Raw genomic sequence first — 144,179 nt, forward strand, 5'->3', positions numbered from 1 at the left:
CTACTATCCAATCGACACCTTTTTCTCTACATATTTTGGACAATCTAATTTTCAGAGTTTGATTATGGCGTTCCACGAGACCTGCTGCCTCGGGATGTCGGACACAGTGGAATTTCCATTGGTAGCCTAACAAAAGGGAAACGTGTTTCATTAGTTCGGATGAGAACGGCTGGCCGTTATCTGAGTAGACAACACGTGGTAAACCGTACCGTGGGAAGAATTCTCGAACTAACTGTTTGGCAGTAGTCGGGGCAGTGTAATCTGAAACCGGGTAGGCTTCTGTCCAACGGGAAAGAGCACAGACAACTACGAGAACATATTTGAATCCTCGACATCGTTCCATCTGGATATAATCCATCTGGAGGACTTCAAAAGCATGATCGGGAGGTTGAAATCCACCCTGCTCTACGGGGATGCTTTTACCTGGATTAAACTGACAACATATCATACAGGTACGAACTTTTTGTTTAGCTGCTGCTCGCAAGTGTTTGTTGAACCAAATGTGTTGAATGCTGTCTAGCATAGCTTTTTCTCCTAGGTGCGCTGGACTATGTATTGTGTTAATGATGACTTGAACCATGGAGTCGGGAAGAAACCATATAGATTTTTCCTTCGTCATCCATCCTTGATCCGTTTGGATCCCTCCTAATTCAGTCCATTTCTTTATTTCTTCTGGTGTAGCATGTGTCTGTATGTCAATTACATCAAGGGCGGGATCCTTAACTGTCATGCAATGTTTTGGTGTCAGAACTGTTGTCTTTGTCATGTCAGTTGTGTGAGTCTGATTCTGAGCAGTCTGTTTAGCTGTTCTGTCAGCTAGGTCATTACCCTGAGAAATGATATCGGTAACTTTTGTATGGGCTTTGCATTTCATAATCGATATTGCAGTGGGTAGATGAATCGCGTCCAATAGGGTTTGAATGAGGGGTCCGTGCTGGATGTGGGCACCGTGAGAAGTTAAATAACCTCTCTCTCGCCACAGTACGCCGAAGTCATGGACGACTCCGAATGCATAACGTGAATCTGTGTATATGTTGACTTTCTTATTTTTGGCTTGAATACAGGCTTGTGTCAGAGCGATGAGCTCTGCTGCTTGAGCTGACAAAGTGTTAATACAATTTGTTTCAATGACTTCAGTGTCTGTTGTGACTGCGTAAGCGGCCACTAACTCTCCTGTACTTGTTCTCATACATGACCCATCTACATACAATGTCAAGTCTGGATCTGACAAAGGGATATCTGTCAAGTCTTGTCTGGGTTTCGTCGTGATAGTAATGACTTCGACACAATCATGTGCCAATGGATCTGTTCCGCCCACTGGTAACAGTGTGGCAGGGTTTAACGTATTACAACGTCTGATTTCTATATGTGGCTGAAACAATGTCAGTTCGTAACCAGTGAGTCTCGCTATAGTCAAGTGTTGTGTTTGTGTGCGGTTCAAGAGAACCTCTACTGCATGTGGTACTTGTACTGTCAATTGGTGTCCTAACACTATGGCATCGCTTTGTCTGATAGCTAAAGCTGTTGCTGCCACCGATTTCAGGCACGCAGGAAGAGCCTGAGCTACTGGATCTAATGTACCAGAGAAATAAGCACATGGTTTGTGTGATCCTGCTTGTTCCTGAGTGAGTACTGACAAGGCAGTACCTTCGCGTTCTGTAACAAAGAGTGTAAACTGTTTACTGTAACATGGTGTTGCTAAAACAGGTGCTTGGCATAAAGCTTTCTTTAAGCTTTCAAAGGCGTGTATATGTTCTTGAGTCCAAGGGAGGACAGTCGATGTGGCTGCCTCCTGTGTTGTCAACTGGATGAGTGGTTTTGCTAGAAATGCATATTGAGGGATCCACTGCCTACAGTATGAAGTGAGGCCTATAAAAGCCCGCACCTCCTTTTGTGTCTTGGGTGGTGGCATGTTAGCGATTAGCTGGATGCGGTCGGGTGTAAGCTGCCTTCCCTCCTTGGACAGCGAGTGCCCAAGGTAAACAACTCGCTGGACACAGAATTGCAGCTTAGAAGGGGACACCTTGTGTCCCTTGTTAGCCAAAAATTTTAAAACCGTCAGTGACGCTGTTTCACATTCAGGTTCGCTTCGGGCGGTGATCAGCAGATCATCGACATATTGAAGCAAGGCAGTGTTAACTGGCATGTGGATACTGTCAAGTTCTCGTTTCAGTGCTTGGCTATAGATGCTGGGGCTTTCTGTAAATCCTTGAGGTGCGCGTGTGAATTTAAAACTTCGTCCATTTAAACTGAATCCGAACAGATATTGACTTTCCGGATCTATTGGGACGCTAAAGAAAGCATTCTTGAGATCAATTACAGTGAAGAACGTTGCTTCTGAGTCAATAGCTGTTAGTAATGACGAGATATCTGGGACCACAGGGTATTGTGGTACAATACATTTATTTAATTCGCGCAGATCAATAACTAATCGATATACTGGTGGTGCTTTTGGATCCGTTCTTTTAAGAATCGGAATTATCGGGGAATTACATACATTGGAGTCGGTTTCGACAACCACTCCTTGTGCAATGAGCTCGTCAATGATTTGCAGCAAAGCCACAACAGCATCGGGTGGTAACTTGTATTGTCGCATTCGTGGTAGTATTACTCCTGTTTTTAGTGTGACACGATATGGTGTAATATTCATGCAACCAACATCAGTGGGGCCTTGTGCCCATAAATGTGTAGGTAAATTCTGCAGTCGGTGATCCATATCTCTGGACACGTAGTGACCTTTGAAGTCACGTAGAAATAGTCGTACTCCTTCCGGAGAACAACATATTATAGCTCCTAGAGCTTTCAATGTTTTTATACCTAACAAGTTTTCTGGACATGATTTAGTAAGCAATAAATCTGTAGTACGTGTCAATGGACCGATCGTAAGTGGAAGAGGTTGTGTTACGTCATTAATTATGGGTTTTCCTGAGAATCCAAGGGAAATATTCTGTGAGCCTGAGAGGGGTGCCCCTGGAACTTCACTGCGTCTTATAGTTGTTCTGCTTGCCCCTGTATCAAGTAAAAACTTTCTGTCTTCCCCTGATAGTTCACTATGTACATAAGGTCCCTCTTGGTCTACAGGAACCTCAATAAGGGGTAAGCCAACTTCCCTCTCTAGGCTATTTCATGTGTATCGCTGATAATCGGGATAATCTGCTTGTGCATACTGATACATCTGTTGTGTTGTTGCTTGTGTTGCAGCAATAGGCTGCGCTTGTGGTGGTGCTACGGTCTGTTGTGGAGCTCCCTGTTGCGGAGCTAGTTGTTGCGGAGCTAACCTAGGTTGTGCATGCTGAGGGATTTGTTGTTGATTCTGATCCTGTCTAGGTGGACGTGGTCTCTCCTGGGTTCTACCTGTAGCAATATTATGTTTCAGGACTGGACAATCGTGTATATAATGACCTTGTTGTTTACAATAGTTGCATGTCCCTTTCGTAAGACCTGCGGAATCACCCTTTTGATGACCATCAGCTGGAACTGACTGAGCAACAAGCATTTTCATTTTTGTATCTTTCATACGTCTTTGTTCGTGTTCTTGTTCTTCTCTAATTCTATTGTGATGATATTGTAACATCTGTAACATCTGTGATGGGGTATTACCTTGCCAGGTACTTTCGAATTTCAATACTCTATTCTTGACTTGTAGCAGAGAATTTTCAACTAATTTTGTCACAAACAGATGTGGATATGACTCACTACTGGCTTTTATGCCACTATTTATACCAAAACATTTTTCAAATCGGGAATAGAAATCACTAGTGTCTTCATCTGGCTTTTGTTTACAGGCTGATATTGCACCCCAGTCTTCCTTTTTCGTAGTTAATAAACGTGGTAGTACCTGCACTAGTAGTCCTGCTAGTGCTGTAGTCTTTTCCCCAAGTCCTGCTCCTGCAGCTCGGGCCCTTTCTTCGTTTTCTAATGCTGTCCAATCTATCTTTTGGTCTCCCACCTCCCATTCCTTTTCTTTAAGTTTCTCATAAACACCGGCGGGTAATAGGACTTTTAATATTTTCATAATGTCGGGGTAGGTATACTCTCCCATGAGTAACATGTCTTTTATTTCACGGTGGAAACCTGCTGGATCCTTGTCATGGCTGGGTACTACTTTCTTCATTTCTAATAATTCCAGTTTAGTTATAGGCGTGTACACAAACACGCGTGTAAAGTTATTACCGTCACCTCTGATTGGGTGTACTTCGCGTAACGGGTTCTGTCTATCTATGTGATACATTTTTCTTCCCATAATGGGAACTGGAACGTGTTCTGGGCATACGAAAGTTAAATATTGGTTTCGGAATTCTAGAATCTCTTTAATCAAATCAGTACCTGACCCTCTCCATATATTCGTGAGCAGTTCTGTCAATATGTCAGGTAAGGGTCCTGGATCGGAGTGTTGGCTTTTATATAATATAAGGAGGTGTTGAATCATGTATATACTAGTTAAACGCTGTTCGTAGGGGTCAAGATTCAGAAATGTGTGTGCAAGTACATCATCATTGTATTCGCTGGGACTGTCAGCCCATTGTACTGCTGACCTAGCTAATTCTTGTTCGTCCATGGAATCGAGCATATGGTACCCCCTTCGATCTTGGAGTAATTTATCAGCGGCTTGAAATAGGTGTTCGGGGGATTTTGTATTTAACATAGGGGTTTGAAAATGTCGATTATATTCTGGACGTATCGGACGTATCGGGTCATTAAAACCTCTAGTATTATTATGGGGTCTTCCTCTACCTACATAAGCTATCGTTTCTAATTGTTCTGATTCTTGCTCCTCCTCCTCTTCTGATTCTACTCTGTCTATTTCTCGTCTTTCTTTATGTATTCGTTCTACTTCCTTGCGGATCTTTCGACACATGGCGATTATACACGCCTGTCTATCATGTTTCTCTTCTGATATGTTCTGACCCCATTTGACAAGTCTTTGCATGGTATCGTGATCTGCCCCAGGCCTGTCTTGATTCCTAATTACACAATTTATGAAAAAACGTAGTAGTTGTCTTTGTACATCCACTTTCTGGTATTCCATAGCTTCGTTAATACTTTCTGGACCTCGCCCTGTTTGGACAAAGCGATATATATTGTCTAGGTGTTCAACCATTCCTGGTATCGTCATTAAATATAATGTAGCTCGTCGTATACGTAGTGATGATATGAGCAATTTGTCCTGTCTACCTGGCACTGGGTCGTATCTACAATCCACAAGCTGTTCCTTAAACATGTCAGATGTCGCTAATTGGGGTGTACGTTGGAGTGCTAAATCTCTAAGGGTCTGTTTATTTCGCGGCGGGGTGGCAAACATGTCTGTCGTACCTCCCGTAGCACCATCTGAGGTGCTGGGCACGAAAGGATTCGTTGGACGTAGGATAGAGATTGTAGATGCGGGAAAAACTGTAGAAACGGACGGACCCGTGGGAACTTGTGTAAGAGTTTGTAGTTGCGGGGATACAGACGGATGCTCCTGGTGTTGAACACCATCGGCAAGCGGTGTGTGTGGCATGGCATTAGCATACTCGGGAGCTACGTCATCTAAATAGGAGGAAAGGAAAACGTCCTTTGCTGTTTTGGGATGTGTTTTGGGATGTGCTTTTATCGGGAGTAATGGAGGAGTTAAGTCTTTTGGTATTTCCGGGATAGCCTTAGGTAACCCTTCGGCCAGAAGAGGATACATACCATTCATAAGAGTGTTTCTTTGTCTATCTACTTGTTCTGAGTTTACTCGGGTAACTTCCTCAAGTAATAGATTCTCTCGAGTTTTATTTGAATTCTCTCTACCTTTCTCTTCCTGTCTGAGTGCTTTTTCTGTACGTCTGTATGATTCTTTACGCCATAATTCAATGGCATCTTTCTGTGACTGTCTGGCTTTCTTTTTCCATAATTCTTCTTCTACTCTCATGATGCAATCTGCATCCCAGGTCCCCGCTGCGGGCCATCTCTGATTTTCTGGCAAATCCTTGGTGTAGTCCACCCATAAATCAAGAAATAATACGGCATCTAGACCATGCTTATGATACATAAAATACCCGGGAGTGTCCCTAGGTGGGATGGGAACAGCTTCTTCGAGTACCCCTTTTCTAGTTTTGATCTGTCTTAATTTCGAAAAGAGCGGCATCTTTAGATCTGGTTACTTAATCTTAAACACACTTAATACAAATAAACACAATAATGAACAGTCATTCACACCACAATGTATAGAACGTATTAAAACATTTAACATTTAACAGTTTTAACGAACAATGATAACTAATAGAAAACTAGTTACTGACATAATACTGACACTAGATAATACTTATTTATATGCAAGACATACTATATATACTGCTAAACAGTACAGATACACTGCTGAAACAGTGCAGACCGGATTTGTGTACCCAAACCCGTCTTGACCGGCACAGACTATGTGCACGTAAAATGCCTCCCCGGTAATGGTACTCACCGGGTAGCTCGGAACGGAAGGCCTCGGAACGGAACTGAAACTGGACCGGACTGGACTCGACTTGATTGGACTCGGAACTTCGGAACCTGGTGGGCCTCTGTATACCTCGGATCTTGCTCTCTCAGCTAGGCTCTGGTCGGGATACTTCGCACTTCTCACCGCCTCGTCTGGGTGTTGATCGCAGCCTCAGTCGCCCCCGTTTGGCCGGAGGGAGATACAGGAAATCCTGCAGATACGTGTTTTTGTCCGTTCAGCTGTGGCAGGAGACCGGGCCTGCAACGCACCTCCGGCGCGTGAGATGAGAAAGTGTCCCTATTCGGGCGCCAATTTATGTGGTAAATATTTCATTACCGGTACTATTTTTTATGCGGTAAAGTCTAGTAAGAATAACTCAGTAAATATAAGAGGCAGAATCCGTGGTATTAGAGGTTTTAAAAGGCTTTATTCCTATACAAAGGAATGCAATTCGAATTGCAGGCTTCTATTCCATCACCACAAAAGTTCAGGAAGGAAGGGCATACATTATTGACAGATAATCGCTTTTATAGGAAAATGCATTACAGTGAAACAGATGCAAGAGGCGTAACAGCTGATAATACAGATAAACTGTGCATACGTAACTAATAGAGGCGGTCATATGGGCGTAATTTAATAAACGTCATTATACATGATGTCACAAGTGGGTGGATCCATAAAAGAATCCTGCAATGTCAGCAGAAATATTTGGCAGAGATGCGCGCTCAGCCGCATGACGTGTGATTGACGTGCAACTAGAGGGTGAAGGGGACTTGACATTTAGCTCTACATGTGGAGACAGAAGTCTGGGGGTCATGTCAACCTAATCCCAAATCATATCTAATATCCTATGTTTAAAGAACTGTGTTATCCAAAAGGAAAGGTCTCTAGGATAGAATCTATTCTATACTGACTGTTAGTACGTGTACAAGCGTCTAAATGTCTACATGAAATGCGAGGGGGTAGGAATATTCCATGGTAACGGGGCCTATGAATTACTTGCATGAGGACAGCGAGGCCTGGCCCTTTGCACGGTAGCTGGAGGAATGTTTACCTAAACTACTAGACAGGAATGCATCGGATGAGGAGCGGAGTAGATAATCTTGAAGGTGAAATACAGTTTTTGGCAGGCAATATGCTGGATCAGGCACCGTTAGCCGCGCAGGGAGTAGGACAAAGTTCATGGATACAGATGCAGGCTCAGACTGGAGCTTTCAGAGGCAGAAGACAGGAAAAGGCTTGATGACAGAATTCAGGGCCTACTCGCCTGAATCTGTAAAATGTGGAAAGTGAACCACATAAAGTCGGTGGCCTTTCATACTTAGGAATTAAATATCTGACCCATTCATGGCGGATCTGAAAGAGGACATGTTGACGGTGGACGCACATATATTTGCGTCTTCAAAACTGGAACTGGAGGGAACATACATGTACGTATAGCATGCACATGGAGCCGTTGGGGTCTACGATAGGGGACATAACTGATCACAAAATTCATATTTCCTCAGACTCACTGACTCTCACTGACTCACTGACTCTCACTCACTGACTCACTCTTACTGACTGACTCACTCTCACTGACTGGCTCACTCTCACTGACTGAGTCACTGCATGACTCACTGGCTGACTCACTGGCTGACTCACTCACTCTCACTGACTGACTCACTCACTCTTACTGACTGACTCACTCACTCGCACTGACTGACTCACTTACTCTCACTGACTGACTCACTCTCACTGACTGACTCACTCACTCTCACTGACTGACTCACTCACTCTCACTGACTGACTCACTCACTCTCACTGACTGAGACTCACTCTCACTGACTGAAACTCACTCTCACTGACTGACACTCACTCTCACTGACTGACTCACTCACTCTCACTGACTGACTCACTCTCACTGACTCACTCTCTCTCTCACTGACTCACTCACTCTCACCGACTGACTCACTCTCACTGACTCACTCACTCTCACTGACTCACTCACTCTCACTGACTGGCTCACTCTCACTGACTGACTCACTCCCTCTCACTGACTAACTCACTCTCACTGACTGACTCTCTCTCTCTCTCACTGACTGACTCACTCACACTCACTGACTGACTCACTCACTCTCACTGACTGACTCACTCACTCTCACTGACTCACTCACTCTCACTGACTCACTCACTCTCAATGACTCACTCACTCTCACTGACTCACTCACTCACTCTCACTGACTCACTGACTCACTCTCACTGACTCACTCACTCACTCTCACTGACTCACTCAGTCTCACTGACTCATTCCCTCTAACTGACTCACTGACTCTCACTGACTCACTGACTCTCACTCACTGACTCACTCTTACTGACTGACTCACTCTCACTGACTGGCTCACTCTCACTGAGTCACTGCATGACTCACTGGCTGACTCACTCACTCTCACTGACTGACTCACTCACTCTCACTGACTGACTCACTCACTCGCACTGACTGACTCACTTACTCTTACTAACTGACTCACTCTCACTGACTGACTGACTCACTCTCACTGACTGACTCACTCACTCTCACTGACTGACTCACTCACTCTCACTGACTGAGACTCACTCTCACTGACTGAAACTCACTCTCACTGACTGACACTCACTCTCACTGACTGACTCACTCACTCTCACTGACTGACTCACTCACTCACTCTCACTGACTCACTCACTCTCACTGACTGACTCACTCACTCTCACTGACTGACTCGCTCACTCTCACTGACTGACTCACTCTCTATGACTCACTCTCTCACTGACTGACTCACTCACACTCACTGACTGACTCACTCACTCTCACTGACTGACTCACTCACTCTCACTGACTCACTCACTCTCACTGACTCACTCACTCTCAATGACTCACTCACTCTCACTGACTCACTCACTCACTCTCACTGACTCACTGACTCACTCTCACTGACTGACTCACTCACTCTCACTGACTGACTCACTCACTCTCACTGACTGAGACTCACTCTCACTGACTGAAACTCACTCTCACTGACTGACACTCACTCTCACTGACTGACTCACTCACTCTCACTGACTGACTTACTCTCACTGACTCACTCTCTCTCTCACTGACTCACTCACTCTCACTGACTGACTCACTCTCACTGACTCACTCACTCTCACTGACTCACTCACTCTCACTGACTGGCTCACTCTCACTGACTGAGTCACTGACTGACTCACTGGCTGACTTACTGGCTGACTCACTCACTCTCACTGACTGACTCACTCACTCTCACTGACTGACTCGCTCACTCTCACTGACTGACTCACTCTCTCTGACTCACTCTCTCTCTCACTGACTCACTCACTCTCACTGACTAACTCACTCCCACTGACTGGCCCACTCTCACTGACTGAGTCACTGACTGACTCACTGGCTGACTCACTGGCTGACTCACTCACTCTCACTGACTGACTCACTCACTCTCATTGACTGACTCACTCACTCTCACTGACTGACTCACTCACTCTCACTGACTGACTCACTTACTCTCACTGACTCACTCACTCACTCTCACTGACTCACTCACTCTCACTGACTGACTCACTCACTCTCACTGACTGACTCGCTCACTCTCACTGACTGACTCACTCTCTATGACTCACTCTCTCTCTCACTGACTCACTCACTCTCACTGACTAACTCACTCTCACTGACTGGCCCACTCTCACTGACTGAGTCACTGACTGACTCACTGGCTGACTCACTGGCTGACTCACTCACTCTCACTGACTGACTCACTCACTCTCATTGACTGACTCACTCTCTCTCACTGACTGACTCACTCACACTCACTGACTCACTCTCTCTGACTTACTCTCTCTCTCACTGACTCACTCTCACTGACTAACTCACTCTCACTGACTGGCCCACTCTCACTGACTGAGTCACTGACTGACTCACTGGCTGACTCACTGGCTGACTCACTCACTCTCACTGACTGACTCACTCACTCTCATTGACTGACTCACTCACTCTCACTGACTGACTCACTCACTCTCACTGACTGACTCACTTACTCTCACTGACTGACTCACTCACTCTCACTGACTCACTCACTCTCACTGACTGACTCACTCACTCTCACTGACTGACTCGCTCACTCTCACTGACTGACTCACTCTCTCTCTCACTGACTCACTCACTCTCACTGACTGACTCACTCTCACTGACTGGCCCACTCTCACTGACTGAGTCACTGACTGACTCACTGGCTGACTCACTGGCTGACTCACTCTCACTGACTGACTCACTCACTCTCATTGACTGACTCGCTCACTCTCACTGACTGACTCACTCACTCTCACTGACTGACTCACTTACTCTCACTGAATCACTCACTCACTCTCACTGACTCACTCACTCTCACTGACTGACTCACTCACTCTCACTGACTGACTCGCTCACTCTCACTGACTGACTCACTCTCTCTGACTCACTCTCTCTCTCACTGACTCACTCACTCTCACTGACTAACTCACTCTCACTGACTGGCCCACTCTTACTGACTGAGTCACTGACTGACTCACTGGCTGACTCACTGGCTGACTCACTCACTCTCACTGACTGACTCACTCACTCTCATTGACTGACTAACTCTCTCTCACTGACTGACTCACTCACACTCACTGACTCACGCTCTCTGACTTACTCTCTCTCTCACTGACTCACTCTCACTGACTAACTCACTCTCACTGACTGGCCCACTCTCACTGACTGAGTCACTGACTGACTCACTGGCTGACTCACTGGCTGACTCACTGGCTGACTCACTCACTCTCACTGACTGACTCACTCACTCTCATTGACTGACTCACTCACTCTCACTGACTGACTCACTCACTCTCACTGACTGACTCACTTACTCTCACTGACTGACTCACTCACTCTCACTGACTCACTCACTCTCACTGACTGACTCACTCACTCTCACTGATTGACTTGCTCACTCTCACTGACTGACTCACTCTCTCTCTCACTGACTCACTCACTCTCACTGACTGACTCACTCTCACTGACTGACTCACTCTCACTGACTGACTCACTCACTCTCACTGACTGACTCACTCACTCTCACTGACTGACTCGCTCACTCTCACTGACTGACTCACTCACTCTCACTGACTGACTCACTCACTCTCACTGACTGACTCGCTCACTCTCACTGACTGACTCACTCTCTCTCTCTCACTGACTCACTGACTCACTCTCACTGACTGACTCACTCTCACTGACTGACTCACTCTCACTGACTGACTCACTCACTCTCACTGACTGACTCACTCACTCTCACTGACTGACTCGCTCACTCTCACTGACTGACTCTCTCTCTCACTGACTGACTCACTCACACTCACTGACTAACTCACTCACTCTCACTGACTCACTCACTCTCACTGACTCACTGACTGTCACTGACTCACTGACTGACTCACTTTCACTGACTGACTCACTCTCACTGACTCACTCTCACTGACTGACTGACTCACTCTCACTGACTCACTCACTCTCACTGACTGACTCACTCACTCTTACTCTCACTGACTCACTCTCACTGACTCGCTTTAATTGACTCACTCTCACTGACTCACTCACTCTCACTGACTCACTCACTCACTGACTCACTCTCACTGACTCACTCTCACTGACTGACTGACTCACTCTCACTGACTGACTGACTCACTCTCACTGACTCACTCACTCTCAATGACTCACTCACTCTCACTGACTGACTCACTCACTCTCACTGACTCACTCACTCACTCTCACTGACTCACTCACTCTCACTGACTCACTGACTGTCACTGACTCACTGACTGACTCACTCTCACTGACTGACTCACTCTCACTGACTCACTCTCACTGACTGACTCACTCACTCTCACCGACTCACTCACTCTCACTGACTGACTCACTCACTCTCACTCTCACTGACTCACTCTCACTGACTCACTTTAATTGACTCACTCTCACTGACTCACTCACTCTCACTGACTCACTCACTCACTGACTCACTCTCACTGACTCACTCTCACTGACTGACTGACTCACTCTCACTGACTGACTGACTCACTCTCACTGACTCGCTCGCTCACTCTCACTGACTGACTCTCACTGACTGACTCACTCTCACTGATACTCACCCACTCTCACACACTGACTGACTCACTCTCACTGACTGATTCCCTCTCACTGACTCACTCTCACTGACTCACTCTCACTGACTGACTCACTCTCACTGACTGACTCACTCTCACTGACTGACTCACTCACTCTCACTGACTGACTCATTCACTCTCACTGACTGACTCACTCTCACTGACTGACTCTCTCTCTCACTGACTGACTCACTCACACTCACTGACTGACTCACTCACTCTCACTGACTCACTCACTCTCACTGACTCACTGACTGTCACTGACTCACTGACTGACTCACTCTCACTGACTGACTCACTCTCACTGACTCACTCTCACTGACTGACTGACTCACTCTCACTGACTCACTCACTCTCACTGACTGACTCACTCACTCTTACTCTCACTGACTCACTCTCACTGACTCGCTTTATTTGACTCACTCTCACTGACTCACTCACTCTCACTGACTCACTCACTCACTGACTCACTCTCACTGACTCACTCTCACTGACTGACTGACTCACTCTCACTGACTGACTGACTCACTCTCACTGACTCACTCACTCTCAATGACTCACTCACTCTCACTGACTGACTCACTCACTCTCACTGACTCACTCACTCACTCTCACTGACTCACTCACTCTCACTGACTCACTCACTCTCACTGACTCACTGACTGACTCACTCTCACTGACTGACTCACTCTCACTGACTCACTCTCACTGACTGACTCACTCACTCTCACTGACTCACTCACTCTCACTGACTGACTCACTCACTCTCACTCTCACTGACTCACTCTCACTGACTCACTTTAATTGACTCACTCTCACTGACTCAATCACTCTCACTGACTCACTCACTCACTGACTCACTCTCACTGACTCACTCTCACTGACTGACTGACTCACTCTCACTGACTGACTGACTCACTCTCACTGACTCGCTCGCTCACTCTCACTGACTGACTCTCACTGACTGACTCACTCTCACTGACACTCACCCACTCTCACACACTGACTGACTCACTCTCACTGACTGACTCCCTCTCACTGACTCACTCTCACTGACTCACTCTCACTGACTGACTCACCCTCACTGACTGACTCACTCTCACTGACTGGCTCACTCTCACTGACTGAGTCACTGACTGACCCACTGGCTGACTCACTGGCTGACTCACTCACTCTCACTGACTGACTCACTCACTCTTACTGACTGACTCACTCACTCTCACTGACTGACTCACTTACTCTCACTGACTGACTCACTCACTCTCACTGACTGACTCACTCACTCTCACTGACTGACTCACTCACTCTCACTGACTGACTCACTCACTCTCACTGACTAACTCCCTCTCACTGACTCCCTCTCACTGACTCACTCTCACTGACTGACTCACTCTCACTGACTGGCTCACTCTCACTGACTGAGTCACTGACTGACTCACTGGCTGACTCACTGGCTGACTCACTCACTCTCACTGACTGACTCACTCACTCTTACTGACTGACTCACTCACTCTCACTGACTGACTCACTTACTCTCACTGACTGACTGACTCACTCTCACTGACTGACTCACTCACTCTCACTGACTGACTCACTCACTCTCACTGACTGACTCACTCATTCTCACTGACTGAGACTCACTCTCACTGACTGACACTAACTCTCACTGACTGACACTCACTCTCACTGACTGACACTCACTCTCACTGACTGACTCACGTACTCTCACTGACTGACTCAGTCTCCCTGACTGACTCACTCACTCTCACTGACTCACTCACTCTCAATGACTGACTCACTCACTCTCACTGACTGACTCGCTCACTCTCACTGACTGACTCACTCTCACTGACTCACTTTCTCTCTCACTGACTCACTCACTCTCACTGACTGACTCACTCTCACTGACTCACTTTCTCTCTCACTGACTCACTCACTCTCACTGACTGACTCACTCTCACTGACTGACTCACTCACTCTCACTCACTGACTCACTCACTCTCACTGACTGACTCACTCTCACTGACTCACTCACTCACTGACTCACTCTCACTGACTCACTCACTCTCACTGACTGACTCACTCACTCTTACTCTCACTGACTCACTCTCACTGACTCGCTTTAATTGACTCACTCTCACTGACTCACTCACTCTCACTGACTCACTCACTCACTGACTCACTCTCACTGACTCACTCTCACTGACTGACTGACTCACTCTCACTGACTGACTGACTCACTCTCACTGACTCACTCACTCTCAATGACTCACTCACTCTCACTGACTGACTCACTCACTCTCACTGACTCACTCACTCACTCTCACTGACTCACTCACTCTCACTGACTCACTCACTCTCACTGACTCACTGACTGACTCACTCTCACTGACTGACTCACTCTCACTGACTCACTCTCACTGACTGACTCACTCACTCTCACTGACTCACTCACTCTCACTGACTGACTCACTCACTCTCATTCTCACTGACTCACTCTCACTGACTCACTTTAATTGACTCACTCTCACTGACTCACTCACTCTCACTGACTCACTCACTCACTGACTCACTCTCACTGACTCACTCTCACTGACTGACTGACTCACTCTCACTGACTGACTGACTCACTCTCACTGACTCGCTCGCTCACTCTCACTGACTGACTCACTCTCACTGACACTCACCCACTCTCACACACTGACTGACTCACTCTCACTGACTGACTCCCTCTCACTGACTCACTCTCACTGACTCACTCTCACTGACTGACTCACTCTCACTGACTGACTCACTCTCACTGACTGACTCACTCACTCTCACTGACTGACTCATTCACTCTCACTGACTGACTCACTCTCACTGACTGACTCTCTCTCTCACTGACTGACTCACTCACACTCACTGACTGACTCACTCACTCTCACTGACTCACTCACTCTCACTGACTCACTGACTATCACTGACTCACTGACTGACTCACTCTCACTGACTGACTCACTCTCACTGACTCACTCTCACTGACTGACTGACTCACTCTCCCTGACTCACTCACTCTCACTGACTGACTCACTCACTCTTACTCTCACTGACTCACTCTCACTGACTCGCTTTAATTGACTCACTCTCACTGACTCACTCACTCTCACTGACTCACTCACTCACTGACTCACTCTCACTGACTCACTCTCACTGACTGACTGACTCACTCTCACTGACTGACTGACTCACTCTCACTGACTCGCTCGCTCACTCTCACTGACTGACTCTCACTGACTGACTCACTCTCACTGATACTCACCCACTCTCACACACTGACTGACTCACTCTCACTGACTGATTCCCTCTCACTGACTCACTCTCACTGACTCACTCTCACTGACTGACTCACTCTCACTGACTGACTCACTCTCACTGACTGACTCACTCACTCTCACTGACTGACTCATTCACTCTCACTGACTGACTCACTCTCACTGACTGACTCTCTCTCTCACTGACTGACTCACTCACACTCACTCACTGACTCACTCACTCTCACTGACTCACTCACTCTCACTGACTCACTGACTGTCACTGACTCACTGACTGACTCACTCTCACTGACTGACTCACTCTCACTGACTCACTCTCACTGACTGACTGACTCACTCTCACTGACTCACTCACTCTCACTGACTGACTCACTCACTCTTACTCTCACTGACTCACTCTCACTGACTCGCTTTAATTGACTCACTCTCACTGACTCACTCACTCTCACTGACTCACTCACTCACTGACTCACTCTCACTGACTCACTCTCACTGACTGACTGACTCACTCTCACTGACTGACTGACTCACTCTCACTGACTCACTCACTCTCAATGACTCACTCACTCTCACTGACTGACTCACTCACTCTCACTGACTCACTCACTCTCACTGACTCACAGACTGTCACTGACTCACTGACTGACTCACTCTCACTGACTGACTCACTCTCACTGACTCACTCTCACTGACTGACTCACTCACTCTCACTGACTCACTCACTCTCACTGACTGACTCACTCACTCTCACTCTCACTGACTCACTCTCACTGACTCACTTTAATTGAGTCACTCTCACTGACTCAATCACTCTCACTGACTCACTCACTCACTGACTCACTCTCACTGACTCACTCTCACTGACTGACTGACTCACTCTCACTGACTGACTGACTCACTCTTACTGACTCGCTCGCTCACTCTCACTGACTGACTCTCACTGACTGACTCACTCTCACTGACACTCACCCACTCTCACACACTGACTGACTCACTCTCACTGACTGACTCCCTCTCACTGACTCACTCTCACTGACTCACTCTCACTGACTGACTCACCCTCACTGACTGACTCACTCTCACTGACTGGCTCACTCTCACTGACTGAGTCACTGACTGACCCACTGGCTGACTCACTGGCTGACTCACTCACTCTCACTGACTGACTCACTCACTCTTACTGACTGACTCACTCACTCTCACTGACTGACTCACTTACTCTCACTGACTGACTCACTCACTCTCACTGACTGACTCACTCACTCTCACTGACTGACTCACTCACTCTCACTGACTGACTCACTCACTCTCACTGACTAACTCCCTCTCACTGACTCCCTCTCACTGACTCACTCTCACTGACTGACTCACTCTCACTGACTGACTCACTCTCACTGACTGGCTCACTCTCACTGACTGAGTCACTGACTGACTCACTGGCTGACTCACTGGCTGACTCACTCACTCTCACTGACTGACTCACTCACTCTTACTGACTGACTCACTCACTCTCACTGACTGACTCACTTACTCTCACTGACTGACTGACTCACTCTCACTGACTGACTCACTCACTCTCACTGACTGACTCACTCACTCTCACTGACTGACTCACTCATTCTCACTGACTGAGACTCACTCTCACTGACTGACACTAACTCTCACTGACTGACACTCACTCTCACTGACTGACACTCACTCTCACTGACTGACTCACGTACTCTCACTGACTGACTCAGTCTCCCTGACTGACTCACTCACTCTCACTGACTCACTCACTCTCAATGACTGACTCACTCACTCTCACTGACTGACTCGCTCACTCTCACTGACTGACTCACTCTCACTGACTCACTTTCTCTCTCACTGACTCACTCACTCTCACTGACTGACTCACTCTCACTGACTCACTTTCTCTCTCACTGACTCACTCACTCTCACTGACTGACTCACTCTCACTGACTGACTCACTCACTCTCACTCACTGACTCACTCACTCTCACTGACTGACTCACTGACTCACTCTCACTGACTCACTCACTCTCACTGACTGACTCACTCACTCTTACTCTCACTGACTCACTCTCACTGACTCGCTTTAATTGACTCACTCTCACTGACTCACTCACTCTCACTGACTCACTCACTCACTGACTCACTCTCACTGACTCACTCTCACTGACTGACTGACTCACTCTCACTGACTGACTGACTCACTCTCACTGACTCACTCACTCTCAATGACTCACTCACTCTCACTGACTGACTCACTCACTCTCACTGACTCACTCACTCACTCTCACTGACTCACTCACTCTCACTGACTCACTGACTGTCACTGACTCACTGACTGACTCACTCTCACTGACTGACTCACTCTCACTGACTCACTCTCACTGACTGACTCACTCACTCTCACTGACTCACTCACTCTCACTGACTGACTCACTCACTCTCATTCTCACTGACTCACTCTCACTGACTCACTTTAATTGACTCACTCTCACTGACTCACTCACTCTCACTGACTCACTGACTCACTGACTCACTCTCACTGACTCACTCTCACTGACTGACTGACTCACTCTCACTGACTTACTGACTCACTCTCACTGACTCGCTCGCTCACTCTCACTGACTGACTCACTCTCACTGACACTCACCCACTCTCACACACTGACTGACTCACTCTCACTGACTGACTCCCTCTCACTGACTCACTCTCACTGACTCACTCTCACTGACTGACTCACTCTCACTGACTGACTCACTCTCACTGACTGACTCACTCACTCTCACTGACTGACTCATTCACTCTCACTGACTGACTCACTCTCACTGACTGACTCTCTCTCTCACTGACTGACTCACTCACACTCACTGACTGACTCACTCACTCTCACTGACTCACTCACTCTCACTGACTCACTGACTATCACTGACTCACTGACTGACTCACTCTCACTGACTGACTCACTCTCACTGACTCACTCTCACTGACTGACTGACTCACTCTCCCTGACTCACTCACTCTCACTGACTGACTCACTCACTCTTACTCTCACTGACTCACTCTCACTGACTCGCTTTAATTGACTCACTCTCACTGACTCACTCACTCTCACTGACTCACTCACTCACTGACTCACTCTCACTGACTCACTCTCACTGACTGACTGACTCACTCTCACTGACTGACTGACTCACTCTCACTGACTCGCTCGCTCACTCTCACTGACTGACTCTCACTGACTGACTCACTCTCACTGATACTCACCCACTCTCACACATTGACTGACTCACTCTCACTGACTGATTCCCTCTCACTGACTCACTCTCACTGACTCACTCTCACTGACTGACTCACTCTCACTGACTGACTCACTCTCACTGACTGACTCACTCACTCTCACTGACTGACTCATTCACTCTCACTGACTGACTCACTCTCACTGACTGACTCTCTCTCTCACTGACTGACTCACTCACACTCACTGACTGACTCACTCACTCTCACTGACTCACTCACTCTCACTGACTCACTGACTGTCACTGACTCACTGACTGACTCACTCTCACTGACTGACTCACTCTCACTGACTCACTCTCACTGACTGACTGACTCACTCTCACTGACTCACTCACTCTCACTGACTGACTCACTCACTCTTACTCTCACTGACTCACTCTCACTGACTCGCTTTAATTGACTCACTCTCACTGACTCACTCACTCTCACTGACTCACTCACTCACTGACTCACTCTCACTGACTCACTCTCACTGACTGACTGACTCACTCTCACTGACTGACTGACTCACTCTCACTGACTCACTCACTCTCAATGACTCACTCACTCTCACTGACTGACTCACTCACTCTCACTGACTCACTCACTCTCACTGACTCACAGACTGTCACTGACTCACTGACTGACTCACTCTCACTGACTGACTCACTCTCACTGACTCACTCTCACTGACTGACTCACTCACTCTCACTGACTCACTCACTCTCACTGACTGACTCACTCACTCTCACTCTCACTGACTCACTCTCACTGACTCACTTTAATTGACTCACTCTCACTGACTCAATCACTCTCACTGACTCACTCACTCACTGACTCACTCTCACTGACTCACTCTCACTGACTGACTGACTCACTCTCACTGACTGACTGACTCACTCTTACTGACTCGCTCGCTCACTCTCACTGACTGACTCTCACTGACTGACTCACTCTCACTGACACTCACCCACTCTCACACACTGACTGACTCACTCTCACTGACTGACTCCCTCTCACTGACTCACTCTCACTGACTCACTCTCACTGACTGACTCACCCTCACTGACTGACTCACTCTCACTGACTGGCTCACTCTCACTGACTGAGTCACTGACTGACCCACTGGCTGACTCACTGGCTGACTCACTCACTCTCACTGACTGACTCACTCACTCTTACTGACTGACTCACTCACTCTCACTGACTGACTCACTTACTCTCACTGACTGACTCACTCACTCTCACTGACTGACTCACTCACTCTCACTGACTGACTCACTCACTCTCACTGACTGACTCACTCACTCTCACTGACTAACTCCCTCTCACTGACTCCCTCTCACTGACTCACTCTCACTGACTGACTCACTCTCACTGACTGACTCACTCTCACTGACTGGCTCACTCTCACTGACTGAGTCACTGACTGACTCACTGGCTGACTCACTGGCTGACTCACTCACTCTCACTGACTGACTCACTCACTCTTACTGACTGACTCACTCACTCTCACTGACTGACTCACTTACTCTCACTGACTGACTGACTCACTCTCACTGACTGACTCACTCACTCTCACTGACTGACTCACTCACTCTCACTGACTGACTCACTCATTCTCACTGACTGAGACTCACTCTCACTGACTGACACTAACTCTCACTGACTGACACTCACTCTCACTGACTGACACTCACTCTCACTGACTGACTCACGTACTCTCACTGACTGACTCAGTCTCCCTGACTGACTCACTCACTCTCACTGACTCACTCACTCTCAATGACTGACTCACTCACTCTCACTGACTGACTCGCTCACTCTCACTGACTGACTCACTCTCACTGACTCACTTTCTCTCTCACTGACTCACTCACTCTCACTGACTGACTCACTCTCACTGACTCACTTTCTCTCTCACTGACTCACTCACTCTCACTGACTGACTCACTCTCACTGACTGACTCACTCACTCTCACTCACTGACTCACTCACTCTCACTGACTGACTCACTGACTCACTCTCACTGACTCACTCACTCTCACTGACTGACTCACTCACTCTTACTCTCACTGACTCACTCTCACTGACGCGCTTTAATTGACTCACTCTCACTGACTCACTCACTATCACTGACTCACTCACTCACTGACTCACTCTCACTGACTCACTCTCACTGACTGACTGACTCACTCTCACTGACTGACTGACTCACTCTCACTGACTCACTCACTCTCAATGACTCACTCACTCTCACTGACTGACTCACTCACTCTCACTGACTCACTCACTCACTCTCACTGACTCACTCACTCTCACTGACTCACTGACTGTCACTGACTCACTGACTGACTCACTCTCACTGACTGACTCACTCTCACTGACTCACTCTCACTGACTGACTCACTCACTCTCACTGACTCACTCACTCTCACTGACTGACTCACTCACTCTCATTCTCACTGACTCACTCTCACTGACTCACTTTAATTGACTCACTCTCACTGACTCACTCACTCTCACTGACTCACTGACTCACTGACTCACTCTCACTGACTCACTCTCACTGACTGACTGACTCACTCTCACTGACTTACTGACTCACTCTCACTGACTCGCTCGCTCACTCTCACTGACTGACTCACTCTCACTGACACTCACCCACTCTCACACACTGACTGACTCACTCTCACTGACTGACTCCCTCTCACTGACTCACTCTCACTGACTCACTCTCACTGACTGACTCACTCTCACTGACTGACTCACTCTCACTGACTGACTCACTCACTCTCACTGACTGACTCATTCACTCTCACTGACTGACTCACTCTCACTGACTGACTCTCTCTCTCACTGACTGACTCACTCACACTCACTGACTGACTCACTCACTCTCACTGACTCACTCACTCTCACTGACTCACTGACTGTCACTGACTCACTGACTGACTCGCTCTCATTGACTGACTCACTCTCACTGACTCACTCTCACTGACTGACTGACTCACTCTCCCTGACTCACTCACTCTCACTGACTGACTCACTCACTCTTACTCTCACTGACTCACTCTCACTGACTCGCTTTAATTGACTCACTCTCACTGACTCACTCACTCTCACTGACTCACTCACTCACTGACTCACTCTCACTGACTCACTCTCACTGACTGACTGACTCACTCTCACTGACTGACTGACTCACTCTCACTGACTCACTCACTCTCAATGACTCACTCACTCTCACTGACTGACTCACTCACTCTCACTGACTCACTCACTCACTCTCACTGACTCACTCACTCTCACTGACTCACTGACTGTCACTGACTCACTGACTGACTCACTCTCACTGACTGACTCACTCTCACTGACTCACTCTCACTGACTGACTCACTCACTCTCACTGACTCACTCACTCTCACTGACTGACTCACTCACTCTCACTCTCACTGACTCACTCTCACTGACTCACTTTAATTGACTCACTCTCACTGACTCAATCACTCTCACTGACTCACTCACTCACTGACTCACTCTCACTGACTCACTCTCACTGACTGACTGACTCACTCTCACTGACTGACTGACTCACTCTCACTGACTCGCTCGCTCACTCTCACTGACTGACTCTCACTGACTGACTCACTCTCACTGACACTCACCCACTCTCACACACTGACTGACTCACTCTCACTGACTGACTCCCTCTCACTGACTCACTCTCACTGACTCACTCTCACTGACTGACTCACCCTCACTGACTGACTCACTCTCACTGACTGGCTCACTCTCACTGACTGAGTCACTGACTGACCCACTGGCTGACTCACTGGCTGACTCACTCACTCTCACTGACTGACTCACTCACTCTTACTGACTGACTCACTCACTCTCACTGACTGACTCACTTACTCTCACTGACTGACTGACTCACTCTCACTGACTGACTCACTCACTCTCACTGACTGACTCACTCACTCTCACTGACTGACTCACTCACTCTCACTGACTAACTCCCTCTCACTGACTCCCTCTCACTGACTCACTCTCACTGACTGACTCACTCTCACTGACTGACTCACTCTCACTGACTGGCTCACTCTCACTGACTGAGTCACTGACTGACTCACTGGCTGACTCACTGGCTGACTCACTCACTCTCACTGACTGACTCACTCACTCTTACTGACTGACTCACTCACTCTCACTGACTGACTCACTTACTCTCACTGACTGACTGACTCACTCTCACTGACTGACTCACTCACTCTCACTGACTGACTCACTCACTCTCACTGACTGACTCACTCATTCTCACTGACTGAGACTCACTCTCACTGACTGACACTAACTCTCACTGACTGACACTCACTCTCACTGACTGACACTCACTCTCACTGACTGACTCACGTACTCTCACTGACTGACTCAGTCTCCCTGACTGACTCACTCACTCTCACTGACTCACTCACTCTCAATGACTGACTCACTCACTCTCACTGACTGACTCGCTCACTCTCACTGACTGACTCACTCTCACTGACTCACTTTCTCTCTCACTGACTCACTCACTCTCACTGACTGACTCACTCTCACTGACTCACTTTCTCTCTCACTGACTCACTCACTCTCACTGACTGACTCAGTCTCACTGACTGACTCACTCACTCTCACTCACTGACTCACTCACTCTCACTGACTGACTCACTCTCACTGACTCACTCACTCACTGACTCACTCTCACTGACTCACTCTCACTGACTGACTGACTCACTCTCACTGACTGACTGACTCACTCTCACTGACTCACTCACTCTCAATGACTCACTCACTCTCACTGACTGACTCACTCACTCTCACTGACTCACTCACTCTCTCTCACTGACTCACTCACTCTCACTGACTCACTGACTGTCACTGACTCACTGACTGACTCACTCTCACTGACTGACTCACTCTCACTGACTCACTCTCACTGACTGACTCACTCACTCTCACTGACTCACTCACTCTCACTGACTGACTCACTCACTCTCACTCTCACTGACTCACTCTCACTGACTCACTTTAATTGACTCACTCTCACTGACTGACTCACTCTCACTGACACTCACCCACTCTCACACACTGACTGACTCACTCTCACTGACTGACTCCCTCTCACTGACTCACTCTCACTGACTCACTCTCACTGACTGACTCACTCTCACTGACTGACTCACTCTCACTGACTGGCTCACTCTCACTGACTGAGTCACTGACTGACTCACTGGCTGACTCACTGGCTGACTCACTCACTCTCACTGACTGACTCACTCACTCTTACTGACTGACTCACTCACTCTCACTGACTGACTCACTTACTCTCACTGACTGACTGACTCACTCTCACTGACTGACTCACTCACTCTCACTGACTGACTCACTCAATCTCACTGACTGACTCACTCATTCTCACTGACTGAGACTCACTCTCACTGACTGACACTAACTCTCACTGACTGACACTCACTCTCACTGACTGACACTCACTCTCACTGACTGACTCACGTACTCTCACTGACTGACTCAGTCTCCCTGACTGACTCACTCACTCTCAATGACTGACTCACTCACTCTCACTGACTGACTCGCTCACTCTCACTGACTGACTCACTCTCACTGACTCACTCTCTCTCTCACTGACTCACTCACTCTCACTGACTGACTCACTCTCACTGACTGACTCACTCTCACTGATTGACTCACTCTCACTGACTGACTCACTCACTCTCACTCACTGACTCACTCACTCTCACTGACTGACTCACTCTCACTGACTCACTCTCTCTCTCACTGACTCACTCACTCTCACTGACTGACTCACTCTCACTGACTGACTCACTCTCACTGATTGACTCACTCTCACTGACTGACTCACTCACTCTCACTCACTGACTCACTCACTCTCACTGACTGACTCACTCTCACTGACTGACTCTCTCTCTCTCACTGACTGACTCACTCACACTCACTGACTGACTCACTCACTCTCACTGACTGACTCACTCACTCTCACTGACTCACTCACTCTCAATGATTTACTCACTCTCACTGACTGACTCACTCACTCTCACTGACTCACTCACTCTCACTGACTCACTCACTCTCACTGACTCACTCACTCTAACTGACTCACTGACTCTCACTGACTCACTGACTCTCACTCACTGACTGACTCACTCTCACTGACTGACTCACTCTCACTGACTGGCTCACTCTCACTGACTGAGTCACTGCATGACTCACTGGCTGACTCACTGGCTGACTCACTCACTCTCACTGACTGACTCACTCACTCTTACTGACTGACTCACTCACTCGCACTGACTGACTCACTTACTCTCACTGACTGACTCACTCTCACTGACTGACTCACTCACTCTCACTGACTGACTCACTCACTCTCACTGACTGACTCACTCACTCTCACTGACTGAGACTCACTCTCACTGACTGAAACTCACTCTCACTGACTGACACTCACTCTCACTGACTGACTCACTCACTCTCACTGACTGACTCACTCTCACTGACTCACTCTCTCTCTCACTGACTCACTCACTCTCACTGACTGACTGACTCACTCTCACTGACTGACTGACTCACTCTCACTGACTCACTCACTCTCAATGACTCACTCACTCTCACTGACTGACTCACTCACTCTCACTGACTCACTCACTCACTCTCACTGACTCACTCACTCTCACTGACTCACTGACTGTCACTGACTCACTGACTGACTCACTCTCACTGACTGACTCACTCTCACTGACTCACTCTCACTGACTGACTCACTCACTCTCACTGACTCACTCACTCTCACTGACTGACTCACTCACTCTCACTCTCACTGACTCACTCTCACTGACTCACTTTAATTGACTCACTCTCACTGACTCACTCACTCTCACTGACTCACTCACTCACTGACTCACTCTCACTGACTCACTCTCACTGACTGACTGACTCACTCTCACTGACTGACTGACTCACTCTCACTGACTCGCTCGCTCACTCTCACTGACTGACTCTCACTGACTGACTCACTCTCACTGATACTCACCCACTCTCACACACTGACTGACTCACTCTCACTGACTGATTCCCTCTCACTGACTCACTCTCACTGACTCACTCTCACTGACTGACTCACTCTCACTGACTGACTCACTCTCACTGACTGACTCACTCACTCTCACTGACTGACTCATTCACTCTCACTGACTGACTCACTCTCACTGACTGACTCTCTCTCTCACTGACTGACTCACTCACACTCACTGACTGACTCACTCACTCTCACTGACTCACTCACTCGCACTGACTCACTGACTGTCACTGACTCACTGACTGACTCACTCTCACTGACTGACTCACTCTCACTGACTCACTCTCACTGACTGACTGACTCACTCTCACTGACTCACTCACTCTCACTGACTGACTCACTCACTCTTACTCTCACTGACTCACTCTCACTGACTCGCTTTAATTGACTCACTCTCACTGACTCACTCACTCTCACTGACTCACTCACTCACTGACTCACTCTCACTGACTCACTCTCACTGACTGACTGACTCACTCTCACTGACTGACTGACTCACTCTCACTGACTCACTCACTCTCAATGACTCACTCACTCTCACTGACTGACTCACTCACTCTCACTGACTCACTCACTCTCACTGACTCACTCACTCTCACTGACTCACTGACTGTCACTGACTCACTGACTGACTCACTCTCACTGACTGACTCACTCTCACTGACTCACTCTCACTGACTGACTCACTCACTCTCACTGACTCACTCACTCTCACTGACTGACTCACTCACTCTCACTCTCACTGACTCACTCTCACTGACTCACTTTAATTGACTCACTCTCACTGACTCACTTTAATTGACTCACTCTCACTGACTCAATAACTCTCACTGACTCACTCACTCACTGACTCACTCTCACTGACTCACTCTCACTGACTGACTCACTCTCACTGACTGACTGACTCACTCTCACTGACTCGCTCGCTCACTCTCACTGACTGACTCTCACTGACTGACTCACTCTCACTGACACTCACCCACTCTCACACACTGACTGACTCACTCTCACTGACTGACTCCCTCTCACTGACTCACTCTCACTGACTCACTCTCACTGACTGACTCACCCTCACTGACTGACTCACTCTCACTGACTGGCTCACTCTCACTGACTGAGTCACTGACTGACCCACTGGCTGACTCACTGGCTGACTCACTCACTCTCACTGACTGACTCACTCACTCTTACTGACTGACTCACTCACTCTCACTGACTGACTCACTTACTCTCACTGACTGACTGACTCACTCTCACTGACTGACTCACTCACTCTCACTGACTGACTCACTCACTCTCACTGACTAACTCCCTCTCACTGACTCCCTCTCACTGACTCACTCTCACTGACTGACTCACTCTCACTGACTGACTCACTCTCACTGACTGGCTCACTCTCACTGACTGAGTCACTGACTGACTCACTGGCTGACTCACTGGCTGACTCACTCACTCTCACTGACTGACTCACTCACTCTTACTGACTGACTCACTCACTCTCACTGACTGACTCACTTACTCTCACTGACTGACTGACTCACTCTCACTGACTGACTCACTCACTCTCACTGACTGACTCACTCACTCTCACTGACTGACTCACTCATTCTCACTGACTGAGACTCACTCTCACTGACTGACACTAACTCTCACTGACTGACACTCACTCTCACTGACTGACACTCACTCTCACTGACTGACTCACGTACTCTCACTGACTGACTCAGTCTCCCTGACTGACTCACTCACTCTCACTGACTCACTCACTCTCAATGACTGACTCACTCACTCTCACTGACTGACTCGCTCACTCTCACTGACTGACTCACTCTCACTGACTCACTTTCTCTCTCACTGACTCACTCACTCTCACTGACTGACTCACTCTCACTGACTCACTTTCTCTCTCACTGACTCACTCACTCTCACTGACTGACTCACTCTCACTGACTCACTTTCTCTCTCACTGACTCACTCACTCTCACTGACTGACTCACTCTCACTGACTCACTCACTCACTGACTCACTCTCACTGACTCACTCTCACTGACTGACTGACTCACTCTCACTGACTGACTGACTCACTCTCACTGACTCACTCACTCTCAATGACTCACTCACTCTCACTGACTGACTCACTCACTCTCACTGACTCACTCACTCTCTCTCACTGACTCACTCACTCTCACTGACTCACTGACTGTCACTGACTCACTGACTGACTCACTCTCACTGACTGACTCACTCTCACTGACTCACTCTCACTGACTGACTCACTCACTCTCACTGACTCACTCACTCTCACTGACTGACTCACTCACTCTCACTCTCACTGACTCACTCTCACTGACTCACTTTAATTGACTTACTCTCACTGACTGACTCACTCTCACTGACACTCACCCACTCTCACACACTGACTGACTCACTCTCACTGACTGACTCCCTCTCACTGACTCACTCTCACTGACTCACTCTCACTGACTGACTCACTCTCACTGACTGACTCACTCTCACTGACTGGCTCACTCTCACTGACTGAGTCACTGACTGACTCACTGGCTGACTCACTGGCTGACTCACTCACTCTCACTGACTGACTCACTCACTCTTACTGACTGACTCACTCACTCTCACTGACTGACTCACTTACTCTCACTGACTGACTGACTCACTCTCACTGACTGACTCACTCACTCTCACTGACTGACTCACTCAATCTCACTGACTGACTCACTCATTCTCACTGACTGAGACTCACTCTCACTGACTGACACTAACTCTCACTGACTGACACTCACTCTCACTGACTGACACTCACTCTCACTGACTGACTCACGTACTCTCACTGACTGACTCAGTCTCCCTGACTGACTCACTCACTCTCAATGACTGACTCACTCACTCTCACTGACTGACTCGCTCACTCTCACTGACTGACTCACTCTCACTGACTCACTCTCTCTCTCACTGACTCACTCACTCTCACTGACTGACTCACTCTCACTGACTCACTCACTCTCACTGATTGACTCACTCTCACTGACTGACTCACTCACTCTCACTCACTGACTCACTCACTCTCACTGACTGACTCACTCTCACTGACTCACTCTCTCTCTCACTGACTCACTCACTCTCACTGACTGACTCACTCTCACTGACTGACTCACTCTCACTGATTGACTCACTCTCACTGACTGACTCACTCACTCTCACTCACTGACTCACTCACTCTCACTGACTGACTCACTCTCACTGACTGACTCTCTCTCTCTCACTGACTGACTCACTCACACTCACTGACTGACTCACTCACTCTCACTGACTGACTCACTCACTCTCACTGACTCACTCACTCTCAATGATTTACTCACTCTCACTGACTGACTCACTCACTCTCACTGACTCACTCACTCTCACTGACTCACTCACTCTCACTGACTCACTCACTCTAACTGACTCACTGACTCTCACTGACTCACTGACTCTCACTCACTGACTGACTCACTCTCACTGACTGACTCACTCTCACTGACTGGCTCACTCTCACTGACTGAGTCACTGCATGACTCACTGGCTGACTCACTGGCTGACTCACTTACTCTCACTGACTGACTCACTCACTCTCACTGACTGACTCACTTACTCTCACTGACTGACTCACTCACTCTCACTGACTGAGACTCACTCTCACTGACTGACACTCACTCTCACTGACTGACACTCACTCTCACTGACTGACACTCACTCTCACTGACTGACTCATGCACTGTCACTGACTGACTCAGTCTCCCTGACTCACTCACTCACTCTCACTGACTCACTCACTCTCACTGACTGACTGACTCACTCTCACTGACTGACTCGCTCACTCTCACTGACTGACTCACTCTCACTGACTCACTCTCTCTCTCACTGACTCACTCACTCTCACTGACTGACTCACTCTCACTGACTGACTCACTCTCACTGATTGACTCACTCTCACTGACTGACTCACTCACTCTCACTGACTGACTCACTCACTCTCACTGACTGACTCACTCTCACTGACTGACTCACTCTCACTGACTCACTCACTCACTCTCACTGACTCACTCACTCTCACTGACTCACTCACTCTAACTGACTCACTGACTCTCACTGACTCAGTGACTCTCACTCACTGACTCACTCACTCTCACTGACTGACTCACTCACTCTCACTGACTGACTCACTCACTCTCATTGACTGACTCACTCACTCTCACTGACTGACTCACTCACTCTCACTGACTGACTCACTTACTCTCACTGACTGACTCACTCACTCTCACTGACTCACTCACTCTCACTGACTGACTCACTCACTCTCACTGACTGACTCGCTCACTCTCACTGACTGACTCACTCTCTCTCTCACTGACTCACTCACTCTCACTGACTGACTCACTCTCACTGACTGACTCACTCTCACTGACTGACTCACTCACTCTCACTGACTGACTCACTCACTCTCACTGACTGACTCGCTCACTCTCACTGACTGACTCACTCTCTCTCTCACTGACTCACTCACTCTCACTGACTGACTCACTCTCACTGACTGACTCACTCTCACTGACTGACTCACTCACTCTCACTGACTGACTCACTCACTCTCACTGACTGACTCGCTCACTCTCACTGACTGACTCTCTCTCTCACTGACTGACTCACTCACACTCACTGACTGACTCACTCACTCTCACTGACTCACTCACTCTCACTGACTCACTGACTGTCACTGACTCACTGACTGACTCACTCTCACTGACTGACTCACTCTCACTGACTCACTCTCACTGACTGACTGACTCACTCTCACTGACTCACTCACTCTCACTGACTGACTCACTCACTCTCACTGACTCACTCTCACTGACTCACTTTAATTGACTCACTCTCACTGACTCACTCACTCTCACTGACTCACTCACTCACTGACTCACTCTCACTGACTCACTCTCACTGACTGACTGACTCACTCTCACTGACTGACTGACTCACTCTCACTGACTCACTCACTCTCAATGACTCACTCACTCTCACTGACTGACTCACTCACTCTCACTGACTCACTCACTCACTCTCACTGACTCACTCACTCTCACTGACTCACTGACTGTCACTGACTCACTGACTGACTCACTCTCACTGACTGACTCACTCTCACTGACTCACTCTCACTGACTGACTCACTCACTCTCACTGACTCACTCACTCTCACTGACTGACTCACTCACTCTCATTCTCACTGACTCACTCTCACTGACTCACTTTAATTGACTCACTCTCACTGACTCACTCACTCTCACTGACTCACTCACTCACTGACTCACTCTCACTGACTCACTCTCACTGACTGACTGACTCACTCTCACTGACTGACTGACTCACTCTCACTGACTCGCTCGCTCACTCTCACTGACTGACTCACTCTCACTGACACTCACCCACTCTCACACACTGACTGACTCACTCTCACTGACTGACTCCCTCTCACTGACTCACTCTCACTGACTCACTCTCACTGACTGACTCACTCTCACTGACTGACTCACTCTCACTGACTGACTCACTCACTCTCACTGACTGACTCATTCACTCTCACTGACTGACTCACTCTCACTGACTGACTCTCTCTCTCACTGACTGACTCACTCACACTCACTGACTGACTCACTCACTCTCACTGACTCACTCACTCTCACTGACTCACTGACTGTCACTGACTCACTGACTGACTCACTCTCACTGACTGACTCACTCTCACTGACTCACTCTCACTGACTGACTGACTCACTCTCCCTGACTCACTCACTCTCACTGACTGACTCACTCACTCTTACTCTCACTGACTCACTCTCACTGACTTGCTTTAATTGACTCACTCTCACTGACTCACTCACTCTCACTGACTCACTCACTCACTGACTCACTCTCACTGACTCACTCTCACTGACTGACTGACTCACTCTCACTGACTGACTGACTCACTCTCACTGACTCACTCACTCTCAATGACTCACTCACTCTCACTGACTGACTCACTCACTCTCACTGACTCACTCACTCACTCTCACTGACTCACTCACTCTCACTGACTGACTCGCTCACTCTCACTGACTGACTCACTCTCTCTGACTCACTCTCTCTCTCACTGACTCACTCACTCTCACTGACTAACTCACTCCCACTGACTGGCCCACTCTCACTGACTGAGTCACTGACTGACTCACTGGCTGACTCACTGGCTGACTCACTCACTCTCACTGACTGACTCACTCACTCTCATTGACTGACTCACTCACTCTCACTGACTGACTCACTCACTCTCACTGACTGACTCACTTACTCTCACTGACTCACTCACTCACTCTCACTGACTCACTCACTCTCACTGACTGACTCACTCACTCTCACTGACTGACTCGCTCACTCTCACTGACTGACTCACTCTCTATGACTCACTCTCTCTCCCACTGACTCACTCACTCTCACTGACTAACTCACTCTCACTGACTGGCCCACTCTCACTGACTGAGTCACTGACTGACTCACTGGCTGACTCACTGGCTGACTCACTCACTCTCACTGACTGACTCACTCACTCTCATTGACTGACTCACTCTCTCTCACTGACTGACTCACTCACACTCACTGACTCACTCTCTCTGACTTACTCTCTCTCTCACTGACTCACTCTCACTGACTAACTCACTCTCACTGACTGGCCCACTCTCACTGACTGAGTCACTGACTGACTCACTGGCTGACTCACTGGCTGACTCACTCACTCTCACTGACTGACTCACTCACTCTCATTGACTGACTCACTCACTCTCACTGACTGACTCACTCACTCTCACTGACTGACTCACTTACTCTCACTGACTGACTCACTCACTCTCACTGACTCACTCACTCTCACTGACTGACTCACTCACTCTCACTGACTGACTCGCTCACTCTCACTGACTGACTCACTCTCTCTCTCACTGACTCACTCACTCTCACTGACTGACTCACTCTCACTGACTGACTCACTCTCACTGACTGACTCACTCACTCTCACTGACTGACTCACTCACTCTCACTGACTGACTCGCTCACTCTCACTGACTGACTCACTCTCTCTCACTGACTCACTCACTCTCACTGACTGACTCACTCTCACTGACTGACTCACTCTCACTGACTGACTCACTCACTCTCACTGACTGACTCACTCACTCTCACTGACTGACTCGCTCACTCTCACTGACTGACTCTCTCTCTCACTGACTGACTCACTCACACTCACTGACTGACTCACTCACTCTCACTGACTCACTCACTCTCACTGACTCACTGACTGTCACTGACTCACTGACTGACTCACTCTCACTGACTGACTCACTCTCACTGACTCACTCTCACTGACTGACTGACTCACTCTCACTGACTCACTCACTCTCACTGACTGACTCACTCACTCTCACTGACTCACTCTCACTGACTCACTTTAATTGACTCACTCTCACTGACTCACTCACTCTCACTGACTCACTCACTCACTGACTCACTCTCACTGACTCACTCTCACTGACTGACTGACTCACTCTCACTGACTGACTGACTCACTCTCACTGACTCACTCACTCTCAATGACTCACTCACTCTCACTGACTGACTCACTCACTCTCACTGACTCACTCACTCACTCTCACTGACTCACTCACTCTCACTGACTCACTGACTGTCACTGACTCACTGACTGACTCACTCTCACTGACTGACTCACTCTCACTGACTCACTCTCACTGACTGACTCACTCACTCTCACTGACTCACTCACTCTCACTGACTGACTCACTCACTCTCATTCTAACTGACTCACTCTCACTGACTCACTTTAATTGACTCACTCTCACTGACTCACTCACTCTCACTGACTCACTCACTCACTGACTCACTCTCACTGACTCACTCTCACTGACTGACTGACTCACTCTCACTGACTGACTGACTCACTCTCACTGACTCGCTCGCTCACTCTCACTGACTGACTCACTCTCACTGACACTCACCCACTCTCACACACTGACTGACTCACTCTCACTGACTGACTCCCTCTCACTGACTCACTCTCACTGACTCACTCTCACTGACTGACTCACTCTCACTGACTGACTCACTCTCACTGACTGACTCACTCACTCTCACTGACTGACTCATTCACTCTCACTGACTGACTCACTCTCACTGACTGACTCTCTCTCTCACTGACTGACTCACTCACACTCACTGACTGACTCACTCACTCTCACTGACTCACTCACTCTCACTGACTCACTGACTGTCACTGACTCACTGACTGACTCACTCTCACTGACTGACTCACTCTCACTGACTCACTCTCACTGACTGACTGACTCACTCTCCCTGACTCACTCACTCTCACTGACTGACTCACTCACTCTTACTCTCACTGACTCACTCTCACTGACTCGCTTTAATTGACTCACTCTCACTGACTCACTCACTCTCACTGACTCACTCACTCACTGACTCACTCTCACTGACTCACTCTCACTGACTGACTGACTCACTCTCACTGACTGACTGACTCACTCTCACTGACTCACTCACTCTCAATGACTCACTCACTCTCACTGACTGACTCACTCACTCTCACTGACTCACTCACTCACTCTCACTGACTCACTCACTCTCACTGACTCACTGACTGTCACTGACTCACTGACTGACTCACTCTCACTGACTGACTCACTCTCACTGACTCACTCTCACTGACTGACTCACTCACTCTCACTGACTCACTCACTCTCACTGACTGACTCACTCACTCTCACTCTCACTGACTCACTCTCACTGACTCACTTTAATTGACTCACTCTCACTGACTCACTTTAATTGACTCACTCTCACTGACTCAATAACTCTCACTGACTCACTCACTCACTGACTCACTCTCACTGACTCACTCTCACTGACTGACTCACTCTCACTGACTGACTGACTCACTCTCACTGACTCGCTCGCTCACTCTCACTGACTGACTCTCACTGACTGACTCACTCTCACTGACACTCACCCACTCTCACACACTGACTGACTCACTCTCACTGACTGACTCCCTCTCACTGACTCACTCTCACTGACTCACTCTCACTGACTGACTCACCCTCACTGACTGACTCACTCTCACTGACTGGCTCACTCTCACTGACTGAGTCACTGACTGACCCACTGGCTGACTCACTGGCTGACTCACTCACTCTCACTGACTGACTCACTCACTCTTACTGACTGACTCACTCACTCTCACTGACTGACTCACTTACTCTCACTGACTGACTGACTCACTCTCACTGACTGACTCACTCACTCTCACTGACTGACTCACTCACTCTCACTGACTGACTCACTCACTCTCACTGACTAACTCCCTCTCACTGACTCCCTCTCACTGACTCACTCTCACTGACTGACTCACTCTCACTGACTGACTCACTCTCACTGACTGGCTCACTCTCACTGACTGAGTCACTGACTGACTCACTGGCTGACTCACTGGCTGACTCACTCACTCTCACTGACTGACTCACTCACTCTTACTGACTGACTCACTCACTCTCACTGACTGACTCACTTACTCTCACTGACTGACTGACTCACTCTCACTGACTGACTCACTCACTCTCACTGACTGACTCACTCACTCTCACTGACTGACTCACTCATTCTCACTGACTGAGACTCACTCTCACTGACTGACACTAACTCTCACTGACTGACACTCACTCTCACTGACTGACACTCACTCTCACTGACTGACTCACGTACTCTCACTGACTGACTCAGTCTCCCTGACTGACTCACTCACTCTCACTGACTCACTCACTCTCAATGACTGACTCACTCACTCTCACTGACTGACTCGCTCACTCTCACTGACTGACTCACTCTCACTGACTCACTTTCTCTCTCACTGACTCACTCACTCTCACTGACTGACTCACTCTCACTGACTCACTTTCTCTCTCACTGACTCACTCACTCTCACTGACTGACTCACTCTCACTGACTGACTCACTCACTCTCACTCACTGACTCACTCACTCTCACTGACTGACTCACTCTCACTGACTCACTCACTCACTGACTCACTCTCACTGACTCACTCTCACTGACTGACTGACTCACTCTCACTGACTGACTGACTCACTCTCACTGACTCACTCACTCTCAATGACTCACTCACTCTCACTGACTGACTCACTCACTCTCACTGACTCACTCACTCTCTCTGACTGACTCACTCACTCTCACTCTCACTGACTCACTCTCACTGACTCACTTTAATTGACTCACTCTCATTGACTGACTCACTCTCACTGACACTCACTCACTCTCACACACTGACTGACTCACTCTCACTGACTGACTCCCTCTCACTGACTCACTCTCACTGACTCACTCTCACTGACTGACTCACTCTCACTGACTGACTCACTCTCACTGACTGGCTCACTCTCACTGACTGAGTCACTGACTGACTCACTGGCTGACTCACTGGCTGACTCACTCACTCTCACTGACTGACTCACTCACTCTTACTGACTGACTCACTCACTCTCACTGACTGACTCACTTACTCTCACTGACTGACTGACTCACTCTCACTGACTGACTCACTCACTCTCACTGACTGACTCACTCAATCTCACTGACTGACTCACTCATTCTCACTGACTGAGACTCACTCTCACTGACTGACACTAACTCTCACTGACTGACACTCACTCTCACTGACTGACACTCACTCTCACTGACTGACTCACGTACTCTCACTGACTGACTCAGTCTCCCTGACTGACTCACTCACTCTCAATGACTGACTCACTCACTCTCACTGACTGACTCGCTCACTCTCACTGACTGACTCACTCTCACTGACTCACTCTCTCTCTCACTGACTCACTCACTCACTCTCACTGACTGACTCACTCTCACTGACTGACTCACTCTCACTGATTGACTCACTCTCACTGACTGACTCACTCACTCTCACTCACTGACTCACTCACTCTCACTGACTGACTCACTCTCACTGACTCACTCTCTCTCTCACTGACTCACTCACTCTCACTGACTGACTCACTCTCACTGACTGACTCACTCTCACTGATTGACTCACTCTCACTGACTGACTCACTCACTCTCACTCACTGACTCACTCACTCTCACTGACTGACTCACTCTCACTGACTGACTCTCTCTCTCTCACTGACTGACTCACTCACACTCACTGACTGACTCACTCACTCTCACTGACTGACTCACTCACTCTCACTGACTCACTCACTCTCAATGATTTACTCACTCTCACTGACTGACTCACTCACTCTCACTGACTCACTCACTCTCACTGACTCACTCACTCTCACTGACTCACTCACTCTAACTGACTCACTGACTCTCACTGACTCACTGACTCTCACTCACTGACTGACTCACTCTCACTGACTGACTCACTCTCACTGACTGGCTCACTCTCACTGACTGAGTCACTGCATGACTCACTGGCTGACTCACTGGCTGACTCACTCACTCTCACTGACTGACTCACTCACTCTCACTGACTCACTCACTTACTCTCACTGACTGACTCACTCACTCTCACTGACTGAGACTCACTCTCACTGACTGACACTCACTCTCACTGACTGACACTCACTCTCACTGACTGACACTCACTCTCACTGACTGACTCATGCACTGTCACTGACTGACTCAGTCTCCCTGACTCACTCACTCACTCTCACTGACTCACTCACTCTCACTGACTGACTGACTCACTCTCACTGACTGACTCGCTCACTCTCACTGACTGACTCACTCTCACTGACTCACTCTCTCTCTCACTGACTCACTCACTCTCACTGACTGACTCACTCTCACTGACTGACTCACTCTCACTGATTGACTCACTCTCACTGACTGACTCACTCACTCTCACTGACTGACTCACTCACTCTCACTGACTGACTCACTCTCACTGACTGACTCACTCTCACTGACTCACTCACTTACTCTCACTGACTGACTCACTCACTCTCACTGACTGAGACTCACTCTCACTGACTGACACTCACTCTCACTGACTGACTCATGCACTGTCACTGACTGACTCAGTCTCCCTGACTCACTCACTCACTCTCACTGACTCACTCACTCTCACTGACTGACTGACTCACTCTCACTGACTGACTCGCTCACTCTCACTGACTGACTCACTCTCACTGACTCACTCTCTCTCTCACTGACTCACTCACTCTCACTGACTGACTCACTCTCACTGACTGACTCACTCTCACTGATTGACTCACTCTCACTGACTGACTCACTCACTCTCACTGACTGACTCACTCACTCTCACTGACTGACTCACTCTCACTGACTGACTCACTCTCACTGACTCACTCTCTCTCTCACTGACTCACTCACTCTCACTGACTGACTCACTCTCACTGACTGACTCACTCTCACTGATTGACTCACTCTCACTGACTGACTCACTCACTCTCACTGACTGACTCACTCACTCTCACTGACTGACTCACTCTCACTGACTGACTCACTCTCACTGACTCACTCACTCACTCTCACTGACTCACTCACTCTCACTGACTCACTCACTCTAACTGACTCACTCACTCTCACTGACTCACTCACTCTCACTGACTGGCTCACTCTCACTGACTGAGTCACTGACTGACTCACTGGCTGACTCACTGGCTGACTCACTCACTCTCACTGACTGACTCACTCACTCTCACTGACTGACTCGCTCACTCTCACTGACTGACTCACTCTCTCTGACTCACTCTCTCTCTCACTGACTCACTCACTCTCACTGACTAACTCACTCTCACTGACTGGCCCACTCTCACTGACTGAGTCACTGACTGACTCACTGGCTGACTCACTGGCTGACTCACTCACTCTCACTGACTGACTCACTCACTCTCATTGACTGACTCACTCTCTCTCACTGACTGACTCACTCACACTCACTGACTCACTCTCTCTGACTTACTCTCTCTCTCACTGACTCACTCTCACTGACTAACTCACTCTCACTGACTGGCCCACTCTCACTGACTGAGTCACTGACTGACTCACTGGCTGACTCACTGGCTGACTCACTCACTCTCACTGACTGACTCACTCACTCTCATTGACTGACTCACTCACTCTCACTGACTGACTCACTCACTCTCACTGACTGACTCACTTACTCTCACTGACTGACTCACTCACTCTCACTGACTCACTCACTCTCACTGACTGACTCACTCACTCTCACTGACTGACTCGCTCACTCTCACTGACTGACTCACTCTCTCTCTCACTGACTCACTCTCTCTCTCACTGACTCACTCACTCTCACTGACTGACTCACTCTCACTGACTGACTCACTCTCACTGATTGACTCACTCTCACTGACTGACTCACTCACTCTCACTGACTGACTCACTCACTCTCACTGACTGACTCACTCTCACTGACTGACTCACTCTCACTGACTCACTCACTCACTCTCACTGACTCACTCACTCTCACTGACTCACTCACTCTAACTGACTCACTGACTCTCACTGACTCAGTGACTCTCACTCACTGACTGACTCACTCTCACTGACTGACTCACTCTCACTGACTGGCTCACTCTCACTGACTGAGTCACTGCATGACTCACTGGCTGGCTCACTGGCTGACTCACTCACTCTCACTGACTGACTCACTCACTCTCACTGACTGACTCACTCACTCTCACTGACTCACTCACTTACTCTCACTGACTGACTCACTCTCACTGACTGACTCACTCACTCTCACTGACTGCCACTCACTCTCACTGACTGACTCACACACTCTCACTGACTGACTCAGTCTCTCTGACTGACTCACTCACTCTCACTGACTCACTCACTCTCACTGACTGACTGACTCACTCTCACTGACTGACTCGCTCACTCTCACTGACTGACTCACTCTCACTGACTCACTCTCTCTCTCACTGACTCACTCACTCTCACTGTCTCACTCACTCTCACTGACTGACTCACTCTCACTGACTGACTCACTCACTCTCACTGACTGACTCACTCTCACTGACTAACTCACTCACTCTCACTGACTCACTCACTCTCACTGACTGACTCACTCTCACTGACTGACTCACTCACTCTCACTCACTGACTCACTCACTCTCACTGACTGACTCACTGACTCACTCTCACTGACTCACTCACTCTCACTGACTGACTCACTCACTCTTACTCTCACTGACTCACTCTCACTGACTCGCTTTAATTGACTCACTCTCACTGACTCACTCACTCTCACTGACTCACTCACTCACTGACTCACTCTCACTGACTCACTCTCACTGACTGACTGACTCACTCTCACTGACTGACTGACTCACTCTCACTGACTCACTCACTCTCAATGACTCACTCACTCTCACTGACTGACTCACTCACTCTCACTGACTCACTCACTCACTCTCACTGACTCACTCACTCTCACTGACTCACTGACTGTCACTGACTCACTGACTGACTCACTCTCACTGACTGACTCACTCTCACTGACTCACTCTCACTGACTGACTCACTCACTCTCACTGACTCACTCACTCTCACTGACTGACTCACTCACTCTCATTCTCACTGACTCACTCTCACTGACTCACTTTAATTGACTCACTCTCACTGACTCACTCACTCTCACTGACTCACTGACTCACTGACTCACTCTCACTGACTCACTCTCACTGACTGACTGACTCACTCTCACTGACTTACTGACTCACTCTCACTGACTCGCTCGCTCACTCTCACTGACTGACTCACTCTCACTGACACTCACCCACTCTCACACACTGACTGACTCACTCTCACTGACTGACTCCCTCTCACTGACTCACTCTCACTGACTCACTCTCACTGACTGACTCACTCTCACTGACTGACTCACTCTCACTGACTGACTCACTCACTCTCACTGACTGACTCATTCACTCTCACTGACTGACTCACTCTCACTGACTGACTCTCTCTCTCACTGACTGACTCACTCACACTCACTGACTGACTCACTCACTCTCACTGACTCACTCACTCTCACTGACTCACTGACTATCACTGACTCACTGACTGACTCACTCTCACTGACTGACTCACTCTCACTGACTCACTCTCACTGACTGACTGACTCACTCTCCCTGACTCACTCACTCTCACTGACTGACTCACTCACTCTTACTCTCACTGACTCACTCTCACTGACTCGCTTTAATTGACTCACTCTCACTGACTCACTCACTCTCACTGACTCACTCACTCACTGACTCACTCTCACTGACTCACTCTCACTGACTGACTGACTCACTCTCACTGACTGACTGACTCACTCTCACTGACTCGCTCGCTCACTCTCACTGACTGACTCTCACTGACTGACTCACTCTCACTGATACTCACCCACTCTCACACATTGACTGACTCACTCTCACTGACTGATTCCCTCTCACTGACTCACTCTCACTGACTCACTCTCACTGACTGACTCACTCTCACTGACTGACTCACTCTCACTGACTGACTCACTCACTCTCACTGACTGACTCATTCACTCTCACTGACTGACTCACTCTCACTGACTGACTCTCTCTCTCACTGACTGACTCACTCACACTCACTGACTGACTCACTCACTCTCACTGACTCACTCACTCTCACTGACTCACTGACTGTCACTGACTCACTGACTGACTCACTCTCACTGACTGACTCACTCTCACTGACTCACTCTCACTGACTGACTGACTCACTCTCACTGACTCACTCACTCTCACTGACTGACTCACTCACTCTTACTCTCACTGACTCACTCTCACTGACTCGCTTTAATTGACTCACTCTCACTGACTCACTCACTCTCACTGACTCACTCACTCACTGACTCACTCTCACTGACTCACTCTCACTGACTGACTGACTCACTCTCACTGACTGACTGACTCACTCTCACTGACTCACTCACTCTCAATGACTCACTCACTCTCACTGACTGACTCACTCACTCTCACTGACTCACTCACTCTCACTGACTCACAGACTGTCACTGACTCACTGACTGACTCACTCTCACTGACTGACTCACTCTCACTGACTCACTCTCACTGACTGACTCACTCACTCTCACTGACTCACTCACTCTCACTGACTGACTCACTCACTCTCACTCTCACTGACTCACTCTCACTGACTCACTTTAATTGACTCACTCTCACTGACTCAATCACTCTCACTGACTCACTCACTCACTGACTCACTCTCACTGACTCACTCTCACTGACTGACTGACTCACTCTCACTGACTGACTGACTCACTCTTACTGACTCGCTCGCTCACTCTCACTGACTGACTCTCACTGACTGACTCACTCTCACTGACACTCACCCACTCTCACACACTGACTGACTCACTCTCACTGACTGACTCCCTCTCACTGACTCACTCTCACTGACTCACTCTCACTGACTGACTCACCCTCACTGACTGACTCACTCTCACTGACTGGCTCACTCTCACTGACTGAGTCACTGACTGACCCACTGGCTGACTCACTGGCTGACTCACTCACTCTCACTGACTGACTCACTCACTCTTACTGACTGACTCACTCACTCTCACTGACTGACTCACTTACTCTCACTGACTGACTCACTCACTCTCACTGACTGACTCACTCACTCTCACTGACTGACTCACTCACTCTCACTGACTGACTCACTCACTCTCACTGACTAACTCCCTCTCACTGACTCCCTCTCACTGACTCACTCTCACTGACTGACTCACTCTCACTGACTGACTCACTCTCACTGACTGGCTCACTCTCACTGACTGAGTCACTGACTGACTCACTGGCTGACTCACTGGCTGACTCACTCACTCTCACTGACTGACTCACTCACTCTTACTGACTGACTCACTCACTCTCACTGACTGACTCACTTACTCTCACTGACTGACTGACTCACTCTCACTGACTGACTCACTCACTCTCACTGACTGACTCACTCACTCTCACTGACTGACTCACTCATTCTCACTGACTGAGACTCACTCTCACTGACTGACACTAACTCTCACTGACTGACACTCACTCTCACTGACTGACACTCACTCTCACTGACTGACTCACGTACTCTCACTGACTGACTCAGTCTCCCTGACTGACTCACTCACTCTCACTGACTCACTCACTCTCAATGACTGACTCACTCACTCTCACTGACTGACTCGCTCACTCTCACTGACTGACTCACTCTCACTGACTCACTTTCTCTCTCACTGACTCACTCACTCTCACTGACTGACTCACTCTCACTGACTCACTTTCTCTCTCACTGACTCACTCACTCTCACTGACTGACTCACTCTCACTGACTGACTCACTCACTCTCACTCACTGACTCACTCACTCTCACTGACTGACTCACTGACTCACTCTCACTGACTCACTCACTCTCACTGACTGACTCACTCACTCTTACTCTCACTGACTCACTCTCACTGACGCGCTTTAATTGACTCACTCTCACTGACTCACTCACTATCACTGACTCACTCACTCACTGACTCACTCTCACTGACTCACTCTCACTGACTGACTGACTCACTCTCACTGACTGACTGACTCACTCTCACTGACTCACTCACTCTCAATGACTCACTCACTCTCACTGACTGACTCACTCACTCTCACTGACTCACTCACTCACTCTCACTGACTCACTCACTCTCACTGACTCACTGACTGTCACTGACTCACTGACTGACTCACTCTCACTGACTGACTCACTCTCACTGACTCACTCTCACTGACTGACTCACTCACTCTCACTGACTCACTCACTCTCACTGACTGACTCACTCACTCTCATTCTCACTGACTCACTCTCACTGACTCACTTTAATTGACTCACTCTCACTGACTCACTCACTCTCACTGACTCACTGACTCACTGACTCACTCTCACTGACTCACTCTCACTGACTGACTGACTCACTCTCACTGACTTACTGACTCACTCTCACTGACTCGCTCGCTCACTCTCACTGACTGACTCACTCTCACTGACACTCACCCACTCTCACACACTGACTGACTCACTCTCACTGACTGACTCCCTCTCACTGACTCACTCTCACTGACTCACTCTCACTGACTGACTCACTCTCACTGACTGACTCACTCTCACTGACTGACTCACTCACTCTCACTGACTGACTCATTCACTCTCACTGACTGACTCACTCTCACTGACTGACTCTCTCTCTCACTGACTGACTCACTCACACTCACTGACTGACTCACTCACTCTCACTGACTCACTCACTCTCACTGACTCACTGACTGTCACTGACTCACTGACTGACTCGCTCTCATTGACTGACTCACTCTCACTGACTCACTCTCACTGACTGACTGACTCACTCTCCCTGACTCACTCACTCTCACTGACTGACTCACTCACTCTTACTCTCACTGACTCACTCTCACTGACTCGCTTTAATTGACTCACTCTCACTGACTCACTCACTCTCACTGACTCACTCACTCACTGACTCACTCTCACTGACTCACTCTCACTGACTGACTGACTCACTCTCACTGACTGACTGACTCACTCTCACTGACTCACTCACTCTCAATGACTCACTCACTCTCACTGACTGACTCACTCACTCTCACTGACTCACTCACTCACTCTCACTGACTCACTCACTCTCACTGACTCACTGACTGTCACTGACTCACTGACTGACTCACTCTCACTGACTGACTCACTCTCACTGACTCACTCTCACTGACTGACTCACTCACTCTCACTGACTCACTCACTCTCACTGACTGACTCACTCACTCTCACTCTCACTGACTCACTCTCACTGACTCACTTTAATTGACTCACTCTCACTGACTCAATCACTCTCACTGACTCACTCACTCACTGACTCACTCTCACTGACTCACTCTCACTGACTGACTGACTCACTCTCACTGACTGACTGACTCACTCTCACTGACTCGCTCGCTCACTCTCACTGACTGACTCTCACTGACTGACTCACTCTCACTGACACTCACCCACTCTCACACACTGACTGACTCACTCTCACTGACTGACTCCCTCTCACTGACTCACTCTCACTGACTCACTCTCACTGACTGACTCACCCTCACTGACTGACTCACTCTCACTGACTGGCTCACTCTCACTGACTGAGTCACTGACTGACCCACTGGCTGACTCACTGGCTGACTCACTCACTCTCACTGACTGACTCACTCACTCTTACTGACTGACTCACTCACTCTCACTGACTGACTCACTTACTCTCACTGACTGACTGACTCACTCTCACTGACTGACTCACTCACTCTCACTGACTGACTCACTCACTCTCACTGACTGACTCACTCACTCTCACTGACTAACTCCCTCTCACTGACTCCCTCTCACTGACTCACTCTCACTGACTGACTCACTCTCACTGACTGACTCACTCTCACTGACTGGCTCACTCTCACTGACTGAGTCACTGACTGACTCACTGGCTGACTCACTGGCTGACTCACTCACTCTCACTGACTGACTCACTCACTCTTACTGACTGACTCACTCACTCTCACTGACTGACTCACTTACTCTCACTGACTGACTGACTCACTCTCACTGACTGACTCACTCACTCTCACTGACTGACTCACTCACTCTCACTGACTGACTCACTCATTCTCACTGACTGAGACTCACTCTCACTGACTGACACTAACTCTCACTGACTGACACTCACTCTCACTGACTGACACTCACTCTCACTGACTGACTCACGTACTCTCACTGACTGACTCAGTCTCCCTGACTGACTCACTCACTCTCACTGACTCACTCACTCTCAATGACTGACTCACTCACTCTCACTGACTGACTCGCTCACTCTCACTGACTGACTCACTCTCACTGACTCACTTTCTCTCTCACTGACTCACTCACTCTCACTGACTGACTCACTCTCACTGACTCACTTTCTCTCTCACTGACTCACTCACTCTCACTGACTGACTCAGTCTCACTGACTGACTCACTCACTCTCACTCACTGACTCACTCACTCTCACTGACTGACTCACTCTCACTGACTCACTCACTCACTGACTCACTCTCACTGACTCACTCTCACTGACTGACTGACTCACTCTCACTGACTGACTGACTCACTCTCACTGACTCACTCACTCTCAATGACTCACTCACTCTCACTGACTGACTCACTCACTCTCACTGACTCACTCACTCTCTCTCACTGACTCACTCACTCTCACTGACTCACTGACTGTCACTGACTCACTGACTGACTCACTCTCACTGACTGACTCACTCTCACTGACTCACTCTCACTGACTGACTCACTCACTCTCACTGACTCACTCACTCTCACTGACTGACTCACTCACTCTCACTCTCACTGACTCACTCTCACTGACTCACTTTAATTGACTCACTCTCACTGACTGACTCACTCTCACTGACACTCACCCACTCTCACACACTGACTGACTCACTCTCACTGACTGACTCCCTCTCACTGACTCACTCTCACTGACTCACTCTCACTGACTGACTCACTCTCACTGACTGACTCACTCTCACTGACTGGCTCACTCTCACTGACTGAGTCACTGACTGACTCACTGGCTGACTCACTGGCTGACTCACTCACTCTCACTGACTGACTCACTCACTCTTACTGACTGACTCACTCACTCTCACTGACTGACTCACTTACTCTCACTGACTGACTGACTCACTCTCACTGACTGACTCACTCACTCTCACTGACTGACTCACTCAATCTCACTGACTGACTCACTCATTCTCACTGACTGAGACTCACTCTCACTGACTGACACTAACTCTCACTGACTGACACTCACTCTCACTGACTGACACTCACTCTCACTGACTGACTCACGTACTCTCACTGACTGACTCAGTCTCCCTGACTGACTCACTCACTCTCAATGACTGACTCACTCACTCTCACTGACTGACTCGCTCACTCTCACTGACTGACTCACTCTCACTGACTCACTCTCTCTCTCACTGACTCACTCACTCTCACTGACTGACTCACTCTCACTGACTGACTCACTCTCACTGATTGACTCACTCTCACTGACTGACTCACTCACTCTCACTCACTGACTCACTCACTCTCACTGACTGACTCACTCTCACTGACTCACTCTCTCTCTCACTGACTCACTCACTCTCACTGACTGACTCACTCTCACTGACTGACTCACTCTCACTGATTGACTCACTCTCACTGACTGACTCACTCACTCTCACTCACTGACTCACTCACTCTCACTGACTGACTCACTCTCACTGACTGACTCTCTCTCTCTCACTGACTGACTCACTCACACTCACTGACTGACTCACTCACTCTCACTGACTGACTCACTCACTCTCACTGACTCACTCACTCTCAATGATTTACTCACTCTCACTGACTGACTCACTCACTCTCACTGACTCACTCACTCTCACTGACTCACTCACTCTCACTGACTCACTCACTCTAACTGACTCACTGACTCTCACTGACTCACTGACTCTCACTCACTGACTGACTCACTCTCACTGACTGACTCACTCTCACTGACTGGCTCACTCTCACTGACTGAGTCACTGCATGACTCACTGGCTGACTCACTGGCTGACTCACTCACTCTCACTGACTGACTCACTCACTCTTACTGACTGACTCACTCACTCGCACTGACTGACTCACTTACTCTCACTGACTGACTCACTCTCACTGACTGACTCACTCACTCTCACTGACTGACTCACTCACTCTCACTGACTGACTCACTCACTCTCACTGACTGAGACTCACTCTCACTGACTGAAACTCACTCTCACTGACTGACACTCACTCTCACTGACTGACTCACTCACTCTCACTGACTGACTCACTCTCACTGACTCACTCTCTCTCTCACTGACTCACTCACTCTCACTGACTGACTGACTCACTCTCACTGACTGACTGACTCACTCTCACTGACTCACTCACTCTCAATGACTCACTCACTCTCACTGACTGACTCACTCACTCTCACTGACTCACTCACTCACTCTCACTGACTCACTCACTCTCACTGACTCACTGACTGTCACTGACTCACTGACTGACTCACTCTCACTGACTGACTCACTCTCACTGACTCACTCTCACTGACTGACTCACTCACTCTCACTGACTCACTCACTCTCACTGACTGACTCACTCACTCTCACTCTCACTGACTCACTCTCACTGACTCACTTTAATTGACTCACTCTCACTGACTCACTCACTCTCACTGACTCACTCACTCACTGACTCACTCTCACTGACTCACTCTCACTGACTGACTGACTCACTCTCACTGACTGACTGACTCACTCTCACTGACTCGCTCGCTCACTCTCACTGACTGACTCTCACTGACTGACTCACTCTCACTGATACTCACCCACTCTCACACACTGACTGACTCACTCTCACTGACTGATTCCCTCTCACTGACTCACTCTCACTGACTCACTCTCACTGACTGACTCACTCTCACTGACTGACTCACTCTCACTGACTGACTCACTCACTCTCACTGACTGACTCATTCACTCTCACTGACTGACTCACTCTCACTGACTGACTCTCTCTCTCACTGACTGACTCACTCACACTCACTGACTGACTCACTCACTCTCACTGACTCACTCACTCGCACTGACTCACTGACTGTCACTGACTCACTGACTGACTCACTCTCACTGACTGACTCACTCTCACTGACTCACTCTCACTGACTGACTGACTCACTCTCACTGACTCACTCACTCTCACTGACTGACTCACTCACTCTTACTCTCACTGACTCACTCTCACTGACTCGCTTTAATTGACTCACTCTCACTGACTCACTCACTCTCACTGACTCACTCACTCACTGACTCACTCTCACTGACTCACTCTCACTGACTGACTGACTCACTCTCACTGACTGACTGACTCACTCTCACTGACTCACTCACTCTCAATGACTCACTCACTCTCACTGACTGACTCACTCACTCTCACTGACTCACTCACTCTCACTGACTCACTCACTCTCACTGACTCACTGACTGTCACTGACTCACTGACTGACTCACTCTCACTGACTGACTCACTCTCACTGACTCACTCTCACTGACTGACTCACTCACTCTCACTGACTCACTCACTCTCACTGACTGACTCACTCACTCTCACTCTCACTGACTCACTCTCACTGACTCACTTTAATTGACTCACTCTCACTGACTCACTTTAATTGACTCACTCTCACTGACTCAATAACTCTCACTGACTCACTCACTCACTGACTCACTCTCACTGACTCACTCTCACTGACTGACTCACTCTCACTGACTGACTGACTCACTCTCACTGACTCGCTCGCTCACTCTCACTGACTGACTCTCACTGACTGACTCACTCTCACTGACACTCACCCACTCTCACACACTGACTGACTCACTCTCACTGACTGACTCCCTCTCACTGACTCACTCTCACTGACTCACTCTCACTGACTGACTCACCCTCACTGACTGACTCACTCTCACTGACTGGCTCACTCTCACTGACTGAGTCACTGACTGACCCACTGGCTGACTCACTGGCTGACTCACTCACTCTCACTGACTGACTCACTCACTCTTACTGACTGACTCACTCACTCTCACTGACTGACTCACTTACTCTCACTGACTGACTGACTCACTCTCACTGACTGACTCACTCACTCTCACTGACTGACTCACTCACTCTCACTGACTAACTCCCTCTCACTGACTCCCTCTCACTGACTCACTCTCACTGACTGACTCACTCTCACTGACTGACTCACTCTCACTGACTGGCTCACTCTCACTGACTGAGTCACTGACTGACTCACTGGCTGACTCACTGGCTGACTCACTCACTCTCACTGACTGACTCACTCACTCTTACTGACTGACTCACTCACTCTCACTGACTGACTCACTTACTCTCACTGACTGACTGACTCACTCTCACTGACTGACTCACTCACTCTCACTGACTGACTCACTCACTCTCACTGACTGACTCACTCATTCTCACTGACTGAGACTCACTCTCACTGACTGACACTAACTCTCACTGACTGACACTCACTCTCACTGACTGACACTCACTCTCACTGACTGACTCACGTACTCTCACTGACTGACTCAGTCTCCCTGACTGACTCACTCACTCTCACTGACTCACTCACTCTCAATGACTGACTCACTCACTCTCACTGACTGACTCGCTCACTCTCACTGACTGACTCACTCTCACTGACTCACTTTCTCTCTCACTGACTCACTCACTCTCACTGACTGACTCACTCTCACTGACTCACTTTCTCTCTCACTGACTCACTCACTCTCACTGACTGACTCACTCTCACTGACTCACTTTCTCTCTCACTGACTCACTCACTCTCACTGACTGACTCACTCTCACTGACTCACTCACTCACTGACTCACTCTCACTGACTCACTCTCACTGACTGACTGACTCACTCTCACTGACTGACTGACTCACTCTCACTGACTCACTCACTCTCAATGACTCACTCACTCTCACTGACTGACTCACTCACTCTCACTGACTCACTCACTCTCTCTCACTGACTCACTCACTCTCACTGACTCACTGACTGTCACTGACTCACTGACTGACTCACTCTCACTGACTGACTCACTCTCACTGACTCACTCTCACTGACTGACTCACTCACTCTCACTGACTCACTCACTCTCACTGACTGACTCACTCACTCTCACTCTCACTGACTCACTCTCACTGACTCACTTTAATTGACTTACTCTCACTGACTGACTCACTCTCACTGACACTCACCCACTCTCACACACTGACTGACTCACTCTCACTGACTGACTCCCTCTCACTGACTCACTCTCACTGACTCACTCTCACTGACTGACTCACTCTCACTGACTGACTCACTCTCACTGACTGGCTCACTCTCACTGACTGAGTCACTGACTGACTCACTGGCTGACTCACTGGCTGACTCACTCACTCTCACTGACTGACTCACTCACTCTTACTGACTGACTCACTCACTCTCACTGACTGACTCACTTACTCTCACTGACTGACTGACTCACTCTCACTGACTGACTCACTCACTCTCACTGACTGACTCACTCAATCTCACTGACTGACTCACTCATTCTCACTGACTGAGACTCACTCTCACTGACTGACACTAACTCTCACTGACTGACACTCACTCTCACTGACTGACACTCACTCTCACTGACTGACTCACGTACTCTCACTGACTGACTCAGTCTCCCTGACTGACTCACTCACTCTCAATGACTGACTCACTCACTCTCACTGACTGACTCGCTCACTCTCACTGACTGACTCACTCTCACTGACTCACTCTCTCTCTCACTGACTCACTCACTCTCACTGACTGACTCACTCTCACTGACTCACTCACTCTCACTGATTGACTCACTCTCACTGACTGACTCACTCACTCTCACTCACTGACTCACTCACTCTCACTGACTGACTCACTCTCACTGACTCACTCTCTCTCTCACTGACTCACTCACTCTCACTGACTGACTCACTCTCACTGACTGACTCACTCTCACTGATTGACTCACTCTCACTGACTGACTCACTCACTCTCACTCACTGACTCACTCACTCTCACTGACTGACTCACTCTCACTGACTGACTCTCTCTCTCTCACTGACTGACTCACTCACACTCACTGACTGACTCACTCACTCTCACTGACTGACTCACTCACTCTCACTGACTCACTCACTCTCAATGATTTACTCACTCTCACTGACTGACTCACTCACTCTCACTGACTCACTCACTCTCACTGACTCACTCACTCTCACTGACTCACTCACTCTAACTGACTCACTGACTCTCACTGACTCACTGACTCTCACTCACTGACTGACTCACTCTCACTGACTGACTCACTCTCACTGACTGGCTCACTCTCACTGACTGAGTCACTGCATGACTCACTGGCTGACTCACTGGCTGACTCACTTACTCTCACTGACTGACTCACTCACTCTCACTGACTGACTCACTTACTCTCACTGACTGACTCACTCACTCTCACTGACTGAGACTCACTCTCACTGACTGACACTCACTCTCACTGACTGACACTCACTCTCACTGACTGACACTCACTCTCACTGACTGACTCATGCACTGTCACTGACTGACTCAGTCTCCCTGACTCACTCACTCACTCTCACTGACTCACTCACTCTCACTGACTGACTGACTCACTCTCACTGACTGACTCGCTCACTCTCACTGACTGACTCACTCTCACTGACTCACTCTCTCTCTCACTGACTCACTCACTCTCACTGACTGACTCACTCTCACTGACTGACTCACTCTCACTGATTGACTCACTCTCACTGACTGACTCACTCACTCTCACTGACTGACTCACTCACTCTCACTGACTGACTCACTCTCACTGACTGACTCACTCTCACTGACTCACTCACTCACTCTCACTGACTCACTCACTCTCACTGACTCACTCACTCTAACTGACTCACTGACTCTCACTGACTCAGTGACTCTCACTCACTGACTCACTCACTCTCACTGACTGACTCACTCACTCTCACTGACTGACTCACTCACTCTCATTGACTGACTCACTCACTCTCACTGACTGACTCACTCACTCTCACTGACTGACTCACTTACTCTCACTGACTGACTCACTCACTCTCACTGACTCACTCACTCTCACTGACTGACTCACTCACTCTCACTGACTGACTCGCTCACTCTCACTGACTGACTCACTCTCTCTCTCACTGACTCACTCACTCTCACTGACTGACTCACTCTCACTGACTGACTCACTCTCACTGACTGACTCACTCACTCTCACTGACTGACTCACTCACTCTCACTGACTGACTCGCTCACTCTCACTGACTGACTCACTCTCTCTCTCACTGACTCACTCACTCTCACTGACTGACTCACTCTCACTGACTGACTCACTCTCACTGACTGACTCACTCACTCTCACTGACTGACTCACTCACTCTCACTGACTGACTCGCTCACTCTCACTGACTGACTCTCTCTCTCACTGACTGACTCACTCACACTCACTGACTGACTCACTCACTCTCACTGACTCACTCACTCTCACTGACTCACTGACTGTCACTGACTCACTGACTGACTCACTCTCACTGACTGACTCACTCTCACTGACTCACTCTCACTGACTGACTGACTCACTCTCACTGACTCACTCACTCTCACTGACTGACTCACTCACTCTCACTGACTCACTCTCACTGACTCACTTTAATTGACTCACTCTCACTGACTCACTCACTCTCACTGACTCACTCACTCACTGACTCACTCTCACTGACTCACTCTCACTGACTGACTGACTCACTCTCACTGACTGACTGACTCACTCTCACTGACTCACTCACTCTCAATGACTCACTCACTCTCACTGACTGACTCACTCACTCTCACTGACTCACTCACTCACTCTCACTGACTCACTCACTCTCACTGACTCACTGACTGTCACTGACTCACTGACTGACTCACTCTCACTGACTGACTCACTCTCACTGACTCACTCTCACTGACTGACTCACTCACTCTCACTGACTCACTCACTCTCACTGACTGACTCACTCACTCTCATTCTCACTGACTCACTCTCACTGACTCACTTTAATTGACTCACTCTCACTGACTCACTCACTCTCACTGACTCACTCACTCACTGACTCACTCTCACTGACTCACTCTCACTGACTGACTGACTCACTCTCACTGACTGACTGACTCACTCTCACTGACTCGCTCGCTCACTCTCACTGACTGACTCACTCTCACTGACACTCACCCACTCTCACACACTGACTGACTCACTCTCACTGACTGACTCCCTCTCACTGACTCACTCTCACTGACTCACTCTCACTGACTGACTCACTCTCACTGACTGACTCACTCTCACTGACTGACTCACTCACTCTCACTGACTGACTCATTCACTCTCACTGACTGACTCACTCTCACTGACTGACTCTCTCTCTCACTGACTGACTCACTCACACTCACTGACTGACTCACTCACTCTCACTGACTCACTCACTCTCACTGACTCACTGACTGTCACTGACTCACTGACTGACTCACTCTCACTGACTGACTCACTCTCACTGACTCACTCTCACTGACTGACTGACTCACTCTCCCTGACTCACTCACTCTCACTGACTGACTCACTCACTCTTACTCTCACTGACTCACTCTCACTGACTTGCTTTAATTGACTCACTCTCACTGACTCACTCACTCTCACTGACTCACTCACTCACTGACTCACTCTCACTGACTCACTCTCACTGACTGACTGACTCACTCTCACTGACTGACTGACTCACTCTCACTGACTCACTCACTCTCAATGACTCACTCACTCTCACTGACTGACTCACTCACTCTCACTGACTCACTCACTCACTCTCACTGACTCACTCACTCTCACTGACTGACTCGCTCACTCTCACTGACTGACTCACTCTCTCTGACTCACTCTCTCTCTCACTGACTCACTCACTCTCACTGACTAACTCACTCCCACTGACTGGCCCACTCTCACTGACTGAGTCACTGACTGACTCACTGGCTGACTCACTGGCTGACTCACTCACTCTCACTGACTGACTCACTCACTCTCATTGACTGACTCACTCACTCTCACTGACTGACTCACTCACTCTCACTGACTGACTCACTTACTCTCACTGACTCACTCACTCACTCTCACTGACTCACTCACTCTCACTGACTGACTCACTCACTCTCACTGACTGACTCGCTCACTCTCACTGACTGACTCACTCTCTATGACTCACTCTCTCTCCCACTGACTCACTCACTCTCACTGACTAACTCACTCTCACTGACTGGCCCACTCTCACTGACTGAGTCACTGACTGACTCACTGGCTGACTCACTGGCTGACTCACTCACTCTCACTGACTGACTCACTCACTCTCATTGACTGACTCACTCTCTCTCACTGACTGACTCACTCACACTCACTGACTCACTCTCTCTGACTTACTCTCTCTCTCACTGACTCACTCTCACTGACTAACTCACTCTCACTGACTGGCCCACTCTCACTGACTGAGTCACTGACTGACTCACTGGCTGACTCACTGGCTGACTCACTCACTCTCACTGACTGACTCACTCACTCTCATTGACTGACTCACTCACTCTCACTGACTGACTCACTCACTCTCACTGACTGACTCACTTACTCTCACTGACTGACTCACTCACTCTCACTGACTCACTCACTCTCACTGACTGACTCACTCACTCTCACTGACTGACTCGCTCACTCTCACTGACTGACTCACTCTCTCTCTCACTGACTCACTCACTCTCACTGACTGACTCACTCTCACTGACTGACTCACTCTCACTGACTGACTCACTCACTCTCACTGACTGACTCACTCACTCTCACTGACTGACTCGCTCACTCTCACTGACTGACTCACTCTCTCTCACTGACTCACTCACTCTCACTGACTGACTCACTCTCACTGACTGACTCACTCTCACTGACTGACTCACTCACTCTCACTGACTGACTCACTCACTCTCACTGACTGACTCGCTCACTCTCACTGACTGACTCTCTCTCTCACTGACTGACTCACTCACACTCACTGACTGACTCACTCACTCTCACTGACTCACTCACTCTCACTGACTCACTGACTGTCACTGACTCACTGACTGACTCACTCTCACTGACTGACTCACTCTCACTGACTCACTCTCACTGACTGACTGACTCACTCTCACTGACTCACTCACTCTCACTGACTGACTCACTCACTCTCACTGACTCACTCTCACTGACTCACTTTAATTGACTCACTCTCACTGACTCACTCACTCTCACTGACTCACTCACTCACTGACTCACTCTCACTGACTCACTCTCACTGACTGACTGACTCACTCTCACTGACTGACTGACTCACTCTCACTGACTCACTCACTCTCAATGACTCACTCACTCTCACTGACTGACTCACTCACTCTCACTGACTCACTCACTCACTCTCACTGACTCACTCACTCTCACTGACTCACTGACTGTCACTGACTCACTGACTGACTCACTCTCACTGACTGACTCACTCTCACTGACTCACTCTCACTGACTGACTCACTCACTCTCACTGACTCACTCACTCTCACTGACTGACTCACTCACTCTCATTCTAACTGACTCACTCTCACTGACTCACTTTAATTGACTCACTCTCACTGACTCACTCACTCTCACTGACTCACTCACTCACTGACTCACTCTCACTGACTCACTCTCACTGACTGACTGACTCACTCTCACTGACTGACTGACTCACTCTCACTGACTCGCTCGCTCACTCTCACTGACTGACTCACTCTCACTGACACTCACCCACTCTCACACACTGACTGACTCACTCTCACTGACTGACTCCCTCTCACTGACTCACTCTCACTGACTCACTCTCACTGACTGACTCACTCTCACTGACTGACTCACTCTCACTGACTGACTCACTCACTCTCACTGACTGACTCATTCACTCTCACTGACTGACTCACTCTCACTGACTGACTCTCTCTCTCACTGACTGACTCACTCACACTCACTGACTGACTCACTCACTCTCACTGACTCACTCACTCTCACTGACTCACTGACTGTCACTGACTCACTGACTGACTCACTCTCACTGACTGACTCACTCTCACTGACTCACTCTCACTGACTGACTGACTCACTCTCCCTGACTCACTCACTCTCACTGACTGACTCACTCACTCTTACTCTCACTGACTCACTCTCACTGACTCGCTTTAATTGACTCACTCTCACTGACTCACTCACTCTCACTGACTCACTCACTCACTGACTCACTCTCACTGACTCACTCTCACTGACTGACTGACTCACTCTCACTGACTGACTGACTCACTCTCACTGACTCACTCACTCTCAATGACTCACTCACTCTCACTGACTGACTCACTCACTCTCACTGACTCACTCACTCACTCTCACTGACTCACTCACTCTCACTGACTCACTGACTGTCACTGACTCACTGACTGACTCACTCTCACTGACTGACTCACTCTCACTGACTCACTCTCACTGACTGACTCACTCACTCTCACTGACTCACTCACTCTCACTGACTGACTCACTCACTCTCACTCTCACTGACTCACTCTCACTGACTCACTTTAATTGACTCACTCTCACTGACTCACTTTAATTGACTCACTCTCACTGACTCAATAACTCTCACTGACTCACTCACTCACTGACTCACTCTCACTGACTCACTCTCACTGACTGACTCACTCTCACTGACTGACTGACTCACTCTCACTGACTCGCTCGCTCACTCTCACTGACTGACTCTCACTGACTGACTCACTCTCACTGACACTCACCCACTCTCACACACTGACTGACTCACTCTCACTGACTGACTCCCTCTCACTGACTCACTCTCACTGACTCACTCTCACTGACTGACTCACCCTCACTGACTGACTCACTCTCACTGACTGGCTCACTCTCACTGACTGAGTCACTGACTGACCCACTGGCTGACTCACTGGCTGACTCACTCACTCTCACTGACTGACTCACTCACTCTTACTGACTGACTCACTCACTCTCACTGACTGACTCACTTACTCTCACTGACTGACTGACTCACTCTCACTGACTGACTCACTCACTCTCACTGACTGACTCACTCACTCTCACTGACTGACTCACTCACTCTCACTGACTAACTCCCTCTCACTGACTCCCTCTCACTGACTCACTCTCACTGACTGACTCACTCTCACTGACTGACTCACTCTCACTGACTGGCTCACTCTCACTGACTGAGTCACTGACTGACTCACTGGCTGACTCACTGGCTGACTCACTCACTCTCACTGACTGACTCACTCACTCTTACTGACTGACTCACTCACTCTCACTGACTGACTCACTTACTCTCACTGACTGACTGACTCACTCTCACTGACTGACTCACTCACTCTCACTGACTGACTCACTCACTCTCACTGACTGACTCACTCATTCTCACTGACTGAGACTCACTCTCACTGACTGACACTAACTCTCACTGACTGACACTCACTCTCACTGACTGACACTCACTCTCACTGACTGACTCACGTACTCTCACTGACTGACTCAGTCTCCCTGACTGACTCACTCACTCTCACTGACTCACTCACTCTCAATGACTGACTCACTCACTCTCACTGACTGACTCGCTCACTCTCACTGACTGACTCACTCTCACTGACTCACTTTCTCTCTCACTGACTCACTCACTCTCACTGACTGACTCACTCTCACTGACTCACTTTCTCTCTCACTGACTCACTCACTCTCACTGACTGACTCACTCTCACTGACTGACTCACTCACTCTCACTCACTGACTCACTCACTCTCACTGACTGACTCACTCTCACTGACTCACTCACTCACTGACTCACTCTCACTGACTCACTCTCACTGACTGACTGACTCACTCTCACTGACTGACTGACTCACTCTCACTGACTCACTCACTCTCAATGACTCACTCACTCTCACTGACTGACTCACTCACTCTCACTGACTCACTCACTCTCTCTGACTGACTCACTCACTCTCACTCTCACTGACTCACTCTCACTGACTCACTTTAATTGACTCACTCTCATTGACTGACTCACTCTCACTGACACTCACTCACTCTCACACACTGACTGACTCACTCTCACTGACTGACTCCCTCTCACTGACTCACTCTCACTGACTCACTCTCACTGACTGACTCACTCTCACTGACTGACTCACTCTCACTGACTGGCTCACTCTCACTGACTGAGTCACTGACTGACTCACTGGCTGACTCACTGGCTGACTCACTCACTCTCACTGACTGACTCACTCACTCTTACTGACTGACTCACTCACTCTCACTGACTGACTCACTTACTCTCACTGACTGACTGACTCACTCTCACTGACTGACTCACTCACTCTCACTGACTGACTCACTCAATCTCACTGACTGACTCACTCATTCTCACTGACTGAGACTCACTCTCACTGACTGACACTAACTCTCACTGACTGACACTCACTCTCACTGACTGACACTCACTCTCACTGACTGACTCACGTACTCTCACTGACTGACTCAGTCTCCCTGACTGACTCACTCACTCTCAATGACTGACTCACTCACTCTCACTGACTGACTCGCTCACTCTCACTGACTGACTCACTCTCACTGACTCACTCTCTCTCTCACTGACTCACTCACTCACTCTCACTGACTGACTCACTCTCACTGACTGACTCACTCTCACTGATTGACTCACTCTCACTGACTGACTCACTCACTCTCACTCACTGACTCACTCACTCTCACTGACTGACTCACTCTCACTGACTCACTCTCTCTCTCACTGACTCACTCACTCTCACTGACTGACTCACTCTCACTGACTGACTCACTCTCACTGATTGACTCACTCTCACTGACTGACTCACTCACTCTCACTCACTGACTCACTCACTCTCACTGACTGACTCACTCTCACTGACTGACTCTCTCTCTCTCACTGACTGACTCACTCACACTCACTGACTGACTCACTCACTCTCACTGACTGACTCACTCACTCTCACTGACTCACTCACTCTCAATGATTTACTCACTCTCACTGACTGACTCACTCACTCTCACTGACTCACTCACTCTCACTGACTCACTCACTCTCACTGACTCACTCACTCTAACTGACTCACTGACTCTCACTGACTCACTGACTCTCACTCACTGACTGACTCACTCTCACTGACTGACTCACTCTCACTGACTGGCTCACTCTCACTGACTGAGTCACTGCATGACTCACTGGCTGACTCACTGGCTGACTCACTCACTCTCACTGACTGACTCACTCACTCTCACTGACTCACTCACTTACTCTCACTGACTGACTCACTCACTCTCACTGACTGAGACTCACTCTCACTGACTGACACTCACTCTCACTGACTGACACTCACTCTCACTGACTGACACTCACTCTCACTGACTGACTCATGCACTGTCACTGACTGACTCAGTCTCCCTGACTCACTCACTCACTCTCACTGACTCACTCACTCTCACTGACTGACTGACTCACTCTCACTGACTGACTCGCTCACTCTCACTGACTGACTCACTCTCACTGACTCACTCTCTCTCTCACTGACTCACTCACTCTCACTGACTGACTCACTCTCACTGACTGACTCACTCTCACTGATTGACTCACTCTCACTGACTGACTCACTCACTCTCACTGACTGACTCACTCACTCTCACTGACTGACTCACTCTCACTGACTGACTCACTCTCACTGACTCACTCACTTACTCTCACTGACTGACTCACTCACTCTCACTGACTGAGACTCACTCTCACTGACTGACACTCACTCTCACTGACTGACTCATGCACTGTCACTGACTGACTCAGTCTCCCTGACTCACTCACTCACTCTCACTGACTCACTCACTCTCACTGACTGACTGACTCACTCTCACTGACTGACTCGCTCACTCTCACTGACTGACTCACTCTCACTGACTCACTCTCTCTCTCACTGACTCACTCACTCTCACTGACTGACTCACTCTCACTGACTGACTCACTCTCACTGATTGACTCACTCTCACTGACTGACTCACTCACTCTCACTGACTGACTCACTCACTCTCACTGACTGACTCACTCTCACTGACTGACTCACTCTCACTGACTCACTCTCTCTCTCACTGACTCACTCACTCTCACTGACTGACTCACTCTCACTGACTGACTCACTCTCACTGATTGACTCACTCTCACTGACTGACTCACTCACTCTCACTGACTGACTCACTCACTCTCACTGACTGACTCACTCTCACTGACTGACTCACTCTCACTGACTCACTCACTCACTCTCACTGACTCACTCACTCTCACTGACTCACTCACTCTAACTGACTCACTCACTCTCACTGACTCACTCACTCTCACTGACTGGCTCACTCTCACTGACTGAGTCACTGACTGACTCACTGGCTGACTCACTGGCTGACTCACTCACTCTCACTGACTGACTCACTCACTCTCACTGACTGACTCGCTCACTCTCACTGACTGACTCACTCTCTCTGACTCACTCTCTCTCTCACTGACTCACTCACTCTCACTGACTAACTCACTCTCACTGACTGGCCCACTCTCACTGACTGAGTCACTGACTGACTCACTGGCTGACTCACTGGCTGACTCACTCACTCTCACTGACTGACTCACTCACTCTCATTGACTGACTCACTCTCTCTCACTGACTGACTCACTCACACTCACTGACTCACTCTCTCTGACTTACTCTCTCTCTCACTGACTCACTCTCACTGACTAACTCACTCTCACTGACTGGCCCACTCTCACTGACTGAGTCACTGACTGACTCACTGGCTGACTCACTGGCTGACTCACTCACTCTCACTGACTGACTCACTCACTCTCATTGACTGACTCACTCACTCTCACTGACTGACTCACTCACTCTCACTGACTGACTCACTTACTCTCACTGACTGACTCACTCACTCTCACTGACTCACTCACTCTCACTGACTGACTCACTCACTCTCACTGACTGACTCGCTCACTCTCACTGACTGACTCACTCTCTCTCTCACTGACTCACTCTCTCTCTCACTGACTCACTCACTCTCACTGACTGACTCACTCTCACTGACTGACTCACTCTCACTGATTGACTCACTCTCACTGACTGACTCACTCACTCTCACTGACTGACTCACTCACTCTCACTGACTGACTCACTCTCACTGACTGACTCACTCTCACTGACTCACTCACTCACTCTCACTGACTCACTCACTCTCACTGACTCACTCACTCTAACTGACTCACTGACTCTCACTGACTCAGTGACTCTCACTCACTGACTGACTCACTCTCACTGACTGACTCACTCTCACTGACTGGCTCACTCTCACTGACTGAGTCACTGCATGACTCACTGGCTGGCTCACTGGCTGACTCACTCACTCTCACTGACTGACTCACTCACTCTCACTGACTGACTCACTCACTCTCACTGACTCACTCACTTACTCTCACTGACTGACTCACTCTCACTGACTGACTCACTCACTCTCACTGACTGCCACTCACTCTCACTGACTGACTCACACACTCTCACTGACTGACTCAGTCTCTCTGACTGACTCACTCACTCTCACTGACTCACTCACTCTCACTGACTGACTGACTCACTCTCACTGACTGACTCGCTCACTCTCACTGACTGACTCACTCTCACTGACTCACTCTCTCTCTCACTGACTCACTCACTCTCACTGTCTCACTCACTCTCACTGACTGACTCACTCTCACTGACTGACTCACTCACTCTCACTGACTGACTCACTCTCACTGACTAACTCACTCTCACTGACTGACTCTCTCTCTCTCTCACTGACTGACTCACTCACACTCACTGACTGACTCACTCACTCTCACTGACTGACTCACTCACTCTCACTGACTCACTCACTCTCACTGACTCACTCACTCTCAATGACTCACTCACTCTCACTGACTCACTCACTCACTCTCACTGACTCACTCACTCACTCTCACTGACTCACTCACTCACTCTCACTGACTCACTCAGTCTCACTGACTCACTCTAACTGACTCACTGACTCTCACTGACTCACTGACTCTCACTCACTGACTCACTCTTACTGACTGACTCACTCTCACTGACTGGCTCACTCTCACTGACTGAGTCACTGCATGACTCACTGGCTGACTCACTGGCTGACTCACTCACTCTCACTGACTGACTCACTCACTCTCACTGACTGACTCACTCACTCGCACTGACTGACTCACTTACTCTCACTGACTGACTCACTCTCACTGACTGACTGACTCACTCTCACTGACTGACTCACTCACTCTCACTGACTGACTCACTCCCTCTCACTGACTGAGACTCACTCTCACTGACTGAAACTCACTCTCACTGACTGACACTCACTCTCACTGACTGACTCACTCACTCTCACTGACTGACTCACTCTCACTGACTCACTCTCTCTCTCACTGACTCACTCACTCTCACTGACTGACTCACTCTCACTGACTCACTCACTCTCACTGACTCACTCACTCTCACTGACTGGCTCACTCTCACTGACTGAGTCACTGACTGACTCACTGGCTGACTCACTGGCTGACTCACTCACTCTCACTGACTGACTCACTCACTCTCATTGACTGACTCACTCACTCTCTCTGACTCACTCTCTCTCTCACTGACTCACTCACTCTCACTGACTAACTCACTCCCACTGACTGGCCCACTCTCACTGACTGAGTCACTGACTGACTCACTGGCTGACTCACTGGCTGACTCACTCACTCTCACTGACTGACTCACTCACTCTCATTGACTGACTCACTCACTCTCACTGACTGACTCACTCACTCTCACTGACTGACTCACTTACTCTCACTGACTCACTCACTCACTCTCACTGACTCACTCACTCTCACTGACTGACTCACTCACTCTCACTGACTGACTCGCTCACTCTCACTGACTGACTCACTCTCTATGACTCACTCTCTCTCTCACTGACTCACTCACTCTCACTGACTAACTCACTCTCACTGACTGGCCCACTCTCACTGACTGAGTCACTGACTGACTCACTGGCTGACTCACTGGCTGACTCACTCACTCTCACTGACTGACTCACTCACTCTCATTGACTGACTCACTCTCTCTCACTGACTGACTCACTCACACTCACTGACTCACTCTCTCTGACTTACTCTCTCTCTCACTGACTCACTCTCACTGACTAACTCACTCTCACTGACTGGCCCACTCTCACTGACTGAGTCACTGACTGACTCACTGGCTGACTCACTGGCTGACTCACTCACTCTCACTGACTGACTCACTCACTCTCATTGACTGACTCACTCACTCTCACTGACTGACTCACTCACTCTCACTGACTGACTCACTTACTCTCACTGACTGACTCACTCACTCTCACTGACTCACTCACTCTCACTGACTGACTCACTCACTCTCACTGACTGACTCGCTCACTATGACTATCACTGACTGACTCACTCACACTCACTGACTGACTCACTCACTCTCACTGACTCACTCACTCTCACTGACTCACTGACTGTCACTGACTCACTGACTGACTCACTCTCACTGACTGACTCACTCTCACTGACTCACTCTCACTGACTGACTGACTCACTCTCACTGACTCACTCACTCTCACTGACTGACTCACTCACTCTTACTCTCACTGACTCACTCTCACTGACTCGCTTTAATTGACTCACTCTCACTGACTCACTCACTCTCACTGACTCACTCACTCACTGACTCACTCTCACTGACTCACTCTCACTGACTGACTGACTCACTCTCACTGACTGACTGACTCACTCTCACTGACTCACTCACTCTCAATGACTCACTCACTCTCACTGACTGACTCACTCACTCTCACTGACTCACTCACTCACTCTCACTGACTCACTCACTCTCACTGACTCACTGACTGTCACTGACTCACTGACTGACTCACTCTCACTGACTGACTCACTCTCACTGACTCACTCTCACTGACTGACTCACTCACTCTCACTGACTCACTCACTCTCACTGACTGACTCACTCACTCTCACTCTCACTGACTCACTCTCACTGACTCACTTTAATTGACTCACTCTCACTGACTCACTCACTCTCACTGACTCACTCACTCACTGACTCACTCTCACTGACTCACTCTCACTGACTGACTCACTCTCACTGACTGACTGACTCACTCTCACTGACTCGCTCGCTCACTCTCACTGATTGACTCTCACTGACTGACTCACTCTCACTGACACTCACCCACTCTCACACACTGACTGACTCACTCTCACTGACTGATTCCCTCTCACTGACTCACTCTCACTGACTCACTCTCACTGACTGACTCACTCTCACTGACTGACTCACTCTCACTGACTGACTCACTCACTCTCACTGACTGACTCATTCACTCTCACTGACTGACTCACTCTCACTGACTGACTCTCTCTCTCACTGACTGACTCACTCACACTCACTGACTGACTCACTCACTCTCACTGACTCACCCACTCTCACTGACTCACTGACTGTCACTGACTCACTGACTGACTCACTCTCACTGACTGACTCACTCTCACTGACTCACTCTCACTGACTGACTGACTCACTCTCACTGACTCACTCACTCTCACTGACTGACTCACTCACTCTTACTCTCACTGACTCACTCTCACTGACTCGCTTTAATTGACTCACTCTCACTGACTCACTCACTCTCACTGACTCACTCACTCACTGACTCACTCTCACTGACTCACTCTCACTGACTGACTGACTCACTCTCACTGACTGACTGACTCACTCTCACTGACTCACTCACTCTCAATGACTCACTCACTCTCACTGACTGACTCACTCACTCTCACTGACTCACTCACTCACTCTCACTGACTCACTCACTCTCACTGACTCACTGACTGTCACTGACTCACTGACTGACTCACTCTCACTGACTGACTCACTCTCACTGACTCACTCTCACTGACTGACTCACTCACTCTCACTGACTCACTCACTCTCACTGACTGACTCACTCACTCTCATTCTCACTGACTCACTCTCACTGACTCACTTTAATTGACTCACTCTCACTGACTCACTCACTCTCACTGACTCACTCACTCACTGACTCACTCTCACTGACTCACTCTCACTGACTGACTGACTCACTCTCACTGACTGACTCACTCACTCTCACTGACTCGCTCGCTCACTCTCACTGACTGACTCACTCTCACTGACACTCACCCACTCTCACACACTGACTGACTCACTCTCACTGACTGACTCCCTCTCACTGACTCACTCTCACTGACTCACTCTCACTGACTGACTCACTCTCACTGACTGACTCACTCTCACTGACTCACTCACTCACTCTCACTGACTCACTCACTCTCACTGACTCACTCACTCTAACTGACTCACTGACTCTCACTGACTCAGTGACTCTCACTCACTGACTCACTCACTCTCACTGACTGACTCACTCACTCTCACTGACTGACTCACTCACTCTCATTGACTGACTCACTCACTCTCACTGACTGACTCACTCACTCTCACTGACTGACTCACTTACTCTCACTGACTGACTCACTCACTCTCACTGACTCACTCACTCTCACTGACTGACTCACTCACTCTCACTGACTGACTCGCTCACTCTCACTGACTGACTCACTCTCTCTCTCACTGACTCACTCACTCTCACTGACTGACTCACTCTTACTGACTGACTCACTCTCACTGACTGACTCACTCACTCTCACTGACTGACTCACTCACTCTCACTGACTGACTCGCTCACTCTCACTGACTGACTCACTCTCTCTCTCACTGACTCACTCACTCTCACTGACTGACTCACTCTCACTGACTGACTCACTCTCACTGACTGACTCACTCACTCTCACTGACTGACTCACTCACTCTCACTGACTGACTCGCTCACTCTCACTGACTGACTCTCTCTCTCACTGACTGACTCACTCACACTCACTGACTGACTCACTCACTCTCACTGACTCACTCACTCTCACTGACTCACTGACTGTCACTGACTCACTGACTGACTCACTCTCACTGACTGACTCACTCTCACTGACTCACTCTCACTGACTGACTGACTCACTCTCACTGACTCACTCACTCTCACTGACTGACTCACTCACTCTCACTGACTCACTCTCACTGACTCACTTTAATTGACTCACTCTCACTGACTCACTCACTCTCACTGACTCACTCACTCACTGACTCACTCTCACTGACTCACTCTCACTGACTGACTGACTCACTCTCACTGACTGACTGACTCACTCTCACTGACTCACTCACTCTCAATGACTCACTCACTCTCACTGACTGACTCACTCACTCTCACTGACTCACTCACTCACTCTCACTGACTCACTCACTCTCACTGACTCACTGACTGTCACTGACTCACTGACTGACTCACTCTCACTGACTGACTCACTCTCACTGACTCACTCTCACTGACTGACTCACTCACTCTCACTGACTCACTCACTCTCACTGACTGACTCACTCACTCTCATTCTCACTGACTCACTCTCACTGACTCACTTTAATTGACTCACTCTCACTGACTCACTCACTCTCACTGACTCACTCACTCACTGACTCACTCTCACTGACTCACTCTCACTGACTGACTGACTCACTCTCACTGACTGACTGACTCACTCTCACTGACTCGCTCGCTCACTCTCACTGACTGACTCACTCTCACTGACACTCACCCACTCTCACACACTGACTGACTCACTCTCACTGACTGACTCCCTCTCACTGACTCACTCTCACTGACTCACTCTCACTGACTGACTCACTCTCACTGACTGACTCACTCTCACTGACTGACTCACTCACTCTCACTGACTGACTCATTCACTCTCACTGACTGACTCACTCTCACTGACTGACTCTCTCTCTCACTGACTGACTCACTCACACTCACTGACTGACTCACTCACTCTCACTGACTCACTCACTCTCACTGACTCACTGACTGTCACTGACTCACTGACTGACTCACTCTCACTGACTGACTCACTCTCACTGACTCACTCTCACTGACTGACTGACTCACTCTCCCTGACTCACTCACTCTCACTGACTGACTCAATTACTCTTACTCTCACTGACTCACTCTCACTGACTCGCTTTAATTGACTCACTCTCACTGACTCACTCACTCTCACTGACTCACTCACTCACTGACTCACTCTCACTGACTCACTCTCACTGACTGACTGACTCACTCTCACTGACTGACTGACTCACTCTCACTGACTCACTCACTCTCAATGACTCACTCACTCTCACTGACTGACTCACTCACTCTCACTGACTCACTCACTCACTCTCACTGACTCACTCACTCTCACTGACTGACTCGCTCACTCTCACTGACTGACTCACTCTCTCTGACTCACTCTCTCTCTCACTGACTCACTCACTCTCACTGACTAACTCACTCCCACTGACTGGCCCACTCTCACTGACTGAGTCACTGACTGACTCACTGGCTGACTCACTGGCTGACTCACTCACTCTCACTGACTGACTCACTCACTCTCATTGACTGACTCACTCACTCTCACTGACTGACTCACTCACTCTCACTGACTGACTCACTTACTCTCACTGACTCACTCACTCACTCTCACTGACTCACTCACTCTCACTGACTGACTCACTCACTCTCACTGACTGACTCGCTCACTCTCACTGACTGACTCACTCTCTATGACTCACTCTCTCTCCCACTGACTCACTCACTCTCACTGACTAACTCACTCTCACTGACTGGCCCACTCTCACTGACTGAGTCACTGACTGACTCACTGGCTGACTCACTGGCTGACTCACTCACTCTCACTGACTGACTCACTCACTCTCATTGACTGACTCACTCTCTCTCACTGACTGACTCACTCACACTCACTGACTCACTCTCTCTGACTTACTCTCTCTCTCACTGACTCACTCTCACTGACTAACTCACTCTCACTGACTGGCCCACTCTCACTGACTGAGTCACTGACTGACTCACTGGCTGACTCACTGGCTGACTCACTCACTCTCACTGACTGACTCACTCACTCTCATTGACTGACTCACTCACTCTCACTGACTGACTCACTCACTCTCACTGACTGACTCACTTACTCTCACTGACTGACTCACTCACTCTCACTGACTCACTCACTCTCACTGACTGACTCACTCACTCTCACTGACTGACTCGCTCACTCTCACTGACTGACTCACTCTCTCTCTCACTGACTCACTCACTCTCACTGACTGACTCACTCTCACTGACTGACTCACTCTCACTGACTGACTCACTCACTCTCACTGACTGACTCACTCACTCTCACTGACTGACTCGCTCACTCTCACTGACTGACTCACTCTCTCTCTCACTGACTCACTCACTCTCACTGACTGACTCACTCTCACTGACTGACTCACTCTCACTGACTGACTCACTCACTCTCACTGACTGACTCACTCACTCTCACTGACTGACTCGCTCACTCTCACTGACTGACTCTCTCTCTCACTGACTGACTCACTCACACTCACTGACTGACTCACTCACTCTCACTGACTCACTCACTCTCACTGACTCACTGACTGTCACTGACTCACTGACTGACTCACTCTCACTGACTGACTCACTCTCACTGACTCACTCTCACTGACTGACTGACTCACTCTCACTGACTCACTCACTCTCACTGACTGACTCACTCACTCTCACTGACTCACTCTCACTGACTCACTTTAATTGACTCACTCTCACTGACTCACTCACTCTCACTGACTCACTCACTCACTGACTCACTCTCACTGACTCACTCTCACTGACTGACTGACTCACTCTCACTGACTGACTGACTCACTCTCACTGACTCACTCACTCTCAATGACTCACTCACTCTCACTGACTGACTCACTCACTCTCACTGACTCACTCACTCACTCTCACTGACTCACTCACTCTCACTGACTCACTGACTGTCACTGACTCACTGACTGACTCACTCTCACTGACTGACTCACTCTCACTGACTCACTCTCACTGACTGACTCACTCACTCTCACTGACTCACTCACTCTCACTGACTGACTCACTCACTCTCATTCTAACTGACTCACTCTCACTGACTCACTTTAATTGACTCACTCTCACTGACTCACTCACTCTCACTGACTCACTCACTCACTGACTCACTCTCACTGACTCACTCTCACTGACTGACTGACTCACTCTCACTGACTGACTGACTCACTCTCACTGACTCGCTCGCTCACTCTCACTGACTGACTCACTCTCACTGACACTCCCCCACTCTCACACACTGACTGACTCACTCTCACTGACTGACTCCCTCTCACTGACTCACTCTCACTGACTCACTCTCACTGACTGACTCACTCTCACTGACTGACTCACTCTCACTGACTGACTCACTCACTCTCACTGACTGACTCATTCACTCTCACTGACTGACTCACTCTCACTGACTGACTCTCTCTCTCACTGACTGACTCACTCACACTCACTGACTGACTCACTCACTCTCACTGACTCACTCACTCTCACTGACTCACTGACTGTCACTGACTCACTGACTGACTCACTCTCACTGACTGACTCACTCTCACTGACTCACTCTCACTGACTGACTGACTCACTCTCACTGACTCACTCACTCTCACTGACTGACTCACTCACTCTTACTCTCACTGACTCACTCTCACTGACTCGCTTTAATTGACTCACTCTCACTGACTCACTCACTCTCACTGACTCACTCACTCACTGACTCACTCTCACTGACTCACTCTCACTGACTGACTGACTCACTCTCACTGACTGACTGACTCACTCTCACTGACTCACTCACTCTCAATGACTCACTCACTCTCACTGACTGACTCACTCACTCTCACTGACTCACTCACTCACTCTCACCAACTCACTCACTCTCACTGACTCACTGACTGTCACTGACTCACTGACTGACTCACTCTCACTGACTGACTCACTCTCACTGACTCACTCTCACTGACTGACTCACTCACTCTCACTGACTCACTCACTCTCACTGACTGACTCACTCACTCTCACTCTCACTGACTCACTCTCACTGACTCACTTTAATTGACTCACTCTCACTGACTCACTCACTCTCACTGACTCACTCACTCACTGACTCACTCTCACTGACTCACTCTCACTGACTGACTCACTCTCACTGACTGACTGACTCACTCTCACTGACTCGCTCGCTCACTCTCACTGATTGACTCTCACTGACTGACTCACTCTCACTGACACTCACCCACTCTCACACACTGACTGACTCACTCTCACTGACTGATTCCCTCTCACTGACTCACTCTCACTGACTCACTCTCACTGACTGACTCACTCTCACTGACTGACTCACTCTCACTGACTGACTCACTCACTCTCACTGACTGACTCATTCACTCTCACTGACTGACTCACTCTCACTGACTGACTCTCTCTCTCACTGACTGACTCACTCACACTCACTGACTGACTCACTCACTCTCACTGACTCACCCACTCTCACTGACTCACTGACTGTCACTGACTCACTGACTGACTCACTCTCACTGACTGACTCACTCTCACTGACTCACTCTCACTGACTGACTGACTCACTCTCACTGACTCACTCACTCTCACTGACTGACTCACTCACTCTTACTCTCACTGACTCACTCTCACTGACTCGCTTTAATTGACTCACTCTCACTGACTCACTCACTCTCACTGACTCACTCACTCACTGACTCACTCTCACTGACTCACTCTCACTGACTGACTGACTCACTCTCACTGACTGACTGACTCACTCTCACTGACTCACTCACTCTCAATGACTCACTCACTCTCACTGACTGACTCACTCACTCTCACTCACTCACTCTCACTGACTCACTCACTCTCACTGACTCACTGACTGTCACTGACTCACTGACTGACTCACTCTCACTGACTGACTCACTCTCACTGACTCACTCTCACTGACTGACTCACTCACTCTCACTGACTCACTCACTCTCACTGACTGACTCACTCACTCTCATTCTCACTGACTCACTCTCACTGACTCACTTTAATTGACTCACTCTCACTGACTCACTCACTCTCACTGACTCACTCACTCACTGACTCACTCTCACTGACTCACTCTCACTGACTGACTGACTCACTCTCACTGACTGACTGACTCACTCTCACTGACTCGCTCGCTCACTCTCACTGACTGACTCACTCTCACTGACACTCACCCACTCTCACACACTGACTGACTCACTCTCACTGACTGACTCCCTCTCACTGACTCACTCTCACTGACTCACTCTCACTGACTGACTCACTCTCACTGACTGACTCACTCTCACTGACTGACTCACTCACTCTCACTGACTGACTCATTCACTCTCACTGACTGACTCACTCTCACTGACTGACTCTCTCTCTCACTGACTGACTCACTCACACTCACTGACTGACTCACTCACTCTCACTGACTCACTCACTCTCACTGACTCACTGACTGTCACTGACTCACTGACTGACTCACTCTCACTGACTGACTCACTCTCACTGACTCACTCTCACTGACTGACTGACTCACTCTCCCTGACTCACTCACTCTCACTGACTGACTCACTCACTCTTACTCTCACTGACTCACTCTCACTGACTCGCTTTAATTGACTCACTCTCACTGACTCACTCACTCTCACTGACTCACTCACTCACTGACTCACTCTCACTGACTCACTCTCACTGACTGACTGACTCACTCTCACTGACTGACTGACTCACTCTCACTGACTCACTCACTCTCAATGACTCACTCACTCTCACTGACTGACTCACTCACTCTCACTGACTCACTCACTCACTCTCACTGACTCACTCACTCTCACTGACTCACTGACTGTCACTGACTCACTGACTGACTCACTCTCACTGACTGACTCACTCTCACTGACTCACTCTCACTGACTGACTCACTCACTCTCACTGACTCACTCACTCTCACTGACTCACTCACTCACTCTCACTCTCACTGACTCACTCTCACTGACTCACTTTAATTGACTCACTCTCACTGACTCAATCACTCTCACTGACTCACTCACTCACTGACTCACTCTCACTGACTCACTCTCACTGACTGACTGACTCACTCTCACTGACTGACTGACTCACTCTCACTGACTCGCTCGCTCACTCTCACTGACTGACTCTCACTGACTGACTTACTCTCACTGACACTCACCCACTCTCACACACTGACTGACTCACTCTCACTGACTGACTCCCTCTCACTGACTCACTCTCACTGACTCACTCTCACTGACTGACTCACCCTCACTGACTGACTCACTCTCACTGACTGGCTCACTCTCACTGACTGAGTCACTGACTGACCCACTGGCTGACTCACTGGCTGACTCACTCACTCTCACTGACTGACTCACTCACTCTTACTGACTGACTCACTCACTCTCACTGACTGACTCACTTACTCTCACTGACTGACTGACTCACTCTCACTGACTGACTCACTCACTCTCACTGACTGACTCACTCACTCTCACTGACTCACTCACTCTCACTGACTGACTCACTCACTCTCACTGACTGACTCGCTCACTCTCACTGACTGACTCACTCTCTCTCTCACTGACTCACTCACTCTCACTGACTGACTCACTCTCAGTGACTGACTCACTCTCACTGACTGACTCACTCACTCTCACTGACTGACTCACTCACTCTCACTGACTGACTCGCTCACTCCCACTGACTGATTCACTCTCTCTCACTGACTCACTCACTCTCACTGACAGACTCACTCTCACTGACTGACTCACTCTCACTGACTGACTCTCTCTCTCACTGACTCACTCACTCTCACTGACTCACTCACTCTCACTGACTCACTCACTCTCACTGACTGACTCACTCTCACTGACTGACTCACTCTCACTGACTGGCTCACTCACACTGACTGAGTCACTGACTGACTCACTGGCTGACTCACTGGCTGACTAACTCACTCTCACTGACTGACTCACTCACTCTTACTGACTGACTCACTCACTCTCACTGACTGACTCACTTACTCTCACTGACTGACTGACTCACTCTCACTGACTGACTCACTCACTCTCACTGACTGACTCACTCACTCTCACTGACTGACTCACTCATTCTCACTGACTGAGACTCACTCTCACTGACTGACACTAACTCTCACTGACTGACACTCACTCTCACTGACTGACACTCACTCTCACTGACTGACTCACGTACTCTCACTGACTGACTCAGTCTCCCTGACTGACTCACTCACTCTCACTGACTCACTCACTCTCAATGACTGACTCACTCACTCTCACTGACTGACTCGCTCACTCTCACTGACTGACTCACTCTCACTGACTCACTTTCTCTCTCACTGACTCACTCACTCTCACTGACTGACTCACTCTCACTGACTCACTTTCTCTCTCACTGACTCACTCACTCTCACTGACTGACTCACTCTCACTGACTGACTCACTCACTCTCACTCACTGACTCACTCACTCTCACTGACTGACTCACTCTCACTGACTCACTCACTCACTGACTCACTCTCACTGACTCACTCTCACTGACTGACTGACTCACTCTCACTGACTGACTGACTCACTCTCACTGACTCACTCACTCTCAATGACTCACTCACTCTCACTGACTGACTCACTCACTCTCACTGACTCACTCACTCTCTCTCACTGACTCACTCACTCTCACTGACTCACTGACTGTCACTGACTCACTGACTGACTCACTCTCACTGACTGACTCACTCTCACTGACTCACTCTCACTGACTGACTCACTCACTCTCACTGACTCACTCACTCTCACTGACTGACTCACTCACTCTCACTCTCACTGACTCACTCTCACTGACTCACTTTAATTGACTCACTCTCACTGACTGACTCACTCTCACTGACACTCACCCACTCTCACACACTGACTGACTCACTCTCACTGACTGACTCCCTCTCACTGACTCACTCTCACTGACTCACTCTCACTGACTGACTCACTCTCACTGACTGACTCACTCTCACTGACTGGCTCACTCTCACTGACTGAGTCACTGACTGACTCACTGGCTGACTCACTGGCTGACTCACTCACTCTCACTGACTGACTGACTCACTCTTACTGACTGACTCACTCACTCTCACTGACTGACTCACTTACTCTCACTGACTGACTGACTCACTCTCACTGACTGACTCACTCACTCTCACTGACTGACTCACTCAATCTCACTGACTGACTCACTCATTCTCACTGACTGAGACTCACTCTCACTGACTGACACTAACTCTCACTGACTGACACTCACTCTCACTGACTGACACTCACTCTCACTGACTGACTCACGTACTCTCACTGACTGACTCAGTCTCCCTGACTGACTCACTCACTCTCAATGACTGACTCACTCACTCTCACTGACTGACTCGCTCACTCTCACTGACTGACTCACTCTCACTGACTCACTCTCTCTCTCACTGACTCACTCACTCTCACTGACTGACTCACTCTCACTGACTGACTCACTCTCACTGATTGACTCACTCTCACTGACTGACTCACTCACTCTCACTCACTGACTCACTCACTCTCACTGACTGACTCACTCTCACTGACTCACTCTCTCTCTCACTGACTCACTCACTCTCACTGACTGACTCACTCTCACTGACTGACTCACTCTCACTGATTGACTCACTCTCACTGACTGACTCACTCACTCTCACTCACTGACTCACTCACTCTCACTGACTGACTCACTCACTCTCACTGACTCACTCACTCTCAATGATTTACTCACTCTCACTGACTGACTCACTCACTCTCACTGACTCACTCACTCTCACTGACTCACTCACTCTCACTGACTCACTCACTCTAACTGACTCACTGACTCTCACTGACTCACTGACTCTCACTCACTGACTGACTCACTCTCACTGACTCACTCTCACTGACTGGCTCACTCTCACTGACTGAGTCACTGCATGACTCACTGGCTGACTCACTGGCTGACTCACTCACTCTCACTGACTGACTCACTCACTCTCACTGACTGACTCACTTACTCTCACTGACTGACTCACTCACTCTCACTGACTGAGACTCACTCTCACTGACTGACACTCACTCTCACTGACTGACACTCACTCTCACTGACTGACACTCACTCTCACTGACTGACTCATGCACTGTCACTGACTGACTCAGTCTCCCTGACTCACTCACTCACTCTCACTGACTCACTCACTCTCACTGACTGACTGACTCACTCTCACTGACTGACTCGCTCACTCTCACTGACTGACTCACTCTCACTGACTCACTCTCTCTCTCACTGACTCACTCACTCTCACTGACTGACTCACTCTCACTGACTGACTCACTCTCACTGATTGACTCACTCTCACTGACTGACTCACTCACTCTCACTGACTGACTCACTCACTCTCACTGACTGACTCACTCTCACTGACTGACTCACTCTCACTGACTCACTCACTCACTCTCACTGACTCACTCACTCTCACTGACTCACTCACTCTAACTGACTCACTGACTCTTACTGACTCAGTGACTCTCACTCACTGACTGACTCACTCTCACTGACTGACTCACTCTCACTGACTGGCTCACTCTCACTGACTGAGTCACTGCATGACTCACTGGCTGGCTCACTGGCTGACTCACTCACTCTCACTGACTGACTCACTCACTCTCACTGACTGACTCACTCACTCTCACTGACTGACTCACTTACTCTCACTGACTGACTCACTCTCACTGACTGACTCACTCACTCTCACTGACTGCCACTCACTCTCACTGACTGACTCACACACTCTCACTGACTGACTCAGTCTCTCTGACTGACTCACTCACTCTCACTGACTCACTCACTCTCACTGACTGACTGACTCACTCTCACTGACTGACTCGCTCACTCTCACTGACTGACTCACTCTCACTGACTCACTCTCTCTCTCACTGACTCACTCACTCTCACTGTCTCACTCACTCTCACTGACTGACTCACTCTCACTGACTGACTCACTCACTCTCACTGACTGACTCACTCTCACTGACTAACTCACTCTCACTGACTGACTCTCTCTCTCTCTCACTGACTGACTCACTCACACTCACTGACTGACTCACTCACTCTCACTGACTGACTCACTCACTCTCACTGACTCACTCACTCTCACTGACTCACTCACTCTCAATGACTCACTCACTCTCACTGACTCACTCACTCTCACTGACTCACTCACTCACTCTCACTGACTCACTCACTCACTCTCACTGACTCACTCAGTCTCACTGACTCACTCACTCTAACTGACTCACTGACTCTCACTGACTCACTGACTCTCACTCACTGACTCACTCTTACTGACTGACTCACTCTCACTGACTGGCTCACTCTCACTGACTGAGTCACTGCATGACTCACTGGCTGACTCACTGGCTGACTCACTCACTCTCACTGACTGACTCACTCACTCTCACTGACTGACTCACTCACTCGCACTGACTGACTCACTTACTCTCACTGACTGACTCACTCTCACTGACTGACTGACTCACTCTCACTGACTGACTCACTCACTCTCACTGACTGACTCACTCCCTCTCACTGACTGAGACTCACTCTCACTGACTGAAACTCACTCTCACTGACTGACACTCACTCTCACTGACTGACTCACTCACTCTCACTGACTGACTCACTCTCACTGACTCACTCTCTCTCTCACTGACTCACTCACTCTCACTGACTGACTCACTCTCACTGACTCACTCACTCTCACTGACTCACTCACTCTCACTGACTGGCTCACTCTCACTGACTGAGTCACTGACTGACTCACTGGCTGACTCACTGGCTGACTCACTCACTCTCACTGACTGACTCACTCACTCTCACTGACTGACTCGCTCACTCTCACTGACTGACTCACTCTCTCTGACTCACTCTCTCTCTCACTGACTCACTCACTCTCACTGACTAACTCACTCCCACTGACTGGCCCACTCTCACTGACTGAGTCACTGACTGACTCACTGGCTGACTCACTGGCTGACTCACTCACTCTCACTGACTGACTCACTCACTCTCATTGACTGACTCACTCACTCTCACTGACTGACTCACTCACTCTCACTGACTGACTCACTTACTCTCACTGACTCACTCACTCACTCTCACTGACTCACTCACTCTCACTGACTGACTCACTCACTCTCACTGACTGACTCGCTCACTCTCACTGACTGACTCACTCTCTATGACTCACTCTCTCTCTCACTGACTCACTCACTCTCACTGACTAACTCACTCTCACTGACTGGCCCACTCTCACTGACTGAGTCACTGACTGACTCACTGGCTGACTCACTGGCTGACTCACTCACTCTCACTGACTGACTCACTCACTCTCATTGACTGACTCACTCTCTCTCACTGACTGACTCACTCACACTCACTGACTCACTCTCTCTGACTTACTCTCTCTCTCACTGACTCACTCTCACTGACTAACTCACTCTCACTGACTGGCCCACTCTCACTGACTGAGTCACTGACTGACTCACTGGCTGACTCACTGGCTGACTCACTCACTCTCACTGACTGACTCACTCACTCTCATTGACTGACTCACTCACTCTCACTGACTGACTCACTCACTCTCACTGACTGACTCACTTACTCTCACTGACTGACTCACTCACTCTCACTGACTCACTCACTCTCACTGACTGACTCACTCACTCTCACTGACTGACTCGCTCACTCTCACTGACTGACTCACTCTCTCTCTCACTGACTCACTCACTCTCACTGACTGACTCACTCTCACTGACTGACTCACTCTCACTGACTGACTCACTCACTCTCACTGACTGACTCACTCACTCTCACTGACTGACTCGCTCACTCTCACTGACTGACTCACTCTCTCTCTCACTGACTCACTCACTCTCACTGACTGACTCACTCTCACTGACTGACTCACTCTCACTGACTGACTCACTCACTCTCACTGACTGACTCACTCACTCTCACTGACTGACTCGCTCACTCTCACTGACTCACTCACTCACTGACTCACTCTCACTGACTCACTCTCACTGACTGACTGACTCACTCTCACTGACTGACTGACTCACTCTCACTGACTCACTCACTCTCAATGACTCACTCACTCTCACTGACTGACTCACTCACTCTCACTGACTCACTCACTCACTCTCACTGACTCACTCACTCTCACTGACTCACTGACTGTCACTGACTCACTGACTGACTCACTCTCACTGACTGACTCACTCTCACTGACTCACTCTCACTGACTGACTCACTCACTCTCACTGACTCACTCACTCTCACTGACTCACTCACTCACTCTCACTCTCACTGACTCACTCTCACTGACTCACTTTAATTGACTCACTCTCACTGACTCAATCACTCTCACTGACTCACTCACTCACTGACTCACTCTCACTGACTCACTCTCACTGACTGACTGACTCACTCTCACTGACTGACTGACTCACTCTCACTGACTCGCTCGCTCACTCTCACTGACTGACTCTCACTGACTGACTCACTCTCACTGACACTCACCCACTCTCACACACTGACTGACTCACTCTCACTGACTGACTCCCTCTCACTGACTCACTCTCACTGACTCACTCTCACTGACTGACTCACCCTCACTGACTGACTCACTCTCACTGACTGGCTCACTCTCACTGACTGAGTCACTGACTGACCCACTGGCTGACTCACTGGCTGACTCACTCACTCTCACTGACTGACTCACTCACTCTTACTGACTGACTCACTCACTCTCACTGACTGACTCAGTTACTCTCACTGACTGACTGACTCACTCTCACTGACTGACTCACTCACTCTCACTGACTGACTCACTCACTCTCACTGACTCACTCACTCTCACTGACTGACTCACTCACTCTCACTGACTGACTCGCTCACTCTCACTGACTGACTCACTCTCTCTCTCACTGACTCACTCACTCTCACTGACTGACTCACTCTCACTGACTGACTCACTCTCACTGACTGACTCACTCACTCTCACTGACTGACTCACTCACTCTCACTGACTGACTCGCTCACTCCCACTGACTGATTCACTCTCTCTCACTGACTCACTCACTCTCACTGACAGACTCACTCTCACTGACTGACTCACTCTCACTGACTGACTCTCTCTCTCACTGACTCACTCACTCTCACTGACTCACTCACTCTCACTGACTCACTCACTCTCACTGACTGACTCACTCTCACTGACTGACTCACTCTCACTGACTGGCTCACTCACACTGACTGAGTCACTGACTGACTCACTGGCTGACTCACTGGCTGACTAACTCACTCTCACTGACTGACTCACTCACTCTTACTGACTGACTCACTCACTCTCACTGACTGACTCACTTACTCTCACTGACTGACTGACTCACTCTCACTGACTGACTCACTCACTCTCACTGACTGACTCACTCACTCTCACTGACTGACTCACTCATTCTCACTGACTGAGACTCACTCTCACTGACTGACACTAACTCTCACTGACTGACACTCACTCTCACTGACTGACACTCACTCTCACTGACTGACTCACGTACTCTCACTGACTGACTCAGTCTCCCTGACTGACTCACTCACTCTCACTGACTCACTCACTCTCAATGACTGACTCACTCACTCTCACTGACTGACTCGCTCACTCTCACTGACTGACTCACTCTCACTGACTCACTTTCTCTCTCACTGACTCACTCACTCTCACTGACTGACTCACTCTCACTGACTCACTTTCTCTCTCACTGACTCACTCACTCTCACTGACTGACTCACTCTCACTGACTGACTCACTCACTCTCACTCACTGACTCACTCACTCTCACTGACTGACTCACTCTCACTGACTCACTCACTCACTGACTCACTCTCACTGACTCACTCTCACTGACTGACTGACTCACTCTCACTGACTGACTGACTCACTCTCACTGACTCACTCACTCTCAATGACTCACTCACTCTCACTGACTGACTCACTCACTCTCACTGACTCACTCACTCTCTCTCACTGACTCACTCACTCTCACTGACTCACTGACTGTCACTGACTCACTGACTGACTCACTCTCACTGACTGACTCACTCTCACTGACTCACTCTCACTGACTGACTCACTCACTCTCACTGACTCACTCACTCTCACTGACTGACTCACTCACTCTCACTCTCACTGACTCACTCTCACTGACTCACTTTAATTGACTCACTCTCACTGACTGACTCACTCTCACTGACACTCACCCACTCTCACACACTGACTGACTCACTCTCACTGACTGACTCCCTCTCACTGACTCACTCTCACTGACTCACTCTCACTGACTGACTCACTCTCACTGACTGACTCACTCTCACTGACTGGCTCACTCTCACTGATTGAGTCACTGACTGACTCACTGGCTGACTCACTGGCTGACTCACTCACTCTCACTGACTGACTGACTCACTCTTACTGACTGACTCACTCACTCTCACTGACTGACTCACTTACTCTCACTGACTGACTGACTCACTCTCACTGACTGACTCACTCACTCTCACTGACTGACTCACTCAATCTCACTGACTGACTCACTCATTCTCACTGACTGAGACTCACTCTCACTGACTGACACTAACTCTCACTGACTGACACTCACTCTCACTGACTGACACTCACTCTCACTGACTGACTCACGTACTCTCACTGACTGACTCAGTCTCCCTGACTGACTCACTCACTCTCAATGACTGACTCACTCACTCTCACTGACTGACTCGCTCACTCTCACTCACTGACTCACTCACTCTCACTGACTGACTCACTCTCACTGACTCACTCTCTCTCTCACTGACTCACTCACTCTCACTGACTGACTCACTCTCACTGACTGACTCACTCTCACTGATTGACTCACTCTCACTGACTGACTCACTCACTCTCACTCACTGACTCACTCACTCTCACTGACTGACTCACTCTCACTGACTGACTCTCTCTCTCTCACTGACTGACTCACTCACACTCACTGACTGACTCACTCACTCTCACTGACTGACTCACTCACTCTCACTGACTCACTCACTCTCAATGATTTACTCACTCTCACTGACTGACTCACTCACTCTCACTGACTCACTCACTCTCACTGACTCACTCACTCTCACTGACTCACTCACTCTAACTGACTCACTGACTCTCACTGACTCACTGACTCTCACTCACTGACTGACTCACTCTCACTGACTCACTCTCACTGACTGGCTCACTCTCACTGACTGAGTCACTGCATGACTTACTGGCTGACTCACTGGCTGACTCACTCACTCTCACTGACTGACTCACTCACTCTCACTGACTGACTCACTTACTCTCACTGACTGACTCACTCACTCTCACTGACTGAGACTCACTCTCACTGACTGACACTCACTCTCACTGACTGACACTCACTCTCATTGACTGACACTCACTCTCACTGACTGACTCATGCACTGTCACTGACTGACTCAGTCTCCCTGACTCACTCACTCACTCTCACTGACTCACTCACTCTCACTGACTGACTGACTCACTCTCACTGACTGACTCGCTCACTCTCACTGACTGACTCACTCTCACTGACTCACTCTCTCTCTCACTGACTCACTCAATCTCACTGACTGACTCACTCTCACTGACTGACTCACTCTCACTGATTGACTCACTCTCACTGACTGACTCACTCACTCTCACTGACTGACTCACTCACTCTCACTGACTGACTCACTCTCACTGACTGACTCACTCTCACTGACTCACTCACTCACTCTCACTGACTCACTCACTCTCACTGACTCACTCACTCTAACTGACTCACTGACTCTTACTGACTCAGTGACTCTCACTCACTGACTGACTCACTCTCACTGACTGACTCACTCTCACTGACTGGCTCACTCTCACTGACTGAGTCACTGCATGACTCACTGGCTGGCTCACTGGCTGACTCACTCACTCTCACTGACTGACTCACTCACTCTCACTGACTGACTCACTCACTCTCACTGACTGACTCACTTACTCTCACTGACTGACTCACTCTCACTGACTGACTCACTCACTCTCACTGACTGCCACTCACTCTCACTGACTGACTCACACACTCTCACTGACTGACTCAGTCTCTCTGACTGACTCACTCACTCTCACTGACTCACTCACTCTCACTGACTGACTGACTCACTCTCACTGACTGACTCGCTCACTCTCACTGACTGACTCACTCTCACTGACTCACTCTCTCTCTCACTGACTCACTCACTCTCACTGTCTCACTCACTCTCACTGACTGACTCACTCTCACTGACTGACTCACTCACTCTCACTGACTGACTCACTCTCACTGACTAACTCACTCTCACTGACTGACTCTCTCTCTCTCTCACTGACTGACTCACTCACACTCACTGACTGACTCACTCACTCTCACTGACTGACTCACTCACTCTCACTGACTCACTCACTCTCACTGACTCACTCACTCTCAATGACTCACTCACTCTCACTGACTCACTCACTCTCACTGACTCACTCACTCACTCTCACTGACTCACTCACTCACTCTCACTGACTCACTCAGTCTCACTGACTCACTCACTCTAACTGACTCACTGACTCTCACTGACTCACTGACTCTCACTCACTGACTCACTCTTACTGACTGACTCACTCTCACTGACTGGCTCACTCTCACTGACTGAGTCACTGCATGACTCACTGGCTGACTCACTGGCTGACTCACTCACTCTCACTGACTGACTCACTCACTCTCACTGACTGACTCACTCACTCGCACTGACTGACTCACTTACTCTCACTGACTGACTCACTCTCACTGACTGACTGACTCACTCTCACTGACTGACTCACTCACTCTCACTGACTGACTCACTCCCTCTCACTGACTGAGACTCACTCTCACTGACTGAAACTCACTCTCACTGACTGACACTCACTCTCACTGACTGACTCACTCACTCTCACTGACTGACTCACTCTCACTGACTCACTCTCTCTCTCACTGACTCACTCACTCTCACTGACTGACTCACTCTCACTGACTCACTCACTCTCACTGACTCACTCACTCTCACTGACTGGCTCACTCTCACTGACTGAGTCACTGACTGACTCACTGGCTGACTCACTGGCTGACTCACTCACTCTCACTGACTGACTCACTCACTCTCACTGACTGACTCGCTCACTCTCACTGACTGACTCACTCTCTCTGACTCACTCTCTCTCTCACTGACTCACTCACTCTCACTGACTAACTCACTCCCACTGACTGGCCCACTCTCACTGACTGAGTCACTGACTGACTCACTGGCTGACTCACTGGCTGACTCACTCACTCTCACTGACTGACTCACTCACTCTCATTGACTGACTCACTCACTCTCACTGACTGACTCACTCACACTCACTGACTGACTCACTCACTCTCACTGACTCACTCACTCTCACTGACTCACTGACTGTCACTGACTCACTGACTGACTCACTCTCACTGACTGACTCACTCTCACTGACTCACTCTCACTGACTGACTGACTCACTCTCACTGACTCACTCACTCTCACTGACTGACTCACTCACTCTTACTCTCAAAGACTCACTCTCACTGACTCGCTTTAATTGACTCACTCTCACTGACTCACTCACTCTCACTGACTGACTCACTCTCACTGACTGACTCACTCACTCTCACTCACTGACTCACTCACTCTCACTGACTGACTCACTCTCACTGACTCACTCACTCACTGACTCACTCTCACTGACTCACTCACTCTCACTGACTGACTCACTCACTCTTACTCTCACTGACTCACTCTCACTGACTCGCTTTAATTGACTCACTCTCACTGACTCACTCACTCTCACTGACTCACTCACTCACTGACTCACTCTCACTGACTCACTCTCACTGACTGACTGACTCACTCTCACTGACTGACTGACTCACTCTCACTGACTCACTCACTCTCAATGACTCACTCACTCTCACTGACTGACTCACTCACTCTCACTGACTCACTCACTCACTCTCACTGACTCACTCACTCTCACTGACTCACTGACTGTCACTGACTCACTGACTGACTCACTCTCACTGACTGACTCACTCTCACTGACTCACTCTCACTGACTGACTCACTCACTCTCACTGACTCACTCACTCTCACTGACTGACTCACTCACTCTCATTCTCACTGACTCACTCTCACTGACTCACTTTAATTGACTCACTCTCACTGACTCACTCACTCTCACTGACTCACTCACTCACTGACTCACTCTCACTGACTCACTCTCACTGACTGACTGACTCACTCTCACTGACTGACTGACTCACTCTCACTGACTCGCTCGCTCACTCTCACTGACTGACTCACTCTCACTGACACTCACCCACTCTCACACACTGACTGACTCACTCTCACTGACTGACTCCCTCTCACTGACTCACTCTCACTGACTCACTCTCACTGACTGACTCACTCTCACTGACTGACTCACTCTCACTGACTGACTCACTCACTCTCACTGACTGACTCATTCACTCTCACTGACTGACTCACTCTCACTGACTGACTCTCTCTCTCACTGACTGACTGACTCACACTCACTGACTGACTCACTCACTCTCACTGACTCACTCACTCTCACTGACTCACTGACTGTCACTGACTCACTGACTGACTCACTCTCACTGACTGACTCACTCTCACTGACTCACTCTCACTGACTGACTGACTCACTCTCCCTGACTCACTCACTCTCACTGACTGACTCACTCACTCTTACTCTCACTGACTCACTCTCACTGACTCGCTTTAATTGACTCACTCTCACTGACTCACTCACTCTCACTGACTCACTCACTCACTGACTCACTCTCACTGACTCACTCTCACTGACTGACTGACTCACTCTCACTGACTGACTGACTCACTCTCACTGACTCACTCACTCTCAATGACTCACTCACTCTCACTGACTGACTCACTCACTCTCACTGACTGACTCGCTCACTCTCACTGACTGACTCACTCTCTCTCTCACTGACTCACTCTCTCTCTCACTGACTCACTCACTCTCACTGACTGACTCACTCTCACTGACTGACTCACTCTCACTGATTGACTCACTCTCACTGACTGACTCACTCACTCTCACTGACTGACTCACTCACTCTCACTGACTGACTCACTCTCACTGACTGACTCACTCTCACTGACTCACTCACTCACTCTCACTGACTCACTCACTCTCACTGACTCACTCACTCTAACTGACTCACTGACTCTCACTGACTCAGTGACTCTCACTCACTGACTGACTCACTCTCACTGACTGACTCACTCTCACTGACTGGCTCACTCTCACTGACTGAGTCACTGCATGACTCACTGGCTGGCTCACTGGCTGACTCACTCACTCTCACTGACTGACTCACTCACTCTCACTGACTGACTCACTCACTCTCACTGACTCACTCACTTACTCTCACTGACTGACTCACTCTCACTGACTGACTCACTCACTCTCACTGACTGCCACTCACTCTCACTGACTGACTCACACACTCTCACTGACTGACTCAGTCTCTCTGACTGACTCACTCACTCTCACTGACTCACTCACTCTCACTGACTGACTGACTCACTCTCACTGACTGACTCGCTCACTCTCACTGACTGACTCACTCTCACTGACTCACTCTCTCTCTCACTGACTCACTCACTCTCACTGTCTCACTCACTCTCACTGACTGACTCACTCTCACTGACTGACTCACTCACTCTCACTGACTGACTCACTCTCACTGACTAACTCACTCTCACTGACTGACTCTCTCTCTCTCTCACTGACTGACTCACTCACACTCACTGACTGACTCACTCACTCTCACTGACTGACTCACTCACTCTCACTGACTCACTCACTCTCACTGACTCACTCACTCTCAATGACTCACTCACTCTCACTGACTCACTCACTCACTCTCACTGACTCACTCACTCACTCTCACTGACTCACTCACTCACTCTCACTGACTCACTCAGTCTCACTGACTCACTCACTCTAACTGACTCACTGACTCTCACTGACTCACTGACTCTCACTCACTGACTCACTCTTACTGACTGACTCACTCTCACTGACTGGCTCACTCTCACTGACTGAGTTACTGCATGATTCACTGGCTGACTCACTGGCTGACTCACTCACTCTCACTGACTGACTCACTCACTCTCACTGACTGACTCACTCACTCGCACTGACTGACTCACTTACTCTCACTGACTGACTCACTCTCACTGACTGACTGACTCACTCTCACTGACTGACTCACTCACTCTCACTGACTGACTCACTCCCTCTCACTGACTGAGACTCACTCTCACTGACTGAAACTCACTCTCACTGACTGACACTCACTCTCACTGACTGACTCACTCACTCTCACTGACTGACTCACTCTCACTGACTCACTCTCTCTCTCACTGACTCACTCACTCTCACTGACTGACTCACTCTCACTGACTCACTCACTCTCACTGACTCACTCACTCTCACTGACTGGCTCACTCTCACTGACTGAGTCACTGACTGACTCACTGGCTGACTCACTGGCTGACTCACTCACTCTCACTGACTGACTCACTCACTCTCACTGACTGACTCGCTCACTCTCACTGACTGACTCACTCTCTCTGACTCACTCTCTCTCTCACTGACTCACTCACTCTCACTGACTAACTCACTCCCACTGACTGGCCCACTCTCACTGACTGAGTCACTGACTGACTCACTGGCTGACTCACTGGCTGACTCACTCACTCTCACTGACTGACTCACTCACTCTCATTGACTGACTCACTCACTCTCACTGACTGACTCACTCACTCTCACTGACTGACTCACTTACTCTCACTGACTCACTCACTCACTCTCACTGACTCACTCACTCTCACTGACTGACTCACTCACTCTCACTGACTGACTCGCTCACTCTCACTGACTGACTCACTCTCTATGACTCACTCTCTCTCTCACTGACTCACTCACTCTCACTGACTAACTCACTCTCACTGACTGGCCCACTCTCACTGACTGAGTCACTGACTGACTCACTGGCTGACTCACTGGCTGACTCACTCACTCTCACTGACTCACTCACTCACTCTCATTGACTGACTCACTCTCTCTCACTGACTGACTCACTCACACTCACTGACTCACTCTCTCTGACTTACTCTCTCTCTCACTGACTCACTCTCACTGACTAACTCACTCTCACTGACTGGCCCACTCTCACTGACTGAGTCACTGACTGACTCACTGGCTGACTCACTGGCTGACTCACTCACTCTCACTGACTGACTCACTCACTCTCATTGACTGACTCACTCACTCTCACTGACTGACTCACTCACTCTCACTGACTGACTCACTTACTCTCACTGACTGACTCACTCACTCTCACTGACTCACTCACTCTCACTGACTGACTCACTCACTCTCACTGACTGACTCGCTCACTCTCACTGACTGACTCACTCTCTCTCTCACTGACTCACTCACTCTCACTGACTGACTCACTCTCACTGACTGACTCACTCTCACTGACTGACTCACTCACTCTCACTGACTGACTCACTCACTCTCACTGACTGACTCGCTCACTCTCACTGACTGACTCACTCTCTCTCTCACTGACTCACTCACTCTCACTGACTGACTCACTCTCACTGACTGACTCACTCTCACTGACTGACTCACTCTTTCTCACTGACTGACTCACTCACTCTCACTGACTGACTCGCTCACTCTCACTGACTGACTCTCTCTCTCACTGACTGACTCACTCACACTCACTGACTGACTCACTCACTCTCACTGACTCACTCACTCTCACTGACTCACTGACTGTCACTGACTCACTGACTGACTCACTCTCACTGACTGACTCACTCTCACTGACTCACTCTCACTGACTGACTGACTCACTCTCACTGACTCACTCACTCTCACTGACTGACTCACTCACTCTTACTCTCACTGACTCACTCTCACTGACTCGCTTTAATTGACTCACTCTCACTGACTCACTCACTCTCACTGACTCACTCACTCACTGACTCACTCTCACTGACTCACACTCACTGACTGACTGACTCACTCTCACTGACTGACTGACTCACTCTCACTGACTCACTCACTCTCAATGACTCACTCACTCTCACTGACTGACTCACTCACTCTCACTGACTCACTCACTCACTCTCACTGACTCACTCAATCTCACTGACTCACTGACTGTCACTGACTCACTGACTGACTCACTCTCACTGACTGACTCACTCTCACTGACTCACTCTCACTTACTGACTCACTCACTCTCACTGACTCACTCACTCTCACTGACTGACTCACTCACTCTCACTCTCACTGACTCACTCTCACTGACTCACTTTAATTGACTCACTCTCACTGACTCACTCACTCTCACTGACTCACTCACTCACTGACTCACTCTCACTGACTCACTCTCACTGACTGACTGACTCACTCTCACTGACTGACTGACTCACTCTCACTGACTCGCTCGCTCACTCTCACTGACTGACTCTCACTGACTGACTCACTCTCACTGACACTCACCCACTCTCACACACTGACTGACTCACTCTCACTGACTGATTCCCTCTCACTGACTCACTCTCACTGACTCACTCTCACTGACTGACTCACTCTCACTGACTGACTCACTCTCACTGACTGACTCACTCACTCTCACTGACTGACTCATTCACTCTCACTGACTGACTCACTCTCACTGACTGACTCTCTCTCTCACTGACTGACTCACTCACACTCACTGACTGACTCACTCACTCTCACTGACTCACCCACTCTCACTGACTCACTGACTGTCACTGACTCACTGACTGACTCACTCTCACTGACTGACTCACTCTCACTGACTCACTCTCACTGACTGACTGACTCACTCTCACTGACTCACTCACTCTCACTGACTGACTCACTCACTCTTACTCTCACTGACTCACTCTCACTGACTCGCTTTAATTGACTCACTCTCACTGACTCACTCACTCTCACTGACTCACTCACTCACTGACTCACTCTCACTGACTCACTCTCACTGACTGACTGACTCACTCTCACTGACTGACTGACTCACTCTCACTGACTCACTCACTCTCAATGACTCACTCACTCTCACTGACTGACTCACTCACTCTCACTGACTCACTCACTCACTCTCACTGACTCACTCACTCTCACTGACTCACTGACTGTCACTGACTCACTGACTGACTCACTCTCACTGACTGACTCACTCTCACTGACTCACTCTCACTGACTGACTCACTCACTCTCACTGACTCACTCACTCTCACTGACTGACTCACTCACTCTCATTCTCACTGACTCACTCTCACTGACTCACTTTAATTGACTCACTCTCACTGACTCACTCACTCTCACTGACTCACTCACTCACTGACTCACTCTCACTGACTCACTCTCACTGACTGACTGACTCACTCTCACTGACTGACTGACTCACTCTCACTGACTCGCTCGCTCACTCTCACTGACTGACTCACTCTCACTGACACTCACCCACTCTCACACACTGACTGACTCACTCTCACTGACTGACTCCCTCTCACTGACTGACTCTCACTGACTCACTCTCACTGACTGACTCACTCTCACTGACTGACTCACTCTCACTGACTGACTCACTCACTCTCACTGACTGACTCATTCACTCTCACTGACTGACTCACTCTCACTGACTGACTCTCTCTCTCACTGACTGACTCACTCACACTCACTGACTGACTCACTCACTCTCACTGACTCACTCACTCTCACTGACTCACTGACTGTCACTGACTCACTGACTGACTCACTCTCACTGACTGACTCACTCTCACTGACTCACTCTCACTGACTGACTGACTCACTCTCCCTGACTCACTCACTCTCACTGACTGACTCACTCACTCTTACTCTCACTGACTCACTCTCACTGACTCGCTTTAATTGACTCACTCTCACTGACTCACTCACTCTCACTGACTCACTCACTCACTGACTCACTCTCACTGACTCACTCTCACTGACTGACTGACTCACTCTCACTGACTGACTGACTCACTCTCACTGACTCACTCACTCTCAATGACTCACTCACTCTCACTGACTGACTCACTCACTCTCACTGACTCACTCACTCACTCTCACTGACTCACTCACTCTCACTGACTCACTGACTGTCACTGACTCACTGACTGACTCACTCTCACTGACTGACTCACTCTCACTGACTCACTCTCACTGACTGACTCACTCACTCTCACTGACTCACTCACTCTCACTGACTCACTCACTCACTCTCACTCTCACTGACTCACTCTCACTGACTCACTTTAATTGACTCACTCTCACTGACTCACTCACTCTCACTGACTCACTCACTCACTGACTCACTCTCACTGACTCACTCTCACTGACTGACTGACTCACTCTCACTGACTGACTGACTCACTCTCACTGACTCGCTCGCTCACTCTCACTGACTGACTCTCACTGACTGACTCACTCTCACTGACACTCACCCACTCTCACACACTGACTGACTCACTCTCACTGACTGACTCCCTCTCACTGACTCACTCTCACTGACTCACTCTCACTGACTGACTCACCCTCACTGACTGACTCACTCTCACTGACTGGCTCACTCTCACTGACTGAGTCACTGACTGACCCACTGGCTGACTCACTGGCTGACTCACTCACTCTCACTGACTGACTCACTCACTCTTACTGACTGACTCACTCACTCTCACTGACTGACTCACTTACTCTCACTGACTGACTGACTCACTCTCACTGACTGACTCACTCACTCTCACTGACTGACTCACTCACTCTCACTGACTGACTCACTCACTCTCACTGACTAACTCCCTCTCACTGACTCCCTCTCACTGACTCACTCTCACTGACTGACTCACTCTCACTGACTGACTCACTCTCACTGACTGGCTCACTCTCACTGACTGAGTCACTGACTGACTCACTGGCTGACTCACTGGCTGACTAACTCACTCTCACTGACTGACTCACTCACTCTTACTGACTGACTCACTCACTCTCACTGACTGACTCACTTACTCTCACTGACTGACTGACTCACTCTCACTGACTGACTCACTCACTCTCACTGTCTGACTCACTCACTCTCACTGACTGACTCACTCATTCTCACTGACTGAGACTCACTCTCACTGACTGACACTAACTCTCACTGACTGACACTCACTCTCACTGACTGACACTCACTCTCACTGACTGACTCACGTACTCTCACTGACTGACTCAGTCTCCCTGACTGACTCACTCACTCTCACTGACTCACTCACTCTCAATGACTGACTCACTCACTCTCACTGACTGACTCGCTCACTCTCACTGACTGACTCACTCTCACTGACTCACTTTCTCTCTCACTGACTCACTCACTCTCACTGACTGACTCACTCTCACTGACTCACTTTCTCTCTCACTGACTCACTCACTCTCACTGACTGACTCACTCTCACTGACTGACTCACTCACTCTCACTCACTGACTCACTCACTCTAACTGACTGACTCACTCTCACTGACTCACTCACTCACTGACTCACTCTCACTGACTCACTCTCACTGACTGACTGACTCACTCTCACTGACTGACTGACTCACTCTCACTGACTCACTCACTCTCAATGACTCACTCACTCTCACTGACTGACTCACTCACTCTCACTGACTCACTCACTCTCTCTCACTGACTCACTCACTCTCACTGACTCACTGACTGTCACTGACTCACTGACTGACTCACTCTCACTGACTGACTCACTCTCACTGACTCACTCTCACTGACTGACACACTCACTCTCACTGACTGACTCACTCACTCTCACTCTCACTGACTCACTCTCACTGACTCACTTTAATTGACTCACTCTCACTGACTGACTCACTCTCACTGACACTCACCCACTCTCACACACTGACTGACTCACTCTCACTGACTGACTCCCTCTCACTGACTCACTCTCACTGACTCACTCTCACTGACTGACTCACTCTCACTGACTGACTCACTCTCACTGACTGGCTCACTCTCACTGACTGAGTCACTGACTGACTCACTGGCTGACTCACTGGCTGACTCACTCACTCTCACTGACTGACTCACTCACTCTTACTGACTGACTCACTCACTCTCACTGACTGACTCACTTACTCTCACTGACTGACTGACTCACTCTCACTGACTGACTCACTCACTCTCACTGACTGACTCACTCATTCTCACTGACTGAGACTCACTCTCACTGACTGACACTAACTCTCACTGACTGACACTCACTCTCACTGACTGACACTCACTCTCACTGACTGACTCACGTACTCTCACTGACTGACTCAGTCTCCCTGACTGACTCACTCACTCTCAATGACTGACTCACTCACTCTCACTGACTGACTCGCTCACTCTCACTGACTGACTCACTCTCACTGACTCACTCTCTCTCTCACTGACTCACTCACTCTCACTGACTGACTCACTCTCACTGACTGACTCACTCTCACTGATTGACTCACTCTCACTGACTGACTCACTCACTCTCACTCACTGACTCACTCACTCTCACTGACTGACTCACTCTCACTGACTCACTCTCTCTCTCACTGACTCACTCACTCTCACTGACTGACTCACTCTCACTGACTGACTCACTCTCACTGATTGACTCACTCTCACTGACTGACTCACTCACTCTCACTCACTGACTCACTCACTCTCACTGACTGACTCACTCTCACTGACTGACTCTCTCTCTCTCACTGACTGACTCACTCACACTCACTGACTGACTCACTCACTCTCACTGACTGACTCACTCACTCTCACTGACTCACTCACTCTCAATGATTTACTCACTCTCACTGACTGACTCACTCACTCTCACTGACTCACTCACTCTCACTGACTCACTCACTCTCACTGACTCACTCACTCTAACTGACTCACTGACTCTCACTGACTCACTGACTCTCACTCACTGACTGACTCACTCTCACTGACTGACTCACTCTCACTGACTGGCTCACTCTCACTGACTGAGTCACTGCATGACTCACTGGCTGACTCACTGGCTGACTCACTCACTCTCACTGACTGACTCACTCACTCTCACTGACTGACTCACTTACTCTCACTGACTGACTCACTCACTCTCACTGACTGAGACTCACTCTCACTGACTGACACTCACTCTCACTGACTAACACTCACTCTCACTGACTGACACTCACTCTCACTGACTGACTCATGCACTGTCACTGACTGACTCAGTCTCCCTGACTCACTCACTCACTCTCACTGACTCACTCACTCTCACTGACTGACTGACTCACTCTCACTGACTGACTCGCTCACTCTCACTGACTGACTCACTCTCACTGACTCACTCTCTCTCTCACTGACTCACTCACTCTCACTGACTGACTCACTCTCACTGACTGACTCACTCTCACTGACTCACTCACTCACTCTCACTGACTCACTCACTCTCACTGACTCACTCACTCTAACTGACTCACTGACTCTCACTGACTCAGTGACTCTCACTCACTGACTGACTCACTCTCACTGACTGACTCACTCTCACTGACTGGCTCACTCTCACTGACTGAGTCACTGCATGACTCACTGGCTGGCTCACTGGCTGACTCACTCACTCTCACTGACTGACTCACTCACTCTCACTGACTGACTCACTCACTCTCACTGACTGACTCACTTACTCTCACTGACTGACTCACTCTCACTGACTGACTCACTCACTCTCACTGACTGCCACTCACTCTCACTGACTGACTCACACACTCTCACTGACTGACTCAGTCTCTCTGACTGACTCACTCACTCTCACTGACTCACTCACTCTCACTGACTGACTGACTCACTCTCACTGACTGACTCGCTCACTCTCACTGACTGACTCACTCTCACTGACTCACTCTCTCTCTCACTGACTCACTCACTCTCACTGTCTCACTCACTCTCACTGACTGACTCACTCTCACTGACTGACTCACTCACTCTCACTGACTCACTCACTCTCACTGTCTCACTCACTCTCACTGACTGACTCACTCTCACTGACTGACTCACTCACTCTCACTGACTGACTCACTCTCACTGACTAACTCACTCTCACTGACTGACTCTCTCTCTCTCTCACTGACTGACTCACTCACACTCACTGACTGACTCACTCACTCTCACTGACTGACTCACTCACTCTCACTGACTCACTCACTCTCACTGACTCACTCACTCTCAATGACTCACTCACTCTCACTGACTCACTCACTCACTCTCACTGACTGACTCACTCACTCTCACTGACTCACTCACTCTCAATGACTCACTCACTCTCAATGACTCACTCACTCTCACTGACTCACTCACTCACTCTCACTGACTCACTCACTCACTCTCACTGACTCACTCACTCACTCTCACTGACTCACTCAGTCTCACTGACTCACTCACTCTAACTGACTCACTGACTCTCACTGACTCACTGACTCTCACTCACTGACTCACTCTTACTGACTGACTCACTCTCACTGACTGGCTCACTCTCACTGACTGAGTCACTGCATGACTCACTGGCTGACTCACTGGCTGACTCACTCACTCTCACTGACTGACTCACTCACTCTCACTGACTGACTCACTCACTCGCACTGACTGACTCACTTACTCTCACTGACTGACTCACTCTCACTGACTGACTGAGTCACTCTCACTGACTGACTCACTCACTCTCACTGACTGACTCACTCCCTCTCACTGACTGAGACTCACTCTCACTGACTGAAACTCACTCTCACTGACTGACACTCACTCTCACTGACTGACTCACTCACTCTCACTGACTGACTCACTCTCACTGACTCACTCTCTCTCTCACTGACTCACTCACTCTCACTGACTGACTCACTCTCACTGACTCACTCACTCTCACTGACTCACTCACTCTCACTGACTGGCTCACTCTCACTGACTGAGTCACTGACTGACTCACTGGCTGACTCACTGGCTGACTCACTCACTCTCACTGACTGACTCACTCACTCTCACTGACTGACTCGCTCACTCTCACTGACTGACTCACTCTCTCTGACTCACTCTCTCTCTCACTGACTCACTCACTCACTCTCACTGACTCACTCAGTCTCACTGACTCACTCACTCTAACTGACTCACTGACTCTCACTGACTCACTGACTCTCACTCACTGACTCACTCTTACTGACTGACTCACTCTCACTGACTGGCTCACTCTCACTGACTGAGTCACTGCATGACTCACTGGCTGACTCACTGGCTGACTCACTCACTCTCACTGACTGACACACTCACTCTCACTGACTGACTCACTCACTCGCACTGACTGACTCACTTACTCTCACTGACTGACTCACTCTCACTGACTGACTGACTCACTCTCACTGACTGACTCACTCACTCTCACTGACTGACTCACTCCCTCTCACTGACTGAGACTCACTCTCACTGACTGAAACTCACTCTCACTGACTGACACTCACTCTCACTGACTGACTCACTCACTCTCACTGACTGACTCACTCTCACTGACTCACTCTCTCTCTCACTGACTCACTCACTCTCACTGACTGACTCACTCTCACTGACTCACTCACTCTCACTGACTCACTCACTCTCACTGACTGGCTCACTCTCACTGACTGAGTCACTGACTGACTCACTGGCTGACTCACTGGCTGACTCACTCACTCTCACTGACTGACTCACTCACTCTCACTGACTGACTCGCTCACTCTCACTGACTGACTCACTCTCTCTGACTCACTCTCTCTCTCACTGACTCACTCACTCTCACTGACTAACTCACTCCCACTGACTGGCCCACTCTCACTGACTGAGTCACTGACTGACTCACTGGCTGACTCACTGGCTGACTCACTCACTCTCACTGACTGACTCACTCACTCTCATTGACTGACTCACTCACTCTCACTGACTGACTCACTCACTCTCACTGACTGACTCACGTACTCTCACTGACTGACTCAGTCTCCCTGACTGACTCACTCACTCTCAATGACTGACTCACTCACTCTCACTGACTGACTCGCTCACTCTCACTGACTGACTCACTCTCACTGACTCACTCTCTCTCTCACTGACTCACTCACTCTCACTGACTGACTCACTCTCACTGACTGACTCACTCTCACTGATTGACTCACTCTCACTGACTGACTCACTCACTCTCACTCACTGACTCACTCACTCTCACTGACTGACTCACTCTCACTGACTCACTCTCTCTCTCACTGACTCACTCACTCTCACTGACTGACTCACTCTCACTGACTGACTCACTCTCACTGATTGACTCACTCTCACTGACTGACTCACTCACTCTCACTCACTGACTCACTCACTCTCACTGACTGACTCACTCTCACTGACTGACTCTCTCTCTCTCACTGACTGACTCACTCACACTCACTGACTGACTCACTCACTCTCACTGACTGACTCACTCACTCTCACTGACTCACTCACTCTCAATGATTTACTCACTCTCACTGACTGACTCACTCACTCTCACTGACTCACTCACTCTCACTGACTCACTCACTCTCACTGACTCACTCACTCTAACTGACTCACTGACTCTCACTGACTCACTGACTCTCACTCACTGACTGACTCACTCTCACTGACTGACTCACTCTCACTGACTGGCTCACTCTCACTGACTGAGTCACTGCATGACTCACTGGCTGACTCACTGGCTGACTCACTCACTCTCACTGACTGACTCACTCACTCTCACTGACTGACTCACTTACTCTCACTGACTGACTCACTCACTCTCACTGACTGAGACTCACTCTCACTGACTGACACTCACTCTCACTGACTAACACTCACTCTCACTGACTGACACTCACTCTCACTGACTGACTCATGCACTGTCACTGACTGACTCAGTCTCCCTGACTCACTCACTCACTCTCACTGACTCACTCACTCTCACTGACTGACTGACTCACTCTCACTGACTGACTCGCTCACTCTCACTGACTGACTCACTCTCACTGACTCACTCTCTCTCTCACTGACTCACTCACTCTCACTGACTGACTCACTCTCACTGACTGACTCACTCTCACTGACTCACTCACTCACTCTCACTGACTCACTCACTCTCACTGACTCACTCACTCTAACTGACTCACTGACTCTCACTGACTCAGTGACTCTCACTCACTGACTGACTCACTCTCACTGACTGACTCACTCTCACTGACTGGCTCACTCTCACTGACTGAGTCACTGCATGACTCACTGGCTGGCTCACTGGCTGACTCACTCACTCTCACTGACTGACTCACTCACTCTCACTGACTGACTCACTCACTCTCACTGACTGACTCACTTACTCTCACTGACTGACTCACTCTCACTGACTGACTCACTCACTCTCACTGACTGCCACTCACTCTCACTGACTGACTCACACACTCTCACTGACTGACTCAGTCTCTCTGACTGACTCACTCACTCTCACTGACTCACTCACTCTCACTGACTGACTGACTCACTCTCACTGACTGACTCGCTCACTCTCACTGACTGACTCACTCTCACTGACTCACTCTCTCTCTCACTGACTCACTCACTCTCACTGTCTCACTCACTCTCACTGACTGACTCACTCTCACTGACTGACTCACTCACTCTCACTGACTCACTCACTCTCACTGTCTCACTCACTCTCACTGACTGACTCACTCTCACTGACTGACTCACTCACTCTCACTGACTGACTCACTCTCACTGACTAACTCACTCTCACTGACTGACTCTCTCTCTCTCTCACTGACTGACTCACTCACACTCACTGACTGACTCACTCACTCTCACTGACTGACTCACTCACTCTCACTGACTCACTCACTCTCACTGACTCACTCACTCTCAATGACTCACTCACTCTCACTGACTCACTCACTCACTCTCACTGACTGACTCACTCACTCTCACTGACTCACTCACTCTCAATGACTCACTCACTCTCAATGACTCACTCACTCTCACTGACTCACTCACTCACTCTCACTGACTCACTCACTCACTCTCACTGACTCACTCACTCACTCTCACTGACTCACTCAGTCTCACTGACTCACTCACTCTAACTGACTCACTGACTCTCACTGACTCACTGACTCTCACTCACTGACTCACTCTTACTGACTGACTCACTCTCACTGACTGGCTCACTCTCACTGACTGAGTCACTGCATGACTCACTGGCTGACTCACTGGCTGACTCACTCACTCTCACTGACTGACTCACTCACTCTCACTGACTGACTCACTCACTCGCACTGACTGACTCACTTACTCTCACTGACTGACTCACTCTCACTGACTGACTGAGTCACTCTCACTGACTGACTCACTCACTCTCACTGACTGACTCACTCCCTCTCACTGACTGAGACTCACTCTCACTGACTGAAACTCACTCTCACTGACTGACACTCACTCTCACTGACTGACTCACTCACTCTCACTGACTGACTCACTCTCACTGACTCACTCTCTCTCTCACTGACTCACTCACTCTCACTGACTGACTCACTCTCACTGACTCACTCACTCTCACTGACTCACTCACTCTCACTGACTGGCTCACTCTCACTGACTGAGTCACTGACTGACTCACTGGCTGACTCACTGGCTGACTCACTCACTCTCACTGACTGACTCACTCACTCTCACTGACTGACTCGCTCACTCTCACTGACTGACTCACTCTCTCTGACTCACTCTCTCTCTCACTGACTCACTCACTCACTCTCACTGACTCACTCAGTCTCACTGACTCACTCACTCTAACTGACTCACTGACTCTCACTGACTCACTGACTCTCACTCACTGACTCACTCTTACTGACTGACTCACTCTCACTGACTGGCTCACTCTCACTGACTGAGTCACTGCATGACTCACTGGCTGACTCACTGGCTGACTCACTCACTCTCACTGACTGACTCACTCACTCTCACTGACTGACTCACTCACTCGCACTGACTGACTCACTTACTCTCACTGACTGACTCACTCTCACTGACTGACTGACTCACTCTCACTGACTGACTCACTCACTCTCACTGACTGACTCACTCCCTCTCACTGACTGAGACTCACTCTCACTGACTGAAACTCACTCTCACTGACTGACACTCACTCTCACTGACTGACTCACTCACTCTCACTGACTGACTCACTCTCACTGACTCACTCTCTCTCTCACTGACTCACTCACTCTCACTGACTGACTCACTCTCACTGACTCACTCACTCTCACTGACTCACTCACTCTCACTGACTGGCTCACTCTCACTGACTGAGTCACTGACTGACTCACTGGCTGACTCACTGGCTGACTCACTCACTCTCACTGACTGACTCACTCACTCTCACTGACTGACTCGCTCACTCTCACTGACTGACTCACTCTCTCTGACTCACTCTCTCTCTCACTGACTCACTCACTCTCACTGACTAACTCACTCCCACTGACTGGCCCACTCTCACTGACTGAGTCACTGACTGACTCACTGGCTGACTCACTGGCTGACTCACTCACTCTCACTGACTGACTCACTCACTCTCATTGACTGACTCACTCACTCTCACTGACTGACTCACTCACTCTCACTGACTGACTCACTTACTCTCACTGACTCACTCACTCACTCTCACTGACTCACTCACTCTCACTGACTGACTCACTCACTCTCACTGACTGACTCGCTCACTCTCACTGACTGACTCACTCTCTATGACTCACTCTCTCTCTCACTGACTCACTCACTCTCACTGACTAACTCACTCTCACTGACTGGCCCACTCTCACTGACTGAGTCACTGACTGACTCACTGGCTGACTCACTGGCTGACTCACTCACTCTCACTGACTGACTCACTCACTCTCATTGACTGACTCACTCTCTCTCACTGACTGACTCACTCACACTCACTGACTCACTCTCTCTGACTTACTCTCTCTCTCACTGACTCACTCTCACTGACTAACTCACTCTCACTGACTGGCCCACTCTCACTGACTGAGTCACTGACTGACTCACTGGCTGACTCACTGGCTGACTCACTCACTCTCACTGACTGACTCACTCACTCTCATTGACTGACTCACTCACTCTCACTGACTGACTCACTCACTCTCACTGACTGACTCACTTACTCTCACTGACTGACTCACTCACTCTCACTGACTCACTCACTCTCACTGACTGACTCGCTCACTCTCACTGACTGACTCACTCTCTCTCTCACTGACTCACTCACTCTCACTGACTGACTCACTCTCACTGACTGACTCACTCTCACTGACTGACTGACTCACTCTCACTGACTGACTCACTCACTCTCACTGACTGACTCGCTCACTCTCACTGACTGACTCACTCTCTCTCTCACTGACTCACTCACTCTCACTGACTGACTCACTCTCACTGACTGACTCACTCTCACTGACTGACTCACTCACTCTCACTGACTGACTCACTCACTCTCACTGACTGACTCGCTCACTCTCACTGACTGACTCTCTCTCTCACTGACTGACTCACTCACACTCACTGACTGACTCACTCTCTCTCACTGACTCACTCACTCTCACTGACTCACTGACTGTCACTGACTCACTGACTGACTCACTCTCACTGACTGACTCACTCTCACTGACTCACTCTCACTGACTGACTGACTCACTCTCACTGACTCACTCACTCTCACTGACTGACTCACTCACTCTTACTCTCACTGACTCACTCTCACTGACTCGCTTTAATTGACTCACTCTCACTGACTCACTCACTCTCACTGACTCACTCACTCACTGACTCACTCTCACTGACTCACTCTCACTGACTGACTGACTCACTCTCACTGACTGACTGACTCACTCTCACTGACTCACTCACTCTTAATGACTCACTCACTCTCACTGACTGACTCACTCACTCTCACTGACTCACTCACTCTCACTGACTCACTCACTCTCACTGACTCACTGACTGTCACTGACTCACTGACTGACTCACTCTCACTGACTGACTCACTCTCACTGACTCACTCTCACTGACTGACTCACTCACTCTCACTGACTCACTCACTCTCACTGACTGACTCACTCACTCTCACTCTCACTGACTCACTCTCACTGACTCACTTTAATTGACTCACTCTCACTGACTCACTCACTCTCACTGACTCACTCACTCACTGACTCACTCTCACTGACTCACTCTCACTGACTGACTGACTCACTCTCACTGACTGACTGACTCACTCTCACTGACTCGCTCGCTCACTCTCACTGACTGACTCTCACTGACTGACTCACTCTCACTGACACTCACCCACTCTCACACACTGACTGACTCACTCTCACTGACTGATTCCCTCTCACTGACTCACTCTCACTGACTCACTCTCACTGACTGACTCACTCTCACTGACTGACTCACTCTCACTGACTGACTCACTCACTCTCACTGACTGACTCATTCACTCTCACTGACTGACTCACTCTCACTGACTGACTCTCTCTCTCACTGACTGACTCACTCACACTCACTGACTGACTCACTCACTCTCACTGACTCACCCACTCTCACTGACTTACTGACTGTCACTGACTCACTGACTGACTCACTCTCACTGACTGACTCACTCTCACTGACTCACTCTCACTGACTGACTGACTCACTTTCACTGACTCACTCACTCTCACTGACTGACTCACTCACTCTTACTCTCACTGACTCACTCTCACTGACTCGCTTTAATTGACTCACTCTCACTGACTCACTCACTCTCACTGACTCACTCACTCACTGACTCACTCTCACTGACTCACTCTCACTGACTGACTGACTCACTCTCACTGACTGACTGACTCACTCTCACTGACTCACTCACTCTCAATGACTCACTCACTCTCACTGACTGACTCACTCACTCTCACTGACTCACTCACTCACTCTCACTGACTCACTCACTCTCACTGACTCACTGACTGTCACTGACTCACTGACTGACTCACTCTCACTGACTGACTCACTCTCACTGACTCACTCTCACTGACTGACTCACTCACTCTCACTGACTCACTCACTCTCACTGACTGACTCACTCACTCTCACTCTCACTGACTCACTCTCACTGACTCACTTTAATTGACTCACTCTCACTGACTCAATCACTCTCACTGACTCACTCACTCACTGACTCACTCTCACTGACTCACTCTCACTGACTGACTGACTCACTCTCACTGACTGACTGACTCACTCTCACTGACTCGCTCGCTCACTCTCACTGACTGACTCTCACTGACTGACTCACTCTCACTGACACTCACCCACTCTCACACACTGACTGACTCACTCTCACTGACTGACTCCCTCTCACTGACTCACTCTCACTGACTCACTCTCACTGACTGACTCACCCTCACTGACTGACTCACTCTCACTGACTGGCTCACTCTCACTGACTGAGTCACTGACTGACCCACTGGCTGACTCACTGGCTGACTCACTCACTCTCACTGACTGACTCACTCACTCTTACTGACTGACTCACTCACTCTCACTGACTGACTCACTTACTCTCACTGACTGACTCACTCACTCTCACTGACTGACTCACTCACTCTCACTGACTGACTCACTCACTCTCACTGACTGACTCACTCACTCTCACTGACTAACTCCCTCTCACTGACTCCCTCTCACTGACTCACTCTCACTGACTGACTCACTCTCACTGACTGACTCACTCTCACTGACTGGCTCACTCTCACTGACTGAGTCACTGACTGACTCACTGGCTGACTCACTGGCTGACTCACTCACTCTCACTGACTGACTCACTCACTCTTACTGACTGACTCACTCACTCTCACTGACTGACTCACTTACTCTCACTGACTGACTGACTCACTCTCACTGACTGACTCACTCACTCTCACTGACTGACTCACTCACTCTCACTGACTGACTCACTCATTCTCACTGACTGAGACTCACTCTCACTGACTGACACTAACTCTCACTGACTGACACTCACTCTCACTGACTGACACTCACTCTCACTGACTGACTCACGTACTCTCACTGACTGACTCAGTCTCCCTGACTGACTCACTCACTCTCACTGACTCACTCACTCTCAATGACTGACTCACTCACTCTCACTGACTGACTCGCTCACTCTCACTGACTGACTCACTCTCACTGACTCACTTTCTCTCTCACTGACTCACTCACTCTCACTGACTGACTCACTCTCACTGACTCACTTTCTCTCTCACTGACTCACTCACTCTCACTGACTGACTCACTCTCACTGACTGACTCACTCACTCTCACTCACTGACTCACTCACTCTCACTGACTGACTCACTCTCACTGACTCACTCACTCACTGACTCACTCTCACTGACTCACTCTCACTGACTGACTGACTCACTCTCACTGACTGACTGACTCACTCTCACTGACTCACTCACTCTCAATGACTCACTCACTCTCACTGACTGACTCACTCACTCTCACTGACTCACTCACTCTCTCTCACTGACTCACTCACTCTCACTGACTCACTGACTGTCACTGACTCACTGACTGACTCACTCTCACTGACTGACTCACTCTCACTGACTCACTCTCACTGACTGACTCACTCACTCTCACTGACTCACTCACTCTCACTGACTGACTCACTCACTCTCACTCTCACTGACTCACTCTCACTGACTCACTTTAATTGACTCACTCTCACTGACTCACTCACTCTCACTGACTCACTCACTCACTGACTCACTCTCACTGACTCACTCTCACTGACTGACTGACTCACTCTCACTGACTGACTGACTCACTCTCACTGACTCGCTCGCTCACTCTCACTGACTGACTCTCACTGACTGACTCACTCTCACTGACACTCACCCACTCTCACACACTGACTGACTCACTCTCACTGACTGACTCCCTCTCACTGACTCACTCTCACTGACTCACTCTCACTGACTGACTCACTCTCACTGACTGACTCACTCTCACTGACTGACTCACTCACTCTCACTGACTGACTCATTCACTCTCACTGACTGACTCACTCTCACTGACTGACTCTCTCTCTCACTGACTGACTCACTCACACTCACTGACTGACTCACTCACTCTCACTGACTCACTCACTCTCACTGACTCACTGACTGTCACTGACTCACTGACTGACTCACTCTCACTGACTGACTCACTCTCACTGACTCACTCTCACTGACTGACTGACTCACTCTCACTGACTCACTCACTCTCACTGACTGACTCACTCACACTTACTCTCACTGACTCACTCTCACTGACTCGCTTTAATTGACTCACTCTCACTGACTCACTCACTCTCACTGACTAACTCACTCACTGACTCACTCTCACTGACTCACTCTCACTGACTGACTGACTCACTCTCACTGACTGACTGACTCACTCTCACTGACTCACTCACTCTCAATGACTCACTCACTCTCACTGACTGACTCACTCACTCTCACTGACTCACTCACTCACTCTCACTGACTCACTCACTCTCACTGACTCACTGACTGTCACTGACTCACTGACTGACTCACTCTCACTGACTGACTCACTCTCACTGACTCACTCTCACTGACTGACTCACTCACTCTCACTGACTCACTCACTCTCACTGACTGACTTACTCACTCTTACTCTCACTGACTCACTCTCACTGACTCGCTTTAATTGACTCACTCTCACTGACTCACTCACTCTCACTGACTCACTCACTCACTGACTCACTCTCACTGACTCACTCTCACTGACTGACTGACTCACTCTCACTGACTGACTGACTCACTCTCACTGACTCACTCACTCTCAATGACTCACTCACTCTCACTGACTGACTCACTCACTCTCACTGACTCACTCACTCACTCTCACTGACTCACTCACTCTCACTGACTCACTGACTGTCACTGACTCACTGACTGACTCACTCTCACTGACTGACTCACTCTCACTGACTCACTCTCACTGACTGACTCACTCACTCTCACTGACTCACTCACTCTCACTGACTGACTCACTCACTCTCACTCTCACTGACTCACTCTCACTGACTCACTTTAATTGACTCACTCTCACTGACTCATTCACTCTCACTGACTCACTCACTCACTGACTCACTCTCACTGACTCACTCTCACTGACTGACTGACTCACTCTCACTGACTGACTGACTCACTCTCACTGACTCGCTCGCTCACTCTCACTGACTGACTCTCACTGACTGACTCACTCTCACTGACACTCACCCACTCTCACACACTGACTGACTCACTCTCACTGACTGACTCCCTCTCACTGACTCACTCTCACTGACTCACTCTCACTGACTGACTCACTCTCACTGACTGACTCACTCTCACTGACTGACTCACTCACTCTCACTGACTGACTCATTCACTCTCACTGACTGACTCACTCTCACTGACTGACTCTCTCTCTCACTGACTGACTCACTCACACTCACTGACTGACTCACTCACTCTCACTGACTCACTCACTCTCACTGACTCACTGACTGTCACTGACTCACTGACTGACTCACTCTCACTGACTGACTCACTCTCACTGACTCACTCTCACTGACTGACTGACTCACTCTCACTGACTCACTTACTCTCACTGACTGACTCACTCACACTTACTCTCACTGACTCACTCTCACTGACTCGCTTTAATTGACTCACTCTCACTGACTCACTCACTCTCACTGACTCACTCACTCACTGACTCACTCTCACTGACTCACTCTCACTGACTGACTGACTCACTCTCACTGACTGACTGACTCACTCTCACTGACTCACTCACTCTCAATGACTCACTCACTCTCACTGACTGACTCACTCACTCTCACTGACTCACTCACTCACTCTCACTGACTCACTCACTCTCACTGACTCACTGACTGTCACTGACTCACTGACTGACTCACTCTCACTGACTGACTCACTCTCACTGACTCACTCTCACTGACTGACTCACTCACTCTCACTGACTCACTCACTCTCACTGACTGACTCACTCACTCTCACTCTCACTGACTCACTCTCACTGACTCACTTTAATTGACTCACTCTCACTGACTCAATCACTCTCACTGACTCACTCACTCACTGACTCACTCTCACTGACTCACTCTCACTGACTGACTGACTCACTCTCACTGACTGACTGACTCACTCTCACTGACTCGCTCGCTCACTCTCACTGACTGACTCTCACTGACTGACTCACTCTCACTGACACTCACCCACTCTCACACACTGACTGACTCACTCTCACTGACTGACTCCCTCTCACTGACTCACTCTCACTGACTCACTCTCACTGACTGACTCACCCTCACTGACTGACTCACTCTCACTGACTGGCTCACTCTCACTGACTGAGTCACTGACTGACCCACTGGCTGACTCACTGGCTGACTCACTCACTCTCACTGACTGACTCACTCACTCTTACTGACTGACTCACTCACTCTCACTGACTGACTCACTTACTCTCACTGACTGACTCACTCACTCTCACTGACTGACTCACTCACTCTCACTGACTGACTCACTCACTCTCACTGACTGACTCACTCCCTCTCACTGACTAACTCCCTCTCACTGACTCCCTCTCACTGACTCACTCTCACTGACTGACTCACTCTCACTGACTGACTCACTCTCACTGACTGGCTCACTCTCACTGACTGAGTCACTGACTGACTCACTGGCTGACTCACTGGCTGACTCACTCACTCTCACTGACTGACTCACTCACTCTTACTGACTGACTCACTCACTCTCACTGACTGACTCACTTACTCTCACTGACTGACTGACTCACTCTCACTGACTGACTCACTCACTCTCACTGACTGACTCACTCACTCTCACTGACTGACTCACTCATTCTCACTGACTGAGACTCACTCTCACTGACTCACTCTCTCTCTCACTGACTCACTCACTCTCACTGACTGACTCACTCTCACTGACTGACTCACTCTCACTGATTGACTCACTCTCACTGACTGACTCACTCACTCTCACTGACTGACTCACTCACTCTCACTGACTAACTCACTCCCACTGACTGGCCCACTCTCACTGACTGAGTCACTGACTGACTCACTGGCTGACTCACTGGCTGACTCACTCACTCTCACTGACTGACTCACTCACTCTCATTGACTGACTCACTCACTCTCACTGACTGACTCACTCACTCTCACTGACTGACTCACTTACTCTCACTGACTCACTCACTCACTCTCACTGACTCACTCACTCTCACTGACTGACTCACTCACTCTCACTGACTGACTCGCTCACTCTCACTGACTGACTCACTCTCTATGACTCACTCTCTCTCTCACTGACTCACTCACTCTCACTGACTAACTCACTCTCACTGACTGGCCCACTCTCACTGACTGAGTCACTGACTGACTCACTGGCTGACTCACTGGCTGACTCACTCACTCTCACTGACTCACTCACTCACTCTCATTGACTGACTCACTCTCTCTCACTGACTGACTCACTCACACTCACTGACTCACTCTCTCTGACTTACTCTCTCTCTCACTGACTCACTCTCACTGACTAACTCACTCTCACTGACTGGCCCACTCTCACTGACTGAGTCACTGACTGACTCACTGGCTGACTCACTGGCTGACTCACTCACTCTCACTGACTGACTCACTCACTCTCATTGACTGACTCACTCACTCTCACTGACTGACTCACTCACTCTCACTGACTGACTCACTTACTCTCACTGACTGACTCACTCACTCTCACTGACTCACTCACTCTCACTGACTGACTCACTCACTCTCACTGACTGACTCGCTCACTCTCACTGACTGACTCACTCTCTCTCTCACTGACTCACTCACTCTCACTGACTGACTCACTCTCACTGACTGACTCACTCTCACTGACTGACTCACTCACTCTCACTGACTGACTCACTCACTCTCACTGACTGACTCGCTCACTCTCACTGACTGACTCACTCTCTCTCTCACTGACTCACTCACTCTCACTGACTGACTCACTCTCACTGACTGACTCACTCTCACTGACTGACTCACTCTTTCTCACTGACTGACTCACTCACTCTCACTGACTGACTCGCTCACTCTCACTGACTGACTCTCTCTCTCACTGACTGACTCACTCACACTCACTGACTGACTCACTCACTCTCACTGACTCACTCACTCTCACTGACTCACTGACTGTCACTGACTCACTGACTGACTCACTCTCACTGACTGACTCACTCTCACTGACTCACTCTCACTGACTGACTGACTCACTCTCACTGACTCACTCACTCTCACTGACTGACTCACTCACTCTTACTCTCACTGACTCACTCTCACTGACTCGCTTTAATTGACTCACTCTCACTGACTCACTCACTCTCACTGACTCACTCACTCACTGACTCACTCTCACTGACTCACACTCACTGACTGACTGACTCACTCTCACTGACTGACTGACTCACTCTCACTGACTCACTCACTCTCAATGACTCACTCACTCTCACTGACTGACTCACTCACTCTCACTGACTCACTCACTCACTCTCACTGACTCACTCAATCTCACTGACTCACTGACTGTCACTGACTCACTGACTGACTCACTCTCACTGACTGACTCACTCTCACTGACTCACTCTCACTTACTGACTCACTCACTCTCACTGACTCACTCACTCTCACTGACTGACTCACTCACTCTCACTCTCACTGACTCACTCTCACTGACTCACTTTAATTGACTCACTCTCACTGACTCACTCACTCTCACTGACTCACTCACTCACTGACTCACTCTCACTGACTCACTCTCACTGACTGACTGACTCACTCTCACTGACTGACTGACTCACTCTCACTGACTCGCTCGCTCACTCTCACTGACTGACTCTCACTGACTGACTCACTCTCACTGACACTCACCCACTCTCACACACTGACTGACTCACTCTCACTGACTGATTCCCTCTCACTGACTCACTCTCACTGACTCACTCTCACTGACTGACTCACTCTCACTGACTGACTCACTCTCACTGACTGACTCACTCACTCTCACTGACTGACTCATTCACTCTCACTGACTGACTCACTCTCACTGACTGACTCTCTCTCTCACTGACTGACTCACTCACACTCACTGACTGACTCACTCACTCTCACTGACTCACCCACTCTCACTGACTCACTGACTGTCACTGACTCACTGACTGACTCACTCTCACTGACTGACTCACTCTCACTGACTCACTCTCACTGACTGACTGACTCACTCTCACTGACTCACTCACTCTCACTGACTGACTCACTCACTCTTACTCTCACTGACTCACTCTCACTGACTCGCTTTAATTGACTCACTCTCACTGACTCACTCACTCTCACTGACTCACTCACTCACTGACTCACTCTCACTGACTCACTCTCACTGACTGACTGACTCACTCTCACTGACTGACTGACTCACTCTCACTGACTCACTCACTCTCAATGACTCACTCACTCTCACTGACTGACTCACTCACTCTCACTGACTCACTCACTCACTCTCACTGACTCACTCACTCTCACTGACTCACTGACTGTCACTGACTCACTGACTGACTCACTCTCACTGACTGACTCACTCTCACTGACTCACTCTCACTGACTGACTCACTCACTCTCACTGACTCACTCACTCTCACTGACTGACTCACTCACTCTCATTCTCACTGACTCACTCTCACTGACTCACTTTAATTGACTCACTCTCACTGACTCACTCACTCTCACTGACTCACTCACTCACTGACTCACTCTCACTGACTCACTCTCACTGACTGACTGACTCACTCTCACTGACTGACTGACTCACTCTCACTGACTCGCTCGCTCACTCTCACTGACTGACTCACTCTCACTGACACTCACCCACTCTCACACACTGACTGACTCACTCTCACTGACTGACTCCCTCTCACTGACTGACTCTCACTGACTCACTCTCACTGACTGACTCACTCTCACTGACTGACTCACTCTCACTGACTGACTCACTCACTCTCACTGACTGACTCATTCACTCTCACTGACTGACTCACTCTCACTGACTGACTCTCTCTCTCACTGACTGACTCACTCACACTCACTGACTGACTCACTCACTCTCACTGACTCACTCACTCTCACTGACTCACTGACTGTCACTGACTCACTGACTGACTCACTCTCACTGACTGACTCACTCTCACTGACTCACTCTCACTGACTGACTGACTCACTCTCCCTGACTCACTCACTCTCACTGACTGACTCACTCACTCTTACTCTCACTGACTCACTCTCACTGACTCGCTTTAATTGACTCACTCTCACTGACTCACTCACTCTCACTGACTCACTCACTCACTGACTCACTCTCACTGACTCACTCTCACTGACTGACTGACTCACTCTCACTGACTGACTGACTCACTCTCACTGACTCACTCACTCTCAATGACTCACTCACTCTCACTGACTGACTCACTCACTCTCACTGACTCACTCACTCACTCTCACTGACTCACTCACTCTCACTGACTCACTGACTGTCACTGACTCACTGACTGACTCACTCTCACTGACTGACTCACTCTCACTGACTCACTCTCACTGACTGACTCACTCACTCTCACTGACTCACTCACTCTCACTGACTCACTCACTCACTCTCACTCTCACTGACTCACTCTCACTGACTCACTTTAATTGACTCACTCTCACTGACTCACTCACTCTCACTGACTCACTCACTCACTGACTCACTCTCACTGACTCACTCTCACTGACTGACTGACTCACTCTCACTGACTGACTGACTCACTCTCACTGACTCGCTCGCTCACTCTCACTGACTGACTCTCACTGACTGACTCACTCTCACTGACACTCACCCACTCTCACACACTGACTGACTCACTCTCACTGACTGACTCCCTCTCACTGACTCACTCTCACTGACTCACTCTCACTGACTGACTCACCCTCACTGACTGACTCACTCTCACTGACTGGCTCACTCTCACTGACTGAGTCACTGACTGACCCACTGGCTGACTCACTGGCTGACTCACTCACTCTCACTGACTGACTCACTCACTCTTACTGACTGACTCACTCACTCTCACTGACTGACTCACTTACTCTCACTGACTGACTGACTCACTCTCACTGACTGACTCACTCACTCTCACTGACTGACTCACTCACTCTCACTGACTGACTCACTCACTCTCACTGACTAACTCCCTCTCACTGACTCCCTCTCACTGACTCACTCTCACTGACTGACTCACTCTCACTGACTGACTCACTCTCACTGACTGGCTCACTCTCACTGACTGAGTCACTGACTGACTCACTGGCTGACTCACTGGCTGACTAACTCACTCTCACTGACTGACTCACTCACTCTTACTGACTGACTCACTCACTCTCACTGACTGACTCACTTACTCTCACTGACTGACTGACTCACTCTCACTGACTGACTCACTCACTCTCACTGTCTGACTCACTCACTCTCACTGACTGACTCACTCATTCTCACTGACTGAGACTCACTCTCACTGACTGACACTAACTCTCACTGACTGACACTCACTCTCACTGACTGACACTCACTCTCACTGACTGACTCACGTACTCTCACTGACTGACTCAGTCTCCCTGACTGACTCACTCACTCTCACTGACTCACTCACTCTCAATGACTGACTCACTCACTCTCACTGACTGACTCGCTCACTCTCACTGACTGACTCACTCTCACTGACTCACTTTCTCTCTCACTGACTCACTCACTCTCACTGACTGACTCACTCTCACTGACTCACTTTCTCTCTCACTGACTCACTCACTCTCACTGACTGACTCACTCTCACTGACTGACTCACTCACTCTCACTCACTGACTCACTCACTCTAACTGACTGACTCACTCTCACTGACTCACTCACTCACTGACTCACTCTCACTGACTCACTCTCACTGACTGACTGACTCACTCTCACTGACTGACTGACTCACTCTCACTGACTCACTCACTCTCAATGACTCACTCACTCTCACTGACTGACTCACTCACTCTCACTGACTCACTCACTCTCTCTCACTGACTCACTCACTCTCACTGACTCACTGACTGTCACTGACTCACTGACTGACTCACTCTCACTGACTGACTCACTCTCACTGACTCACTCTCACTGACTGACACACTCACTCTCACTGACTGACTCACTCACTCTCACTCTCACTGACTCACTCTCACTGACTCACTTTAATTGACTCACTCTCACTGACTGACTCACTCTCACTGACACTCACCCACTCTCACACACTGACTGACTCACTCTCACTGACTGACTCCCTCTCACTGACTCACTCTCACTGACTCACTCTCACTGACTGACTCACTCTCACTGACTGACTCACTCTCACTGACTGGCTCACTCTCACTGACTGAGTCACTGACTGACTCACTGGCTGACTCACTGGCTGACTCACTCACTCTCACTGACTGACTCACTCACTCTTACTGACTGACTCACTCACTCTCACTGACTGACTCACTTACTCTCACTGACTGACTGACTCACTCTCACTGACTGACTCACTCACTCTCACTGACTGACTCACTCATTCTCACTGACTGAGACTCACTCTCACTGACTGACACTAACTCTCACTGACTGACACTCACTCTCACTGACTGACACTCACTCTCACTGACTGACTCACGTACTCTCACTGACTGACTCAGTCTCCCTGACTGACTCACTCACTCTCAATGACTGACTCACTCACTCTCACTGACTGACTCGCTCACTCTCACTGACTGACTCACTCTCACTGACTCACTCTCTCTCTCACTGACTCACTCACTCTCACTGACTGACTCACTCTCACTGACTGACTCACTCTCACTGATTGACTCACTCTCACTGACTGACTCACTCACTCTCACTCACTGACTCACTCACTCTCACTGACTGACTCACTCTCACTGACTCACTCTCTCTCTCACTGACTCACTCACTCTCACTGACTGACTCACTCTCACTGACTGACTCACTCTCACTGATTGACTCACTCTCACTGACTGACTCACTCACTCTCACTCACTGACTCACTCACTCTCACTGACTGACTCACTCTCACTGACTGACTCTCTCTCTCTCACTGACTGACTCACTCACACTCACTGACTGACTCACTCACTCTCACTGACTGACTCACTCACTCTCACTGACTCACTCACTCTCAATGATTTACTCACTCTCACTGACTGACTCACTCACTCTCACTGACTCACTCACTCTCACTGACTCACTCACTCTCACTGACTCACTCACTCTAACTGACTCACTGACTCTCACTGACTCACTGACTCTCACTCACTGACTGACTCACTCTCACTGACTGACTCACTCTCACTGACTGGCTCATTCTCACTGACTGAGTCACTGCATGACTCACTGGCTGACTCACTGGCTGACTCACTCACTCTCACTGACTGACTCACTCACTCTCACTGACTGACTCACTTACTCTCACTGACTGACTCACTCACTCTCACTGACTGAGACTCACTCTCACTGACTGACACTCACTCTCACTGACTAACACTCACTCTCACTGACTGACACTCACTCTCACTGACTGACTCATGCACTGTCACTGACTGACTCAGTCTCCCTGACTCACTCACTCACTCTCACTGACTCACTCACTCTCACTGACTGACTGACTCACTCTCACTGACTGACTCGCTCACTCTCACTGACTGACTCACTCTCACTGACTCACTCTCTCTCTCACTGACTCACTCACTCTCACTGACTGACTCACTCTCACTGACTGACTCACTCTCACTGACTCACTCACTCACTCTCACTGACTCACTCACTCTCACTGACTCACTCACTCTAACTGACTCACTGACTCTCACTGACTCAGTGACTCTCACTCACTGACTGACTCACTCTCACTGACTGACTCACTCTCACTGACTGGCTCACTCTCACTGACTGAGTCACTGCATGACTCACTGGCTGGCTCACTGGCTGACTCACTCACTCTCACTGACTGACTCACTCACTCTCACTGACTGACTCACTCACTCTCACTGACTGACTCACTTACTCTCACTGACTGACTCACTCTCACTGACTGACTCACTCACTCTCACTGACTGCCACTCACTCTCACTGACTGACTCACACACTCTCACTGACTGACTCAGTCTCTCTGACTGACTCACTCACTCTCACTGACTCACTCACTCTCACTGACTGACTGACTCACTCTCACTGACTGACTCGCTCACTCTCACTGACTGACTCACTCTCACTGACTCACTCTCTCTCTCACTGACTCACTCACTCTCACTGTCTCACTCACTCTCACTGACTGACTCACTCTCACTGACTGACTCACTCACTCTCACTGACTCACTCACTCTCACTGTCTCACTCACTCTCACTGACTGACTCACTCTCACTGACTGACTCACTCACTCTCACTGACTGACTCACTCTCACTGACTAACTCACTCTCACTGACTGACTCTCTCTCTCTCTCACTGACTGACTCACTCACACTCACTGACTGACTCACTCACTCTCACTGACTGACTCACTCACTCTCACTGACTCACTCACTCTCACTGACTCACTCACTCTCAATGACTCACTCACTCTCACTGACTCACTCACTCACTCTCACTGACTGACTCACTCACTCTCACTGACTCACTCACTCTCAATGACTCACTCACTCTCAATGACTCACTCACTCTCACTGACTCACTCACTCACTCTCACTGACTCACTCACTCACTCTCACTGACTCACTCACTCACTCTCACTGACTCACTCAGTCTCACTGACTCACTCACTCTAACTGACTCACTGACTCTCACTGACTCACTGACTCTCACTCACTGACTCACTCTTACTGACTGACTCACTCTCACTGACTGGCTCACTCTCACTGACTGAGTCACTGCATGACTCACTGGCTGACTCACTGGCTGACTCACTCACTCTCACTGACTGACTCACTCACTCTCACTGACTGACTCACTCACTCGCACTGACTGACTCACTTACTCTCACTGACTGACTCACTCTCACTGACTGACTGACTCACTCTCACTGACTGACTCACTCACTCTCACTGACTGACTCACTCCCTCTCACTGACTGAGACTCACTCTCACTGACTGAAACTCACTCTCACTGACTGACACTCACTCTCACTGACTGACTCACTCACTCTCACTGACTGACTCACTCTCACTGACTCACTCTCTCTCTCACTGACTCACTCACTCTCACTGACTGACTCACTCTCACTGACTCACTCACTCTCACTGACTCACTCACTCTCACTGACTGGCTCACTCTCACTGACTGAGTCACTGACTGACTCACTGGCTGACTCACTGGCTGACTCACTCACTCTCACTGACTGACTCACTCACTCTCACTGACTGACTCGCTCACTCTCACTGACTGACTCACTCTCTCTGACTCACTCTCTCTCTCACTGACTCACTCACTCTCACTGACTAACTCACTCCCACTGACTGGCCCACTCTCACTGACTGAGTCACTGACTGACTCACTCACTCTCACTGACTCACTCACTCTCACTGACTCACTCACTCACTCTCACTCTCACTGACTCACTCTCACTGACTCACTTTAATTGACTCACTCTCACTGACTCACTCACTCTCACTGACTCACTCACTCACTGACTCACTCTCACTGACTCACTCTCACTGACTGACTGACTCACTCTCACTGACTGACTGACTCACTCTCACTGACTCGCTCGCTCACTCTCACTGACTGACTCTCACTGACTGACTCACTCTCACTGACACTCACCCACTCTCACACACTGACTGACTCACTCTCACTGACTGACTCCCTCTCACTGACTCACTCTCACTGACTCACTCTCACTGACTGACTCACCCTCACTGACTGACTCACTCTCACTGACTGGCTCACTCTCACTGACTGAGTCACTGACTGACCCACTGGCTGACTCACTGGCTGACTCACTCACTCTCACTGACTGACTCACTCACTCTTACTGACTGACTCACTCACTCTCACTGACTGACTCACTTACTCTCACTGACTGACTGACTCACTCTCACTGACTGACTCACTCACTCTCACTGACTGACTCACTCACTCTCACTGACTGACTCACTCACTCTCACTGACTAACTCCCTCTCACTGACTCCCTCTCACTGACTCACTCTCACTGACTGACTCACTCTCACTGACTGACTCACTCTCACTGACTGGCTCACTCTCACTGACTGAGTCACTGACTGACTCACTGGCTGACTCACTGGCTGACTAACTCACTCTCACTGACTGACTCACTCACTCTTACTGACTGACTCACTCACTCTCACTGACTGACTCACTTACTCTCACTGACTGACTGACTCACTCTCACTGACTGACTCACTCACTCTCACTGTCTGACTCACTCACTCTCACTGACTGACTCACTCATTCTCACTGACTGAGACTCACTCTCACTGACTGACACTAACTCTCACTGACTGACACTCACTCTCACTGACTGACACTCACTCTCACTGACTGACTCACGTACTCTCACTGACTGACTCAGTCTCCCTGACTGACTCACTCACTCTCACTGACTCACTCACTCTCAATGACTGACTCACTCACTCTCACTGACTGACTCGCTCACTCTCACTGACTGACTCACTCTCACTGACTCACTTTCTCTCTCACTGACTCACTCACTCTCACTGACTGACTCACTCTCACTGACTCACTTTCTCTCTCACTGACTCACTCACTCTCACTGACTGACTCACTCTCACTGACTGACTCACTCACTCTCACTCACTGACTCACTCACTCTAACTGACTGACTCACTCTCACTGACTCACTCACTCACTGACTCACTCTCACTGACTCACTCTCACTGACTGACTGACTCACTCTCACTGACTGACTGACTCACTCTCACTGACTCACTCACTCTCAATGACTCACTCACTCTCACTGACTGACTCACTCACTCTCACTGACTCACTCACTCTCTCTCACTGACTCACTCACTCTCACTGACTCACTGACTGTCACTGACTCACTGACTGACTCACTCTCACTGACTGACTCACTCTCACTGACTCACTCTCACTGACTGACACACTCACTCTCACTGACTGACTCACTCACTCTCACTCTCACTGACTCACTCTCACTGACTCACTTTAATTGACTCACTCTCACTGACTGACTCACTCTCACTGACACTCACCCACTCTCACACACTGACTGACTCACTCTCACTGACTGACTCCCTCTCACTGACTCACTCTCACTGACTCACTCTCACTGACTGACTCACTCTCACTGACTGACTCACTCTCACTGACTGGCTCACTCTCACTGACTGAGTCACTGACTGACTCACTGGCTGACTCACTGGCTGACTCACTCACTCTCACTGACTGACTCACTCACTCTTACTGACTGACTCACTCACTCTCACTGACTGACTCACTTACTCTCACTGACTGACTGACTCACTCTCACTGACTGACTCACTCACTCTCACTGACTGACTCACTCATTCTCACTGACTGAGACTCACTCTCACTGACTGACACTAACTCTCACTGACTGACACTCACTCTCACTGACTGACACTCACTCTCACTGACTGACTCACGTACTCTCACTGACTGACTCAGTCTCCCTGACTGACTCACTCACTCTCAATGACTGACTCACTCACTCTCACTGACTGACTCGCTCACTCTCACTGACTGACTCACTCTCACTGACTCACTCTCTCTCTCACTGACTCACTCACTCTCACTGACTGACTCACTCTCACTGACTGACTCACTCTCACTGATTGACTCACTCTCACTGACTGACTCACTCACTCTCACTCACTGACTCACTCACTCTCACTGACTGACTCACTCTCACTGACTCACTCTCTCTCTCACTGACTCACTCACTCTCACTGACTGACTCACTCTCACTGACTGACTCACTCTCACTGATTGACTCACTCTCACTGACTGACTCACTCACTCTCACTCACTGACTCACTCACTCTCACTGACTGACTCACTCTCACTGACTGACTCTCTCTCTCTCACTGACTGACTCACTCACACTCACTGACTGACTCACTCACTCTCACTGACTGACTCACTCACTCTCACTGACTCACTCACTCTCAATGATTTACTCACTCTCACTGACTGACTCACTCACTCTCACTGACTCACTCACTCTCACTGACTCACTCACTCTCACTGACTCACTCACTCTAACTGACTCACTGACTCTCACTGACTCACTGACTCTCACTCACTGACTGACTCACTCTCACTGACTGACTCACTCTCACTGACTGGCTCACTCTCACTGACTGAGTCACTGCATGACTCACTGGCTGACTCACTGGCTGACTCACTCACTCTCACTGACTGACTCACTCACTCTCACTGACTGACTCACTTACTCTCACTGACTGACTCACTCACTCTCACTGACTGAGACTCACTCTCACTGACTGACACTCACTCTCACTGACTAACACTCACTCTCACTGACTGACACTCACTCTCACTGACTGACTCATGCACTGTCACTGACTGACTCAGTCTCCCTGACTCACTCACTCACTCTCACTGACTCACTCACTCTCACTGACTGACTGACTCACTCTCACTGACTGACTCGCTCACTCTCACTGACTGACTCACTCTCACTGACTCACTCTCTCTCTCACTGACTCACTCACTCTCACTGACTGACTCACTCTCACTGACTGACTCACTCTCACTGACTCACTCACTCACTCTCACTGACTCACTCACTCTCACTGACTCACTCACTCTAACTGACTCACTGACTCTCACTGACTCAGTGACTCTCACTCACTGACTGACTCACTCTCACTGACTGACTCACTCTCACTGACTGGCTCACTCTCACTGACTGAGTCACTGCATGACTCACTGGCTGGCTCACTGGCTGACTCACTCACTCTCACTGACTGACTCACTCACTCTCACTGACTGACTCACTCACTCTCACTGACTGACTCACTTACTCTCACTGACTGACTCACTCTCACTGACTGACTCACTCACTCTCACTGACTGCCACTCACTCTCACTGACTGACTCACACACTCTCACTGACTGACTCAGTCTCTCTGACTGACTCACTCACTCTCACTGACTCACTCACTCTCACTGACTGACTGACTCACTCTCACTGACTGACTCGCTCACTCTCACTGACTGACTCACTCTCACTGACTCACTCTCTCTCTCACTGACTCACTCACTCTCACTGTCTCACTCACTCTCACTGACTGACTCACTCTCACTGACTGACTCACTCACTCTCACTGACTCACTCACTCTCACTGTCTCACTCACTCTCACTGACTGACTCACTCTCACTGACTGACTCACTCACTCTCACTGACTGACTCACTCTCACTGACTAACTCACTCTCACTGACTGACTCTCTCTCTCTCTCACTGACTGACTCACTCACACTCACTGACTGACTCACTCACTCTCACTGACTGACTCACTCACTCTCACTGACTCACTCACTCTCACTGACTCACTCACTCTCAATGACTCACTCACTCTCACTGACTCACTCACTCACTCTCACTGACTGACTCACTCACTCTCACTGACTCACTCACTCTCAATGACTCACTCACTCTCAATGACTCACTCACTCTCACTGACTCACTCACTCACTCTCACTGACTCACTCACTCACTCTCACTGACTCACTCAGTCTCACTGACTCACTCACTCTAACTGACTCACTGACTCTCACTGACTCACTGACTCTCACTCACTGACTCACTCTTACTGACTGACTCACTCTCACTGACTGGCTCACTCTCACTGACTGAGTCACTGCATGACTCACTGGCTGACTCACTGGCTGACTCACTCACTCTCACTGACTGACTCACTCACTCTCACTGACTGACTCACTCACTCGCACTGACTGACTCACTTACTCTCACTGACTGACTCACTCTCACTGACTGACTGAGTCACTCTCACTGACTGACTCACTCACTCTCACTGACTGACTCACTCCCTCTCACTGACTGAGACTCACTCTCACTGACTGAAACTCACTCTCACTGACTGACACTCACTCTCACTGACTGACTCACTCACTCTCACTGACTGACTCACTCTCACTGACTCACTCTCTCTCTCACTGACTCACTCACTCTCACTGACTGACTCACTCTCACTGACTCACTCACTCTCACTGACTCACTCACTCTCACTGACTGGCTCACTCTCACTGACTGAGTCACTGACTGACTCACTGGCTGACTCACTGGCTGACTCACTCACTCTCACTGACTGACTCACTCACTCTCACTGACTGACTCGCTCACTCTCACTGACTGACTCACTCTCTCTGACTCACTCTCTCTCTCACTGACTCACTCACTCACTCTCACTGACTCACTCAGTCTCACTGACTCACTCACTCTAACTGACTCACTGACTCTCACTGACTCACTGACTCTCACTCACTGACTCACTCTTACTGACTGACTCACTCTCACTGACTGGCTCACTCTCACTGACTGAGTCACTGCATGACTCACTGGCTGACTCACTGGCTGACTCACTCACTCTCACTGACTGACACACTCACTCTCACTGACTGACTCACTCACTCGCACTGACTGACTCACTTACTCTCACTGACTGACTCACTCTCACTGACTGACTGACTCACTCTCACTGACTGACTCACTCACTCTCACTGACTGACTCACTCCCTCTCACTGACTGAGACTCACTCTCACTGACTGAAACTCACTCTCACTGACTGACACTCACTCTCACTGACTGACTCACTCACTCTCACTGACTGACTCACTCTCACTGACTCACTCTCTCTCTCACTGACTCACTCACTCTCACTGACTGACTCACTCTCACTGACTCACTCACTCTCACTGACTCACTCACTCTCACTGACTGGCTCACTCTCACTGACTGAGTCACTGACTGACTCACTGGCTGACTCACTGGCTGACTCACTCACTCTCACTGACTGACTCACTCACTCTCACTGACTGACTCGCTCACTCTCACTGACTGACTCACTCTCTCTGACTCACTCTCTCTCTCACTGACTCACTCACTCTCACTGACTAACTCACTCCCACTGACTGGCCCACTCTCACTGACTGAGTCACTGACTGACTCACTGGCTGACTCACTGGCTGACTCACTCACTCTCACTGACTGACTCACTCACTCTCATTGACTGACTCACTCACTCTCACTGACTGACTCACTCACTCTCACTGACTGACTCACGTACTCTCACTGACTGACTCAGTCTCCCTGACTGACTCACTCACTCTCAATGACTGACTCACTCACTCTCACTGACTGACTCGCTCACTCTCACTGACTGACTCACTCTCACTGACTCACTCTCTCTCTCACTGACTCACTCACTCTCACTGACTGACTCACTCTCACTGACTGACTCACTCTCACTGATTGACTCACTCTCACTGACTGACTCACTCACTCTCACTCACTGACTCACTCACTCTCACTGACTGACTCACTCTCACTGACTCACTCTCTCTCTCACTGACTCACTCACTCTCACTGACTGACTCACTCTCACTGACTGACTCACTCTCACTGATTGACTCACTCTCACTGACTGACTCACTCACTCTCACTCACTGACTCACTCACTCTCACTGACTGACTCACTCTCACTGACTGACTCTCTCTCTCTCACTGACTGACTCACTCACACTCACTGACTGACTCACTCACTCTCACTGACTGACTCACTCACTCTCACTGACTCACTCACTCTCAATGATTTACTCACTCTCACTGACTGACTCACTCACTCTCACTGACTCACTCACTCTCACTGACTCACTCACTCTCACTGACTCACTCACTCTAACTGACTCACTGACTCTCACTGACTCACTGACTCTCACTCACTGACTGACTCACTCTCACTGACTGACTCACTCTCACTGACTGGCTCACTCTCACTGACTGAGTCACTGCATGACTCACTGGCTGACTCACTGGCTGACTCACTCACTCTCACTGACTGACTCACTCACTCTCACTGACTGACTCACTTACTCTCACTGACTGACTCACTCACTCTCACTGACTGAGACTCACTCTCACTGACTGACACTCACTCTCACTGACTAACACTCACTCTCACTGACTGACACTCACTCTCACTGACTGACTCATGCACTGTCACTGACTGACTCAGTCTCCCTGACTCACTCACTCACTCTCACTGACTCACTCACTCTCACTGACTGACTGACTCACTCTCACTGACTGACTCGCTCACTCTCACTGACTGACTCACTCTCACTGACTCACTCTCTCTCTCACTGACTCACTCACTCTCACTGACTGACTCACTCTCACTGACTGACTCACTCTCACTGACTCACTCACTCACTCTCACTGACTCACTCACTCTCACTGACTCACTCACTCTAACTGACTCACTGACTCTCACTGACTCAGTGACTCTCACTCACTGACTGACTCACTCTCACTGACTGACTCACTCTCACTGACTGGCTCACTCTCACTGACTGAGTCACTGCATGACTCACTGGCTGGCTCACTGGCTGACTCACTCACTCTCACTGACTGACTCACTCACTCTCACTGACTGACTCACTCACTCTCACTGACTGACTCACTTACTCTCACTGACTGACTCACTCTCACTGACTGACTCACTCACTCTCACTGACTGCCACTCACTCTCACTGACTGACTCACACACTCTCACTGACTGACTCAGTCTCTCTGACTGACTCACTCACTCTCACTGACTCACTCACTCTCACTGACTGACTGACTCACTCTCACTGACTGACTCGCTCACTCTCACTGACTGACTCACTCTCACTGACTCACTCTCTCTCTCACTGACTCACTCACTCTCACTGTCTCACTCACTCTCACTGACTGACTCACTCTCACTGACTGACTCACTCACTCTCACTGACTCACTCACTCTCACTGTCTCACTCACTCTCACTGACTGACTCACTCTCACTGACTGACTCACTCACTCTCACTGACTGACTCACTCTCACTGACTAACTCACTCTCACTGACTGACTCTCTCTCTCTCTCACTGACTGACTCACTCACACTCACTGACTGACTCACTCACTCTCACTGACTGACTCACTCACTCTCACTGACTCACTCACTCTCACTGACTCACTCACTCTCAATGACTCACTCACTCTCACTGACTCACTCACTCACTCTCACTGACTGACTCACTCACTCTCACTGACTCACTCACTCTCAATGACTCACTCACTCTCAATGACTCACTCACTCTCACTGACTCACTCACTCACTCTCACTGACTCACTCACTCACTCTCACTGACTCACTCACTCACTCTCACTGACTCACTCAGTCTCACTGACTCACTCACTCTAACTGACTCACTGACTCTCACTGACTCACTGACTCTCACTCACTGACTCACTCTTACTGACTGACTCACTCTCACTGACTGGCTCACTCTCACTGACTGAGTCACTGCATGACTCACTGGCTGACTCACTGGCTGACTCACTCACTCTCACTGACTGACTCACTCACTCTCACTGACTGACTCACTCACTCGCACTGACTGACTCACTTACTCTCACTGACTGACTCACTCTCACTGACTGACTGAGTCACTCTCACTGACTGACTCACTCACTCTCACTGACTGACTCACTCCCTCTCACTGACTGAGACTCACTCTCACTGACTGAAACTCACTCTCACTGACTGACACTCACTCTCACTGACTGACTCACTCACTCTCACTGACTGACTCACTCTCACTGACTCACTCTCTCTCTCACTGACTCACTCACTCTCACTGACTGACTCACTCTCACTGACTCACTCACTCTCACTGACTCACTCACTCTCACTGACTGGCTCACTCTCACTGACTGAGTCACTGACTGACTCACTGGCTGACTCACTGGCTGACTCACTCACTCTCACTGACTGACTCACTCACTCTCACTGACTGACTCGCTCACTCTCACTGACTGACTCACTCTCTCTGACTCACTCTCTCTCTCACTGACTCACTCACTCACTCTCACTGACTCACTCAGTCTCACTGACTCACTCACTCTAACTGACTCACTGACTCTCACTGACTCACTGACTCTCACTCACTGACTCACTCTTACTGACTGACTCACTCTCACTGACTGGCTCACTCTCACTGACTGAGTCACTGCATGACTCACTGGCTGACTCACTGGCTGACTCACTCACTCTCACTGACTGACTCACTCACTCTCACTGACTGACTCACTCACTCGCACTGACTGACTCACTTACTCTCACTGACTGACTCACTCTCACTGACTGACTGACTCACTCTCACTGACTGACTCACTCACTCTCACTGACTGACTCACTCCCTCTCACTGACTGAGACTCACTCTCACTGACTGAAACTCACTCTCACTGACTGACACTCACTCTCACTGACTGACTCACTCACTCTCACTGACTGACTCACTCTCACTGACTCACTCTCTCTCTCACTGACTCACTCACTCTCACTGACTGACTCACTCTCACTGACTCACTCACTCTCACTGACTCACTCACTCTCACTGACTGGCTCACTCTCACTGACTGAGTCACTGACTGACTCACTGGCTGACTCACTGGCTGACTCACTCACTCTCACTGACTGACTCACTCACTCTCACTGACTGACTCGCTCACTCTCACTGACTGACTCACTCTCTCTGACTCACTCTCTCTCTCACTGACTCACTCACTCTCACTGACTAACTCACTCCCACTGACTGGCCCACTCTCACTGACTGAGTCACTGACTGACTCACTGGCTGACTCACTGGCTGACTCACTCACTCTCACTGACTGACTCACTCACTCTCATTGACTGACTCACTCACTCTCACTGACTGACTCACTCACTCTCACTGACTGACTCACTTACTCTCACTGACTCACTCACTCACTCTCACTGACTCACTCACTCTCACTGACTGACTCACTCACTCTCACTGACTGACTCGCTCACTCTCACTGACTGACTCACTCTCTATGACTCACTCTCTCTCTCACTGACTCACTCACTCTCACTGACTAACTCACTCTCACTGACTGGCCCACTCTCACTGACTGAGTCACTGACTGACTCACTGGCTGACTCACTGGCTGACTCACTCACTCTCACTGACTGACTCACTCACTCTCATTGACTGACTCACTCTCTCTCACTGACTGACTCACTCACACTCACTGACTCACTCTCTCTGACTTACTCTCTCTCTCACTGACTCACTCTCACTGACTAACTCACTCTCACTGACTGGCCCACTCTCACTGACTGAGTCACTGACTGACTCACTGGCTGACTCACTGGCTGACTCACTCACTCTCACTGACTGACTCACTCACTCTCATTGACTGACTCACTCACTCTCACTGACTGACTCACTCACTCTCACTGACTGACTCACTTACTCTCACTGACTGACTCACTCACTCTCACTGACTCACTCACTCTCACTGACTGACTCGCTCACTCTCACTGACTGACTCACTCTCTCTCTCACTGACTCACTCACTCTCACTGACTGACTCACTCTCACTGACTGACTCACTCTCACTGACTGACTGACTCACTCTCACTGACTGACTCACTCACTCTCACTGACTGACTCGCTCACTCTCACTGACTGACTCACTCTCTCTCTCACTGACTCACTCACTCTCACTGACTGACTCACTCTCACTGACTGACTCACTCTCACTGACTGACTCACTCACTCTCACTGACTGACTCACTCACTCTCACTGACTGACTCGCTCACTCTCACTGACTGACTCTCTCTCTCACTGACTGACTCACTCACACTCACTGACTGACTCACTCTCTCTCACTGACTCACTCACTCTCACTGACTCACTGACTGTCACTGACTCACTGACTGACTCACTCTCACTGACTGACTCACTCTCACTGACTCACTCTCACTGACTGACTGACTCACTCTCACTGACTCACTCACTCTCACTGACTGACTCACTCACTCTTACTCTCACTGACTCACTCTCACTGACTCGCTTTAATTGACTCACTCTCACTGACTCACTCACTCTCACTGACTCACTCACTCACTGACTCACTCTCACTGACTCACTCTCACTGACTGACTGACTCACTCTCACTGACTGACTGACTCACTCTCACTGACTCACTCACTCTTAATGACTCACTCACTCTCACTGACTGACTCACTCACTCTCACTGACTCACTCACTCTCACTGACTCACTCACTCTCACTGACTCACTGACTGTCACTGACTCACTGACTGACTCACTCTCACTGACTGACTCACTCTCACTGACTCACTCTCACTGACTGACTCACTCACTCTCACTGACTCACTCACTCTCACTGACTGACTCACTCACTCTCACTCTCACTGACTCACTCTCACTGACTCACTTTAATTGACTCACTCTCACTGACTCACTCACTCTCACTGACTCACTCACTCACTGACTCACTCTCACTGACTCACTCTCACTGACTGACTGACTCACTCTCACTGACTGACTGACTCACTCTCACTGACTCGCTCGCTCACTCTCACTGACTGACTCTCACTGACTGACTCACTCTCACTGACACTCACCCACTCTCACACACTGACTGACTCACTCTCACTGACTGATTCCCTCTCACTGACTCACTCTCACTGACTCACTCTCACTGACTGACTCACTCTCACTGACTGACTCACTCTCACTGACTGACTCACTCACTCTCACTGACTGACTCATTCACTCTCACTGACTGACTCACTCTCACTGACTGACTCTCTCTCTCACTGACTGACTCACTCACACTCACTGACTGACTCACTCACTCTCACTGACTCACCCACTCTCACTGACTTACTGACTGTCACTGACTCACTGACTGACTCACTCTCACTGACTGACTCACTCTCACTGACTCACTCTCACTGACTGACTGACTCACTTTCACTGACTCACTCACTCTCACTGACTGACTCACTCACTCTTACTCTCACTGACTCACTCTCACTGACTCGCTTTAATTGACTCACTCTCACTGACTCACTCACTCTCACTGACTCACTCACTCACTGACTCACTCTCACTGACTCACTCTCACTGACTGACTGACTCACTCTCACTGACTGACTGACTCACTCTCACTGACTCACTCACTCTCAATGACTCACTCACTCTCACTGACTGACTCACTCACTCTCACTGACTCACTCACTCACTCTCACTGACTCACTCACTCTCACTGACTCACTGACTGTCACTGACTCACTGACTGACTCACTCTCACTGACTGACTCACTCTCACTGACTCACTCTCACTGACTGACTCACTCACTCTCACTGACTCACTCACTCTCACTGACTGACTCACTCACTCTCACTCTCACTGACTCACTCTCACTGACTCACTTTAATTGACTCACTCTCACTGACTCAATCACTCTCACTGACTCACTCACTCACTGACTCACTCTCACTGACTCACTCTCACTGACTGACTGACTCACTCTCACTGACTGACTGACTCACTCTCACTGACTCGCTCGCTCACTCTCACTGACTGACTCTCACTGACTGACTCACTCTCACTGACACTCACCCACTCTCACACACTGACTGACTCACTCTCACTGACTGACTCCCTCTCACTGACTCACTCTCACTGACTCACTCTCACTGACTGACTCACCCTCACTGACTGACTCACTCTCACTGACTGGCTCACTCTCACTGACTGAGTCACTGACTGACCCACTGGCTGACTCACTGGCTGACTCACTCACTCTCACTGACTGACTCACTCACTCTTACTGACTGACTCACTCACTCTCACTGACTGACTCACTTACTCTCACTGACTGACTCACTCACTCTCACTGACTGACTCACTCACTCTCACTGACTGACTCACTCACTCTCACTGACTGACTCACTCACTCTCACTGACTAACTCCCTCTCACTGACTCCCTCTCACTGACTCACTCTCACTGACTGACTCACTCTCACTGACTGACTCACTCTCACTGACTGGCTCACTCTCACTGACTGAGTCACTGACTGACTCACTGGCTGACTCACTGGCTGACTCACTCACTCTCACTGACTGACTCACTCACTCTTACTGACTGACTCACTCACTCTCACTGACTGACTCACTTACTCTCACTGACTGACTGACTCACTCTCACTGACTGACTCACTCACTCTCACTGACTGACTCACTCACTCTCACTGACTGACTCACTCATTCTCACTGACTGAGACTCACTCTCACTGACTGACACTAACTCTCACTGACTGACACTCACTCTCACTGACTGACACTCACTCTCACTGACTGACTCACGTACTCTCACTGACTGACTCAGTCTCCCTGACTGACTCACTCACTCTCACTGACTCACTCACTCTCAATGACTGACTCACTCACTCTCACTGACTGACTCGCTCACTCTCACTGACTGACTCACTCTCACTGACTCACTTTCTCTCTCACTGACTCACTCACTCTCACTGACTGACTCACTCTCACTGACTCACTTTCTCTCTCACTGACTCACTCACTCTCACTGACTGACTCACTCTCACTGACTGACTCACTCACTCTCACTCACTGACTCACTCACTCTCACTGACTGACTCACTCTCACTGACTCACTCACTCACTGACTCACTCTCACTGACTCACTCTCACTGACTGACTGACTCACTCTCACTGACTGACTGACTCACTCTCACTGACTCACTCACTCTCAATGACTCACTCACTCTCACTGACTGACTCACTCACTCTCACTGACTCACTCACTCTCTCTCACTGACTCACTCACTCTCACTGACTCACTGACTGTCACTGACTCACTGACTGACTCACTCTCACTGACTGACTCACTCTCACTGACTCACTCTCACTGACTGACTCACTCACTCTCACTGACTCACTCACTCTCACTGACTGACTCACTCACTCTCACTCTCACTGACTCACTCTCACTGACTCACTTTAATTGACTCACTCTCACTGACTCACTCACTCTCACTGACTCACTCACTCACTGACTCACTCTCACTGACTCACTCTCACTGACTGACTGACTCACTCTCACTGACTGACTGACTCACTCTCACTGACTCGCTCGCTCACTCTCACTGACTGACTCTCACTGACTGACTCACTCTCACTGACACTCACCCACTCTCACACACTGACTGACTCACTCTCACTGACTGACTCCCTCTCACTGACTCACTCTCACTGACTCACTCTCACTGACTGACTCACTCTCACTGACTGACTCACTCTCACTGACTGACTCACTCACTCTCACTGACTGACTCATTCACTCTCACTGACTGACTCACTCTCACTGACTGACTCTCTCTCTCACTGACTGACTCACTCACACTCACTGACTGACTCACTCACTCTCACTGACTCACTCACTCTCACTGACTCACTGACTGTCACTGACTCACTGACTGACTCACTCTCACTGACTGACTCACTCTCACTGACTCACTCTCACTGACTGACTGACTCACTCTCACTGACTCACTCACTCTCACTGACTGACTCACTCACACTTACTCTCACTGACTCACTCTCACTGACTCGCTTTAATTGACTCACTCTCACTGACTCACTCACTCTCACTGACTAACTCACTCACTGACTCACTCTCACTGACTCACTCTCACTGACTGACTGACTCACTCTCACTGACTGACTGACTCACTCTCACTGACTCACTCACTCTCAATGACTCACTCACTCTCACTGACTGACTCACTCACTCTCACTGACTCACTCACTCACTCTCACTGACTCACTCACTCTCACTGACTCACTGACTGTCACTGACTCACTGACTGACTCACTCTCACTGACTGACTCACTCTCACTGACTCACTCTCACTGACTGACTCACTCACTCTCACTGACTCACTCACTCTCACTGACTGACTTACTCACTCTTACTCTCACTGACTCACTCTCACTGACTCGCTTTAATTGACTCACTCTCACTGACTCACTCACTCTCACTGACTCACTCACTCACTGACTCACTCTCACTGACTCACTCTCACTGACTGACTGACTCACTCTCACTGACTGACTGACTCACTCTCACTGACTCACTCACTCTCAATGACTCACTCACTCTCACTGACTGACTCACTCACTCTCACTGACTCACTCACTCACTCTCACTGACTCACTCACTCTCACTGACTCACTGACTGTCACTGACTCACTGACTGACTCACTCTCACTGACTGACTCACTCTCACTGACTCACTCTCACTGACTGACTCACTCACTCTCACTGACTCACTCACTCTCACTGACTGACTCACTCACTCTCACTCTCACTGACTCACTCTCACTGACTCACTTTAATTGACTCACTCTCACTGACTCATTCACTCTCACTGACTCACTCACTCACTGACTCACTCTCACTGACTCACTCTCACTGACTGACTGACTCACTCTCACTGACTGACTGACTCACTCTCACTGACTCGCTCGCTCACTCTCACTGACTGACTCTCACTGACTGACTCACTCTCACTGACACTCACCCACTCTCACACACTGACTGACTCACTCTCACTGACTGACTCCCTCTCACTGACTCACTCTCACTGACTCACTCTCACTGACTGACTCACTCTCACTGACTGACTCACTCTCACTGACTGACTCACTCACTCTCACTGACTGACTCATTCACTCTCACTGACTGACTCACTCTCACTGACTGACTCTCTCTCTCACTGACTGACTCACTCACACTCACTGACTGACTCACTCACTCTCACTGACTCACTCACTCTCACTGACTCACTGACTGTCACTGACTCACTGACTGACTCACTCTCACTGACTGACTCACTCTCACTGACTCACTCTCACTGACTGACTGACTCACTCTCACTGACTCACTTACTCTCACTGACTGACTCACTCACACTTACTCTCACTGACTCACTCTCACTGACTCGCTTTAATTGACTCACTCTCACTGACTCACTCACTCTCACTGACTCACTCACTCACTGACTCACTCTCACTGACTCACTCTCACTGACTGACTGACTCACTCTCACTGACTGACTGACTCACTCTCACTGACTCACTCACTCTCAATGACTCACTCACTCTCACTGACTGACTCACTCACTCTCACTGACTCACTCACTCACTCTCACTGACTCACTCACTCTCACTGACTCACTGACTGTCACTGACTCACTGACTGACTCACTCTCACTGACTGACTCACTCTCACTGACTCACTCTCACTGACTGACTCACTCACTCTCACTGACTCACTCACTCTCACTGACTGACTCACTCACTCTCACTCTCACTGACTCACTCTCACTGACTCACTTTAATTGACTCACTCTCACTGACTCAATCACTCTCACTGACTCACTCACTCACTGACTCACTCTCACTGACTCACTCTCACTGACTGACTGACTCACTCTCACTGACTGACTGACTCACTCTCACTGACTCGCTCGCTCACTCTCACTGACTGACTCTCACTGACTGACTCACTCTCACTGACACTCACCCACTCTCACACACTGACTGACTCACTCTCACTGACTGACTCCCTCTCACTGACTCACTCTCACTGACTCACTCTCACTGACTGACTCACCCTCACTGACTGACTCACTCTCACTGACTGGCTCACTCTCACTGACTGAGTCACTGACTGACCCACTGGCTGACTCACTGGCTGACTCACTCACTCTCACTGACTGACTCACTCACTCTTACTGACTGACTCACTCACTCTCACTGACTGACTCACTTACTCTCACTGACTGACTCACTCACTCTCACTGACTGACTCACTCACTCTCACTGACTGACTCACTCACTCTCACTGACTGACTCACTCCCTCTCACTGACTAACTCCCTCTCACTGACTCCCTCTCACTGACTCACTCTCACTGACTGACTCACTCTCACTGACTGACTCACTCTCACTGACTGGCTCACTCTCACTGACTGAGTCACTGACTGACTCACTGGCTGACTCACTGGCTGACTCACTCACTCTCACTGACTGACTCACTCACTCTTACTGACTGACTCACTCACTCTCACTGACTGACTCACTTACTCTCACTGACTGACTGACTCACTCTCACTGACTGACTCACTCACTCTCACTGACTGACTCACTCACTCTCACTGACTGACTCACTCATTCTCACTGACTGAGACTCACTCTCACTGACTGACACTAACTCTCACTGACTGACACTCACTCTCACTGACTGACACTCACTCTCACTGACTGACTCACGTACTCTCACTGACTGACTCAGTCTCCCTGACTGACTCACTCACTCTCACTGACTCACTCACTCTCAATGACTGACTCACTCACTCTCACTGACTGACTCGCTCACTCTCACTAACTGACTCACTCTCACTGACTCACTTTCTCTCTCACTGACTCACTCACTCTCACTGACTGACTCACTCTCACTGACTCACTTTCTCTCTCACTGACTCACTCACTCTCACTGACTGACTCACTCTCACTGACTGACTCACTCACTCTCACTCACTGACTCACTCACTCTCACTGACTGACTCACTCTCACTGACTCACTCACTCACTGACTCACTCTCACTGACTCACTCTCACTGACTGACTGACTCACTCTCACTGACTGACTGACTCACTCTCACTGACTCACTCACTCTCAATGACTCACTCACTCTCACTGACTGACTCACTCACTCTCACTGACTCACTCACTCTCTCTCACTGACTCACTCACTCTCACTGACTCACTGACTGTCACTGACTCACTGACTGACTCACTCTCACTGACTGACTCACTCTCACTGACTCACTCTCACTGACTGACTCACTCACTCTCACTGACTCACTCACTCTCACTGACTGACTCACTCACTCTCACTCTCACTGACTCACTCTCACTGACTCACTTTAATTGACTCACTCTCACTGACTGACTCACTCTCACTGACACTCACCCACTCTCACACACTGACTGACTCACTCTCACTGACTGACTCCCTCTCACTGACTCACTCTCACTGACTCACTCTCACTGACTGACTCACTCTCACTGACTGACTCACTCTCACTGACTGGCTCACTCTCACTGACTGAGTCACTGATTGACTCACTGGCTGACTCACTGGCTGACTCACTCACTCTCACTGACTGACTCACTCACTCTTACCGACTGACTCACTCACTCTCACTGACTGACTCACTTACTCTCACTGACTGACTGACTCACTCTCACTGACTGACTCACTCACTCTCACTGACTGACTCACTCACTCTCACTGACTGACTCACTCATTCTCACTGACTGAGACTCACTCTCACTGACTGACACTAACTCTCACTGACTGACACTCACTCTCACTGACTGACACTCACTCTCACTGACTGACTCACGTACTCTCACTGACTGACTCAGTCTCCCTGACTGACTCACTCACTCTCAATGACTGACTCACTCACTCTCACTGACTGACTCACTCACTCTCACTGACTGACTCACTCTCACTGACTCACTCTCTCTCTCACTGACTCACTCACTCTCACTGACTGACTCACTCTCACTGACTGACTCACTCTCACTGATTGACTCACTCTCACTGACTGACTCACTCACTCTCACTCACTGACTCACTCACTCTCACTGACTGACTCACTCTCACTGACTCACTCTCTCTCTCACTGACTCACTCACTCTCACTGACTGACTCACTCTCACTGACTGACTCACTCTCACTGATTGACTCACTCTCACTGACTGACTCACTCACTCTCACTCACTGACTCACTCACTCTCACTGACTGACTCACTCTCACTGACTGACTCACTCACACTCACTGACTGAATCACTCACTCTCACTGACTGACTCACTCACTCTCACTGACTCACTCACTCTCACTGACTCACTCACTCTCAATGATTTACTCACTCTCACTGACTGACTCACTCACTCTCACTGACTCACTCACTCTCACTGACTCACTCACTCTCACTGACTCACTCACTCTAACTGACTCACTGACTCTCACTGACTCACTGACTCTCACTCACTGACTGACTCACTCTCACTGACTGACTCACTCTCACTGACTGGCTCACTCTCACTGACTGAGTCACTGCATGACTCACTGGCTGACTCACTGGCTGACTCACTCACTCTCACTGACTGACTCACTCACTCTCACTGACTGACTCACTTACTCTCACTGACTGACTCACTCACTCTCACTGACTGAGACTCACTCTCACTGACTGACACTCACTCTCACTGACTGACACTCACTCTCACTGACTGACACTCACTCTCACTGACTGACTCATGCACTGTCACTGACTGACTCAGTCTCCCTGACTCACTCACTCACTCTCACTGACTCACTCACTCTCACTGACTGACTGACTCACTCTCACTGACTGACTCGCTCACTCTCACTGACTGACTCACTCTCACTGACTCACTCTCTCTCTCACTGACTCACTCACTCTCACTGACTGACTCACTCTCACTGACTGACTCACTCTCACTGATTGACTCACTCTCACTGACTGACTCACTCACTCTCACTGACTGACTCACTCACTCTCACTGACTGACTCACTCTCACTGACTGACTCACTCTCACTGACTGACTCACTCACTCTCACTGACTCACTCACTCTCACTGACTCACTCACTCTAACTGACTCACTGACTCTCACTGACTCAGTGACTCTCACTCACTGACTGACTCACTCTCACTGACTGACTCACTCTCACTGACTGGCTCACTCTCACTGACTGAGTCACTGCATGACTCACTGGCTGGCTCACTGGCTGACTCACTCACTCTCACTGACTGACTCACTCACTCTCACTGACTGACTCACTCACTCTCACTGACTGACTCACTTACTCTCACTGACTGACTCACTCTCACTGACTGACTCACTCACTCTCACTGACTGCCACTCACTCTCACTGACTGACTCACACACTCTCACTGACTGACTCAGTCTCTCTGACTGACTCACTCACTCTCACTGACTCACTCACTCTCACTGACTGACTCACTCACTCTCACTGACTGACTCGCTCACTCTCACTGACTGACTCACTCTCACTGACTCACTCTCTCTCTCACTGACTCACTCACTCTCACTGTCTCACTCACTCTCACTGACTGACTCACTCTCACTGACTGACTCACTCACTCTCACTGACTGACTCACTCTCACTGACTAACTCACTCTCACTGACTGACTCTCTCTCTCTCTCACTGACTGACTCACTCACACTCACTGACTGACTCACTCACTCTCACTGACTGACTCACTCACTCTCACTGACTCACTCACTCTCACTGACTCACTCACTCTCAATGACTCACTCACTCTCACTGACTCACTCACTCACTCTCACTGACTCACTCACTCACTCTCACTGACTCACTCACTCACTCTCACTGACTCACTCAGTCTCACTGACTCACTCACTCTAACTGACTCACTGACTCTCACTGACTCACTGACTCTCACTCACTGACTCACTCTTACTGACTGACTCACTCTCACTGACTGGCTCACTCTCACTGACTGAGTCACTGCATGACTCACTGGCTGACTCACTGGCTGACTCACTCACTCTCACTGACTGACTCACTCACTCTCACTGACTGACTCACTTACTCTCACTGACTGACTCACTCTCACTGACTGACTCACTCACTCTCACTGACTGACTCACTCACTCTCACTGACTGACTCACTCCCTCTCACTGACTGAGACTCACTCTCACTGACTGAAACTCACTCTCACTGACTGACACTCACTCTCACTGACTGACTCACTCACTCTCACTGACTGACTCACTCTCACTGACTCACTCTCTCTCTCACTGACTCACTCACTCTCACTGACTGACTCACTCTCACTGACTCACTCACTCTCACTGACTCACTCACTCTCACTGACTGGCTCACTCTCACTGACTGAGTCACTGACTGACTCACTGGCTGACTCACTGGCTGACTCACTCACTCTCACTGACTGACTCACTCACTCTCACTGACTGACTCGCTCACTCTCACTGACTGACTCACTCTCTCTGACTCACTCTCTCTCTCACTGACTCACTCACTCTCACTGACTAACTCACTCCCACTGACTGGCCCACTCTCACTGACTGAGTCACTGACTGACTCACTGGCTGACTCACTGGCTGACTCACTCACTCTCACTGACTGACTCACTCACTCTCATTGACTGACTCACTCACTCTCACTGACTGACTCACTCACTCTCACTGACTGACTCACTTACTCTCACTGACTCACTCACTCACTCTCACTGACTCACTCACTCTCACTGACTGACTCACTCACTCTCACTGACTGACTCGCTCACTCTCACTGACTGACTCACTCTCTATGACTCACTCTCTCTCTCACTGACTCACTCACTCTCACTGACTAACTCACTCTCACTGACTGGCCCACTCTCACTGACTGAGTCACTGACTGACTCACTGGCTGACTCACTCGCTGACTCACTCACTCTCACTGACTGACTCACTCACTCTCATTGACTGACTCACTCTCTCTCACTGACTGACTCACTCACACTCACTGACTCACTCTCTCTGACTTACTCTCTCTCTCACTGACTCACTCTCACTGACTAACTCACTCTCACTGACTGGCCCACTCTCACTGACTGAGTCACTGACTGACTCACTGGCTGACTCACTGGCTGACTCACTCACTCTCACTGACTGACTCACTCACTCTCATTGACTGACTCACTCACTCTCACTGACTGACTCACTCACTCTCACTGACTGACTCACTTACTCTCACTGACTGACTCACTCACTCTCACTGACTCACTCACTCTCACTGACTGACTCACTCACTCTCACTGACTGACTCGCTCACTCTCACTGACTGACTCACTCTCTCTCTCACTGACTCACTCACTCTCACTGACTGACTCACTCTCACTGACTGACTCACTCTCACTGACTGACTGACTCACTCACTCTCACTGACTGACTCGCTCACTCTCACTGACTGACTCACTCTCTCTCTCACTGATTCACTCACTCTCACTGACTGACTCACTCTCACTGACTGACTCACTCTCACTGACTGACTCACTCACTCTCACTGACTGACTCACTCACTCTCACTGACTGACTCGCTCACTCTCACTGACTGACTCTCTCTCTCACTGACTGACTCACTCACACTCACTGACTGACTCACTCACTCTCACTGACTCACTCACTCTCACTGACTCACTGACTGTCACTGACTCACTGACTGACTCACTCTTACTGACTGACTCACTCTCACTGACTCACTCTCACTGACTGACTGACTCACTCTCACTGACTCACTCACTCTCACTGACTGACTCACTCACTCTTACTCTCACTGACTCACTCTCACTGACTTGCTTTAATTGACTCACTCTCACTGACTCACTCACTCTCACTGACTCACTCACTCACTGACTCACTCTCACTGACTCACTCTCACTGACTGACTGACTCACTCTCACTGACTGACTGACTCACTCTCACTGACTCACTCACTCTCAATGACTCACTCACTCTCACTGACTGACTCACTCACTCTCACTGACTCACTCACTCACTCTCACTGACTCACTCACTCTCACTGACTCACTGACTGTCACTGACTCACTGACTGACTCACTCTCACTGACTGACTCACTCTCACTGACTCACTCTCACTGACTGACTCACTCACTCTCACTGACTCACTCACTCTCACTGACTGACTCACTCACTCTCACTCTCACTGACTCACTCTCACTGACTCACTTTAATTGACTCACTCTCACTGACTCACTCACTCTCACTGACTCACTCACTCACTGACTCACTCTCACTGACTCACTCTCACTGACTGACTGACTCACTCTCACTGACTGACTGACTCACTCTCACTGACTCGCTCGCTCACTCTCACTGACTGACTCTCACTGACTGACTCACTCTCACTGACACTCACCCACTCTCACACACTGACTGACTCACTCTCACTGACTGACTCCCTCTCACTGACTCACTCTCACTGACTCACTCTCACTGACTGACTCACTCTCACTGACTGACTCACTCTCACTGACTGGCTCACTCTCACTGACTGAGTCACTGACTGACCCACTGACTGACTCACTGGCTGACTCACTCACTCTCACTGACTGACTCACTCACTCTTACTGACTGACTCACTCACTCTCACTGACTGACTCACTTACTCTCACTGACTGACTGACTCACTCTCACTGACTGACTCACTCACTCTCACTGACTGACTCACTCACTCTCACTGACTGACTCACTCACTCTCACTGACTAACTTCCTCTCACTGACTCACTCTCACTGACTCACTCTCACTGACTGACTCACTCTCACTGACTGACTCACTCTCACTGACTGGCTCACTCTCACTGACTGAGTCACTGACTGACTCACTGGCTGACTCACTGGCTGACTCACTGGCTGACTCACTCACTCTCACTGACTGACTCACTCACTCTTACTGACTGACTCACTCACTCTCACTGACTGACTCACTTACTCTCACTGACTGACTGACTCACTCTCACTGACTGACTCACTCACTCTCACTGACTGACTCACTCACTCTCACTGACTGACTCACTCATTCTCACTGACTGAGACTCACTCTCACTGACTGACACTAACTCTCACTGACTGACACTCACTCTCACTGACTGACACTCACTCTCACTGACTGACTCACGTACTCTCACTGACTGACTCAGTCTCCCTGACTGACTCACTCACTCTCACTGACTCACTCACTCTCAATGACTGACTCACTCACTCTCACTGACTGACTCGCTCACTCTCACTGACTGACTCACTCTCACTGACTCACTCTCTCTCTCACTGACTCACTCACTCTCACTGACTGACTCACTCTCACTGACTGACTCACTCACTCTCACTCACTGACTCACTCACTCTCACTGACTGACTCACTCTCACTGACTCACTCACTCACTGACTCACTCTCACTGACTCACTCTCACTGACTGACTGACTCACTCTCACTGACTGACTGACTCACTCTCACTGACTCACTCACTCTCAATGACTCACTCACTCTCACTGACTGACTCACTCACTCTCACTGACTCACTCACTCACTCTCACTGACTCACTCACTCTCACTGACTCACTGACTGTCACTGACTCACTGACTGACTCACTCTCACTGACTGACTCACTCTCACTGACTCACTCTCACTGACTGACTCACTCACTCTCACTGACTCACTCACTCTCACTGACTGACTCACTCACTCTCACTCTCACTGACTCACTCTCACTGACTCACTTTAATTGACTCACTCTCACTGACTCACTCACTCTCACTGACTCACTCACTCACTGACTCACTCTCACTGACTCACTCTCACTGACTGACTGACTCACTCTCACTGACTGACTGACTCACTCTCACTGACTTGCTCGCTCACTCTCACTGACTGACTCTCACTGACTGACTCACTCTCACTGACACTCACCCACTCTCACACACTGACTGACTCACTCTCACTGACTGACTCCCTCTCACTGACTCACTCTCACTGACTCACTCTCACTGACTGACTCACTCTCACTGACTGACTCACTCTCACTGACTGGCTCACTCTCACTGACTGAGTCACTGACTGACTCACTGGCTGACTCACTGGCTGACTCACTCACTCTCACTGACTGACTCACTCACTCTTACTGACTGACTCACTCACTCTCACTGACTGACTCACTTACTCTCACTGACTGACTGACTCACTCTCACTGACTGACTGACTCACTCTCACTGACTGACTCACTCACTCTCACTGACTGACTCACTCATTCTCACTGACTGAGACTCACTCTCACTGACTGACACTAACTCTCACTGACTGACACTCACTCTCACTGACTGACACTCACTCTCACTGACTGACTCACGTACTCTCACTGACTGACTCAGTCTCCCTGACTGACTCACTCACTCTCAATGACTGACTCACTCACTCTCACTGACTGACTCGCTCACTCTCACTGACTAACTCACTCTCACTGACTCACTCTCTCTCTCTCACTGACTCACTCACTCTCACTGACTGACTCACTCACTCTCACTGACTGACTCACTCTCACTGATTGACTCACTCTCACTGACTGACTCACTCACTCTCACTCACTGACTCACTCACTCTCACTGACTGACTCACTCTCACTGACTGACTCTCTCTCTCTCACTGACTGACTCACTCACACTCACTGACTGACTCACTCACTCTCACTGACTGACTCACTCACTCTCACTGACTCACTCACTCTCACTGACTCACTCACTCTCAATGATTTACTCACTCTCACTGACTCACTCACTCACTCTCACTGACTCACTCACTCTCACTGACTCACTCACTCTCACTGACTCACTCACTCTAACTGACTCACTGACTCTCACTGACTCACTGACTCTCACTCACTGACTGACTCACTCTCACTGACTGACTCACTCTCACTGACTGGCTCACTCTCACTGACTGAGTCACTGCATGACTCACTGGCTGACTCACTGGCTGACTCACTCACTCTCACTGACTGACTCACTCACTCTCACTGACTGACTCACTTACTCTCACTGACTGACTGACTCACTCTCACTGACTGAGACTCACTCTCACTGACTGACACTCACTCTCACTGACTGACACTCACTCTCACTGACTGACACTCACTCTCACTGACTGACTCATGCACTCTCACTGACTGACTCAGTCTCCCTGACTCACTCACTCACTCTCACTGACTCACTCACTCTCACTGACTGACTGACTCACTCTCACTGACTGACTCGCTCACTCTCACTGACTGACTCACTCTCACTGACTCACTCTCTCTCTCACTGACTCACTCACTCTGACTGACTGACTCACTCTCACTGACTGACTCACTCTCACTGATTGACTCACTCTCACTGACTGACTCACTCACTCTCACTGACTGACTCACTCACTCTCACTGACTGACTCACTCTCACTGACTGACTCACTCTCACTGACTCACTCACTCACTCTCACTGACTCACTCACTCTCACTGACTCACTCACTCTAACTGACTCACTGACTCTCACTGACTCAGTGACTCTCACTCACTGACTGACTCACTCTCACTGACTGACTCACTCTCACTGACTGGCTCACTCTCACTGACTGAGTCACTGCATGACTCACTGGCTGGCTCACTGGCTGACTCACTCACTCTCACTGACTGACTCACTCACTCTCACTGACTGACTCACTCACTCTCACTGACTGAC

This window comes from Triturus cristatus, chromosome 1_1 (genome assembly GCF_964204655.1).
Source record: "Triturus cristatus chromosome 1_1, aTriCri1.1, whole genome shotgun sequence".
In the NCBI taxonomy this organism is placed as follows: domain Eukaryota; kingdom Metazoa; phylum Chordata; class Amphibia; order Caudata; family Salamandridae; genus Triturus; species Triturus cristatus.